At 36.9% G+C, this 144,179-nt stretch overlaps 2 protein-coding genes across 11 annotated transcripts; one reads left to right on the top strand and one right to left on the bottom strand.

Moving 5' to 3' along the window:
- Positions 1–34,917: 34,917 nt before the first annotated feature.
- LOC129240550 (2-oxoglutarate dehydrogenase complex component E1) lies at positions 34,918–141,348 on the bottom strand. 10 transcript variants are annotated; one of them, XM_054876428.1, is made up of 16 exons: positions 141,254–141,276; positions 133,737–133,869; positions 131,044–131,160; positions 130,835–130,975; positions 130,599–130,775; positions 129,710–129,839; positions 125,189–125,267; positions 124,943–125,119; positions 124,642–124,876; positions 123,862–124,575; positions 123,626–123,780; positions 122,678–123,572; positions 122,445–122,599; positions 102,820–103,103; positions 97,296–97,552; positions 96,608–97,076 (listed from the first exon to the last, which is right to left on the bottom strand). In XM_054876428.1, the coding sequence occupies exons 3-16, from the start codon at positions 131,134–131,136 to the stop codon at positions 96,879–96,881; spliced, it is 3,690 nt and encodes a 1,229-aa protein (XP_054732403.1). In that variant the 5' UTR covers positions 131,137–131,160; positions 133,737–133,869; positions 141,254–141,276; the 3' UTR covers positions 96,608–96,878. The 10 variants fall into 10 exon arrangements, with proteins under 10 accessions (XP_054732411.1, XP_054732403.1, XP_054732409.1 ...); XM_054876434.1 differs by lacking the exon at positions 129,710–129,839 and adding an exon at positions 127,066–127,168; XM_054876436.1 differs by lacking the exons at positions 96,608–97,076; positions 97,296–97,552 and adding an exon at positions 34,918–34,958 and having other exon boundaries at positions 141,254–141,273.
- Positions 106,190–112,000, top strand: LOC129240549 (uncharacterized). The gene is made up of 2 exons (XM_054876427.1): positions 106,190–106,224; positions 107,200–112,000. Exon 2 carries the CDS (start codon positions 107,361–107,363, stop codon positions 111,432–111,434), a length of 4,074 nt encoding a protein of 1,357 aa, XP_054732402.1. The 5' UTR covers positions 106,190–106,224; positions 107,200–107,360; the 3' UTR covers positions 111,435–112,000.
- Positions 141,349–144,179: the final 2,831 nt, after the last annotated feature.

Raw genomic sequence — 144,179 nt, 5'->3', positions numbered from 1 at the left:
ATAGCCAGAGTACCAGAGAACGTTAATGTATTGAGAAGTCTCATCGGCTACGAATACCGTGAATTGTCAAAAATGAAGTCGGCCCGCGGGTACGATTGAGAGCGGTGAGTTAACAGTGATGAGTGCAGTGTAATCTCACTAAGTATATTGACGCTACACAGTCTTTTCTTCTGTAAGAAATCAAATTGGCTAATGGCTCATGGCTGACAGCATTTTGCAAGGCATTTGTGTGTACATATGTATCTATTTCTAGTTTCTTCCAAAAAGGAAATTTTATTTAGCCATATTTTAGTATAGGGAATAAAATATGGATTTTGTAATTGCATTAAAGTTTTGCTACATAAATAAATAAAATAAAAATTAAAGAAACCTAAGATACCCTATATATTTATCTTATAGCAATAACGTAAACGTTCTCTGGCGGCGGCTAGGGTGCTGCGCTCTCTTTGTATTTATTTTGGTTTTGCCTTCGTCGGATCACCAGTTATCTCCCTTCCACTCTTGGAAAAGAGATTCGGTGTGCCAAAAAGAAATAAATATATTATTTATTGGGTTGTGTTCGATGATGTGGTTATTTTTATCAGCGTTTATATGATAGTAACGTAGTAGAGTCAAATTGGGAGCAGATTTAAATCGTAGAGCCTCCAGTTGAAAGAAATTTACTACACAATTTAAAATAAGTATCAAAATACCGACAAGTGAATAATTAATCAAAGCAATATACTCAAAGCAATTAATATCGGCATAGGGTATCATCTTTTCATTCTCGTATATGTGAACAATGTATTCAATGTATTTTAACTGCATAATATCAATAATATAAAGCCAGGTAGCCATGCAACTCTGTCACAGTGCTTGTTCATCTTATTTGGTAAAATGGTTTTCCACCCCAATAGCTGTTATCTCTACTCTGCTCACAGCTCTTCTTAACAACTTTTTGTTCTCCTAGAGAAACACAACAGCGGCGCATGTCCGAATATGCTTACCTTAATTAAAGGATTCTGCGACACAGAAGCAATAATTGCATCCCTCTCGAAAAATTTCCTACATACAGTACTGGGCAAAACCTAAGCAACTTTTCCTGCCTGTTACATGAGCCAAGTTTTCTAAAATATATACAGTGAAACAAAAAGAAACTGGGGCACCAATATTCAAAAAATTCAAATTTATATATATACATAAATAAAGAAATTATTTACAGATATTTAAGAAATCATTTGTGAAAAAAAGTGAAGATGACTAAGCAAACATCGATTGATTTAAAAGAACTTATGGCATAATTAAAATATTAAAAAAAATAATGAAAACCATTATTTTCTTATAAAGAGTGGTGCTGGAAGAGTTTCCAAAGTTAACTTACACGTGACAAAGAGAAAGAGTATACATTTAATAAACGAGAACCCGAAAAATTCTGCAGTTTATATTCCCAAATAACTTAAAAATTCGTCAATTACGGACGTACACCCACAAACTCTCAGAAATTTTCTGCACAGTAACGCATGCGTACAATCCTTAAAAAGTCCCCCTCTTTTAAGGATTAATGTGAGTAAAGTAAAGAATACGTTAGCAATCGAGATGAATTTTGGAGCAACGTTATTTTCACCAACGAGTCTCATGTGGTTGGTACTGTGTAATGGTGGCAGACATGTTATGATTTGGGGAGCAATGACAGCAAATTGAGTGGGCTTGTTTTGTTTTATTGAAGGCACTATGACTACAATAAATTGTTTCGAAATATTGAAAGAGCGCATTCCCTAAACTGTCGGAAAATTACAGCTACCAGCACCGTCCATCTTCATTCACGACAACGACCCAAAGCATACCGCGCTGATTGTAAGAGAATTGTTTGCCATGTAAATAAAGTATTGACCCATCCTCCACAGAGCCCATATTCCATTCCTATTGAGCATTTGTGCGCCCACATTGGCAAATAATTGCGGGAACAGCAGATTAGACGGCTCTAGCAGACTCCGAGCAATGACGTCTGCAAACAGTAATTAGTGCAAAGGGTCACTGCACAAAATATTAGTTCATAAATTTTCCTTTATTTCCATATTTACACTACTGTCCCACTTTATGTTTGAGTCGTGGAATTAAGTTATTGCTTTGTTTACTGGAAAACTTCCAAATAATTTAAATATTATATTATTTTCGTATTTTAGAATAAAACATTGAGTTGAATACTTTATATTGGCTTTTGCCTTTTAAAGATTGGTTGAACCGTTCTCAAGTTATAAAGGATTGAGATCAAAACAAACAAGTGTATGGTGCTTTTGTTAGTTCGAGATTAGAGTATGGCGCCGTTACTTGGAGACCGTACCAAATAGGTCTCTTTAACCGGATTGAGAGAGTTCGGAAAGTTTTTCTCCGTTTTGCGTTCCGATCTTTAAACTTTTCTGAACCTTTACCATCGGGTGGGAGCAAAAGACACTCCTAAATGTTGTTCGTTATTATGTATTTCTTTGAATTATTCAATACTTTCTTTGAAAGACCTTTTATAATAATAATATGGCGACGAATTGTGATCACTCGCGAAACGTCTGGCAATAATACCAAACGAATGGGGAACTAGAACAAAATACGAATACCTGACACTGTCTTTGTTCATACAGAGAAACACACTGTTGCTTTAAATTTTCAAATTTTATTTGGTGTTGTCCGTGTCGTTTGTAGAGGGCCTCTACGTTGCTCGGCACCCCTCTTCTTCAAGTTACGAGTTGCTGTATATGTTAAGGAGATGTGCATGTTCACAAAGTACTCAATCTTTCTGGTTCAAGTTGAACCTGAGATCACGTAAACGTTTAAAGTGATACAAAATAAATAAGTATAAAAATTAAATAAAGCAAGCAAGTTGTGTTGCCATGGGTCGTGAATTTTCTTTAGCAATCCAGTGAACGAACTCAGAGCAATTATAGAGCCACGTTTTATTTCAGAAAAAAGGAACGATTGGTAGCAGAAGTGGGATATGGGAATAAAGTCCCATACAAAACGGCCCTACAAGTGGCAAAGTTGAGTGAACTTAAGATTAAGAAGAAGTTAGAACAGCGTGGCTTATCAACTTCAGGAAGCAAAGCAGACGTGCAAGTACTGCTGCGTGAGGCTATGGAGGCAGAGGAGTCAGTGTAGACCAATATGTGTTCCAGCTGGAAGCTGAAGAACCTAAGGAAGCTGAGGTATATGGCACATGTGAGAGTGATGATAACTGCAATAGCACAAATGTCATCGCAGATTTCCTAAATGTCAACGGAGCTGTCGGCTCAGATAAAAACAGAGCGACTGAATCGACCCAATTTGTTAACCAGTGGTCCCAAAGTAAAAGCTTAAGCTTTCGGTGACACTGTACCATTTCCAATCTTTAAGCTCCAGTCCGAAACAACAGCGACAACAAATCAGTGAAGTACTGCAAGAATATAAAACAGTTATATGGGCTAATGTGGAAGGAGGCTGTGGAACAGGTGAAGTGTGGCTGATAGAAGTTGCTGAAGAGGCGGCATACACATACATATGTATAATCGTGGGAAGAACACTTGTAAAAACGGGGAAAGATACATGGGTAAGTAAGGGTGCAAAACGATTTGAAGTCACCAGTAAATCTGTATAAAGTAGCTGTGATAGGAAAATTTGCGGGGTGTTGAAGCCATAGTAAGCTGCAACATACTTCAACACGGGACCAAAGCTATAAGAAAAACTCCCGACTTCATGGGGGCTTGGTTGCATGAAGTAAGAAGTCTTCAGAGAACGAAAGCTCAGAATCTGTTAGGAAAGTAATTTTACATATTCGACGGAGACTATGAAACTTCGAACAGACACAGGAGATGCATATGGTGATGATAGAATTCTGCATCGCGTGTGGGAACGCGAAGATGGAAATCGTTCTGTAATCTGATTATATTTCCTAAATCCAGAATCCATATACCCATGCTAGAAGAATCCCACAAATGGCGGAGTTGAATAAGATTAAGCAGCGTTCGAAAGAAGGGAAGTCGTTGAGGATGACAGAAATACAACGCGGATTCACCATCTCAGCGAGTCTCCATCGATTTGGCGGGCCGTTTCCAACTAGTGAATCCGGCAACAAATATGTGATCGTTGTTATGGACCACTTCCGTCAGTGGCCAGAAATATACGCTCTACCAAATCGAGAGGCCAAAACCATTGCTGAGGTTTTTGTGCATATCTGGGTGGCTAGGTTTGTGGAGTTACATTCAGACCAAAGAAGAAGCTTCGAGCCCGCAATATTTAAAATGATGTGTTGCTTGATGGGGATTAACAACACCCTTGCACCCTACAACACCCTTGCATCCGCAGTTAGATGGAATGGTCAAAAGATTTAACTCAACTCTGGAGTAGCACTTGCGAAAGGTAGTGGGAGAGTTTTAACAAACTTAGGACAACCATATTCAAATATTCTTGTTGGTCAGTCCTTTAGCTGTAGATGAAACTTCCGGTCAATTGCCCGCAAGGGCCATCTTTGGAAGCGATTTAAGTTTTCCGAATGATTTAGCGTGCGGAAGAGGTATCACCCCTGCAATGGACGAAGGTAGTCATTGGGAAGCAGTGCAGGGAGACATGAATAAACAACCCCGTCATGTGAGGCAACATACCCAGCTAATGAATAATATGATGAAGGATCGATTTGAGCGCGATGTGAACTCGCGAGCAGCGATTTATAGTAGTAAAGGTAACTTGGTATTTTTGGGCGCCACCGTAACTGAATGGGTTGGTGCGTAACTACCGTTCGGAATACGTAAGTTCAAATCTTTGTGCGGGAAACACGAAAATTAAGGAAAAGTTTGGCAAAATGGTGCTACATTCATATTCACAGGTCATATAATAGTAAATATTTTAGACACTAGATTTCAACAATCGTGAAACGAATCGGTTTTGGTGATGTTCGTGGGCTCCACAGAGCTGACGGAATATTAGTCTCCCATAAAGCCATTAGCTACAGCGGCCACCACATGCATATTGCATAATTTTAGATTTCGTTTTTACGAGGAGTTTACTATATCGTATAAGTCTTTCAAGACATTCTTCTTTTACTGGCAGATCTCTAGTTGCAGGGACGGATTAAAGATTTTTGGCATGCACAGTGACCACTTGGCCATAATGATAGATATAAAACATCAGAAACAAAGCCAAGGGTAGAACGCTGTCTTAAAAAAGCGCAGACAAAAGGTTGGAAGAGCGAAACCATGGACGAAGACATTTTTAGGCTTATGTTCAGCGCTCATCCAGCTAGCACAAACCACGCAAAGGAGCAAGCAGAACTATTGGTAACACGCCTGACCCAAGTTTGGGACATCGCTTCTATATGTGCCTTTTATAATAATTTTTGGTCAAATATTATACCCAAGAATTTTGCTTCCCGTTGTATTTGTATCTCAATTCCATCTAAGCAAATGGGTCTGAGCTTTTTGAGTAGTTATTTATGAATTATTAGATGGTCGATTTTGTTGGATTTATGATCAGTCCCACCTATTGGTTAGTTTTAATCTTAATTTAATTCTATTACAAAGAGTCTTTTCGAATCTCGCTCTACATATTATGACTTTGTCGTTAGCATAGCCGTGAAATGAGATATCTAACTCCATCAAGAGGCCGTCTACAAATATGCTCCACATTAATGAAGTAAACCACCGGGATGTATTTTCCCGTTATGCTACCCGACCTGGTTGGTGCCTCTACCTTTCCCCTGCTTAGCATATTGCCAATCTATTGAGCGATGAGGCTAATTAATTCTGAAATGATTTATTAGCAGTGCAATGTTTCATCGAAATTGTTGTTTGCCCATTTGAATGCATGCGTGTTTGAAATAAGAATATATTATATGCACTCGTACATACATATGTACATACATATTTTGTTGTGCTTTTCAACTGATAATTACGACTCAAGTAAAATTGAAGCCCATCGGGCGGTGTCACACTTATTTTTGAGTAGATGCGTGTATCTCGATAACGACTCAATTAACCTCACACAACCTTGGCACACGTGGTGCTCCCCGCCTCATTTAGATTCGACTTATGTAAATATTATTGAGATGCTCACTTTATGTATGTGAAGAATAAGTTTCCATCCGTCCATTTAATGTTACAAGTCTATGTGCTGGTTTGAGATCAAAAACCAAAATTCGACAAAATTTTAATAAAATATGTCAAGTCGAATCCTTAATGTCCATGTGTTTGCGACTTGATTTTTAAGTTATTAAATTAAATTGCTTTTCATAATTTTCGAATTCTTCTTTTATTCCATCTTTTTGTTCATTACAAAAATTGAATATAATGAAAATATTTTTTTTTGTATTTATTTGAAAACTGTCATAGCTTCTATGCGTGAGGAAAGTTGCGTGTGAGTGTGTGGGTTGTTAGTATTATAGTTTATTGTGACTAACAACTAATATATTAATTTATATATACAGGGTTGGCCATATTAAACTGACCCATGTGGTTATTAAAAAAATATGGAAAAAGAAACATTTTTTTGTGTTTCATTGTGAAAAACATTTAATTTAGTTCAAGGAGATTCGTTTACATCAATTTTTGAATATGATATCGCGCAAGTGGTCGCCCTTAGCACGTATTTGGATATGTACAGGGTTGGCCATCTTAAACTGACCCATGTGATTATTAAAAAAATATGGAAAAAGAAATATTTTTTTGTGTTTCATTGTGAAAAACATTTAATTTAGTTCAAGGAGATTCGTTTACATCACTTTTTGAATATGATATCGCGCAAGTGGTCGCCCTTAGCTCGTATAGCGTAATGTGCCCGTTTTTCGGCGTTTTCCATAGTTTTGGCCAGCGTCTCGGCCGATATGGCGGCTATTTCCCGTCGGATATTGGCCTTAAGTGCGCCTAGTGTCTTTGGCTTGTTGACGTAAACCTTAGATTTCAAATTACAGTAAAAAGTTATAGGGTTACTCAATGGGTCAGTTTAATATGGCCAACCCTGTATATATATATGTATGTATAATTGGCGCGTACACCCTTTCTGGGTGTTTGGCCGAGTTCCTCCTCCTATTTGTGGTGTGCCTCCTGATGTTGCTTCACAAATGGAGGCACCTACAGTTTCAAGCCGACTCCGAACGGCAGATATTTTTTATGAGGAGCTTTTTCATGACAGAAATACATTCTCTCTCTGAATTCCGAATGGTAGTCACGCACCAACCCATTCGGCCATGGCGGCCGCCGTTTAATTTATACTGATATCAAAAATCAATCATGGTAAGTTGTTTGAAAACAGCAATGTGGGTATTATCTCTGGCCTTACTAGACTTCCAGGTAATTAAGAAAGTTTATAACCAAATCGTAATATAATAAAACCATTGGCACTTGGGTGAATGCATTGCCTTGAGGGTCTGCCAACATTGCTCAGCTTAGAACAAAACCCATTTAATTTGTTGTGTGTCTTTATAAACTTTATTTCAAGTTTTTGGACAGAACATATGCCACTAAATACACCAGCTTGCTTATTCTAGTATGCAATTTTATCCCCTGGCGGCCGCCATAGCTGAATGGTTGGTGCGTGACTACCGTTGGGGAGTGTGTAGGTTCGAGTCTCCGTGCATGAACATCAAATAATAAATATTGACGGCAGACAATAGCAAACCTCCGAGTGTATTTCTGCCATGAAAATGCTCCTCTTAAAAACCCATTCGCCTTTCGGAGTCGGTTGTAGGTACCTGCATTTGTGGAATAACATCAGGACGCACACCAAAAATAGGAGGAGGAGATCGGCCAGACACCTAACACAAGTGTACGCGTCAATCATTTATTTATTTATTTTTATTAATTATGCCCCCTATTGCTGTACTTTTGTTTTCTTGCACAAGTAAGTGTTAGTCTGTTGTACCCAGCGGTTGGACTTCGGTACATTGTTATGAAAGTTGGCCCAAGTATCTGGCCGGGCACCTTTGCATGCCAATACATTCGCCAATCGCGTCAACAAACTAAAATGATAACCAACAGGATTCGGTAGAATTTCTGTTAGCGCTGGTGAGGGTTAATCCCTCCTACCTTCACCCATCATTCCGGTTTTCATGTCGTTAAGTTACTCTTCTTCGAAATGGGTTGGCAACTGCAGCTGCGTTAGCTAGCGCCACATACCGTGGGCCCTGGCTCTATTTCGGACACATGTATGTATGGGTTTGCGTCGGAAATGTTAAGTTGGCAACTTTTAATCCTGTTGAATATTCGCGAGTTTTATAAGTTTTGGTTTATCTTCCGCTGGGAATTCATAACGAAATAACATTACTTTTCTCTGGAGGAAAGGACATTATTTAATGGCACTTTATGCTTATAAGGGTTCAAGTGGAGACTTTTAAATGAGGAGATGCAGGAAAATCTGATGAATTTTATAAAAACGTTACGCAACCTCACGCTTTGAAATTAGTCCAATGACAATTTAGCATAATAGAATATACATACATATATATAGTACATACATACATACATACATACATACATACATAAGCCTGCATCGGAGATGATCGGAGATGACGTTAAACACCTGCAATATTCAATATCGGCAAACACAAACTAAGAATAATCACAGCAAACAACAAGAAAAGCTCCATAAAGAGAAAAGCAAATGAAGCAGTTAAGCCATTGACTCACCATCGTAACTCTTGGCAGGAGGTAATAGAACGCGGGGTTATTGTGGCTCTACTATGTTTGTAGTGGCATTGCCGCTTAGTATCAATGAGGGCGAAAGTGATGTGAGCGAGAGGGCCAAGTACAGTAATTATTTAGGCGATTCAACGTGAATGACAACTTACACATTGACGTTTTGGAAAAAAGCGCACAGAGGTGAGTCGTCGCAAATAAATTAAATAAAAATGTATGCGGCATGTACACAAATCATTTGAATGGTTCGTTGCTGGAAGAGACGCAATACACACGCAGCATAGTACAATGCGACAAACATTCATGGTGAAGCAAACAAAAAGAAACGAAGGCCATTGCAAGTTTGCATGCGTCTCATGCGAAGTCCCATGAAGCAACAGCTCTGTTCCTCCATATGCGACCACTGGTTTGGAGAGGCGAATTATTTAAATAAAATGAAATAATCGCAGTTTGTGTTAACTGACGTAGAGCTGTCCAAGATATTCGTAGGTTATCCAAAGATTTAAGGAAGAGAGTCTGTGTGCATTGAATCGCGGCTCAGAGGCGTGGACTTCCAGAGAAAATCATTAACTTTGGATCTCTACAATCATTGCCACTTGACCGACGCCGTCGTCATTTTTACGACTTTTCATTTCAATGGAACGTGATGGAAATTTAGTTATTCCTTAAAAGGAGCTTTTAAAAAGCCAAAAACATTGTATCAGGTCAATCGCAGATTGTTCAAAGTGCCATCTACTGAACCGACATCTTCGACTTTAACTGGTCATTCGGTCGTTTGACGTGTCTGGGAGGAAACACTTGCGCAGATGTTTGAAGTGATTTATAGTTAATTTGACGTATTCTGCCGAGTAAAGCTGCACCAAATTTTTTTATTTCATGTTTTAATTGCTTATAGCTGTATTAGGTAAAGAAACTGTTGTTTAGAGAAATGTTATGATTTAACTATTATTTTGCATTTGTTTATAAAGCATTATGGCACATTTTACGAGATGAAAAAAATATTATTTTTCGTAATTTTGTTCGGGGTCGCAGCGAAGAGATAGTTTACACTCAGCTTTCAAACTACCAGTACCGTTAAAATTATACCGTCGGTATAATTAACTCGCACTCGCACTTTATTATTAATTATTATTATTTTATTATTAGGTTTCTTTAATTATCTTTTGCTATTTAAACTTTTAACGCATTTATTAAGTGAAAAGAAAAAAGTCACAGGGGGCTAAATCCGGTGAATACGATATTTGTCGAGTTTTGGTCAAAAAAGTGTTGACAATATGAGCCTTATGAGACGGTGCGTTATCATGGTGCAAGGTGCATGAGTTTTCTTTCCACAAATTGGGCTATTCTCTCTCAAACGTCGCATAACTTCAAAGTAATATTATTTATTTACTGTAGAACCCCTTGGAATGAATTCCGAGTGCACAACACCCTAATCAAAGAAAATGAGTAGGATGACCGACTTTGACGTGGTTTTTTGGGTTTCGGCGAATGTGGATAGCGCCATTCAGCCGCCTGTTAACTGCTTTGCATATCAAACTGTCACCTGTTATGATGCGCTGGATAACCGTTGGGTCTGGATTTCCTTTCTCAAACATGTCTTCAGCAAGCTTCTTACGATGAATTTTTTGAAAGAAATTCAACTCTCTTAGAATGAGTCGAGCAGCCATGCGTCTCATGCCCAATGAATGGTGTAAAATGTTGCAAATTGATTCGTGAGAAACGCTGAGGTCACGAGCTACCTCCCTCAAACTTAAATGATGGTTTTTCAGTTCCTTGACTTTATCGACGTATTCATCCGTTGAAGGCGTTGAAGGGCGACCAAATCGGGGCAAATCTTCCCTACTTCTCGGCCCTCTGCAAAATCCTTATACCACTCGTAAGTCCATGTTTTTGATAAAGCACACTCGCCATATACTTTCTGTAACATTTTCAATGATTCGGCACACGAAATCCCGTTCAAAACACAAATTTTAATGTGTATGTTTCATGGTATTACATAATAAAACGCAACTCATTCTGTTTTGCAAATTTTGCATTCCCTTTTTGATTTCAATGGATCCCAAGAGCAGTACGAGTATAGTCGAACAATACTCGAAATGTGGTTTAATCATGGCACTCCGTATCCTTACGACATTATTTATAGACACTTCTTTAGGCATTCTTGATTCTACTTGGTTCTACATATAAATGTGTTTTGGACTTAAATTTTGAGATCAAAAAGCTGTCGAAGCAGCCTGGGACATTTGCGACGTGTATGGAGAAGGTGTCATAGGCGAGTCTACAGCACGGAAATGGTTTGCAAAGTTCGAAAATGGCGACTTTGACGGCGATGACACGTCCCACAGCGAAAGACCTTCTGAATTCGATGAAGAACTCTTGAAGGAGAACGGTCGCCAAACCACTCGGGAATTGGCGGAAAAAATTATCTGCGATCATAAAACGATTCTCAATCACCTTCATTCAATGGGATTTACTGAAAAATTGGGGGCCTGGGTGCCTCACGAGCTCAACGAAATAACTAAGAAAGTTGTCTTCAAATTGCTCCTCAACATTTCGCCCGCCATCGAGCAACATGCGGTCATAAACAACGCTTTTTGTACCGAATCGTCACGAGAGATGAGAAATGGTGTCTATACATCAAATAAAGCAAAGAAAGGAGTGGGGGGCTCCAGGAGATACGTCAAAGCCAAGAGTCAAGCCGGATTTTCATCCGAAGAAGATCATGATAAGTGTTTGGTGAGACTGGGAGGGCATGGTGGAAATGCTCGAAAAGAATGCCACGGTCAACAAGGAGCTCTACATTGCACAGATACTCCGCGTGAATGAAGTTGTTCAAATGAAAAGACCTGATGGACATGGTCAAACCATATTCCTTTATGACAACGCCAGGCCCCATGTTACCCAAGTCGTCAAAAATGCACTCTAAGAGCTCGAATGGGAGTTCCTTCAGCATCCGATTACTATCTTTTCCGCTCCCGGTCAAACCATAACAAGGGCGTTACCTTCGATGACAAAGAGGACCTTAAAAACTCGCTGCGGAACGGCATCAACAAATTGGTCGAGAGGTCTGAAGAAGTTGTAAACAGTAACGGCAAATATATAATTGATTAACTTATTGATATAATTATTGTTTTTTGTTTAAATGAAAGTCTTCGGTAAAAACGCTACGACCTTATTCCTCAAATTAATACTTTTAGCTAAGTAACTCTTCAATTACTGACTTTAAACCCCCTCGATTCCAAAACGTTTCATATTTTCTAATGGGACTCCTATCATTTTCCTCTGTTCGTTTCTGATTTCCAGTGTAAAATTACTAGATTTAGTACCGACTCACATCAATGACGTTGATACGTTTTCAGACGTGAGCTGATTACTCTCAACGTAGGATTCTGAATATCGTCCAGAACTTTACTATTTTACTTTCTGTTATTAGCATATTTATGAGACGAAATTCTTCTGAATTTTCCTTGTTTTGTACTTTTTCTACTGATCTTACCATCGACAAACTCATGGGACTGTGAAACTCTCCATACTGCAGAGATGCATTACGAATATCCAGAAGGATTGGACCTATTATATGAAAAGCGCTCAGTATAATTTTTGCCGAGATAAAATTAAAGTAATATATTTCTTTTCGTTCATGGATTTATTTATGATTTTAATCTCGCTCACCTCTAAGTTGTGAAATTTATGTAGCTGGGGGAGTTTTCCCATTTAGATGTTGCATTATCTGCATTAAACAAACCTTCAACCAAAAAGGAAAATAAATTCTGTGTATACGTTTAATACGAAATATAATATTTTGACGACCTTAGAATCGAATGGGTCTGGTCTGAAACTGGTTATCTTAGAAGTATTGAATTGGTATTTTAACTGATACTATGCTAATGCATGTCCGGGCAATTGACATTTCGTACAGGGGTATCTCCGTGATGAAAATACCACTCGCTAGCATGGGAAAAAGATGGAACAAGAGCTCAAGATGGAGTTGAGTATTCTAATTCACGACTAGTATTTTCCTCTGCAGGGATAAAATGGCAATAGTAGTTGGTGCATTTGTGTCGCATACATGGGTGAGCGCTTGAAGCACATGTGGATATGTATGCGGAATACTCAACCGAATAAAAAACGATGCTGGCAGATAGGTTGCTTGAATGTTCCATTTTGAAATTATGTTCGAAACGAATCTAGGACAGCCGCTCGCTCTGATGATGCGAGCAATGAATGTGAACGAATATAAAATGCCTGTGCAAGAAGAGGAATACTTTAATGTGTGGATTGGCGCGACTTCAGTTCATTAAAAATGATATTCACTGCACTTAACTGGAAGTTGCCATTTAGGTCAGTGGTTGACAAAATTTTGAATTCAAAATCCTATAAGAGTTGAGCGATGCTTTGAAACAGATTCGAGAATCGATTTTTTTAAGATGAGCCGAAGATAATTATAGATAGTTTCGTGCGTGATATAATAATTTTTAGAAGGTAGTTTCGTTTTAAATTTTTTTACATAAACCATGCTTGTTGACAAACACGCAATCAGGCAATGGCACCGATGGCTTGTGTACCAAAGCGAACGTTTATCTTGCCAGCCTTTATCGATTTTTCACAGCGAGGAATCTTCAGCTTTCTCTCTCTCTCTAAGGCCATGACGACCCTCTTCACCTCGAAGGAGGTCAAACTGCAGCTGAATGTGAACTCGTCGGATCTCGTCTTGCTGTGCCATTGATTGGGAGTATGGAAGCCTCGTAGTGTAGGTGTTGCAGGGGCGGACAGGATGCGTCCCGTGGCTGCCCTGACGCAGTTCACATTCAGCTGCAGTTTGACCTCCTTCGAGGTGAAGAGGGTCGCCATGGACTTAGACACACCAATACCGACCGTTAACAACCCCAACTGAATTATGATGCGCCCGTGTGGTGGCCTGGCACTAGTGATTCGCAGTGGACAAAGCTCCAGACCTCTCAAAACACTGCTATCAGGGCAGCCACGGGATGCATCCTGTCCGCCCCTGCAAACCTTCACTACGAGACTTTCATGCTCCCAATCAATGGAAAAACACAACTGCAACTTCCGAACTGGACAGTAGATCACCACCTTCCTAAACTCCTGACCCTAAATGCCGAGGACCTATTGCAGACTGGTGAGACCCTCGTAACTCTGGCACAATTTCAATCTGTATATTGCACTACGTTAAACTCATACTTATCCAGAATCGATTTTCTTCGTCCGTCTGTCTGATGTTACAAGCTATAACTCTCATTGCCTATGAGTTTGATTCCATAAATTAACAGCGAGCCCAAATGAAAATGTGGTAAAACATGCGCTCTTTCTGGGCGTCCTCCTCTTCGGCCTTTAATAGGGCGTAATTCAACTGTCTTCCGAGTTGTTCTCTCCTGGGCATTCTAAACACGTGTCCGAGCCATCTTATCATCTGAGATTTTATAAATTGTATCACAGTTTTGTTGTTTGCTAATAGTTCCAGCTCTCATTCGATAGGTACCGTCTTACAGTCTTACAGGTCCATATATTTTTCGAAATATTTTTATTTCAAATACCATTAGCTGATTAATATCAGTCGTTTTTAGCGTCCTTAGGTTGCAACCATAGGTAAGAACGGGATGGATCAAGGATTTGTATATCCTTAACTTTTGGTCGCAAGTTAATAATTTAGATTAATTTAATTAAAAAGCACAATTCCATTTCATGTTAGGCGCGTTTTTGTCGTTTCCTTTTCATCTCAGTGTCAAGTCAATTTTTCGTTTTGAATAAACTTTTTGAATACTACTACAATTTGAAGTTTTCGTCAAACTGTTATATAAAACGTGTTAAAACTGAACTTAATTTAAGAAACTAAACTTATGCAGAAATAGCTGTGTGCTAGGTTGTTCAGTAAGTTTTGAGGTTCAGAGAGGGCATTGCTACTAGCTTCAATTGTTTTTGTTATGTAGGTACACTCTTCATATGAACGTATATGAAGTTTCATTTCAAACTGCCAACTCATTATTTGATTACAAGCCATTTATTTAGTATCGACGTGGCAAAGTGAAGAATAAAGTATCGTACGGTTTAAAAGCAACGGAAAAATTATGAACGAATATTGAAAGTAGAAAATTGGGTTGCTGAATTTAAACGTGGTCCTACAAGCCGTCCGTCAAGCGACGTTAAATGCACGTCCGTCAAGCGTGGTCCGTCAAGCGACTGAAAGAGATTTAGTAGAAGACCTAGGCATCTCATTGGGCAGTGTAAGCAATATTTAGACTGAAGTATTGGGTTTCAGAAAGCTGTGAGAACACTGGGTGCCGCATTCGCTAGCAATGGAAAAAACTTTGGACTTTTTGTCTGACTTTCTTTCTGACTTGGGTCTATCACCACGATCCTAAATCAAACCAGAAATCGGCCAAGAAGTTGTTGGCATCCGTTTTTTTGGGATGCGAAAGAAATTTCGTTTATAGATTACTAGTCATCAATAGGCATGAAAATTACCCCGTATTAAAGCACTTATCAACAGCTTTCATTTGATACCCATATTGTACATATACAACCAAAGGTTACCCGTGTCCACGTTTTGACCTATATCTCGAGGCCCCAGTCACGGAGCGGCATGAAAAATACTCTGTACTAAAGCATTCACCAACAGCTTCCATTTGATACCCATATTGTACGAACACATTCTAGGGTCCACGTTTTGGTCTCTATCTCGAGACCTTAGTCACAGAGCGGCATGAAAAATACTCTGAACTACAGCATTCACCAACAGCTTCCATTTGATACCCATATTGTACATACACAACCAAAGGTTACCCGCGTCCACGTTTTGACCTATATCTCGAGACCCCAGTCACGGAGCGGCATGAAAAATACTCTTTACTAAAGCATTCACCAACAGCTTCAATTTGATATTCATATTGTACAAACACATTCTAGGGTCCACGTTTTGGTCTCTATCTCGAGACCCTAGTCACGGAGCGGCATGACAAATACTCTGAACTACAGCAGTCACCAACAGCTTCCATTTGATACCCATATTGTACATACACAACCAAAGGTTACCCGCGTCCACGTTTTGACCTATATCTCGAGGCCCCAGTCACGGAGCGGCATGAAAAATACTCTGTACTAAAGCATTCACCAACAGCTTCCAGTTGATATCCATATTGTACAAACACATTCTAGGGTCCACGTTTTGGTCTCTATCTCGAGACCCTAGTCACGGAGCGGCATGAAAAACACTCTGAACTACAGCATTCACCAACAGCTTCCATTTGATACCCATATTGTACATACACATCCGAAGGTTACCCGGGTCCACGTTTTGACCTATATCTCGAGACCTTTTTTTTAATAAGAAGTATCCTATGTTACTTCTAACACCTCCAATAACATGTGTACAAAGTTTCATAATAATCGGTTAAGTAGTTTTGGCGTGAAAGCGTAACAAACAAACTTACATTCACATTTATAATATTAGTAGGGATTTCCAAATAATCTGGTAAAACAATAAAATCTGCATATTATTGTTACCTTTGGAACGATACTCAATTGGGCAACGCATAAAAGTGATCTAAATGTGAGGTACATTCTCACCTAAGCGAATACTTGAACAGGCAAAGCTGTCGCATTTGGCGCACTGAAAATCCACATGCCATTCAAGAAAAAACTATGCACGTGCAACTAGTAACTGTTTGGTGTTGTTTTTGGGCTGGCGGTGTTATCGGGCCGTACGTCTTCGAAAATGAATGCGGACACTGTTGCTGTTATGTTGCAAGATGAACCTTATCGGGGTATGATAACAAACTTTTCATGACCTGAGATAGATGACATAAACATTTAAGAGAAAGGCGCCACTTCATACACTGCGCATAAAAGAGTGAAGAATGAAATCAGACGCCTTATAAATGATATACAGCACAAACTATGCCAAAATTTCCATATGCGACTCTTGATTTGCCAAAGGAGTCATGGTGTGCATTTAACGGATACAGTCCGCCATACTTAAATGCCATAGACTACAACATGATGAAATAAAACAAAATTTCGATTAGATTTGTTGTGCTTCATTTGTAAACAGGGAATAAAGAGAAGTAGTCCTCGAAATTAAAGTTAATAAACAGATAATTTATTTGCGGTCAACGCTAATTTACGGGTGTTCGGTGTATGGTTCATCAGTAGCGAAGAACAGCCTGAGTTAGATGACATGGACTTTATGCACACATTTGTGTACGGTGGTTAACGGTACTTGTTTATTAGATTTTTGATTTTGATATTCCTTATAACTTTATTGCTTGAAACCTTTTGTTTTCATCTCTACATATGTTTGCATGTGTACATATGTATGTCTGCCTCGAAAATCTTGCTCAATACGGAAAGTATTTATTACGTAATCGTATGCACATATTTATACTACAAACATACACCACTTATCATCTTGCACAATGGAGAAATTTATTTATTTAACACATAGGGGCGAAAAGGCCCATTAATGCCAAGCATTGAAAATAGCACATAAAACTCGTTCATTAAGCAGTTACCGTTGTTTATGGCCTCATACTTTTTGGCCTTTTTCTTTTCTAGTTTTCAATAGGAATGTCTCTCAGCCTGAGCCTTTCATTATGAGCTTTTATGTAATGCTGAAACTCTGCTACTGAAAAATGTAACATTTTTCGTAGCTTGAACAGTTCAAGTGGTCTGCGCAACCTACACTCACCTACACACACATACAAACAGCTATACGTGTTTCATTGCTTGCATGCCCCTATAGATGCTTCATGCATCCTAAATTCCACAGATCTACTCATATGTGGCAAAATCGCACCGGAAGTAGAATCATTTAAAAGCACCTGCTGGCGATATCAGCGCTCCTTGTCGGCAACTAAGCTGCTGTCAGCGAATTGTGGCAACAAAGTGGGTGTTGAAACAACGATGGCCTGTGGGTTTGCAACAAAATAAAACTCGACTGGGGCGTTTGTTGTTTGTGTGCACCCTCAAGCTTGACTGAAATTTGGACCAGTGTATGGATATTTGCAAGCTTGGGCATAAAGAAAAAAGGTGGCCAAAAAATTAAGAGTCGTTGGTGTTGTTAGGTAAAACAAATGGAATAAAGGAAAACATAAGGATACTAGCTCACATTCATATATATGTACGTATGTATGGCCCTCATGTACATCCCATCAGATCGGTGGGTAGCAAACGAGTAAAAAATCTCGGTAGTAAACTTAAAAACATTTCGGCTTATCTTCAACTTTGTTGTGCAACTGAAGCGTTTGCCTTGGAATCACAGGTAGCACTTTTATATCCTTTGCATACACATATGAAAAGACCTGTGTATATGCGGAAAGGCTCATAAATATTCGTGCACAGTGAGTGTTTCGTGAAGAGCAAGCAGGATGAGGGGCTGGCGCTTCGCACATTAATAGCCCAGGTGTTAACATAAGAAACTTTCATTTAAAGTGCTTTTTGTTCGCTCTCTTTTTATTTGACGCTGGAAGTTGAATGTTTGAATCCATTTAAAATAGAAGACAGACCGGGGATAGAAGTAAGTCGAGGCTTTGCTTCAATTTATTTACATTTTTTTGTCACTGGAACTGCTGCTGTAGTGAAATTTCGTATTCAAGCAAAACTGCAGTCAAAGTTATAAGCAACACCCCGCAGTATGTGCTTGAACATATGTATATACAAGGTGTCTCTAGAAGCATGGAGCTTGATGCATAGGTAGAGAGATGCTAGAAAGCAGTTTTTGCGCTATGTCAAAATCAAGTCGCATATATTTTCTATCCACGACTAGAATCCACATTGTGATCTTGCACATGTCTGTAGGGTCTTATAGAGTCCATTAGAGATTCATGGCAATTGACGAACGCATAACCAAATCGATACTATTCTATGAGATTAATGCAACCTGAGATGTTTACTTTATTTTTCGTTTACTTCTGAACTTTCGTTTCTTTTGTTGACTATTTTTCAAGGACTTTTATGATCAAGTTCTATCGTAATACAAATTCTGTTAACATCTCGAGCTCCTGAGGCGCAGCGCAAAATAATGTGTGAGTTGTGAGTTATTTATGCCTCGGTAGGCAATTATGTTTTTATTAATAATATTGCTTTTTTTACCGTTAACCAGCATACATACCATAGGTGCAAACACTTTGTGTGAAAGCAAAAGTTGATGCACAACAAAGTGACTATGCACAAGCGACATTAAAAGTGCATACACGTAAAAGATGCAGCGGAATGACATCTTGGCACTCAGCCCATTAAACGTTTAGCTTCTGCTCCTCCTGCAAAGTCCAACCTCAACGAAGAACTAGTCACAAATGAATAAAGAAGTTTGAAATTGTTACAAAAAGTGTTGTCTGTTTATAATTTTTTATTTTTTTATATTTATTTTCGGTTCATGAAGCAGTCTGAAGAATATTGACGCCAGTTACTACGTCAACCGTTCTCGGATACTTTTTGCGAAATCACTAACTTGGCTTTTGAAAACTTATTTAGCCACCTTCCAAAGAAAGTAGATTGTTTTTTGTATGTAGTTGTTATTATTGCATCAACGACACACTATCGTTGCTGATAGTTGACTGGGCGAAGGATGATGAGTTGCTTGTATTCATTATCGACTTGTGGGCGCCGCGCCGCTAAATAAAACAGAAGTACTGCGAAAAGTGCAGATAACGGTGAAAAACACTCGCGAAAATTGTATTGTAAGCAACTAAGCACGGTTATCCCCGTGAGTCGCAGTTGCCTCGTCCCTCAATTCGGCCCGACCTTACACATAGGTGTATAACCACAGTTTGGGGTTGCAGCGTGTAAATCTGGGTGCGCTTCGTGCAACCGCAAAACTTTGGGCTTGGCAACCTTGCGATGGCAACTGCAAGCGCTGAGGAGTAAAATGACGAGTCTGAAAACTTGAAAGAAAATAATGTAAAATATGAGGAAAAAGGAAAATATGCGATGAGAAAAAGGAGGAGCGGGTTAAGAGCGTGTGTCGAAAATCTCGGCGAAAATACTTCGACTTCAGTTTCATTTTACATATACGCCACAGCCACCTTTTTGTCTGCCACAACAACAAGACATGGCAGCACTAATGGAGCCAAATTTCCGGACCCGCCCGCCAGCAAGATGTCGCACGTGTATAAGCTTGTATTCTACATTAAACGAAAAGTGAGCATCAGGATATGTGCGTTTGTGTGTGTGGATATGAAGCAAATGCATATACTTGGTTTTTGATTACATTCCAATGTTGAACTGCCTGCCTCACTGCTGACTCTTCTCACCAGCTGCACCATCACCGCACCTTTCGTCTGTCGGCTGGCACTAAGTACTAGGACGAAAGTATAAAAAAGTGCCAACAATTGCAGTGACCGAAAAAAGCGAAACACAAGCGAACAACTACCGCTTTGAAATAGCATCGAGAAGTGGCCTTGCAGTTGTGCACTTGTCGCATCATCCAAGTGCCGGCTACTCCATTTCCTTCCACGTTTCTGCAGCCCCTCATGTTGGTTGGTCGGATAATGCACTCTTACTGACAGCTACATTTTTATTCTGTCCAACAAATGAATGAACTGGGGCGTTGCTGCTGTTTGGAGTGGATTCTTGTTTACTTTTTGCTGGGAGTGAAGAGTGGAACGTGTGGCAAGGGATTCCAAATGCTGCGTGGCAAAACGTACGTGTCGTGTAGGGACTTTTGGTGGTTCAACCACATTTCGCTCACTTTGAGTTTTGTGTTTTGACTTTTTTGCTTTGTTTTCTATTTTTCAAACGAAAATTAGGCATTCAAGAAAGCGCCAAGGCAGAAGTCTCTATTGCGTTCACTTTTTAGGGCGGGGGTTCATGGGCCTACGTAAAATCTCTTTAAGGAGAGTTATCATAATTTTTTGGCTAGGGAAGAAGCAAAGAAAAGTTATGAAGGGCCTTCACTGAATGTAACCAGCGGGTTTATGCAGGTTTGTTGATTCAGGGAGCTAAATGTGGTGTATACGTAGGCTGAGGCATGATAACGGTGTTGTTTTTGGTCAAATAATCTCTCACAAGCAAAGATGAGTGTAGGTGCATTATCATGATGCAATAGCCATGCAATTGCTCCCACAATTCCGGGCATGCTTTTTTTGGACTTGGCTCTCCTGGACTCTTCCATTGGGCCGATTGGGCTTACTCATGATTCGTCACCAGTTATGACCGCTTTACGAAAATCTGGATCATCGTTGACGTTATTCAACAATTCCTGAGCCATGCTCATGCGATGTTGTTTTTGGTTAAAATTCAGCAATTTTGGAACGAACTTCGCACAACCGCTATGCCGATATGCCGACATCTTAAGCAACTTCTCTAATTGTGCTTCGATGATTTTCTATAATAATTTTCTTCACTTTCTCAACATTTTCATCGTAGCGTAGCGTCGTCCTTCATGAGCCTCTTCAGTTTCAGGAACCAGAAAAAGTCACAGGGGGTCAGATCTGGGGAAAACGTTGCGCACAAACAACGATGTGTGAGCAGGGGCGTTATCGTGATGCAAGAGCAAATTTTTGTTCTTCCACAAATCCGGGCGCTTCTGGCGGATTGCTTCGCGCAAATTGCGCATAACTTGCAGGTAATATTCCGGTTAATAGCCAGTTTTACCCTGTGGCAAGAACTCATGATGCACAACGCCCCTGCAATCGAAGAAAACGGTAAACAAAACTTTTACATTCGACCGAACTTGGCGCGCTTTTTTCGGTCTTGGTTCGTGCGGCAGCTTCCATTAAGATGATTGAGCTTCGGTTTCCACGTCATAACCAAGAAACCACGATTCGTCACCAGTTATGACCCTCTGGAGCAAATTTCGGTCGTCGCGGACAGAGTCCAACATCTCGTTAGCAATGTTCATGCGATGCTGCTTTTGGTCGAAATCGAGTATTTTTGGTACGAATCATTGAAAAAAATCGAATGGCACGAGCCAATCGGCATGTCTACGTCTTCAGCAACTTCTTTAACGATGATTCGACGATTAGCCAATACCATTTTTTTTACTTCATCAATTTTTTCGTCTGTTGTTGAAGTATTTGGGCGTCCGGCACGATTTTCATCGTTCACATCTTCTCGGCCTTCTGAGAACATTTTGTACTCCCGATGAACGTTGGCCCAAAGTAGCTTCTCCGTATGACACAGTCATCATTCAGAATGCATCCGCGCACTTAATTTCGTTTTCCAAAATTTGATACAGGTTCTTTGATCCACCTTTTTGAATAGGTAAAAATCGAAGACGAGCCGAGCAAAGCAGCTCTAAACAATTAACTGAACATTCAAAATGGGCGAACTCGTCGGCATGAGTACCAACATATTGACACACCTCGTATAACTTCGAGACGAAAGGCGAATGTACGTAGCTTGCGAAATTTGAAAATTCACCTTATGTTTTGAACAAACCTCGTACATTGGAAGGACACAAATTATTGGCTGAACAAATTATTGGCTAACCGCTTTGTCAAGAATGAACAATAAAGTTGCTTACTGAGCACCTTTTGAACCAGGGATTATTATTTATTAATAAACGCGCATTAATATTACATCACAAAGTTTCAACTGGAAATCGACTTTTGATATCTGTACTAAATTTATCCATATTTATCGCGGTCACTGCTCTAAGGGTAAGAATATGGGCATATATGTCATTATGAGCCTTGTCTTTCTGAGGTGGTCCTATTGTAAAATATGGGAGATCACATATTTAAATTAACCACGAGGGTTTTGTTATGAAAAACATTTGCCTTAAATTCCTACTGTAGATTTATTGGATTTTTTGTTTTGACCTTAGCTTTATAGTTGAAGCAACGTTCGGAAGTTAAGCCTGCGTTAAAACATTCTTCATTTTCCCCTAGGACAAGATCTCACAAAACTTTACTTTTTACGTAAAAGTACATGTAATTATTTGTTATTTCATGTTTGATATTAAAATTTTCTTGCCACATAAAGAATGTCTCTCACTTGTCGTATTTTTATGCAAATTTTTATGAACACGTCAGGGTAGCCCAACCGCTGTATTTTTAATGTGACATTTGCATACTCATATTTTTCATACCTTTTGCTTTTATGATATTTCTCTCAACTCCTTTCTGCTCTCAACTCTCCTCTGTGATTTATTTGCATGCAGGCAATATGGTGTCCGAAAATGTGTCAAACTCTATTTGCATTGCAGATGAGATATTTTTTCAGGAAGTGAAGTCATTTGACTTACCTTTTTTGTCTGTATCTGTTTCAATGTTCAATTGCTTATGCTATTTTTTAAATCAAACACATAATAGATACTTTATGCTAGTCTAAATAAAAATGGGCTTGAAATTACATCAATTATTTCTTATTTGTTTAAAAAAGGTTGGCTTTAACCCAATGAGGGGCTCACTTCAACTGTGTACTTTTACTTGTAAATAATGCGCCTGTGTTTGTCATCTTCACGACGGCTGACTTTACAAACTTCCAATTACTTTACAAATACACTTCTATCTGCTAAACTTGCAGAAATTCTTGGACCTTAAAGTTGGCATTTGCACTCGTTCATATACACATGTACATACATACATATATACATTCACACATATGTACATAATAAACATGAATGAAAACGAGTATTATTGAGTTAGGCACATTTACATCCACATAGGTATACCCAAATTCGTTTCAAATGAAAAAATAAAAGGTAAATGCGAAACTCATTTAAAATGCAGAAATAAAAAGTGTTATTTAGCTGGAATAAAAATTAAAAAAGAGTGTGAATTTTGTAGGGAGTCTCAAGTGTGGCAAGGACAGTCGCTTATCAGAAGTGTAGGGAAGGTTTTATTTGGGTGAAAGGTTGCTCTCAATGCAGTGATTGGTAAAAAATGTACGCAACTGCCAGCAGCGAAAGGCTGTGCCGCTTCAGTGTGCAACATACACGAGTAGAAAATGCAGCACATTAAATCGTGGCATAATAAATAAAATTGTTTGCATGCTTACGTGCCATGCACAAACAAAAGTACACATTTTCACACATATATATTACATATAGACGATATCCTTGCTGCGCATTTTGAGAGAAGCGAAGGGTTGACAACGGTGGCGAGATATTTTGTTGTTTATTCGCTCACTACAACTACGGCGTATTATTTCAGCTCGTCAACTGGTTGCCGGTGCGTATGAAATAATTATTTTAAGCCGAGGCTGGCGCATATGCGTGTTATCCAGCTTATCTGCCCACTGTCCGCTGTCTGCTGCCCGAATATTCTCGCTTGTTTGCGGTGCATTGCAGTGAAGGAAGCACAATGGAAAGGGGTTGCTATGTGTGGCATAAGGAATTAAATAAATAAATAAGGAATGCGCGAATGAAAGTCGCTCCGCTCCAATTAATCAAAATTACAACCGCATAAATTAAAATTGTGCAGCTTCAAAGGAAAACCGCCAACATGAATCTGGACGTGAATCCGCTGCAAGACCACAAAACGCGTTTCACATGCAATATACTGACGTACATGGTGTTGCACATTCGCTTCGAATCAGCGCTTGTCGTTGTTGGATGTATTTGATGTGTCGTTAATGAAGGCGTGATCAAAGGGCAGTGCCAAGCGAATTTACCGTTTAATTTGCCGTGCACCACTTGCAACTTGCAACATGCAACATTGTGACTGGGATGCTCTCCGACTCCGCTGTTGATTGCACAAAGCCACCGATAACAGTGGCCGCATTAGTGCCCTACAATGGAGATAACGTAATTCGAGTATCTTTTCTATTCTCGTTACACCATCGTTCTCATACTAATCTCACCGTTCGGACAAGAATTAAAGGGAGGCAACAAAGTTGCAACAAAATGAATTTTGAGAAAATATAAAAGTTTTGTGCTTCTATTTCGTTTAGTCTAGCAGCTGGATTTTCGTGGACATGCTTACGGAAGGGAGCAACGAGTGAAGGAGGTGAGAGATGAGCGTCTAAGGGAAATGATAATCAATCAGTTTAGCTGTTTTGGAAAAGAGTATCCTGACGTTTAGAGATATGCAGCCATGAAAACTTTGAAACAGAGTATTGCCAGTAATTGTGAAACGCGCACTTGTGCTCACGCGTGCACACACACCCATTTATCAGTATTCAAATGTCAGTTGGTAATTGGCTTTCCTTGCACGGTAATTGCATTGGCGAGTAAAAGTTTTTACTGCTCTTCGAAACAGGATTCACTGTGTATTTAGCCAGGGTTACCTGCAGCTTTTTGTGTTGCATACAATTTGAAAATAATTTGTGGGATTTTGCTAATTTTCGCTCCTGCCTTTCAATTGAAGGCAATCCTCCACAGCAAACTAAGTGAGTGAATGAGTAAGAACGCACGTACCAATCCAGTCAGGCTGGTGCGGAAAAGAGTTCAACACTCGCATCATTGCATTTTGAAGAGACACCCACTGAAAGTCGCAAATGTATTATGAAAGTGGATGTTTGTAACTGGAAACACCTGTTTTTAGTTTGAAAGGCAAATAGATATGAGGGGCTATCAACAATTACTATCAGCGAGCGGGTGTTACCGCGGCAACTGTCCTTGGTTTTTGATTATGACCGCACAAGAAATACAGAGCGATGTGCCACACCGAACAAAGCATGGCCTTTCAATGAAATTGTAGTTCTAAAAAACGTTAAACTATTTTCGAGCGTAATTCTCACACGTGCCATGGGGATTGTTTAAGTACTCTTACCTATATATATTGACACTCAAATATGCAAATATATATGTACATGCATATGTGTGCGTACTGTATATATATATATGTATGTACAAACACGAAAACAACAATGGTGTTAACCAGCCCTTGAGCTAGCCAAGGCCCTTGACTAGCGAGTTGAGCAAAACAGCTTTTGTGCTTTCACATATACACACGAAGGTAAAATGGATATATGTAAGTAGATGAACCAATGCAGTCCTGATAAAATGTGAATTACTTTTGCAACATTCGCAAGACTTACATATTTACATGCATTTACCAATGGCTAAATTACTTAGAGATCGACCCGAAACGAAACAATACTGGTTCCGGCAAACCAATGCTTCAGATTTAACCGAAGTTTATATTTCGTCACGCTTTCAAAAAGTTTAGAAAATTAAAAATTGGCCGGTAGGCTCTTACATCACTTTTATCTCCACTTTTAAAAATGGGGAAATGGAAGCAAGTTTCCAATCATCAATGAAAATGTGTGACTCAAGAGATTTATTAAGACACATTTACAGGTCTCAGTTAGAGAACAGTTTTTTAGAAGAACCACGAATATGTAGCGGTTGAACATTTGAGGTTTTTCATCGAAGGTTTTGGACGATTTTACAAGGGGCTTTCAATTCCGGCCATATCCGAGAAATATGGCGTTCCGTAGTCATGCAAATGCACTATAAAAACTGAAATTTAAAACCGAGGAATTCGTTATGATTGATGAATGATGAATGATTGAATGATTTACGACTCAACGTCGAAACCAACAGGGATATGGTGTCGTTTTATAGAAGCAAGAGGACGTAATAAAAATAACGCACGACGCAGTTTTCAATGCAGTATTTATTGGAAATCGCTTGAAATGTTTGCAAACTCTTCTGAACTTGCAACACTTCTGACACTCATTAATCTGCAAGAAATCTCAGTGCAAGAAAGCAATGGAAACTGTACAAAGAAGAGTCGAATTGAGACTTTTTCTGTGAAAAGTAAATGTTCGATTTTTGTTTCCGTTTCGGTACACTTTAAATTTACAGACAATATGACAGATAATGTTCTCACTCTACTCCCGTTGGCACAGCATTCGATCAAATTGGGCACATCCATTCCCAACACATAAACGATGCTTTTGGTAACGCATCTGTCATATGGTCCAGGCGGCCGTACACTTTTCTCGCATATATGGTAATGCCGGGAGTCGAAAGAACTTCGTCAGTTCTTTTGCAGTTGCTTCTTGAGTTATCGTAATCTATAAATATGAAGCTCATCTTACCAAATGATAAAAATAAATGCATTCTTTACGTGTTTAAAAAAATTATTATTTAATTTTTGTTTTCTTGTTCACTCTACTCGGGAGCATAGGTCCTCGATAAGACTCAGTCTTGCGTTGGTTTCATTAATCTATAGTATTTGCTTTCTCTCAGGTTAGGTGATTAGCCTACCGCTACCAGTCCTAAGTAGTGGGAATGCCCACTTGTCGTTGCTTAGGAGCAACGTTTTCTTACTGCTTTAAGCGCTATCTGTGTGTCACATTTTTCTGGCAGAAGGATCACACAGATGGTTGAGGACTGAGGATTGCCCGCTTCCTCTTGCTGGCACCACTGATGCAATGTGTAACTGTGTCTTTTTTCTTTGTTTTTTTTTTTGTTTTGGTTGGTTTAGCAGCCACAATGCAAGTATGCGCTGACTTTTGTGCGGGTGTAAGGATTGGAAGGATACGGTTGTTGGGGTTAAGGAATGCATTTTTTTTTTTTGAATAGTATTTAGTAAAGTAGGAAAGTTTTGAAAAATGCGAGGACCGTGCTTTACGTGCGATTCGAATCCACAACGGGATGGCAGGTTAGTGCACTTACGCTAGATTACCGAGGCTATTTCACTTACCTTCCGGTTTATACTTAAATTTAGAATAAAGTTGGGTACGTTAATGCCGAATTTTTTGGCTTTTTTAATCAATTTTAATTTCATTAAAATTTATAAACCACTATTGCTATTTTTTTATTTATTTAATAAATCATAGTCATTTGATGTTGTATGTCTTGCACATTCAGCAACAGCTAGCAGCTCCTTCTGAATCCATTTACCTATTAATAAGGACAAATTAATCTTAATAGACGAAGGGCTTAATAGACAGGGGGGATCCATATCTACACCATTGTATATTTTAGTCCACTTCTCAACCCAATGCAATCCCTGAATTACTGCTTCGTTAGCTAAGATGCGACGGGGTCTGTTTGCCGGTATACTAAGGCAACGTACAATAGAAGTCATAAATGTATAGAGGGCATCGAAAAACTGCGGTAACAATCCTGTTTCTAGGTGGAGCATATAGTTTGGCGTCTTTAGTGGTAGAAAGATTAACCTTTTTAGAAAGAATCGGAGGAGTTTCTCTACTGGCTCATATACACCCCAAACCTGAGCATCGTAACACATTATCGACCTGGACGCAGCGTAGCAAAGCTTTTAATCTAAATGTCTCAGGTAACTAAGTTTATAAGTTATTAATTCCAAGATAATTATATTCATTGACAATTTCAAAGGGAACACTACCGTACGTCCAATGACAGCCAGCAGGAGTTCTTATACATTCTTTGAAAACCATAACTTCAAATTTAAACAGGTTCACGTTCAGACCCCGCTACGTAAAATAAGCGTAAGAATCATCCATCATTGATGATCTATCGCAGAATCTGCAAGCAAAACAATATCGTCAGCGGACAGCAGTACCTTAACCGCAGTATCAGCAACCTTAAAACCGCATTGTAAACTGTCACTTGGGGCATTAAGATACAAGGAAATAAGTGTAGGGCTCAGCAAAAAACCTTGCCTTCACCTTAATTAACGAGAAAAGGGTCAAAAAGCGCTCCGTTAAGGCGGACTTGATTTGTAGTGTCGCAATCAGAGTTGCCCACCACAATTTTTGTAGTGGGAGTTAAAATAAGGGTTTCATTATCACCAAATCTTCAGTTTATTTGTGGTTAACTTGGTGGTGCTGGTTCATAAAAAAGCATATTACGTGGAACTGTGTCAAAGGCGCCTGAAAAAACTACAGAAAACGCAAAAGTTTTCTTTTTTTATCAGTAGTAGAGTAATTCTTACGAAAACCAGCTTGAAATTCACTTGCAACATTATAAGGTTTAACAAAATGCAGAATGTAGTAGAACATTTTTAAACTAGTATCAAACAATACAAGTCCGCGATAATGTGAAGACGTGACAGGATCACCTTTCTTAAAGAGACACGTGATAATGGTGTTACACATCAAATAAAGTCCGCAACTCAGTTAAAAAGACTCTGAGGCGTACTTGTAGGATTCGTAAGTAATCTGGTCTTTGCCAGGTGATATTCTGCCCCTGACCCCGTGGAGTTCAAGTTACAATTGGCGCATTTCAAACGGTGCGTTGAGAAAAGGTCCATCACCTGTACACGGGCATAGTTTCTGTCAAATGAAGGCCATGGCGGCCAAGAAGAAGAAGTGAAACTATCTGTAAATTGTTGTATATTCACTTGTTATTTGAGATATTTTTTAACTGAACATGTAAATATTTATATTATATATTTCATACCGGGTTACTTCATTTTTAATATATAATATATTTAATATGAGGGTGGTTCAGTAAGTACCCGTGTTGGAAATGAAGACACCATTTTTTCCAAACTTTTTTTTCAACATAGTCCCCTTTTGGAAATATACGCTTCTCTGAACACTCCGGTCATTTTTATAACCAAAATACGTCTCTGTCTAGACACTGACTTCCTCATTTGAAATAAATGTTTATCCCGCGAGCCATTTCTTCATTTCAGGGAACAAGAAAAAGTCGCCGGGAGTCAGACAGGTGAATACGGGAGGTGCGGCAGCAACTCATGCAGTTTGGCGGCGACAACTCCGGATGATGTGCTGGTGTGTAATCGTGGTGAAACAGCACCTTCTTTTTCGTCAAATGTGGCCATGTCTCTTTGAATTTTTTGTGAGAGCGGTCCAATAACTCACTGTAGTGTTGTCCAGTGATCCATGAGAACAAGGCCGTTCGCATCCCAAAAATCGTGACCATGACTTTTCCGGCCGATGGGACTGTCTTTGCCTTCTTTAGAGCAGATTAACCGGTGCTTGCTTAGTTTCTGGTGTGTAATGATGAATCCAGGTGTATCAACTGGACACAAAAGTTCCTTCGGATCTCGCTTAAATTGCTCCAAACACTACTTCGAAGTTAAATTTTTTTATCGCCAACTTATCATATAAAATATGAATTGCCATTCCAGTCGACACTCCTATGGCCTCTGTTACTTCGCGCACTTTCGTTCGTCGATTAGCGAGAATCGTGACGTCGACTTTTTGAATGTTTTCGTCGAAAACCACGTCTGCCGGGCAAACTTTGCTTTCATCTCCTCCGAACACCAACTTCCCTCAGGAACGCCCTCTGTCATCAAACACGGCTACTTATTGAAGCGCCCTCGTATATAGCAGTGGGCTATTCACATCAATAAAAGTTGTTGAAAAAAAAAAATAGAAAATACAAGGCTGTATTATTTCTTGTTTTCTTGAATTCTTTTATATATACATATCTCTAGATTAATACATTTGGCTTTGTTTTTGTTCTATTTCTCTAATGATAATGATAAAAATACTGCGCCAGGTATTAAGACAGAAAATGGTGTCATGATGCTAACCTGTGATGTGATTAAGTGAAAAGTTTACAAATCAGATTGTTTAATATTCTGAATGTCTGACCAAAATTGCCGACATAAATCTTCAATGGAAAATAAGAAAGTCAGGGGATTTCGCTTTTGGATATACTATTAATTTCATGCCTCACATTTCGACAGTAGACATTTGCATACTTAAGAACATCATGGAAAAACGATTAATATCACGATACTCTTTTAGAAAATACAAATTTATTAAATAAAATAATTATTACAGACAATTCAAACACGTTTCGTCCGTGCAATGTGACATCCCTGTAGTGAAACATACTACATAGTTCGTGTTCATGTACGGAATATTAATTATCAGCCCCTACATCAGCAGTATACGTACCAGTTCATAATAGCGGAAATCACTAGTTTTGAACGGGTTGATGAAGTAAGTAAAAGAAATAAAAATTGATAAATGAAGGTTTCAAAAATGATTTTTGCGAATTAAAGCGTACACAAAATGGTTGAGTAGCTTAGCTTTTGCATGTATTCTATTTTAAATCTTTATCTAATTAATGAGCTAAGGAGCTTAAACTACTATACTTATAGACAAAAGTTGCAACTACGCTACGGAATAAAGACTATTTATATTATGGCCATACTTTTCATGGGCTTCGTGCATGGAAAGAAAATTCATTTGTAGGCGAATAAATTTTTATATGTAGATACAAACGTAGTAATTGTATTTGGTTTTCCCCAAAAGCTTTACCAATAACAAAATTGTAGCTTTGAACTAACATTTTTGAAGCTTTTTCCACTACTAATCATGTAGAAAGCTCAGTTGCTTACGTGCGCAAAATATAACAGCTGAGCATTCACCGCCAAAAATGTTGTAAAAGCTCTAAATAAGCGGCAGAGGCAAAGAGTGAGGCACAACTTTTGACAGCAAGAGCAGCTGTGGATCTTCAGGTGCAACGATACAAGTGAAAATTTGTAATTGAAAATTCGAAATAAACTAAATATTGTGTTCATATCATTATATACACACCCAAATTTCTTGGTTGAGCTCCTCCCATTCTTCGTTCAACTGTTGATTGAGGAGAAAGCGTTGGTAAAAAGAGCCGAGGTCAGCCAATTTGCTGTTAGTATCGGCCAAGCCACTGAACATTTCAATTTAAAAGATGCAATCAAATTACACAAAAACACTGAACAGAGCAACACAACTCAAATATGAACTTATGCTGCTATCTATGAAAACTTATAAAACAAATCGAAATTTAAATAAAAACTAAAATTTGGGGTATGCACAACACAAAATAATTTAACAAATAACATTAAACGCCTAGCTGGAGCCGCAGTCAAGTTGCAACTGAGGTCAGTAGTAGCTGCAAAGCGGCTGTATAGCGGAAAGGAGAAACGGAAGCTAATGGAGTTCCAGTGAAAGGAAAAGGAACCAAAAGCAAACTACATAAAAGCGTTTGGTATTAGCGCCATCCAGTTCCCTTGCGGCTGTTAGGCGCGTGGTAAGAAACTATAAGCAAAGACCGTAAATCTGGAGAACGTAGTAAACGTTCTTTTCTTGCAATTCTCTTCTATAAATTTACGTTCTTTGATCTCATATTAATTTACTTAGTAAAGACTCCTACCTACTGATTGCACAAATTTACCGCAGGAAACTGGCGCTTTGGTTTAATTCTGATTCCGCGATAGTCCGTTCTAGCTCAATGAATCGTCAGAGCCGTTCGCTCGTCGGCTGAGTTGTGCTTGTGTTGATTTTCTTTACTTTTCATGGACAAAGTTTAATATTTCTGTGGTTAAATTGCATGGTGAAAAAAAAAATAATAATAATGCGAAAGTTAAACAAGTTTGTAGTATTTTGGTGGGTTAGAGAAAAGTTTATCACCGCTTTTCATTTAAGTAGGCGCCAAGTAATGAAGAGGATGAAAAGGAGGCTTTGCAGCGAATAAAGCAAAAAATTCTGTTTAACATTTATAACTAGTAACACTAACAATAATCTGAAAGAGTTTGAAGGAAATCAGTGGCTTGCGTTTTTGAACTCCATATACACAGGAGTGCAAAATGTTCAGGAAGATAATACAAACAATAGAACAAATAACAACAAAATGACAGCGAAAATGTTCAATGACGATAGCTCGATTGCTATGCATGAAAGAAAAATTGCGCGAACCTGGTATAAGGAAAGACATCAAAGTAAGAAAACAAAGTGAACATTTTTGGAAAATGAGCGTGAGACTCCAGTCCGAAACGAATAACTCGAGTAGATATTCTGAATAAAACTAAGCAAAGACGGTCGTAGTATTTGAAAACGACGGAAAAGGCCAATAACCGCAGCTATTTTCCGAATAACGGAAATTTTCAAAAATTTAAAGAGCTGTTAAAAATTTGCTCAAATTAGATTTAAATGAAAACTTTAAAAAAATATGTAACAATCTGAAAACAAATCAAAAAGCAACGCTCACTGCCTATTTGTCCATCGAATGAATGACTAGAGCAAAAAATAAATCTTATACCTACTATATATCTATATCACTGAGGCAGTGGAAGGTTTTGTTCGCGATGCTAATATAAAGCTTAAAGAGTTATCTAAAAAAACATGCTTGCCGGCTAGCCAGATAATTCGAGAAACCATTGTGCTAACTACGAGCGATAGCCGTGATGCTTTACCTTCTAAAATGGCCCAAAAAAGTAAAATAATGCGGACTAGAAAAAAGAAATGGAACATGAAAGAACCAAAAACTGTAGACGATATTGATATGCCACTTAATTTATATGTCCTTGAAGGCGAGCTTTTTGTCTTAGCAGAAAAGTGGGTCGATGATGAACTTTTTATAATATTTGGGACAAAATCTTCATTGGAAATGCTGAGTAGCAGTGACTGCTGGGCTGTTGATGGAACTTTCCATGTTGTTCCTCGCGTTATGAGGCAACTTTTTTCCATACATGGCAGAGTACATGGTGAAATCGTGCCTCTCGTTTTTTGCTTGATGAACAAAAAAACGTTGAAGTCATATGTCGCTGTTTTTAACGAGTTGCTGACGATTGCAGGTAACCATGAACTAAATATATGCCCTCAGCGTATAATTTGCGATTTCGAAATGGGTATCATATCAGCAATTAAGCAATGTTTCCCAAATACTGATTTACGCGGCTGTTTGTTCCATTTTGGACAACTAATATGGCGAAAGGTTCAGAAGGAGAGGTAATTAAAGCCTATTTTATGGTTGTGTATGTATACTAAGTAATAATATGTTCTTTTTATGTATAGATTGGCTCAAAAATATGGGACTTCGGTGGAATTCGCAATGCAAGTCCGAATGATTAAAAGCTTAGCTTTCGTACAGCCAAGCGAAATACCGAATTACTTTCAAACATTACTTAATAACTGCGATGATGAAAGTGTAAAAAATTTACTAGTTTGGTTTGATAAAAACTGTATTGATATAAATAATAATAATTCCAAATATTCTCCCGAGTTTTGGTCAGTGCATAGCCATAATGCATCGCAAACAGAAACGTTTCCTACAACACAAAACAATATTGAAGCGTGGCATCGCCGGCTGAAAGTTATTGTTGGAAGAAGAAACTCGCAATTTTACCATCTTCTGCTAAGTTTGCAAAAGGAACTTATTTTAGCGAAATATCAAGAAAAGAAAATGGAGAAAGAGAAAAAAAAAAGGAAAATAATAAAAAAAAAACAGCTGCGAAGAATTATTAAGAAAAGGAATGAATTAAGTCACACTACATATTTAAAAAGAATTGCAAAAAATATTGTAATTGGCTAAACTAAAATATTGTTATCGCTTAAACATATATGTATATTTATGGAATAAATGTTTATTTTGTTACTTCTTGCTCACAAAACTTGAATAAAGCAGAATTTTTCGCATTAAACATGCAGAATTTTGAAAAGCAGAATTTTTTTGCCATTTACAGAATTTTATCACCCAGAATTTTGTAATACAGAATAATGACACGCATCCATACATACGATTTCAAAAGTTATGTAGCGGCACTTTAGTAGCTTAAGCTTCACGTGTCCTGCTACGAGTATAATGTGGTAAAAAAAATAAAATAAAAAAGTTTTGGACTCATTTACTGCGATGTATGCAAAAACAAAAGGCTGGGAAGCACCCTGGAATTTAGTTATTCCTCACCAGAACTACAAACTTTTGTGTTCCAATTGGTGTTTTCTGCAGTAATCCGTAAAAATATTCGTTACTTCTCAATTGGAAATTTGATTGGATTTTAAACGACTTGTTACAATTTTCAAATATCTGGAAACCTAATTTTCTCTGTCGAAAAAAAGTAAAGTTACCTGAGTTAACGGAATACGTGTATTTATCGTTGTTAAAAAATATGGAGACTCACCTGACGTTGATGAAAGTCCATAACAGATATGGATCCATTTAACTCCATGGCCGACATTTAAAGTGATTGCAATGCCCAGTCAAGCTGTTGTAAGCCAGGTACTTTTTGTTTAAAAGCTTTGCTGATTTTCTGCTGAAATACGTTCCACTCTAGAAAACTTCAAGCTGTAGAGCTGTTTTCTTTTCAATTACTAATGCACATAAATTGGTTGGAGTCGAATAAAGACGTTTGATTTTCTTTTTTCCTTGAAGCTATTTTCAGGTTGGGTAAACTGTAGTCTAATGTTTCTCACACTCGCTGCTGCTTCCAGTTTTATTGATTTGGACGGTATAATGCAACATATAGTATATTTTCTTTATAATCCTCTCTTCCTCTTCGTGTTTTTCCCTTCTCTTTTTTTTCTCTTCCACGCTTTTCACTTTCCGTTCTTGTGTTTTGTTGATATCTGTGTAAGTTACTGATCTTTACTTTATCTTTGGGTGGCAGTTGCAGTTGTTTAAAATCTTTAAGCGTTTACACTCCTTAATTTTCCGCCCAATATGGTCTGCGATCATACTTCTCTATCGAAATTGACATGGCATCGAAGGTACGATTTTTCATAATGATATGTATCATATGACATAGGGAAGTATTTCGTCTGGAAATAAAAAAATATAATACATTAAATATTCTGAGTCTGAGAAAGCATTACTGGTTTCTATGAAAAGAATGAGAGAAGAAAAAATGAGAATAAAACTCACAAGACCATTAATTCGAAATGCATTTTCGTCTACCCTTCAACTTAGCAATCGCATTTATATTAAAATAAAACTTACGCTGATCGGCTGTCCCCTTTTTGACATATTAACAGCCAAGTTAAGAAGATATTCCATTTCCCAGTTGCAAGCTTTTATTACCAGCAACAATTTGATATTCCCGATAGCTGCAGGCATCATTGCATTAAATTGAATCACAAGCAACAATCACTCCTTTGCTGTTTTCCATGTTGGCAAATTACACTGAATCCGTCTAAGCCATGTGAAATACATACACGATGCTCATGGACTACTCGATTGAAGCTACGTCTAAAAAAATTCACCCCTAGGCGGCCGCTGTATTTATTTGACAGGAGGACTACTTATTTGTAAAGCAAAAAAGCTATTGAACAAATACTACGGTCTATGACAATAGTAGTGGCAATGGAAGAGAAAATGTTCTGAATGGAAACGTACGAGTATACATAAATATTGTATATAATGGCACGTCCGAGCAACTAATAGTTGAATTCTTCATGGTTGGAGAAATCATTGATGCTGAAATTCCAATTGACTGCATTTAGCTACATTGGGAAGTGCCATTAGATGGCAGCTCGATTCACCAATACAGTTTTTGAAACGAAATTTTGGTTCTTGCACGGACTTCAAGCAAAAACATGTGTTCTAAACAAATCATAGTTCTAAAAAGGATACTTTATAGAATTTTCTTGAATCAATCTACTACCCAGATTGATTCCCAGAAAAGCTTGGGATAACATCCAGATATACTGTCCTATTAATTTCAGATTTTTTAATTTTTAATTTAATTGTTTTTCTAATCCAAATATAATAGTTTGGCCAGGAAAATATCAGGAGTAAATGAAAATAAATTTTGCCATCAAGAGATACTTTGGACTAAGTAGGCAATATAGTAATGAAGTCCTGTCTCGACGAACAAAACTAACACTCTAGAAGGCATGACGAACCGTCTTATCGTATAGCGCAGAAGCTTGGAAGATGACAACATTCGATGAGGCGTCACTTGAGGTGTTTGAGAGAAAGATTCTGCGGAAGATTTTTCGACCTTTGCACGTTAGCGAGGTATTACAGCCGATAGTGCAGCGGATAAAGATCCAGTGGCTTCGTTGACAGGGTCAAGTTGTCCGGATGGATACAACGCCTGAAAGTGTTTGATGCGATACCAGCTGGCGGTAGCAGAGGAAGATAAGAAAATTAGTATTATTTACAATCCTTAGACTCACTTTTGGTACCACTCATATTATGTCCTCTCTTTTCTTTAAAATCGGCATCCACTCTCCATAAGCTTTAACTGATAGCTATCAATAAGATTTGAACCGATATCAGCATATTTTCTGTAAGTTAAAGATTGAAGGCTAGATGCAAGCTACTTTATTCGGTCTACCCTTTAATCAGGAGTTCAATCGGTGGCCACAGAGACTCATTATGATGCTCAGGGCAACATAAACCAAAAATATGTTTTTGGTGTATCCAATTCGCCCGTTCAATGAAGTTACCCCTAAACTGTCCAGGTCTTTAAAGAATAATTGCTTTAAATATCTGACGCGTATTTTTCGAAGTGCAGTTCTGTCGAACATAAAAAGCTAAAGAGATTATACAATTTCGTCATCTCTACAACAGAAACGGCCATATAGCCAGCGGTCCAGTAGAAGTTCTCTTCCCTATTATTATTCCCTTGCGAAGCCCAGATTAGTCTACCTGTTGTTAGGGGCTACTCTAGCTTTCTTCTCAAGCCTAAGAAAGGTTTGCGTGGACTCGATTCCCCAAGTCTTGTCTCTCACCCTTTCTTCCACTACTGTGTCACAGGGTACAGTGTAGATTGACCATGTGCTATCGAAAAGATTGGAGGGATCTTCGAAATCCTTGAATGTATATCAATTTCGCCTCTTGAGTGTCTGTAAAAAGTCTGTAAACTTTTCTTAATGAGATCTGCCGCGAGATGGTTGCAGACGACGTTGGTTTCCCACTTGCTCCTATCGGAAAAGTAAACGAAAAGTGAAGTTGAGACTGACGTGAAGTTGGGACTGATTTGATAGTCACAGTTTTGAGTTCCACTCCATCTCTGGCTAGATAGAGGTACGGCCTTTGTCTGTTAAATACCAGAAATATTAGGGCACTCTTAAGTTCAGAGCCTTTCAAGTATATATTCAGAAGAGGAATGTCTAGGAGTGATTTCAGCCCCACTAGAGGAATCCAGGTGAATTGATTTGGTGTTAACCGTCTCTCTCGCCATAGAAATACTGTAACATCTAATGTATTATCTGCAGTCGAGGACCCTGCCTAAATGTACAAGATTTGATTCTTCTAAAAATTTGGATGTCGAATACCTCTTAGTCTTCCTAACCTCTTTTTTTGATGTATTGAAACATTGGCAACGCTGCAGCCTTCTTTGCAGTAGCCCTTGCTTCTTCTCCACTGCATGCTTACTATTATGGAGCTTTGTTTCATGACCTGTTGCCACATAGACTTTATTAAAAGGATCGTAGGACGAACGACTTGTGTCTGTCATAATTGTTTTCTCCAGAAGTATCCATTTGTCCGTTGAGGTTTCCGTTCCATTAAAAATAGTGGTGAGTCCCTTGGAGTCAGGTGGCTGAATAAGAATTGTATGCTTCTCAGAAAAGTACTAAAACTGCATCTTTGTTATACCTCCTCTTTACTATTGTTGCTCAAAATAGATAAAATAAAATAAGTGAAAAAATTCAACACTTATCTACACTTATTTGCTTGCAAAAAGAGTTCAAATTGAAACTTACCAAAAATTGGATATTACTAGTGAGCCATTTGAAGTTAAAAAGCGTTCAGAGTTCATAAAATTAAAGAGCTCAGTAAAAATTCATTGGTATAATTTAATCTTTTTCATTTTACCTATTATGCTATTATTCTTCCATTAAGCACTTGCCTCTTTGTGTGGCATTTAAATTAAATTCACTGTTTTTTAAATGTATTATCATGCGCCTACAAAGCGTTCAAACTTTTGAACAAAAAAGGTTTTACTTTGTTTCAGCGGGAGCATTTTGCATTTCCACTTCTTGTCCACTTGAACTTGTATGGTTAGTTGCATCAACATCAGCGACGATGTACTGCAAAGTTGCAACAACTTTGGTAAATAGCAGAAGCAGAAATTCCACAGCTGTTTCGTTTAACTTTTCGGCTACACTCAGACCGAAACAGTCTTTGCTTTCCATTTGTCCAACCGCTGGTCTCTCTGAGTTTTGCAAACAGAAGTTGAACTGCAATTTTGGAAAAGTTGTTGACCAAAATTCAATCGTTGATACCATCGCAACAAAATATTTTTTAGCTTTCGTGATGCGATACGATCCAGTTATGTTTAAAGTGCGCACAATGATAAATATGGTTCTTGCACAGTGGCTCTGTAGGGAAAACAGACAACTAAACAGGAGTGCCGGCTGATTGTTAAATTGCAAGAAGAGGGATAAACTTTCAAAGAAATTGGTAATTTAATTATCAATACTAATTCCACAGCGCAAAACATATAGCAATTTGAAGACACGAAAATTGCTCTTCCATTTCAAACAAAAGCCAACTAGACTAAGAGAAGAAACTTAATGATCGTAAGAATGTGTGACTTTAATTGGAGCTAAAAACCCTTTGTATCACTTCTAGAAGTTAACAAAATATTTAAGGAAAATACTAATAAAACGGTTTGCGATGAAGAATTTCGAAATGTGTTGAAAAAAATTTCTTTCACGTGCGAATTGCGCAAATGAAGTCCTTTATTAGTCTGAAAACAAGAGCGGGCGCATGAAATTTTCCACTGAATATATATCTAAGGATATACCATAGACCTCTGGAGAACAGTAAAGTATAACTAAATCACTACTTTTTGCACCCATACTGAACATGCATTTTTAAGGAAGTAACACATGGACTAAAAAGTCGCGGGCCTAACACATAGACGGCACTAGTTTTATTGCATTCATCTCTTTTTCAGTTAGTACTAACCTTAAAAAGACAGCTGTTAGAATTCCATGATATTCTATTCATTGTTTCGTGAGTTATTGTGCTAAGAGTTCCGCTACTTTTGTTATTTGCAAAAGAGTGGATTAAAAGAATTTTGTGCTTTAATTTTACACTGGTTCTTGACGGGGAAAAATACCGTTTAACGAAGCAATGGCTTGAAAAGTGTTATGGGGACTCCGCTCCATCAGCAGCAACAATAAAACGATGGTTTACTGACTTCAAACGTGGTCGCAGAAACACCGATGATGCACAAAGCAGTAGACGTCAAAATGAGGCGGTAACACCAGAAAACATAAAAAAAACACAAAATCGTTTTGAATGATCGAAAAGTGAAGTTACGTGAGTTAGCTGACATCGTAAAGATATCAAAAGAACGTGTTGGCTTTTTACTATGAGAAATCTCTGTTCAAAGTGGGTGCCGCTTTTACTCGCTGTTAACGAAAAACAAGAATGTGTTGATGATGTCACAACAACGGCAAAACTACATGAATTGAACTTCGAATTGCTCCCACATCCACCGTATTCGCCAGATTTGGCAAATGATAAATCGTTCTACAAAAGTGGTATTGAAACGCTAGAGCGGCGCTGGAATGATCGCCTTGTTCTAGATGGAAATTTGATGAATAACTTTAATTTTGAACAAAAAAAAAACGTTTTCTTTGTTAGGCCTACGACTTTTCAGCCCATGTTCATATTATTTATTTTAAATAATTTGATTTTTCTACAGAATTTCAGTTACAAAATTTTGCGGGAAGTTTCGAGTTTCAGGAAAAAAATTGAAATTCGAAAAAAAGTCGGACTTTATCCAACCATCCATCTCTAATTGCGAAAAAATGAAATAAGAATAAAGAATGAAAAAACCCGCAACTCTTTCAGCTGTCAGCCGTAAAATGCAAAAATAAGAAAATGCTGGAAAACAATGCAATAAGAATGACGTACATACATACGTACATCAGAACATGACGAGTGTAAGTAGCTGCGCAACAAAAAAAGCTCTTACTTGATTTTAACAGATTTTTCTCGCTAGACGAGATGTATGATACTTCCGCACAGTTATATATGTATGTAAATTAATAGGAAATATTCACGTTTAAACAATTAAAGGAATATATTTATATATGTATATATACGAGTATACGAGTATATATACATTGATAGCTTTAAAAATTCAAACAGTTTTACTGGCAAATAAAAGAGTGAAATTCACGAGATACTAAATCGTTTTCTTCTATTAGAGTAAAGATTAATTTATCAATTCGCAGCAATCACCATATTACTTCAGAATCTTAGTAAGGAAACAAAAATGAAACCTGCAAGAGCCTTTGTACTATATCAGTAACTCCCGTCATCGATTTTCTCTCTGCTCTTCTGCAGTTATCAATTAGGAAAATAAAATGCCTGTTATGAACTTAAGATCCCATAAGACGACCAAAACTTTAAACAGAAAAATTTTATAAAAAAACACTTCGAAAGTTTATTGTGAAAAACTACAGTAACCTAATGCAAAAAGTAATAAAGTTATAATATTCTAAAGCTCTTTCCAAGTGAAAATTAAATATAAGCTAATTATCTAAGCATTTAAACGGATTCCTTTAGCAGTAATTATTCAATTATTTGAAAATTTTCAATAAATTAGTATAAAACTTGAAATGAAAAGCAAAGCGAAAAACATTGGCATACTCTCCATCATAATATGAATTTTACTGCTATTACCAGAATTAATAGAAGCAGCATGCTTTTGGTGTTGTTGCTTCCTCATGAACCGTGTGGAATCACAAGACACTCACTTGCACGTGCTTTAAACCATTTTTATCGTTGACCCACCAACGTTGGCTTTTATCAACGGGTATCACTAAAAAGGAGTTAAACGAGCGAAAGCTCATCGTATGACTCTTTGCGCACGGGAGCGCTCTTTAGCGCACAGCAAACTAGTATACTCTCTCTCTCTCTCTATTTTTCTCCTTCTCTTATTGCTCATACCATTCATTTTACTCATAGCCTTGCATTCTCTAAATCTCATCACTCGTTGGCTTTGCAACTTCGCCTATGGCATCCAAAATGTTGCTTTTACACTTCGTACATCCTTCGGCGTGTCAATTTTGACCTTGAGTTTCACTTTTATGACGCGCAACGTATCGTAAAGTACACCTCAGCTTTGTTCTGGGCGTTTCTAACGACAATTTTTGCCCTGCATCTTAAAATCCACAATATTTCTAATATTGTTTATACCACCAGCACCACATGTAAAGAATTACATCTGGTGGAAAACTCAGAGCCCCCAGGGAAATGCCATTGCAATTGCAATAATTTTCATTGACTCGAGTGAAGCAAAATGTTAATTGTTTACGATTGCCGTCCGTTTATTCGATCATACTGCCGAGTGTTGTGGTTTGTTTTGTTAATTCTAACAATTTTACCTCATACATACAGATATTCCCCTTGATGTAGGATGCAGGAAAGCACTATCCTTCACAGATGCCATTGGGAGATGCTTCACGAATGTCTTCTTTATTGGTTTACTCTAGTACTACCTGAAGCTCCGTGTACCTAATGAGTTTCAATATGACTACAGTACAGATATAACTGCGAAGTTTGAGACTAAAAGTAATTAGACAGTTTGGTAACGAATTCAAAGATATAATCACTTTGAGAGTCAAATTCCTTTATTTTTCCCATTGTAGCGTAAATTCTCTGTTCATGTAGCAAATAATTTGTAAAAATTGTTACAGACTATCAAGCTTTGGTGTTCATATACCCTAAAAATTTGCAAGATAGGAGAAAGTGTGAAGGCAAAATGACATTTCATTTTGAGGGGAATATGCGAGTTTTTACTGAGAGCTGATACAAATTAAAATTTACGAATTGAATCAAAGTTCTAAATTTAAATAAATTTAAATTTAAATAAAAGTGATTAAAATGGAGAATGAAAGTAAATATATTTAGCCACCTTTGCTGCTGTTTCCAAAATACAAGTCGAAAGCATTGAAGGTATCTTTTGTGTTTTATGCTTTTACTCCTTGGTTATTAACTAATTTGGCAATACATGCATAGACGGAGGCAAGGAAAATATGAGTAAAACTTGCTAATGGAATGTAGGCAAAATAAAATCACGTGATGCTAAGCTGGTTATTTTGCATTTAACTTTTTTTTTTTTCTTCTTTAATTTAAGGTAGCTCAACGGAACTTTTTTTTAATTTTTGTGGTATTTCCGCCAAAAATTTAATTAGCCGTTCATAAAAGTTGCAAATTGTTACTGGACTGCTGTTTTTGATATTTTTCTCTTTGAGAGCGAATTATCGGAAATTAAGTTACTAGCAAGTTACTGGATAATGTTTACATGAACAGGCCTATATATACTTACATAAACGAATCTGAGCAAGTGCCTCAATATTTAATTTAAGCTTATTACAAGCACTCACGAACACATACGCAGGTAGTCAAATTTAGGTACATTCTTACTTGATAATCGACTAAATTTGGGTATATAAAATGATTAAAGCCAATGTTGCCAAACTCACAGTTTTAAATGTAAATTATAATTTTTTAGACAAGTTTGCAGTTCTTTTAAATTATCTAATACGCCGGCAGCCGTAGCTGAATGGTGTGTGATTACGCGGAAACGGGAAGACGTTTTTTCTAACAGCGGTCACCCCTCGGCAAAACCTCGGCAATGGCAATCCTCCACCTCTACCATGAAAAAGTTCCTCATAAAAACCGATCTGTCGTTCGAAGTCAACTTAATTTGTGATAAAACAATTATATATAGAATATAGATAGTATATAACGGTATAGGTTACAATTTTTTCGAAATTCAGGTTTGAACAAATAAATTTAAATATCTCTCATTCATAGTAGATTAACAAATGTAATCGGGAATGAAGAATTCCAGGCAGTTGAAGAAGATTAGCACGAGCTGCAACATCAATTTGTGTGCGTCTAAAATTAACTTTAGTCGCCACAGTAAACGTGGAAAGAAAATTTTCTCAAATCAATTTGAATAAAATAAGGTAAGAAATAAATTAGAAATATCAGAAATATATTTGTTCCGAGTTATCAGCATCTAACACTTCCCTGAACATCGACATGACTTTCAAACTTTCAATAAAAAAAAATAGTTTCCAGAATATATGAGAGATATTGGCAAGACTTTGCCAACAAAACGGGGACACGTGAGTAACAGGAAACCGATTATTGAAAACCCAATCTGCTTGCTTATTATAAGTAATTAGGTAAGGACTACATAAAGCAGTCAGAGCCTTACACTTAAGCGAACTCCCTAGAAACTCAAATTTCTTCGGTCACTAGAGCTGCGTATGTATATGTGAATGTTGTTTAGTGCTATTTGTTGTTATCTGCCTGTGGTATTTACGTAAGCCAATGCAAAAAAACTAAACGGAAAATAAATCACAAGTTCTACCCTTTTTGCTTTCACCAAATATTACACATACGCACGAATTATTTTTACTTCTCGCTTTCTGTTGCATTGGTACACGTACTCGTTTTTGAGGGCTGGCGTGTAGCTGTAGAATTGCCCTTTTTTGTTGACACCTTTTTCCTTCAAGCTCAAGGTTGCAGTTTTGAAAACTTTCAAATTTAAGAAACTCTAATTTTTTAAAACCCTCAGACAAGCGATACAAAGATTCACACTGACTTATTATTTAAATAAATGTAACGAGTTATAAGTAGGGGCCAATTGTAGAACCAAGAGCAGAAACAAGTTGAGCGAAATCAGGTTGAGTGCAATGGTCTACGAGGTAAGTAAATATATGAGTTAGAGGTTATCTGCTCAAATAATCCTGGGAAGGTAGTTGAATTGATACGACTTTTGCTACAATACGATTTTACAGTGATATTTTTACCTATAAACACAGATATTTGCTGCTGGATAATTTTAAGGCAATATTTTTTGGAATGGGTAATATATATTTTTTATTTATTTATTTATTTATTAGAAATATAATTATAAATCACTATATTACATTACGAAAGACACTAGTAGCTAGGACTATCGGCCTAAAATAATACTAATAGAGTTTTTACTTATTTATAAAAAAAAATATTAGAATACAAATTATTATGTGTGGGGAATTAATAAACAAAATTAGAAAAGATAAACTAGTCCAATTTGATATATAAAATCATAAATATTCGACATATTTTCTAGAGAAATCTCTTTCAGTAAATCGGCAGGTTTCCTGCCGTTAAAGATATTGTTTCTGCCATTGTTATACTTGGTGCAGTAGTCTATTATATGAATAATGGACAGTGGACAGTTACATGATGAGCAAATAGGGGCAGGCATTCCTTTTAGAAGGTGTTGGAGAGTAATATTTGTGTGTCCTAGCCGGAGTCGGGTAAAGATTTTTGTCTGCTGCAGTGTCGCTCCAGTTGGAATAATTGCTTTTAGTCGTTCTGGATTTATGGATTTGTAGCTGTGTTGGTATGTAAGCCATTTCTCCCTTACGGTTGAGTGATAGATACTATCGATTATCCTGAGAATGTCGGATTTAACGAAGGTTTCGATACAGAATGTAGGGATATTGCTGACATTTTTCGCTGCTTTATCAGCGTTTTCGTTGCCAAGAATTCCGCTGTGTCCAGGGATCCACATAACTTTTATTTTTGCCTTTTGCTGGGACAATTTATTTCGAATATTGTCAATTAAAGGTTCTCTGTTGTTTGCGCTCGACAGAGCTGCGATGGCAGATTTACTGTCTGTACAGATTATATATTTTCCTTTAGTTGAGGAGGCGTAGTCAATGGCGAAGTTTATAGCAATCGTCTCGGTAGTAAATATCGAGTTGTGTGGGAAGAGAAGACCAGTCCTAAGTATGCTTCCCTTATCAGATACCACAGCAAATGCAGTTGAGTCGGTTTCTTTAGAGCCGTCAGTGTAAATAAATTTCCAGCCTTTGGCATCCCAATAGTTCTTGATTTGAAATAATAGCATTTGATAAACAAGTTTAGAGGTGTTTTGTTTTGAATACATCAGTAGGCTGGTGATGAAAATGGATGGAGGAAGTTCCCAGGGTGGGAATCTCGATTGAAAAGTTAACATGGGCTTTATTGAAACGTCGAATTTCGCGGTTTCATCCACCGCTCTGTATATAGCTGATTCACGCTTCAATTTTGTGGTTCTTCTGATGACATTTTTCAAGTCATTGTTTAAAATTGGGTTACTGGAACACTATATCCTTGGAATTAAACGAAGTGTATTATACCTTACTCTATCACTCATTTCGGGGAGTCCAGCTTCGGCTAAAATATTTTTTGTCGGGGAGGTTGGAAAAGCTGTATTTACAATGTTCCTTAAAGCTAAGATTTTTATCAAAAATTATGCCTAATATTTTCAGGTTAGTAACATTTTCTATTGTCTGATTATTGTAGGTCAAGCTAAAATTACAATAGGGTTTTTTCTTACATATATGCAGAGTTTTGCACTTATTATATGATAGGCTAGCTCCAGAAGTAAGTGCCCCAAGTAAATTATGGAATATGTTATTTATTTCGTTTAAGTTGTTCTCTTATTAACACATCATCAGCATAAATAGAGTGTTTGACGTCGTATTTTTCAATAATGTTACTTATTTCATCAAATGCAATAATAAAAAATATCAGTGATAGGGGAGAACCCTGTGCTATTCCATTGTACAGAGGTACTCTATCAGAGTATTTATAGTTAACTTTAGTTCGAAAAGTGCGGTTTGTTAAAAAGCTTTTTACGAAGTTGAATATCTTTTGGCCAATGCCTCATTTTTTAAGTTGTTTCAATACAACATGTATGCCTATTCTATCGAACGCTTTTTCAAAGTCGAGACCCAGTACAGTGACATGGTTTCGGCTGGAATTAGCGGTTGACAGATGATAAGAGTACATCTGACGTACTTTGCCCAGATTTAAATGCTACTTGATTAGGAGATAATGTATTTTTCCTTAGCGCAAGCCACATGATGCGTTTTGCAACAATTTTTTCTAAGGTTTTACTGAGGCAAGAGTGAAGAGAAATTGGTCGGTAGCTATTGACGTCAGCTTTTGGTTTATTAGGCTTTAAAACTGGCATAATGTCGGCGTTTTTCCAGTTTTGTTGAAATATCCCATGGACGAAAATATTATTATAAAGCCTGAGCAGTCTGCTTATTTGATCAAATGAAGCGTTTTTCAATGTAGTGTAACATATTCTATCATGTCCAGGGGTTTTTCCTTTAGCAGACCGTAGGGCTTGCTTCAGTTCTACAAAAGTAATCGGTTTTTCTAAGAGAACAGCTTCTTTGGAAATAGAATGGGGGAGATAATCAGATCCACTAAGGGCCATGTTTTTTTCGGATATAAATTCTTGATCAAAGTTGGTGTCACTAGAAAATGCAGACCAAACTGAGGAGAAGTGATTGGCAATTTCTTTACTTTCAGTAATGGTGCCCATATCTGTATTTATAATTGAAACTTTGTTTTGTTTGTGGGAACCGGAAATCAGCCTAATACTGTGCCAGACATCTTTTGGGTTAGTGCTGGGGTTGATTGAATCAGTTAGGTTTGCAAAGTACTTTCTTTTAGCCAATTTGGAGTTGTATCTGAAGGTAGCATTTGCCTTTTTATAGGCTATTAAATTATATTCATTTTGTTGCTTTTTATATTTAGCCCAGGCGTTTTGTTTATTATGCCTTAAGTTTGCTAACTCGTTATTCCACCACGGAACCCATGGTTTGAGTAGTCTATTTTTTGTTTGAGGTATATGGAGGTGGGATGCAGCACGTAGGATCTTTTTAATATTTCCTGCTTCTTTATTAATGTTGTCGGAAGTAGGAATTTTTAAACATAGATCATCGCAGGTCTTTTGGAACTTTGACCAGTTGGCCTTGTCGGTAATGAACCTAGGTGGTTTCCTTATTCTGTCGTTGTTGTGGTTAGATTCTATTGTTATAATAATTGGAAAGCGATCACTTCCATAGGGATTATTTAAAATTTTCCAGGAACATTTCGCAGCTAAATTAGGGCTACAAAGAGAAATGTCTATATTGGTGAAAGTTTTGTGGGTTGAGAAGTGGGTGGAAGACCCGTCATTCAGAACGATTAGGTTTGAGGCAAGAAGTACGTCTTCAATACCTTTTCCTCTTTGGTTAATAGTATCAGAGCCCCAGAGAGGGCTCCAACTGTTAAAATCCCCTAATAACAAAATTGGTGTTGATATGCTCGTAAAGACAGAAAGGACTTTGAAATTATGGTAAGTTTAAACCCAATGTTTATTTCTCTTGCAATTGTTGAAATGTTCGATGTAACATCTAATTTTGCCTGGGGGATATCCTGTTTAATTAACACGCATATTCCTTGTTTATTACTAGTGTTAATGGGTAAATTGTGATAATATCCACAAAATGATTTGGGTGGTGTAGGAGAGTTCCCATAATGTAAATGGGTTTCTTGTAATGCAATAATTGCCGGATTATATTCATTTAACAAGAGTTGCAATTCATGGTAATTATTCCAGTAGCCTTTGATATTCCATTGTAGTACTTTAGTCATGATTAAATAAACACAATGTGGCAAAGAGAGAATGGATAGAAAGAGTGTATGAACGAAAACAACAAAAAAGTTAATCTGTAGGTCTTGTTTTTGCTTTGTGAATTAGTTGATCAATAATTGTTAATTTAGATCTTATGCTTTGCATTTTTATTCTTTGTCTGATAACATTGTGGAGTCATCAGCAGGGGGTAAAGAGTTGATATGAGAGTAAGCGTTCATTTCATCTGGGTTGCTGATATGAGAAAAGTCAAGAGAGTAGTTTCAAGGTAAATGTAGATAATTTTCTATATTGGTGTTAGTGTTCAAAAAGGAATGTTGTAAATTAATATCAATAGTTTGGTTGTTGTATTGAACTTGCGATTGGGTGGGTATCGAATGTGAAGTGAGAGATTGGATAAAAGATTGAGTGTTTTTATTAAGCTGTGAATTGGATTGTGGAATGCAGACATGATGGAAAGAATAATGAGATGGCGCCTATCGTGGTCCCGTTACTTTGCTCTCAGCGAATTTGACAACGAGTTACGTGATTTTAGCTCCAGTATGGCCAGATTACCATTTTCGTAACGTGATTTAGCATTTTGTTTTTTGTTATTTAGTCTAAGAGTTTTAGTTCTTTCTTCATGACATTTTTCTAGCTGTTCTAATTAAAATGTCATGTTTATAATTTTGTAAAATATACATTTTTTAATAATTAGTTCAATAATTCACTTAGTTTTATTTAGCTTTACATTTCTTAACATCTGGTGGCATTGCCCGCGATTGTAGGTGTTGTTGGTGTTCTTCTGCTTTCGGCAGTCAAATCTCTCTCTCGCTACTGCAGTATTGCCTACCTTTGGATATAAAAACGCACTAAAATTCCCATTGAAAGAAAATAACATAACAAATTTTTATTGAATCACTTAAAGAACTTTGTATACGTGACAAATTGTCTTTAAAATGTGCGTTTTTTTTTTTAATAAATGTGTTATGCTTATGTACAATTTAATTTATGAGTTTTTTTTTTTTGTTAAGCCAGACTCTTTTGTTAAGGGAACGATTTATTTGCTATATTTGAGGTTATGTAACTAGATAAGGTACTCTTTTTGTAAAAATGTCAGTATGGTTTCTTTAGTATTTTCTGGTATTTTGTTGCTTATTTTTATAATGAATACACCTCTTGATGCCCTATGTCCCACTAAGGATTGATGGCCGGAAGAAACGATTACACCGGTATGGTTTTAATCCGCATTCAGTAAATTCAAACGCCTTTTAAAATATGTAAAAAGCTTTTCAATCTTAAGAAGAGTTGAGATAAGGACATTTAATATTCTTGCATAACCTTAAAAGGAGCAAAAAATTAAATTCACACTTTCAAAATATCAAATTTTATAAAAAACCAACTAATTTTCATTAGCACTAAAATCTTCTCAGAATGGCCTTTTTTAACCTTCTTTTGTATAATAATACAGTTTTTTTTAACCTAAAGTTTCGGTAGCTTTAAATTAAAAGAAAAAGAAGCAAACACGAAACTTCAAAATTTTCCCATTTTCGGTATAAAAAAGCACTAAATTTATTGCGAAAAGCAAATGGTTGGCAATACTGCACAGCTCAGCAAACGTGACGTCACGTACTCTCTGTTGGGCGCAATCTTCTTTCTATCATTCTTGGAATGCAGATCTCCTGCATTTGTGGCGTTGGAGTGTCTAATTGTTCGCTGACAATAGTCTTATTTGGTGGTTGAGTGTTGTTTAGTTCAATATTATTATTTGGATTAGAAACAATGGAAGCAAATGAAGGAGAATTTTCAGAGAGATTTGAAGTGATTGTTTTGTGTGTATGGCTTCTCGCATGGTGCACTTTTGAGTCACCTTTATTTTTTAAATTTCTTTTGCTTGGGTGAACTTTACGCACTTGTTGGAGGAAGCAGGGTGATCAGAGGCGCAGTTTACACATTGCGTGCGCTTACATGCTTCGGGCGAGTGAGGGGGCAAGTTACAATTTTCACATGCTGGTGAACGTTTGCAGACTTTGGCTGTACTCGTATGTCCGAGCAATTGACAGCTCTTGCAGTGCATGGGGTTAGGAATGTGTTGCCTAACACGAAAATAACACCAAGCAATTTCCATCTTTTCGGGGGTAGGGAAGAGGTCGAATGTAAGTAATATAACCCCAGTAGGAAATATTTTTTCATTGCTACCTTTTCTTTGGAATTTATAAACAGCGGCCACTCCTTGGGGGCTAAGTTCACTCACAATTTCTTCATCTGGTACATTGATTAGGAATGGTGCATATACTGTTCCTTTACTGTTCTGAGACTGTTTGGAATTCTTTACTCACAGCACGAATAGATTTATGAACCGCAAAGCAAGAGTAATGAGATAATTCTTATTTTTGTCAACAGATTCCAAGACTATACATTTAGGATTTGCTTTATTGGTAGATGGAAGCTCGGAGAAACTAATGAAAGGGGTATTCAGAGATGTTTCTTTGTTATTGTTTTTCACTTTTTTTTATTGTTGTGATATCGGCTATCAATGTGAACCGATTAGCGCCAATTAGCGGTGGCCCGGCGGCCATAGTTTTAGCCCTTAACCAAAGGTGTAGTTTAATTAGATATTGGCACTGTATGTAAATGAACGAAATCAATTGATGGAAAAAAGAAAGTCCAAATCGAAAGCCGCGTGGGCTATGCAGATGGCGAAAAAGTCAGAAAACACACAAAACGAAAGAATGAACCGCTCGCTATGAGTGATAGTCGGAGACTGGGGTAATATATATATATAGGTATATGTATATATATATATATATAAGTATGTAATAGTTTAATAATCCTCCAACAGCCTGGATAAACGGCTGAAAAAAATCTTTCATCATGCAGCGATATCGATTACCATTGACAGTTACGGCACGACCTTCGTCGTTCCCGAAAAAGAAAGGCCCCATAACGTTCGTAGAACACATACCGCACCAAACAGTGGCACTAACATTAGAACTTACTTGAAACTACAAATAAAGATACGCAGTCTAGGTTAGAGCGCAAATAACCTATTGTGGGAAGTGCCAGTGCGCGCTCATTTCCCTTCAAATATCAACTTCGCGTTTTTTCGTAGGGCAAATTTTATGAACCGCTTTTTAAAAAGTGGAAGTCAGTAAATTTCTGCTCTAAAGCAGATGTCAAGCACCGATTCTTCTACTCGTATTTGCGAATGCCATGTGCTGTATACGCAGCACAGATCTAATAATTCCATGAGGCAACGTAATTTTGTCTGCAGAATATTTTTACTCTAATGTAAGCAATATCATTTTTCGCAGATGTACAGCATGTATATTGTTCTCTTCCTCAATCCCGTCTCCATGTTCTTTCATAATTAAAAATTTTCTTTTCCTGTCCCTACAAATGCAACGCTAAGACATTACGAACCATGCGTAAAATTAAGTTTAATTTAATAATAATGTGAATATAGTGAATGGCATAGCTAAGCAAATCTTACATGCAAACTGTTGTTGATTAATTTCTTGCGTACTTCCTCCATTCACTTATAGTTTCTATTTTGATATACAGTGAAAGCAATAATAAATCCGTGATGCCCTTTGGAAAATCTAATATTTATTTCAGAGCAAATTCAAACCCAAAGAAATGAAAACTGGTTCGCCCATTCCCCTTTGCTTTGACTTTCGCATCTTTCATTCTGATATTTACACACCAAAGGATCACCGTTGCCTTGTGAGTCGACTGTCTCAAAATGGCTGCAAAAACTCTAATTCTGCGTATATCTATATTTACATTCTTCTAACATGGATTTCATATTTGTAACTTTACAGGTAATGCGTGACTAGCGGCCGTGACGAAATGAAATAGAAACTTTTTTTTTCGTTAAGACTTTCCTCTATATTTATTTTATTGGTTACTTCAGTGTAGGTTCAGAAGTGGAGCTCAAGTGTTATAAAACTAACCTTTTTCGTATGAATTAAATTATATGGCAGGCGAACGATATTAGTATATTCATCTTTCTAAAACCTGAAAAAGGCATAACTTGTCTACAATTACAAACAAAAATACTATGAATTATAAAATAAAAGAACTCGGGGGTCACTTGAAAAGTCCGTGCAAAGTCAGAGAGATGGCACTACTGGCGCGCATCAAGCGCATCAAGGTTATGTTCAGTTAGTAGCATCTAGTGGAAGAACAAACAACATGTTTCAGACAGGCTGGTATAAGTCTTTGTGTTCAGCATTCGATTGAATCGAGAAAGTCGAATGAATTGCACTAACTCACGCCTCAGCAGTTCTGGTCGCAAAATTATTCTTTTATAATCCAACTCGTTTAACTCACTCCTATACTCCAGATTTGGCTGGAACAGATCCCTCGGACTACTATTGGTTCTTCAATTTAATGATGTGGCTAGCGGAAAAAATATTTGTTTTTAAACGAGGAGGTGATCGCAGAAACGAATGGCTTTTTAGACTTCGGCAAAACCTATTATTCGGAAGGGATAAGCAAACTAGAACAGCGATGGACGAAAGGCGATTGTGTCGAAAAATAAAAAAGATTTATTCCAAGCAATTAAGTAGTTTAAATTTATGTATGCAAACGGGCTTTTCAGACGAACCTCGTATATGTAGATGCCAATCACATGCATTGCCATAGTCACATACCTATGTATATGTGACAATCCACTTAACCATAGTTAAAAATACCATAATAATAATTAAGTACCGTTCATAAAATAACATAAAATTATTGTATGGTTCACACCGACCCTTTTTCAATTTTTATTACCTTTTCAGAAAGGGGATAATAAACTTAAGCCTTTTTCCTCTTAGTTCCAAATTGCATCAATGGATTAAGTAGCGTCCGAAATCAGGTGTCAAACTTTACTTAGCCTTCTATTATGGAATCTCGTCTTGTTTATATTGTTTCTGATTTGGGTGTTTTTCGTTTTTCATAATTTTCTAATTTCTGCAGGGCTTGATTTAGTTTGTTGGTAAAGCACGTGCAGTGATGATCTAACAATGAATAAGTTGTCTATGGAGTGGTGTCCGTGAAGTGGAACACCCCCATTTAATTTATATTATTAGTCAAAGTCAAAGGAATTTATTTACCGATGTCGATCTGACGAGCACAATGGCGCATGCCTCACTGGCCCTCTTTGGAATTCTTGTAAGCCGGTGCTGCCGATTCATAATACTCTTCATGAACCACATATTATTCGTTCATGCCACATTGTATACACAGCGATGCTAAAGGAAGTCGGCTTACACATAAATGCTTATTTTGCGGTGCTATAACCACCCTAAATCGAGTCAAAATCGTATTTTATTAAGACATTTTAGAATTGAATAACTATTTGCAGTTTTCTCATTTTCTTTTTTATTTGGGTTTGAAAACTTTAGAAGGCCGTAAAAAATTGTGAGCTAACTTTTGCAAGTCCATTGAGTATTTTATTGCTGTCTTTGTTTGTTTTTACTCAACAAACGTATTCTCTAGTAATCCCATGAAAGCCTATGTAGCTATCGACCACATACATACGCCCACTTATTTTAGGGTTTGAGTAAATGTCGATAATGAATATAATGCGCCGACAAGTCAACTATGTAAAACTACCAGTACTGTCACAGTGTTGCATCCTTTCGCCCATTAAATGTCCCATTTTCTATTTACACCACTATTTGGTTTATATGCCGCAGTATTAGCATCGTTCTATGTTTATGGGTTTACGGTTTGCCTGCCGTGAATTCCCTGGAAATTGACACTTAGTGAAGAATGCAGTACCATTTTGAATTTGTTTATTTATTGAGTTGAGAGATCATTAATCCTGGACAGGGAAATCATATTCATAGATACCAATACGCGCACATGGCTGCAGTCAGTTAATAGAAGAAAGTGATTATTTAAAAACATGTTTTAGTTACTAGCCCAGTCATATTAGGGGTTTCACCTCGGAATGAAAGATAATAAGCTGTAAATTGGTAAAAACCTTTGTTTTGTCGCCCTAAATATTGTCTCAAAAGTCACAAATGCTATTGTGTCCGCGTCTTAAGATATTGAAGGTCAAAGGTCACAAAAAACGATTTTTCGCGAATATCTCGGTTCCTATTGCTTAAATGATATTTTCATCTATCATGAAAGTTGTAGAGTATAAAATTATCTACAACTTTTGTCTACACTTTTTTTTTATGCGATCAACCGTTTTTGAGGTAGAGCGCGAAGAGTGCGCAGCGTACAGTCATATATAAGCTAATGCAGGGTCAAGCGCGAGCTACGGTTATCAGTACGTTGTATAAAGTCAATTATTGACAAAAAAATTATAATTATTAAGCAATGCCCATTATTTCTGTTTTTATTATTAATTATTCAACTATAGTATATTATTAATTCTGGATTATCTATTTTAATTATATTTTAAGTTAAAACGACATTATATAATATATGTTTCTTTTAAAACGTGTAAATTTTTAAATACTTACAATATATAACTGGATATACTTGTCCCTACCCTATGATCATTTCTATTTATAGCGGCGACGGATGTTCTATTGTATTCAAGGTCACTTTCTCTTTTAAGGGACCACTTTGTATGTTTCGTGTACAGTGAGATATTTTGTTTAGTATAGTCTAGATTATTCGTTAGTTTGAAATTATATTTTCACAACGACGGATGTACGGTTTTAAGAGCTATGGCTGATTTCTGCTTTATACATATGTGATAAGTCACTTTCAGAAGGTGTTTCTGTGAATGTCGTACGTGGTTTACCAACTTTAAGAACTGCAAGTATTGAAAGGAATGATGGACATATAAACTATTTAAATACTTTAAGTTCTGTAAATGTGCATTCCGAGTGTCGAAAAGTATACACTAGCAAAAATGTTATTGCTGCATTTGATTTAAAAAATGTGTGCTTATTTTGTAGCCATGAGGCGAATGAAGCAGCAGAAAGGAAAAAAAAACATAAGTATAGACGGACAATAAGTAATGTAAGTACTCTTGCATTCAAAGACAACGTAATTAAGAAAGCAGAAGAACGAAACGATTCCTTTGGAGAACTAATAAAGGAACGTATACTTTACGAGTATGATTTGATCGCTGCTGAAGCAAAGTATCATACAATTTGCTATACCAACTTTTTAACCCGTGTACCATCTGAAGATAAGAACCCTTGCCAAGATGATCAAGTCACTCAAGCAATGAAGGAGATTTTTAGTTATATAGAAAATAATGCAGATTCTCAATTTACTTTGAAAGAGCTTAAAGATGTCCCTACAGAGTACATGCCCGACGATAAGAAAATTATTAAAAAACTATAACAAAAATATTTAACTGATATAATAATCACCAAAAAAATAGGATCATTTACAATTATATCCTTTCGTGATACACAGGTTAATGTATTATCAAAAGCTTGGGACGAAAATAAAAAAGCACTCCTGCAGAAGAGCGTTTACGGATTGTAGAAGCTGCTGGGGCTATTATTAGGGAAGATATTAGATCATCTGTCGTTGAAACTAAGACGTATCCACCTCCGAATAAAATGCTAGATGGTATTAATGAAGAAACACCAAAAACATTATCACATTTTTTGGAAGAAATTATATTAAAAAATAGAAAAAGAGAAGTAGATCATTTAAAAACGAAATGCACATCTATCAGTCACGCAATAATGTCTTCCATACGAGAACGGTGATTTTCGTCACACAATTAATGATTGTAAAGTCTCTGTAGATCCATTGTTACTTTTCCAGAGAATAACTGTAAGTAAAAAATTTGAAAGTAATCTACAAGAATATCTTCAATATGAACTAAGCCCGTATCCGACATCTTTATTTGATAGTAATGCATGAGAAAAACCACGAAAGCGACATTATATGACAATATGGTACCTGTCGATATCGATCTTGATGAAAATAATGTAACATACGTTGTCGATAGTGGATTTCTTCTGCATCACGTCGTGTGGAGCGAAGACGATACTTTCTCCATTATTTTAGATAAATAAATTAAATATTTACAAACGCATTATGGCTCGAAAATCGTTGTTGTATTTGACGGATATTCGGACTATAGTAAAAATATTAAAGCAATGGAACAACAAAGAAGAACTGCAGCACTTTCAAAATCATATGAAGTTTGTTTTGACGAAACAATGATTGTGCCAATCAGCCAAGCAAAATTTTTATCAAATAAGTCGAATAAAAAAAAAAATTATCGACATGATTGCTGAAAAATTAAAAACTGTTAATATCACATCAACACAAACCACAGATGATGCTGATGTTCTCACCATCAACACAGCTATTGCCTTATCAGAATAACAAAACACTGTCGTCATCATAGGGAAAGATATTGGTTTGCTCGTTATTTTAATTGGACGTACTCAAGCACATCAACAGGAAATTTATTTTAAAAAAGTTGGCAAAGGCAATGTTAAGACACAAATATGCTCTTCTAAAAGTTTTAACCAATATCCTCGTATTAAGAAACACATTTTATTTTTACACGCATTTAGTGGCTGTGACACAACTTCTGCGCTATTTAAAAAAGGAAAAAAAAAACTGTTACTAGAGCATTGGAGAAAATTACCAATTTGGAGAAACTGTTGGAAGTATTTCAACAAGAAAGCTGCGCCGTACAAACTTTATTTGAAAATGGAGGGCGCATTTTTTGGCATTATATAATGCTCCAAAATCTGAGGACAACCTTGATTATTTCCGCTACACGCAATTCATCAAATTAACAAAACTAAATAAACCTGCACAATTGTCAACACTTCCACCAACAAGTGTAGCAGCCCGTCAACATATCAATCGTGTCTACTACAAGATTCAAACGTGGCTAGGGAAGAACTTAGAACCTCAAGAATGGGGCTGGAAGCTTGAAAATGAAATCCTGGAGGCCATAACAACGTTATTACCTCCAGCACCAGCCGAACTACTAAACACAATATTTTGCAATTGCAAAAATGGTTGTGGTTCCCGCTGTGGATGCAGAAAATCAGGGCTACTATGTTCTTTAGCTTGTGGCCAGTGCAATGGACAAGCTTGCTTCAACGCTCCACTATATCCAAGTAATCCCGATGAAGAAAGCACATACGATCCTGAAATTCTAGGAGACTTGTAAATGAATATGACCGATAATGAGGATGATGACAATGAATTGAATATTTTAGAGCGACAACAAGAAGAGACGACGAAGAAGAAGATAACTAGCTTCCATTCGCAATTTCATTCGATTCACAAATTATTTTAATGTTTAAATTCACATTTTAATAAATGTATAACATGCCATATTTAATGACAAATAAAGGTATATCTAAATTATATCCTTACTGCCTTTTTATTTTAAAATATAATTAAAATAGATAATCCAGAATTAATAATATACTATAGTTGAATAATTAATAATAAGTACAGAAATAATGGGCATTGCTTAACAATTATAATTTTTTTGTCAATAATTGACTTTATACAACGTACTGATAACCGTAGCTCGCGCTTGACCCTGCATTAGCTTATATATGACTGTACGCTGCGCACTCTTCGCGCTCCACCTCAAAAACGGTTGATCGCATAAAAAAAAAGTGTAGACAAAAGTTGTAGAGAATTTTATACTCTACAACTTTCATGATAGATGAAAATATCATTTAAGCAATAGGAACCGAGATATTCGCGAAAAATCGTTTTTTGTGACCTTTGACCTTCAATATCTTAAGACGCGGACACGATAGCGTTTGTGACATTTGAGACAATATTTAGGGCGACAATACAAAGGTTTTTACCAACTTCCAGCTTATTATCTTTCATTCCGAGGTTGACACCTTATTTTACCTAATTTCACTGGGCTATACTGTCATTACATGGTTCTATATTGTTTATGCATAATTATTTGCATATGTATGTTGGTTGTGGCAAGCATACAAGCCCATATAACACATACCATACATATTTGGAAAATTTTATTTTACTCGCTTTCGGTCTCTTAATTTCCGCCCACAAATCATTTGGTGAAATTTCAGAATTACAAATAATTTTGGTGATGGTAATGCCTAGAATATGCAAGTAAATATATATTTTCAGCGCGCCCATAACGGTTATTTTCTATATTTGACGTGTTTAACAAACCACTCATACCTTCGGCGCCTTCGTTTTTTTGCTATTTATGAATTTGATTTGTTTCACTTTCCCCGGATTGCACGTGTATAGTGTTATGTGATCTGGTGTTGCCTAAAAGAAGGAGGGGATCAAACGAATTTTAATTGGCTTCCAATTTAACGAGTTCGCTTATATTTGTGACGGTATCAAAAAATAATAATTGGATTATGAGCGCCATGTTTTTCCCTCCAACAACATAATCAGTTTTTGTCACAACTTTGTTGCACCGATTATATTTACTAATATATATATTCACTCTTTTTTGGGTGTTTGGCCGAGCTCCTCCTCTTATTTGTGGTGTGCGTCTTGATGTTGTTCCACAAATAGAGGGACCTACAGTTTCAAGCCGACTCCGAACGTCAGATATTTTTTTTATGAGGAGCTCTTTCAGGGCAGAAATATGTACACTCGGAGGTTTGCCATTGCCTGCTGAGCGGCGACCGCTTTAGAAAAAACTTTTTTTTTTTCATTTTGGTCTTTCATTGAGATTCGAACCTACGTTCTCTCTGAATTCCGAATGGAACCCATTCGGCTACGGCGGCCGTTATATATACCAAATATAAAGTAATTTTTTATTTTTGAGTGACGAAAAATATATATTTATAATCGTGTTTTTTAACGCAACAGTTTAAAAACTCAGTAAACTCAAACCAATCTATGCATATCGAGACACTTTGAAAAGTGTATTGTTTGTACGGAGGATACGATTTTTGTTTAAGTTAAGTATCCGCATTTCAAACATCCCATTGCTCCACTCATTTTCAATTTTTAAATTGAATTTCAACACTAAAATTGTCTATTCATTGTAAGTGCTCTGCACTTATTAATTATTACCATTGTTTTGGAGGGCTAGTGAATTGTTATTCTCAATGAAGACATCATATGCCGACACTCGAAAACTACTCAGAGAGTTTTGAGAATACATGGCGTATACGCCACAATTGTCAAAAACAATTATGCTCGCCTTTTGGGAGAATAGAGCGTCTACCAAGATAGTAGTAGCAATTGAAAAGTATAATGTCAAAATCTAATTTAAACACAATTTTACAAATTATAGACCAAATATGTAAATAGAAAAAATAAATAGAAAAAATTCAAATCAGATTTATGAAGTCCACGCAAATTTATACTCTTTATTGGGTACTTGGCAGAGCCCTTCCTCCCATTTGTGGTGTGCATCTTGATGTTGTTAAAATTATTGAAACTTATAATGAAAGTAGAAGATCTCTAAGAACAACAAATCACGAAATTCGTGATTTTTTGAGGGAAACCATCGTCCGAATGAGCCAACGATTAAAAGGTTGCTGAAGTTCCTTCACGTCACAAGCTTCTAAGCACCTTTTTCTAATAGAGAAACATTGTAAATTTTAAAAAATTTCACCCCATAATTTTCGCATACCTATCCCTGAATAGCGTAACCTGAATAGCGTGAAATCCCCAAGAGTTTCTGAGTCCTCCGTATATTGTAGTGGGGGAGGGTTTTCAAAATAGCACATGAGGAAATGGAGCTCCCTCTTGTCTGCGCTTTCCTGAGAAATAATTTGTGCAGTTCCCCTTTAACAACTGTCAGGGCGATGCCGATGACCGGGTAGGAGGGCCCTGAGGCCAATTCAGTCCATTTCCTGGCAAGCTCGTCGGCAATTTCATTTCCCTCTATGTTCCTATGTCGTGAAACCCAGATTAGAGAAATGCTACCTGCACACCCTAGATATTTGATCACCTCCTTACAGGAGTTTACTAGTTTGGTTCTGCACCATGGCGTCGTTGAAGCCTTGACCGCGGCTTGACTATCGGAGGAAGACTACTGCCCGAAAAACACTAGCGGTATTTGACAGTTAAAGGAGATAGACATTGGCTGATTTAAAGAAAACCCCCGCTCCGACTCCCGATTCCATCTTGGAGCCGTCTGTGAAGACACAGGTGCAAGCTTCAGCGCAGATTTTCCCCTCTATCCAATCTTGCTTATTTGGAAAGATTGCCCTAGCACGACCCTCAAACTACAATTTGCGGATGGAGAGATTTGTCCGAAGCCCGGAGAAATACGGTGTTAACTGCCCAAAAATGCTACTATGTCCCTTGAGAGATTGCCATGAGAGGCCAACCACCTTTAACCTGATTACACTTTGAGCTGCGATGGAAAGAACGTAAAAGTCGATAGGAAGTAATTGCAAAACGACCTTCAAGGCAGCACTGGGGCAAGTTTTCCATGCACCGTTGATGCCAATACGTGCAGTCCTTTACACCCTTCCCAGTTTAGTGGTATTATAGCCCTTCCGAAGAGCTTCCCACCAAACCAGGCCTACATTCGTTAAAATTGGCAGAACCACTTCGTTGTACATCCACAACACGACCTGTGGCTTGGGCCCCATTTTTTGCCGAACATAGATTTGCAGGAATAGAAGGCTATACTGGCATTCCTTACCCGATTTTCAATCAGTGATCTTTCCAAAATCTCAGCCATGACTGAGGGAAACGGTTCCGATACCATTAGAACCAAGTCATCGGCGTATGCTACTACCTTAACCCCACCCTTATTTCATATTTTTAGAACTTGGTCAATAGCAACTAAAGTAGGGGCGAAAGGGCACCCCCCTGCGGCGTCCTCCTGTGAACGAATCTAGTGATTTTAGCCCCTTTTGCCACCACACTAACTTCCCTGCAGCCAAAGTGAATTGTTTGTCCTCCAGAGATCTTTCCACAGTACGTACAACCTCGTATAAGGCGGATGATAATCAATCAATCTTTCAAACATCTTTAGGATAATGAGGTAAGACTTATAGGCCTGAAGTCACCACAACGGACAAATTTTCAATATTTGTCCAAGTGAGCCCTTTAGCTAGGGCAGCCATTTAACCTATAGGCCTGAAGTCCTTGGCTGAGTCGTGATCCCTCCTCCCTGCCTTGGGTATGAAACCAACCCTCGTTTTCATCCAGCTGGCAGGGACGTGCCTAAGAGCGATACACGCCATGTAGATTTCTTGCACGACAGGAACCACTGAGGTACTTGTTTTCTGAAGCATCACAGGCAAAATATCGTAAAAGCCAAGAGATTTAAAGGGAGAGAAACTATTGATTGCCCATGTGATTCTGTCAGCCGGCAGGATAGATTGCAAGGAAATATTGAGTAGCCCTACCAGTCGACAGTGTCACGTTTTTCTGGAAAATGATTATTTACTAGGATAATCAAAGATTCTTCTGCAGATTAAGCCCACCTTAAGCTCATCTTTCCTTTTTACATGAGTTCTGTAGGAGTGTTCCCTCGAAAGGACCTTGCTTAGCCCGGCAGAGTCCTTCACGGATTCAATGGATTCGCAGTACTCCTTCCAGGAGTTGCGTTTCGCATATTTTATGTTTTTTTTTTTAGTTTTCATTCAAATTTACACGACAAGTTTAAAAGTTTTTAGTTTGGTATTGTAGCATTCACTGAAAGTTTCAGTTGGAAGCTACTTAAATCTTATTTGTACTGTACTAAAAAAAAGCATTCACTGTATCGCCTTCCGTTTAAATTAAATTATTAAAGCAATGCATTTCTTTCAGTCCAAAATCTTTCTGTACGATATTGCAGCACTCATAATTTAAACGTGGGTCTGAAAGTCAATGTTGGAGTTTTCTTTCATATATGGATTAGAAATTCGGATTCCGGATTTATTCAATTGGCAGTATTTGGGGATATTTGCCATTCATATTTCAATTTACTTCGAAGAACGTCCAACTGCACTGGGCTTGTCTAACTTAAGTGTACTATTTCTTCCAACTTTTAATGAAATTCGCTGCACGCGCATCTGCTCCAAAGCATGTAAGGTAACACCCGAAGTGAACTCCGTTCTGCTGACCAAGAAACTTTTTGGGTCGGGCTCAGGGTAGCAAGTGAATTAAAATCATTGCAAAAGTCAGTCTAATCAACAACACCAAAGAGGTGCTTAATAAAAACTCGTAAGAAAAAGTTATTGTGAAAAATTGTTTTAATTATTTTATTTAATGATGCTTATTGCTTTAATACACAGGTCTACAAAACTCACTCTCTGTTTTTTTTATGCAAGTGGCTTTCGACGTAATTTTGTGCGCTGAACACGATTCTAGGATCCAAATAAACGTGTTTTCGGTGTTCTAACGCTAACTGTATCTCAAATCTTGAATCTTTCACTACAATAACCAAAAACATCATACGTTCATGAGTGCGAAGGCTCCGGGCAATAAGTTCGGAGGCAAACAACCCACGGCCGCGGCGCAGCTGGACAAAGTGAACAAATGAAAATATTGAGTTCATCGCTGCATAATAATCCGTGTCAGCCCGTGCGCAAGAGAACAGCTGCCCCGCGACTTCTAAAAACTATGGTGCATGAAATATTGAGGGAGGATCTTAGACTTTACCCTTTCAAAATTCAAATTGCACAAAAATTTAAGCTTCAGTGTAGTAAAAATTTGTTTTTTAGATGTATTTTCTCAAATCTTATTGGTTATAGATATCTAAACACCAAAAATAAATTGAACATATTGAGTTCTAATAAACCAAGAATTTGTTTGCAAAAGAAAAAAAAAAACAATTTTTCCCTTGTAATAAGACTTTACAAACAAACTGTGCCTATATTAAAATAAAATGAGAAATATTTATTTATGTCTCTGACTCCATACCATCCATTATTGAATTATATTGCAGTAACCAGTGTTGTTGTTACCCTAGACAACTCTTTTTTTTTAAAGCCTACCGACTGGTGCAAGCGGTGAAAACGGGATTACCGGTGTCAGCGACTGAGTTGTTGGTGTTGTTCCACAAATGGAAAGAATTACAGTTTTATGCCATGCTTTTTCGAGACAGAAATACATTCGGAGGTTTCGAAGCTGTCCTACCAAATGGGTTTTGTATTACTTGTTACATATGTATGTGCACTTAATTCATGCAAGTAAAAATGGAGCATATTTCGTTTTTTATATACAGTAGATTCTGTTTTTATGCGGTATATACGTTCTGCAAGAAACAGCATAAAAAAGCTACCAGTTCTATAGTAAAACTATGGATACGTTTCAAAAGTGCTAAGAACCGCATAATGTAATAAAATCGCATAAAAAAAGGGTACTAGTTCCATATTATAACTATAGATACGTTCCATAGACCGCATGAATCTGAAATAATTAAATAAAATCGCATTGTATTTTTGAAAATTATATCTTTATTTAAGAAACGTCAGAGTCGAAAAATAAATTTACATCGTCAGAAATAGAATCAGACAATACCCGCATGTTGCGCATTCGGTTAGGATTTGGCGTAAAATCACTTCCGTTACTTGAGGAAATGTACGCGTCTGATCTAGATGGTGATGCAGGCGGTTCCATACTTATAGGGTTAGCATTTTTGATGTTATCTGTGATGAGTTTTTGCTTAGCTGGTTTAGAATCTTGTTTATATTATATGTACAATTCCCGATAGGTCAACATGCATTTTTTAATTAAAAAAAAAACCGCACTATTTCAAAACCGCATAAAAACAGAATCTACTGTAGTTGAATTTTACGAGTATAACATTTTTTATGGATGGCTTTCGAAATAAAATGGGAAGTGTTAACTAGATACTTGCCATATGTGCAACAAATAACTTGTGACAAAAATAAGACAATTTTGCCTTGAAATAAATAAAGAACTGTCTCTCAATGCTAGTCCCAATTTTCTTCAGAGTAAAAAGGATTTCATTATATATGTAAACTAATTTTAGTTAGGGTTGTATTATATTTGTAGTGCAGCCAAATAACGATACCTCGAAAGCTCGATAAGATTAATATCACTATAATTCGTAATAAAGTTCCGTCCCTTGGATGACTCGTACAAAATGTATGTAATTTGGTCCCTTCGAGTGACTTTGTAAATTTTTTTCTAGCCGTTCGTGTCTGACAAAAATCTGACGTAATACAAAAAAATCAGATCGATTTTTCTCTTATCCTTTTTACTTTTGCTTTTGGTTTCCGAGTTGAGGCTAGAATTGACATTCTATATACAATAATAATTTTAAATCTGTACAAATACAAATATAAAAAAATCAGATCGATTTTTTCCTTATCCTTTTTACTTTTGCTATTGGTTTCCGAGTTAAGAGGCTAGAATTGACATTCTATATACAATAATAATTTTAAATCTGTACCGTATGTCACTCAGCGGCACCTACAGTGGCTCAATAAAGAACTCGGACAAAAATTCAAAATTTTTCTAAGAAATGCAAGTAAAATATTTTTATTTTTATATTTTTTTATTGCAGCATTCGCAAAATCGGTGTCAAAAACGAAGTCGGAAGTTTCAGTCGCGTTTTGTGGAATAAAAGTCCAAATTATAAATTTAGATAGACAGCGTGGACAAAGCTCAATTGAAGCCAGAAACCGGTAAATCGCAGAAATAGTGGATAGGCCCCGTTCGATTGTATACGACGTGATAAAACGTTTCAAAGAAACAAAATCTGTGGAAAATAAGAAGAAATCGGGACGACCGAAACTGTTTTCGGATGCAGATGAACGGTTGATACATAGTGCAACGAATTGAAAAAATCCAATTTTGAGAGCTCCTAAGCTGGCAACAGGAGTTGCGAAAGAATAATTATGATGAAAGAGTTGCCCGAAAAAACCTTTCATCAACGAGATTAACCGACACAGGAGAATTACATTTCGCAAAGCGTCTGGAAACACGTTTTATTTGCAGATGAAAGCAAGTTTAACATATTTAGGTCAGATGGACAATCATATGTGTGGAGAGGATCTAATGAAGAGTTGCTGGAAAAAAACTTACATCCGACAGTTAAACATGGGGGTAGATCGGTAATGGTATGGGGTTGTATGTCCGCTGGTGGTACTGGAAATTTGTGCTTCGTTAACGGTAATATGAATCACAAGCAATACCTAACAATTATGAAAGAAAATTTGTTCCAAAAGGCTGACAAGTTTTAGTTCCCAATTTCTAATGCTATCAAGTACTTTTTTGTCATGGATTTGGTAAGGTTTTATGTTTGTATTTTCTATGTACGAATGAGTTGAAGTTTGTTTGTTTTTTGTAGCTTTGAAAAATACGCTTGAAGAACGTAAATAAATGTGACATATAAACGCATTATATTTGCATTTTAATATATTATATATTTTTAGTTTTAAAACCATATCTCTTGGGTGTCCGAGCTCTTTATTGAGCCACTGTAGTTGATAGTGACGAGCGCCGCACACTTGGGTTACTGATATCGAATTCATTCAATATCATTATGTAAACAAATATACACCGTTTCGCAATATGCCCGCTTTTTTCTTTTGTGTACGCACAGTTTCTTTTTTCAAAGATGAAACATAAACATAAATAAAACCTAACCTGGAGGTATTGTAGCAATATAAGCGTAAAATAAAGGTGTCTGGCCATTTACACACATACATAAACATATTGTTGTGAAGTATTATACGTGGAGTTAAGCAGAAGTATTTTAATTTTCATACACAATGGGCGTAAAAAATGAATCTTCGTACACCATTGCACACCATTAAAAATAGAATTTGTCAAAGAGCTGTCAGCTGTTGCTAAAAAATGGAGAGAGAGTTAATAACGACATACAAAATATTTCCCATCAATCGTTTACCTTGCTGCAGGAGCTCAAATGATGGCATTACGGCTAGGTGTTTCTTTTAAAATGCCGAGACGTCAGCAATAATAACAATAGTAGGCATCAATTTAATTAAAATGATGCGTAAAATTATAACAGATTTTTCAGGTGGACATCAAATCGAGGTGGAAAACTTTCCCGACTACGCTTTAATATTTTGGCGCGAAATATTTTGATAAATCTTATGGCTGGTACAAAATGCTCCAACACCCACAAATATTTATTCTATGGGTTAGAGATAATATTTCATGCTTTATTACCTATACGTCAATTGTTGCAAGAAGCACTGGAAGCTGGAAACGTACGTTTTTCTCGCAAATGAATATATATTCAATAGTCTTTTGACCCTGTCATATTAAGTAAGAGGAAACTACTCAAAAAATCCAGGATTTGCGAAAGAAGCATTGCAGTTGATGATTATGGCGAATCATACTGATAACGAAGATGCTGGTAATGATGGTAATGACGCAATGCGACAAGTTAGCTTCTAAGTTTAAAAAACCATGTAAATAATAAATAAAAAATTGTTGATGAGAAAAAGGCTGGAGTGATGACAGTTTTAAAAATTGGTGGGCACCCATCCAAAGATTGGTGGTCAAATAGTTATGCCTAGTAATTTCATTTTTAAATCGTTTCAAACCAAAACTATCAAACTGGATAATTACCTGAACATACTTAGTCATGTTGAGGGAGGAAATGTACAGTGTATCTCTATTAGAGCTCTTGATTTGGTTCCCACATTTTTGAACCGCGCATCTATTCGATACTCACTACGGGAAAATTTTCGAGCTTAAGCTCGAGTACAATGAGATTTTTTGAGTAATTCGAGCAATACTTTTGATTATTTTGACTTTTTTGTCGCCATTTTTGTTTTTAAGTTTTACAAATTATTAGACACAATTTTAACATAGTTGGAAAACTACTTATAGATATACTGATAAATAAAATAGCCAATTTTCATTTAGCCGCTCAAATTGTTCAAAAGCTCCAAAGCTCCAAAGTTTGGAACAAGCCTTTGAGCAGTTTAGCAAGGAACAAATTTCGAGCGAGTAGCGAGCTACTTGCACTGCCCGATATCCGGGTATCTGGAGCTCTTATCTCTATTATCTCTGAACTTCCATTACGGTGTAACGATTATTCTGTACCGAAATTAAAGTCTACCTGTAAGGCTTTAAATTACTTCTGTCGTTGCATCATAGAAGCGGATATTTGACCTGGCATGGCATGGCGTGGCGGACGATTTGTTATATTCGGATCATGCTTATTCCTAACAATTTAACCTTGTTTATGTTAAGAGCATAAATAAAACACAAGGTCGGACGATGAGATCTATTTTTGTACGATAATATATCTTCTTTTCACCTCTGTGTATTGTCGACATTCAACTTCTTCGCTTATTTTCCATAGGCAATTAAAACTTGATTGGGTACTAGGTCAATAAACCTCATCAAGTATACTTACCGTCACATAGCCACTCAGCACAACTTATATTCACCGTAAATATCAATACCAAAATTCCTGAGGCACTGACACGCCTACGCACGAACACGCCTACTTTGCACTGCTTCCTAAAAAAGGGCATTTCGTGACAAAGATAAATAAAATTAGAGCTCGCGAAGCTTACAGCAACCGGTGATGATTTGAAAGAAAATTGAGAAGCTAAAATTTTGACACGAAGGCTGAGAAAATAAGTAGAAGGATACTCGTAAGACATGAAATAATATACTGCTGCGTTTATTTAAATTAATTAATATGTAAATACGCGTCATGAAGGTCAGGAAACATTGCAACATTGGCACTGATATAAACAAAAGCCTTTAGTCATTAAGAGAAAAATGAAGTTGGAAAGCAAGAGCTTTAATCCTCGTCTCCAAGAGAGAATAATATTCGTATCCAATAAGTATACTTCGTTTCATATCCAGAGAGCTTCTGTGGCATGAGCGACGATAACAACAGTCTGTAATAGTTGGTAATTAAGAGTCCTCCGAATTGCTCTTAGTGGCCAGTCAGCCCGTTTGTACAAGTTTTTGGCATCACTTGAATGGTCTAGAGCGAATCGCTCAATTGCCATAGGGCAGGCAAGTGTTTTTCTATGTACGTTTTTGTTATTTATGCATGTGTGTGTGTACATATGTGCGTAAAATTATCACCTTTTTGTGTATCTTATTTAATGAAACGCCTTGGATATGTCTTTAGGAAAAACTAACATGATATTATTTGATGGTTTTATGTACTCCAAAAAACTGTACCGAATTAATTCATATTCAAATATTTCCATAAATTTGGTTTTCTCTAAATTTTACCCAATAAATTTTCCTTCAATCCAAGAGTAAAAACAAAATTTTCTTAACTTAGGTATAGCACTACAGAGGCCCTATGTTCCATACAGTAATAAAGGGGGCAAATATACTTATATATACTATTTCCTATCCATTAAAACAACGCAAAGAATTTTCGGACAGAGCCTAATGGGTTAATGGCTGGTTTGCCATATAAAAGATTAAAATAAAAACACAATACATAAAACACTTGCCTCCCGCCAAGAATCTGAGTTTTACAAAATGAAATTAAAGATATATATATTTACAGAGCCAATTCCTGCAAGGCCCAATAAGCTGCAGATTACATTTATTTTGCAGGAGATAACCCGCTGAGAGTCCCTTTCCGTTTCAGCAACTTTCTCTTGAAAATTTAAGTGGTAATATCTTTGAATCTCTTTTATTTGTTCTATGTATTTATATGTGAAACAAGTAGCTATTTTAAGTCATCCAGGCTCTTATTTTATGCGGCTGACTTTAAACTGTTTCATAGAACTAACGGTGCATACTGCTTCATGGAGCCGTAGAAGTGATTGATAATTAAATATCTAACACTTCCAATCCAATTCATGCAGCATCTAGTATTTGCATGATGCATTTATCTGCATTCAATCTTGCACCTGTAGAATAAAATATCAAAAATAACTAATATTGAGTTTTCAACGCATCGATCGCTATTTAAACCAAGTTCTGAGTCATTGTAGCCTTAGTTTAATTTAACTTACTGGTTAGCAAGGTACATTCAACAAGGTAGAAGAGACAACCCAGACGAACTCTCTTATACCTGACAATTATGACAAAAAAATGTATACAAACCAATTAAGAATTTGTGATGTATGTATAGTATGCACCATTTTTGCTAATGAAAATGTCTCTAAATGCGAAAATATTCAAAACGAACAAAATTAGCTGTTTTTTGGTAGCTATTCCAGTGTGAAATTTCCTTTATATTAAATATATTATTATATTAAATATATTACACTGGTTCCATTTTTTATATTCACAAGGATTCCGATTTAGGTTTTATTACATATAATAGGAGGCCATTTTCTCTTCATATTCGATAATGGATAATTCTCGTGTATGAAACCCTGCTATGTATGGAAGCCCATGCAAAGTACAAAGTACGTTATATGTCTATGTTTCGTTTGTTTGCTCCATCCGATAAAATTGTAGCTTAAATTTTGTGAAAATATTTCATATTTATATGTAACTATTAGTAAAATAAATGTGAAGTAGTTATAAGTATAACCCTGAGAATGAATGGATTGTTTGTCTCTATTTTACAGTACTACTATGCATATGTACATACATATGTAAAGCAAGTGGCTTTTGATACCTCAGATAAAGAAAACACAAACGGATGAATGCATACAAATAAAAAAGTGATTATTGTCATTTAGTCAAATAGGCTTACGTCCAATACTTTTTCCACTTTGTTTAATACACCTTTAGAAATTGAAATGAAAAAAATTACGAAATGTACGAAATTACGGCGTACCAAGTCGTATCCTTTTTACTAAGTTCTCTGCAATCGTTCAAGAAGAACAAACCGTAAATGGAAACATGTATGCAGACGTCTTAAGGCATCTGCCTGAGGGCATCGGGAAGAAACGGCTATATGTGTCAAGCATTATGAACGAATAAAAAAACAAAACAAGGCAAGAAATACCAATGTTTACAGTCATATGAGGATTATTATACTTTAGAATCTCTTAAACATGTAAAGTTATAAATATGACCCTTATATGACTGCAACAAATACACATATAATATGCATAAAATATATTAAATGTTATCCGCGACTCCGCTCATGTAAACAAAATAAACACAATTCGTATTTGATTAAGCCCAATGCTACCCCTCTTAACTACGCATTTTTATTTCGCTTGTTTTTAAAAATTCTGCAATAATTTTTCTTTTGTACCAACGTACTCTGAATTTCATTTCTTGTGAGCCAAAATTTTAAAAATCTATTGTAATAGCAGTACCACCTTTAAAAATAAAGGTTCTTTGAAAAGACCCAGCTGCATGTGGTGTTAAAAAAAACAGATGTGAACATGTAGAATCAGGCTTCAATATTTTAATTTTAACTACGGCTCTTAACAATTGAAGATGACATAATTTAAATGTCCATTATGATCACGTCTACAAGTAAAATCCGCCAAACAGCCGATTCGTGATTCCTAATTGTTGAGAACGTCCAGATCGATGTTGAATGTTGTTCAGCAACACTTTACGCTTTATCAGGAATATTCGCAACAGAGCGAATTTTAGTCTTTCAGTCGTTTTTCTATCCCCGATAGAACCAACCTTTGAATTGTCGACTCATTCGGCCGATTATTTCCACCAAAACAAAATTTGCGATATTTTCATAATAAGTTTGAATAATTTTAACGCGTTGTTCTATCTTGTAAAAATGTACATCTAGTTACTTGGCAAATGTCAAAGATTACATAAAAAATATAATATATTAAATATATATGTATATATATTATTTACATATATAAAAATACTGTCTAGGAATGATTCACTGTGGAGTTCTAGGCGTCACTTTTGAATGACCTTTTATCTTAATCACCTGGTCATTTGGCGGCTTCATTTTCTGCAAAAGTATTCCTTCTTAATTAATCAATTCATATATTCTCTGTATATGAACCAAATTGAGCCACAAATACGATTTTTCTCAACATTTCGACCGCTACGCCACTACACTAGTGGGTACACTTTTTTCAAAAACAATAACTTTAAAGTAAATAATAATATAATAAAGAGTACATTCTAAGTATGTGCCTAATCGGGCCATAAGTGTGATTTTTTCATTCAAATTTTTATTTGTTTGATCTAATTTTGAATTGCTAATAAATTGCGCTGATTATTGACAGAATTTTTTTTTTTTTTTTTTTTTTTTGGAATAAATCTAGTCGAAATAAAAGATAAACACGGATAATAATAATTACTTTTACACAGAAAGATGATAAATCAGCAGTTAAACTAAAATCAAATGAGCAAATACTTTTCGCTCATAACACTGAGAATTCATATGTATCTCTAGTGAAGGATTTAATCAATTTCAATTGTAATAGGCAAAACTCTGTGAATTTTATAATTTTTTATTAATTTTAATTCAGAAAATGTGTATAATAAAATTATTATAATTGTTCTTTGAAGCTTTTTCCAAAATTGGGACTACTGTAATTGTAATTTAATGCTCATTACTCGGCCGATTACAAAAAGCCTATTTAAAAAAAATTTAATTTTCCAAGATGGAATCAATTGCACGTGTTAATTTCACAGCCCATTTCTTTGAGACTCCCAGTTATGTTAATCAATGCCTTCAAATAGATTGCCAGCGCCTGCTATACTGCTATCTAATACTTTAAGTAAAATTAAGTCAGAATTGGCAAAGCTAGTACTTCAGGCTATTTAAAAAGGAAATTATGCTAATAATACACAATTCTTTATATATTTACTTGCTGTACAAAACTCTCCTGTTTACCTAACGTTTGAAACACAAAGAATAATGCTGCTAATAATACAAACTACTCGCACTTGTGCGTTAAATCGTCGGTAGGTGCAGTTAATGCTTGGAATTACTGCGTGTATTTTTATGCAAAGCGTTTAACTGCGAAAGCGCGTTTAATGTTCAGTTCAATTGGCAAAATAAGAGTTATAATAAGAAAAAATATGATTTATGTGGCAGAGTACTTCATAAAGAGTCACCCTACCGTTGCCTCGACTAATTGAACGCTCACCGAACATTGCGTATGCATTTTCTAGCCGTATAGTCATAAAGCAAAGTGCGAATACACCAACATAATTAAAGTAGCAAAGGACGGTGCAAGAGAATGGATGGTGTAGGTGTAGTGAATGCACAAAGGCTGCACGTGGTGCTAATTTTATCTCTAAACTAAAACTACAAAAATACCCTATTACACATTTTGCAAGGGAATGGATACGAGGGGACTACCACGGTAAAGAGTGCGTTGCGTAAACACGCAATTAGGCCAAGTAACCAGTTGATAAATCGAGCAGTGACCTGTGCATAACTAAAACAGATAAGTACCAAGGGAAAGGTTGGAACCAGCAAACATTCATAGGCTATATGCGAAATACTGGTATTCATACTCCTATACTTAACCAAATTCATCTTGTTAAAGCGCAACATGGGAGAAATTATTTGGAATAAAAACTTGAAAATCCTAGGGGGAACTTAAAAGATTAGACCTTAAAAATAACCTAAGCTACAATGAGTCAGAGAAAAATTAAATACTAAACAAGGTATAGGCTACTTCCGTTCAGAAATATCACATCTTCCAGTCCCATATATTTTATTTTCAATAAATTTTACACTAAACGAAAAGGTAAGTGACTTCAAGAAGAGGTACGAAGCGAAAAGATACGCCACGAATCGACTAACAAATCATATCCAGGGTTAAAGGTGTACATCGGGATCGGTCTTTGGAAAAGTGGTGGGGCTGAGCTTAGCTTTTAAAGGAGAGTGAAGAAATTAATACCTTCTACTCAAATATGAACGAGACGGTATCAATAAAACGGTCCGCGGATGACATATGGCAAAAATAAATTTTTTGTTTTTTGGTAGGACTGTTATAAGCTTACATGGCAAATTTCAGCGTGATATGTCACATAGTTTGTTTTCTGTGCTACTGTAAACAAGTCAAGCTCGAGTCGCAGACGATGAGATCGACACAATTGGAAGAGCGCGTTAGGAATAAGGGCTCACTGTTGTTGTTACAACAAATCCGAAAGCTTTAGTTAACATAACTTCATAAAGGTAATTTGAAAAGGAAAACACAGGCTCCTGAAAATATAGCAAAATAGTACCACCCCCACAGACGTGAACATAAAACGATGATAAGTCTTGACTAATGCATGCATAATGCATACACGTATATATCAGGTCAGTCCATAAGTTCGTGCGTTTTATAAAGGTGGTTTTAAAATTAATAAAAAAAGATGTTTAAAGTATTTATTAATCAATAATATATTTTCCTTCATTATTTACAATGTCTTCCCGACGTTTAGGCAAATTTTTAATTCCCTACTCAAAAAATTGTTTGTCCTTGGAGCCAAAATACTCTTCGATATCCCTTTTTATAGCTTCTTTTGAGGAGTAGTTGTTGTTACTCATATGGAATTGAAGTCCACGGAAAAGGTGATAATCACAAGGTGCAGTATCCGGAGAGTATGGTGGATGCGGCATTAGCTCCCATCCGAGCTCGTTCAGCTTGCCTAATGCTTGCCTTGCGGTATGAGGTCTTGCGTTGTCGTGGTGAAACAAAACTTTGCGTCTATTCACTAAAGACGGTCGATTTTTGTTAAGTGCCTCATTCAGGTTTGGCGACGGAAAGTCTATACGGAACCCATTTTCCCAGCTTGGAAACCTTTCCCAACTGAACCAGGGCCTGTGAACTGTTCCATGCGATGAATTTAACCTCTGAGCTATCATATCGACTGTCAAATTTGGCCCAGCTTCCACGAGTTCGAGCAAGGCGTCGGAGTTAAAGACTTCACTACGACCAGGGCACGGGGTATCCTCCACGTCACAGTTACCACCTCGGAATTTTGAAAACCACTTTTGCGCAGTCTTTATACTCACGATATCCTCGCCGTGAACAGTGTTTACTTCTGCAGCAGCAGTTGTTGCATTTTTACCCCTTTAATAAAAAAAATACAAAATATGCCTATTATACGCGTTCGAAGATTACATTTTATTTTTTAACAACACGTGCTTTTATCCACGATTAAAATCACTTGTTGAATGCACAATATATCAAAGAAAATATAAAAAGTTCCGTTATATCCCGCGAATAATTTTTTGGATACAAAAATCGTACAAAAGTGAAATTATGGGTAAAATACGCACGAACTTATGGACTAACCTGATATGTATGCACAATTGCACGGTACTCTGACAAGGGGAACACCGGCACATAAAACTATAGTTGTATGCGTTCAAATAGAAATAATAGTCCGTTTTGGTTTTTGTTGCTACTGTGTAAGTGCTGTTTTCCAATTGTAAGTTGTTCTACATACTAATGTATATATGTAGCTTTTGCTGCTGCTGTTCTTACTTTTCCACTAGCTCTGATATGTTCATTCATTAGAAGCGCAAACTTTCACACATACATGTTTAATACGAAAACAGTGGGTAGGAGGACCAGATATTAGGTGGAGTAAAAAGTTCTGAGCTCTTTCGCTCTATTTCAGCGATACAATTTATTTATTCTTTATATGCCGTCTAATCGGAGATTTCCATGCTTTTATCAGCATTTTATAGGAATGTTCTCAATTAAAAAACAAAAAACAAAAATTGTCTTTCAGGTTGTTAAGGTTTAATTATTAAAAACTTAAAACATACTATATTGTATAATTTCATGTACATTTTAATTCCATTGACTCCGGGTTCGATGCCTACTGTGGCTATGACACCTTAGATAATATACATTCTGCAAATATCGGGAATTGGTCATTTAAAAAGTGCGAGTTACACATATGTCTACATTTTTTTTGCTGGAATGTGGGTATAACTATCCTCTATAGTGTCACGGAGTTTGAGCGTGATCTGTGTATTAGCTTGAGGGCGATAGCTGGTGACCTTAGCGTTTCTCACGAATCAATTCGCAACATTTTACACCATCCATTGGGCATGAGACACGTGGCAGCTCGACTCGTTCCAAGAGAGTTGAATTTCTTTCAAAAAATTCATTGTGAGAAGGTTGCTGAAGACATGCATGAGCAAGTGAATTCCCAACGTTTATCCAGCGCATCATAGGAGGTGGGTGTATGAGTTTGACATGCAAACCAGTCGACAGGCGGCTGAATGGCGCTATCCACAAAACCTCGTCAAAGTCGGACAAAAGTGAAAGGTATGCTCGTTTTCTTTGATTATCAGGGTGTTGTGCACTCGGAATTCGCTCCAAAGGGTTCTACAGCAAATAAATAATATTATTTGGAAGTTATGCGACGTTTGAAAGAGAATGTGCGTAGGAAACGGCCCAATTTGTGGAAAGAAAACTTATGGATCTTGCCCCATGGTAACGCATCGTCTCACAAGGCTCATCGAACCATCGCATTCACCTAATTTAGCCCCCTGAGACTTTTTCCTTTTCCCAAAACTTAAATTGCCACTCCGCGGACGCTGCTTTGAGTCGACAGAGGCCATTAAGGAGAATTCGCAGAAGGAGCTGAAGAAGATCTCTTCAAACGCGTTTAAAAGGTGCTTTTATGACTGGACTAATCGTTGACATATGTGTATTGCTTCGAATGGAACCTATTTTGAAGGCGACAAAATAAATTTTGATGGCTAAACAATTATTTTGCGTATTATTGTATAATTCCCGGTATACATACAGAATGTATGATGAGTGTGATTTATTTTGGATTTTAACCACTAGGCCTAATACTGTTTGACCCAGAAAAGTACGGCTCTTCTGAATTCGTCTATAAATTTCATATACGAAAAATAATATATTCAAACTTTTAATAGTATGCGAAAAAGCCAAAAATTAAAACGGGATCAGTAAGCATGGTTTGGATTAAGTAATTAAATTACATTATGGAATAGTGAAAGTAGTGCAATTTTTACGATTAAATTTCTTTCTATGAAACTTATGTACATACATATGTGTAAATATATTCTTTTTGCACTTTCAGAAGTTATCCAGTTATTAGCTAAAAAGCAATTCAATTTTTGGACGGTAGTAGAGTTGTTAATACACAAATTGTATATCAGAAAGTTTTATCGAAATACTTACCGGCTAGCAGTATTTGCAACTTTTCATCCGACTTATAATTTTGCAACAAAGTTCACCTACAATTAGGCAGTGCCTGAGTTTTAGAATCGATGTGGGCACAAAACTTTTTGTGGAAAACATCAAGACGCACACAAAAAATTGGAGGAGAAGCTCGGCTAAACACCCAAAAAAGTGTCTTAATTCCAATTATATAAAAATATGCAAAATGTTCACGACCCTATAACTGCTAATATACAAAATCACTTGGTTAGTTCTTTAGATACGACATCTAGTTTTATAAAAGCCGAAACAGAGCTATATTTTACTATAATATCTCTGCCAGTTCTGGAGATATGGCCTCAGGTTTGGTCTTAGAAGACCTTAAAGGAACTATTTCTGGCGCAGTGATATTAGATGGGAGGAGTTTGAGTATGATTTATTATATAAATCAATTTTTGAATAGGGACTCTATCTGCCAAATATATTTAAGCTGTTTACGCTTTAATGAAGAAGAATAATAAGAATAGGCTAAACGAAAAATGCCGCTCCTAATTCGGTGTAAATTAACTTTGGAATACAACATAAGATCCACCCTAATGTATATAATACTCTTCAGCTCTTAAGTCCTAAAAATAGGTGCCACTGAAATCACCTCAAAAGTTTCACCATTTAAATACATATGAGTATATGCAAGTGTATGAGAAACCTTTATAATAAGCACACGAATACATATAAATGGATGGATGAGTACTGCTTTGCGAATGCTGTGGATGACAGAAATATAGGGTCTTCTAATAGGGGCGGTGTTTGCGATATTGACAGGCTGTGCCGGCCTTGTTGCTATGGTGGCGTCTGTCAAATCTGCTACTTATATTGACTAAATATATTGATGGCAAGTTACACGATTCACAGCACGTGAAAATGATAAAACTTTATTATGAACGATTTGAGTGTATTGCGAGGGTTGCATTTTACCTTCTAAAATATATTGCTTTTCAAAATATTCTCCTTGAAAGTCACTTGAACCAATTTCCAAAGCACTTTTGTCAGCCATGCGGTACCCAACGAGAAAAAATCTTCTTGACGACCAAATGTTCACCCAATCTATACTATAAAGGTGAATGTCTGTACGATGTCCGCGCATCACTACGAAACGACAACACCAAATGACGTAAAAATTTTTATACATTCATATTTTCACCCAATGAAGGTTATAGGCATGTTATTATGATGGAACTCCCTTCCCACAGCCCCCAGGCCGCGCCACCACTCTTATTCGTCACTAATAATCGAATATTTGCTAAAATTTTTCTGATTGGTTGTTTTGATTTTATTCAACGAGGCATAGCAACGGATGCCAGGTATTGTAATATTATGGTTATTAATAAAAAAATATTTTCCATGAAATTATTGTTTGTAATTCCTAAATCCCTCAAAACTACTCCTACGCGAGCGGGGCTGCGGGTTAAAGCTAGTATTAAATGTATGCTGATCCCACTATCTTGCGATATGTCACATGACGACCTTGCGCTGTTAATTGACTCACATCATCGACTGTTTCTGGCACAACATCCGTTTTGGACTGCGTTCACGAAATTCATCTAGCAAAAATCAACGAGCACGTCGGAACTCATTGTACCAGCGTTTCACAGTGACAAAAGTCGAAGGAAGTTGATCAATGCACTAATGTCACGATAATCCACGTCGAAATTCGTAATAAATCATCGCACGAAAATTTTCACAAGGTAATTCCATTCTTTTGGTTGGGATGATTTTTCGTCAATTCAAATGTTCGGTAAACGTTTTACCGATTTTAAAACAAAATTTGTTCGAAACTCATTTTTGTACCGATGACACAAACATACTGATACTTTAGACACAAAAACTTCGCTTCTACTTATCGTTGTCGAGTATAGCCTGATATCTTCTCGGCATGTTTTGAAGCTTTTCTGCGTAGCTCGTCGACAAAGAAAACCAGATTTTGCGAGCTTGGCGCACGAGTTGCTTTAAATCGTGGACTATCTTTTCGACGAGATGCGTGTTCATAATACCCACACATTTACAATGGGGTTGGCATCTGGGGACTGGGAAGGCCAGTCCATTACTGTGACACCATTTTCTTGTTTTGTTGTTTCTCAATGTTTTTTTCTGAGAGTAGTGGTTTTGAAGATGTCGGACGGTAGGATATGTTCACCACCTTGAGTCTTCGTTCGATGGGGTTGATACTCATATCTATTCCCTTTTTAGCAAGAATTATTCGTGCTTGGTGTAGTCGCAAAGAAGGGTCCCGCTTCAAATCGCGCTCGGAAAAGTCATCAACATTTTTGTACACCTTATACCGCTAATTCCACATCACAACAAACTTTTTCGATTTTTAATTACTTTTGCAGTCACGGTGTAAGATAATTTCGGCCCTTTCGAATGTGTGCATAAAAATAACGCCTCAAAACGCTTCGCGTACTTCGGCACTAACCTGAGTTAGCACTGACGTCGTAGCCCTTGAGTGTGGCTATTATGCAGCAAAAAGCAGCGCGAAATCTATCTTGAAGTTACAAGAAAAAAACCGGTTCTGTTCTTCTGACGCAGATTGTAGCTCCAGATGCTGAATTGCAATTTTGAGGATATTTTTATTTCTTAGTAATTGATCCAAGTGCATTCCAAATAATTTTTTTTATAATTTGGGTATTTCAACTTAGAATTTTGAGCAGCATACCAATCTTTTAATATTAAATTTCAAAAATGCACTAAGCGGGTTAAATATTTTTTGGAGAATGAGGTGGGTGAAAAAAGTGTGTAACTGCTAAGCCTGCGCACTGAAAGCAAATGTTATTGCTACCTGGTACACTATGGCAAAGTGTATAAAACAAAGTAAGACTATGTGAAATTTAACTTTTCTACATGCTTAATTGACCTGTATGTGGTCACTGACTGATGAACCCTTGTTTACTTTGTTTTTCTAATCAAAACAACAAAAATGTAAAAATAAGCTCGAACACTTGCTGATACAATTGTAACGAATATAATGAATGGATTAGATATTTGTCTCTACTTGACAATAATAATATATAAGTAGTATACATATAATATATACATATGTAAAGCAAGCACCTTTTGATACCTCAGGCACAAAAAAACACAAACGGGTTAATGCGCTCAAATAAAAAAATATTTATTTTCATGAAGTCAAATAAGCGTACGTCAAATGCTTATTCCACTTTGCTTAAAATGCTTCAGTTTGAAATATGTAGCACATTCCCTTTCAATTCCGACTGTTCAATGATATAATTGAGTCCTATCGGAGCATGATGAAAACTTTTCAAGACTTCTAACATATATTACTGACCTCCAGTGAGATTGATTTCTTTGGTGGCCGATTTGTTGGACAAAGGATAAATAATAGAGTCGTAGATAGAGTGAGTGAACCAACTATGCATAACAAACAAGAATGGAATTATGTTCGAAAATCTTTTGGTGAAATAATTTGTTTCTATCTTTAATCGACTTTTACTACAATATTGTTTTGTTTCTTGTTTTTAGAAGGAAATGCAGTTCCTGATGGGAAGTGTAGTTGTATACTTCTCGCATATTCGACTACTATTTCGACAAGATTAATTATATTGCTGATAAATTTGAAAAAACTACGAAAAACTGCGAGTAAGGCCCTGTACAAATTATGCGCCTTGAATATATGTAGTAGTAATTTTATAATCTCGTTATGGCGGAACGCATACCTGACGTGCTTCTGGCTCTTGATCTTCGAAGCTGCAGAAGGAATAAGCGTATGGGGCATTGGGAACATCTTTTTATATACAGGGTCCGGCACTCAAAGTGTAACTAACTTCAGACCACTCGGACCACTCTGTTAGTTGGCTAAATGACAGTCCAGAGTATAGTTTACAAGCGCGCGGAAGCATTTTGCTGAGAGCAAACGCGAAAAAAGATTTCAAGCGCAATAGTGTGATTGCATTATATTTGAGGGGAAAATCACAACAACGATTGTTCGTGAGCTCGAGCATCTTAAAATAAATAAAGGTTTTGTTTATCGCACCATTACGCGTTACAATGATACTGGAGGTGGTCGTCAGAAGACTGCAACGTCACGCGAAATCGTTCATAAAGTAAAGAAGCGACTTGAGCGAAATCTCAGACAAAGTGCCAATCAAATGACGAAAGAACTGAAAATATCTGACCGTAGCATCCGCCGTATACTGAAAAATGATCTCAAAGTCAAGTCTTACAAGATCCAAAAGGCGCATGATCGCACACCAAAGCAGAAACAAATTAGACTTGAGAAATCGGAGGAGTTGCTTCGCTTGGCCGAAAGCGGTTAATTTCCGAACATTGTGTTTTCTGACGAGAAAAATTTTCAAATTGAGCAATTCGTAAACGCCCATAGCGATAGGGTTTATTTGACCCACCATACATACGAGAATTTGAGACATCGATTGGCCACCAGGAGCCAGCACTCGCCACAAGTACTGGTTTGGGCCACTGTAACCGCAGATGGGCCCTCTCCAATCGTTTCCATCGAGCCCGGCGTCGATACGAAATACGAAATATTATCGGGAATGTATTCTGGAGGTTGCTTTGAAGCCGTGGGCAGACAAACATTTCAGTGGCAGACCATGGTCTTTTCAACAGGACTCGGCACCGTCTCGCAAAGCTCGAGTGAACCAAGAATGGCTAAAAAACAAAGATCTGAACTTCATAACGTCCACTCAATGGCTCTCAAATTCACCAGACGCGAATCCGATGGATTATTCCCATAGTCGGTGGTGTGTGACTACCATTCGGAAGTGCACAGTTCGAATCTCCGTGCACGAAACACAAATTCCATGTTTCCACTCCGAGTGTATTTTTGCTGTGAAAAAGCTCCTCATAAAAAACATTTGCAGTTCGGCGTCGACTGAATACTGTCTCTCCATTTGTGGCACAACATCAAGACACATACCATAAATAGGAGGATGAGTGTAAGCTCCAATTATATGTTTCACAAAGTTTTATTTCTCCAATTATTTATTTTAATTTCACAAAGTTTCAAAAATTTCAACTCCAAAGTATTTCACAACACAAAAATATTAACAGATTATTTCAAAATGATGTTCGGCTAAAGCATGATTAGGCAGCTGAATGCGCAGAGCTCCATTCAAACGCGTGTGTTAAATATGCAAATATTTAAATTTCAATAGCTTCTTAGTATTTCCGTTTACTCGCAGGAAACGTATTTGAATGTGCAGAATAAATAGTGAAAATGTACTTCAATGCAATCCGTCAAAGAAGTTGAATTTGCGGTTGATAACTCTTCGCTTTCCATGGATAAAAAACAATTCCCTTGACTATGCAAATAAGCAGTTTGTGCAACATTTTATTGAATTGAACGCCCGTCAGCAAGGATTGAGAGACAATGAAACTTTTATCCTTGGCGGCATGTTGTTCGCAGTTTTCTACTCCCACAAAGTGGCCTTTTCTATCTCCGATCCAGACTAAAACCTACATATAATTATACACGTATAAGGCAGCGTCATGAATGATTCGAACTTTCGAAAAATAAAACTTTGTTTAAATATATTTATATTTTAGTAGCTGATGTCCATGGTTGCGTTTGCGTTTAAAATGAAATACATTTCATAAAGCATTTACTAACATAAAACTTTTGAAACGGAAGAACACAATAATTTTAGTTTTATTGTCGACAAAGCATTTCACTTGAACTAAAGGGTTTTCCAATAAGAGGTGTTATTCCCCTAAAAGATAAATGGTTTCGTTGCTTGTGTGCCACGTAGCGCCGTCTCGTTGAAAATAAACTTTATCCAGATCAATACCATCAAATTCCGGCCATAAAAAATCTTTAATCATCTCTCTATAGCGCAATCCATTCACCGTTACTGTTGCTCCAGTTTCATTTTCCAAAGACTCCGCCGGACCATAAACCGCACCAAACAGTCACACGTTGGGGATAGAGAGGCTTTTCAACAATAACTCTTGGATTTTCTGAGCCCCAGAACCGACAATTTTGCTTGTTGACGAAGCCACTGAGGTGGAAATGGGCCTCATCATTCAAGATGATTTTTCGATGGAATTTCCGATCATTTTCATGCATTTCAACGACCCAATCAGCAAAGACACGACATTGGGTTCTTGAGTTCTTGGGTTAACTGGACTTTATAAACCTTAAGACCCAAATCTTTATGCAAAATACGGTGTAATAACGTTTGTGGAATGCCTAATTCCAAAGAACGACGAGGAATGGACAAACCTGGGTTTTCTTCAACACTTTCAACTACAACAGCAATATTTTCGGCTGTTCTTGAGCGACGTGCACGGGTTTTATTCTTCACATCACTAACTTTTTCCAACAGCTCGAATTTATTCACCAATTTTTTGTATGGAAGTCCGACAAGGTGCTTCACGATGACCCAAAAATGTTCAAGTTTTACGAACCGTCTCTGCCAAATTTTCACAATTTGTATAGTGAATTTTAATCACTTAAATGCGTTGTTTAAGGGTGTATCGTTCCATTTTTATTAATGGCGTAGTTTCTACTTGTCAAATATCAAAAAATTACAGCTTCAAAAGTGGCATCTACCGAAATAGGGGGCTATTCAAAATAACACCTGTTATTGGAAAATCCTTAATCCTTACTCGGGAGCAACGAAAGTGATCCCGGTATAAGCGCTCAGCTATTTTTAAATATGTCCTTGTGCTTTATTAATTGTCATTGGCAAAAATAAACCAATCGAAAATTGACGTAGCTTGAATTTGAATTGCGTAATTTGTCGGGATGACTGGAATTCGGGAAATTACAACTAACCCTTAATTGCGGCAACCAGCCGCAACTATTGTGACTTTCAATAATATTACCTTGCAATTTTTAACTCACAAAAAGTGTGACACTTTACAACCAAATTTCCAAAATCAACAAAATGGTTTTCGTCTCAAGCATTTGCGATACGGTACTAAAAATCTAACAAGTGATGTAATTAACTTTTGAAATTGATAGTGATTTTCGCTGATGGTTATAAGGCTTCCATACTTTTCGAATTAAAATTTCGAATTAAAAAGCAACTTTCTTAAACAAAATATCCATTCCCATACCATAAGACTTCATTCATCTGTGGTGTTATGTACGATTTTCAAATAGCCTTCTAACTGCTAAAAATTGGCGCGCAAACTATTTTAAATCACACACTGCACTCATTTATTTATCATTACTTTTCATTGTACATTACCGTCAATATCGAAATTATCAAGACAAATATTTATAGAAAACTCTATTTTTATTTATAAATAAGTTGCTGTTATAAGCAGTTGTTGCAATATTGTTACTCTTATTATGTGCCTCGAACAAGCTCAATATTTCCTTTTAAAGTTATGATAGAGTTGTACGTTTTGAAATAAAAATCAGGTGGCAATGCCATAAAAAATTGGTTTTAGATATGTCAGAAATTGCAATCTGCTTACCAATGATTATGGTTCCAGCGAGGAACAAAGTGCCACAACAAATTTATTTTATTCAGATCTGTTCTGCACCAGTCTCTTAGCTTTATTCCAGCTTAAATTCACGGCGCGCGTTTCGAAATCTAGCAATCGTCTCCAAGTGTTCGGTGGCTTCTCACCAATACCCTGCCACACATATTTCCAGACGCAAGCACTATCAAATGAAAAGTGTTTCAACTGGCTTGAAGAAACAAAAAATTTATAAGGTGTGCCACATGATTTGTATGGCAGAAGTAGGAGCTTTAATAGATTTAAAATGAATACTTTTTTTAATTAATAAATAATATTTTTCAATGGTGTGGCATCTAATTTTACACAAAAAAAGAGGTTGTCTGTAAAGTCGGTTTTCTGACGATAGTTTAACGTGACAACGTCATAAGAAAATACTGATGTAATGGTTGCAATATTCAAAACAAAATTTTAATTTTATTTGTTTGATAGATATTTTGTATTGATATAGAGGAGGAGGTAAATGGAATTGCAATGGAATAGGTCAAGTTACATTTACACAAACGTGAAAAATGACGAAACATTTATCAAATTCATGAAAGATATCTTCAATTTCGATTGTGCATCAGACGTTAAGGGGGGGGTAAGGGATAAAAATCGATTTTTTTTTTGCATGTTATTGTAGTAAAACATTTCAAAAATACCGTGTTAAAATTTTAAGTCGATCCGAGCAAAACTTTTTAAGTTATAGAGCATAAAGCCGAGCCGCCTCAAACATCTGCCGAGACGCAGCAGTTGCGCGCGTAGTCCCTTACAAACTTTAAACGCGGTTTTCTCGAACCTTTTTTTTTAAAGTGCGTAGTCATTGGCATTTGAAAACTACTCAACCAATCCTTTTGAAATTTTGCACACATATTTTACATATAAAAAACCTCCCCCCAACGTTTTTTTTCGCCATTTTTTTTTATATTAAGGTGGTTTTACACCTACAAAATGGCGGAATTTTTTCGTCAAAAATCACTTTTTACTTCAAACGACTACCAAATGGCTGAAAATGAAAATAAATCGTCAAAATAAACGTTGGGGGTAAGTTTAACTCATACTTTAACTAAATTATTCGATTTTTTTGATTTCAAATGATTCTACGCTGAGATATGCTGACTACTGCAAAATGTATTTTTGAAAAGACGTCTACGTAAATGTGCTCTCATTCGCTCATTTTGCAATATTTTTATATGAAAATTTTATCAAATATTCTTGAAATGTTACTTTATAATATGCATCAACTTTTAATAAACTGACTTGAACCGTTTCGCTACAATAAATTCATGAAAAAAGTGTTTTTTTTTTAGCGTTTATCCCTTCCCCCCGTAAAAAAAGTGCAGATGAATTAAATAAGTTTGAGGATTCGAAAGGGAAATCCCACCAATGCATAATTCACAGATTCGCAGAAGTCGGATGTCAGTATTTCACTCAGTTCTTATTTATGAAAGTGGAACAGTATACCAAAGTTCTTATTTTTAACTAATGTCAAATAAAAATCGTGCAAAAAGAAAATTAGAATATACATATATATAAACAGTAGCATAGCATAGGATATATTTTATCAAATTGGGAATATGGATAAAAAAGATGTACTAATTTAAAATTAATTACAGAGAAAATTTACTTTGCAAAAAATTATTCTAAGTAAAATGCTTTTTTTTCAAGGGTTTCAACGTATACGTCTTTATTTAAAATTTTCAACTGAAATGAAAATTAATGTCGTTCATACATACATACATATACACCTTGATTCTATTATTAGAGTTTTGACACTCTCTTACGAAGCCTTGCATTTAAGATGGGTGAAGAGTGAAAAAAATATATCCCTTTTGGGGAAAAGTTGTACCAAAAAAGTGTTTTTTACTTAAATGGAAACAAACTGCGAATGGTTAAACAAATAAATTTAAATTAATATTTGAGTGTAAATACGCCGAACTCCGTAGCTAAATGGTGCGCGACTAACCTCGACAATGGCAAACCACCGAGTGCACTCCTGCCATGAAAGAACTCTTCATAAAAAACATTAGCCGTTTGGAGTCAGCTTAAAACTCTTTGTTACGTCAATCCCAGCTTCTTTATAATGAAATCTGCAATGTATCCAACTCTTCTCCCTATTTTAGATCTTTATAAAATGATAGGTCGTTGCAAATGCTCTATGATATTCTGATTTAAGCAGGATGTCAGGATGCATTTCATGTCGTACTGGTCCTGGACCTTTTTTATTATTAAATCGTGCATACATAGAACAAGATGGCTCGTGCCATTCGATTTTTTTCAATGATTTGGGCATAAGACGGGTCGCCACAAAATTCGTACCAAAACTACTCAATTTCGACCAAAAGCAGCATCGCATGAACATTGCTAATGAGATGTTGGACTCTGTCCGCGACGACCGAAATTCGCTCCAGAGGATCATAACACGTGATGAATCGTGGTTTTATGGTTATGACGTGGAAACCAAAGCTCAGTCATCTCAATGGAAGCTGCCGCACGAACCAAAACCGAAAAAAGCGCGACAAGTTCGGTCGAATGTAAAAGTTTTGCTTTCCGTTTTCTTCGATTGCAGGGGCGTTGTGCATCATGAGTTCTTGCCACAGGGTAAAACGGTATATTGACCGGAATATTACCTGCAAGTTATGCGCAATTTGCGCGAAGCAATCCGTCAGAAACGCCCGGATTTGTGGAAGAACAAAAATTGGCTCATGCATCACGATAACGCCCCTGCTCACACATCGTTGCTGGTGCGAGACTTTTTGGCAAAAAAAAAACACACTAATGATGCCACAGCCATCGCATTCTCCAGATCTGGCTCCCTGTGACTTTTTCTTGTTCCCGAAACTGAAGAGCCCCATGTAAGGACGACGCTAAGCTACGATTGACGAGATAAGGACAGCATCGAAGGAGGAGCTGAACAAGATCAAAAAAATGATTTTTTGAAGTGCTTCGAAGATTGGAAAAAAACGTTGGCACAAGTGCATAATATCTCATGGGGATTACTTTGAAGGGGACAAATTATATATTAATGAATAAAGAAATAATTTTTGAAAAAACACAAAATTCGCGATACTTCTTGAACACACCTCGTATGTGTGAGGAAATGTGGAGAATTTAAGAAAATTTAGTGTTGTATCTATGGGAAAGTCTTAAGCAGTCTGTTCTCTACGCAGTTGATCAAACCATAAACCCTGCTCCCAAAACAAAGAGATCGCACCTGTGTGGCGAAGAGTTCCAGGCTTGTTTAGACAGAAAAATGCTGCTCGAAAACGTAGGTTGTTGCATAACACCAGAAGAAATCAAGCTGAGTATAGTGAGGCAAGGGAACTTTGTAAAACGTGCTAAAAATCTGAGCTGATTATTTTCATGATATTTTAATTTTCAAAGTAACATCGCCATCGTCTACTATGGCAATACAATTGTCGACTTAACACCTTAATCCACTTTGAAGAAAACTTGCCGTGCATTATGAAGTAAAATAATTACAAAGCATTTGGAATCGATGGCATAAGCGAAGAATTACTCAAAGAAGGAGGAAAGGGGGTACACAATGCTCATCAAGCCATAATAAAACCATCTGGTCCATTAAGAAGTGCCTGCAGACTGTCACCTAGGGGTCATTATCCCACTATATTAGAAAGGTACCTGTCCTGCACAAACTACCGTGGTATTACTACTTTATGCGCTACCTACAGAATCTTTGCCTCACTGATAAATGAAAGGCTTAGCATATAACTGATATAATTGGCACCTATCAAGCAGGATTCGTGAAAGGAATTGATCTTCCTTCCTGGAAAGGGTGAAGAAAAGCTTAACCTGTTTGCGCGAAAAATTCTATGCCCCATTCTCGGGCCGGTGCAGATAAATCACGTTAGCTATCGCCTACGTTATAATGATGAATGCCTAAACGATGCCGACTACATGTTCTGAGGATGGACCCTAACGAAATTGCAAAGATCAATCAAGAATCAATAATAAGCTGTATGTGACTTATAAAAGGGATCACCCGAGGAAAACCTGGATTGATGCAATTAATAACGGCGCCAAGATCTTTGATTTTATTGAGATTGAGATTATTGATCGAAGTTATTAAGGGTGGCCAAGGTTCAACCCGGACCGTCACGCCAACCATGATGATGATGGCTTTCATAAATCTGCCAAACTAATTACTGAAATGCACTGTCTTGAAAACGGCCAACAAAGCCGATATTCTATTCTATACCTCACATAACACAATTGATAAGTACTTCCTGTGTTGGTTTTCTGACTCCTTTTATTTGCCACAAAAGCTAGTCCCAGGCCTAACACATAGATGGTACTAGTGTCATTGCATTCACCACAGCTTACATTGGTTTTTGTTGTTGTAGAAGTGGTTGAGTATTTCCACTGAAATAATCCTAATTAGTGACCAGCACCGTTTTACTACCACTGTCCTCGTGTGATAATGTTTTTTTTTTTTGTTATCCGTCAGATCCATTTAGTATTGTCTGAGATCTCATAAATTTGCTGTAAAAAAGGCTTTCCGAAGAAGCGAAGTCGTGCCCTAGCTAGCCCTGGACATTCTCATATGTAGGTAGTGGAAAAGACTTTCCTTCACCCCTTCCGCTTGACAGCTTCTGCAGATGGGGTTGAAGGGTCGGTTGAGTCTAGCTAAATGATCCCCTACTTTCCAATGGCCTGTAAGGGTTGCAGTGATGCGTGAAATGTTTGGCCGAGAACATCCTAACAGGGATGGTTCTTGGTGGAGAAAAATACCGTTCAAGCAAAGCAATGACTTGAAAAGTGTTTTGGGGACTCCGCTATATTAGAAACAACAATAAAACGATTGTTTACTGACTTCAAACGTTGTCTTTATATTGCATGAGCAAAACTACATGAATTGAACTTCGAATTGCTCCCACATCCACCGTATTCGCCAGATTTGGCTCCCAGCGACTACTGGCTGTTCGCAGACCTAAAAACACCATCGCCGGTAGAAATATCGCTCGCATGGAGAGGTTATTGCTGAAACTGATGCCTATTTTGAAGAAAATATCGCAGTTGTATCGGCCAGTGGTAATGATGACCATCAATTATCGATTCGTCGCCGTTCGCATCAATTGGGCCTCTGTTACTCAACAACGTGGAAAATTTTGCGAAATGATTTAGGTGTGAAACCTTTCAGAATACAGCTGGTGCAAGAATTGAAGCAGAACGACCTACCGCAATGCAGAATTTTTGGTGAATGGGCTCTTGGAAAGTTGGCCGAAGATCCACTTTTTTATCGAAAAATTGTGTTCAGCGACGAAGTTAATTTTTGGATCAATGGGTACGTAAATAAGCAGAATTGTCGATTTTGGAGTGAAGATCAGCCAGAAGAATTGCAAGAGCTACCAATGTATCTAGAAAAGGTCACAGTTTGGTGCGGTTTATGGGCTGGAGGTATCATTGGACCGTACTTCTTCAAAGATGCTGCGAATCGTAACGTAACTGTGAATGGTGAGCGCTACCGTGAAATGATATCCAACTTTTTTTTGCCCAAAATGCAAGAGCTTGACTTGCATGACATGTGATTTCAGCAAGACGGTGCCACATGCCACACAGTAAGCGTGACAATGGACTTGTTGAGAGGCGAGTTCGGTGAACATTTTATTTCACGTTCGGGACCTGTCAATCGGCCACTCAGATCGTGCGATAAAACGCCTTTGGATTATTTTTTGTGGAGCTTTGTTAAAGCTCATGTCTATTCAGACAAGCCTGCTTCAATTAACGCATTGGAAGACAACATTAAAGCATTTATATGTGAGATACCGGCTGAAACATTGGAAAGAGTATGCCAAAATTGGACTAAGCGGATGGACCATTGGACCATTTGAAGCGCAGTCGTGGTCAACATTTGCATGAAATAATCTTCAAACATTAAATTATATGGACTGTACTATCGATTTAAATAAAAATTTCATGCATTTTTCTGAATTTTACGTGTGCTTTTTTGAAAAACTGTCCTACAGCTCTTAAAAAATCACCCTTTATTATGTACAAATTTAACAATTATATAATATTAATTTCTAAAAAATGCAAATATTTTATTTTTTCTGTCTAAAGCTAAATTTTATATGAAATAGTTTGCCACTTAAAATTAATAATACAAATATCTTGCCTAAAAGTTTTTCTTTATAATATTGTAAAATGAGTTTGGTTCCTCTAAGAAAAACTGGAATCAGTACCACCTGTGCGTACAAACATAAATATATAAGTATATGAGTATTTGTCTCCTGAACTGTTTGTAAGACAAAAGCCTTTGAAACCAAAACAGTATAAAAAGTCTAGCGGCAATTTGTAGCAAATAGCGCACGTGGATATGTACGCACGGATTATATCCTCCTTAACAGCGATTGGTAATACTGGTACTAGAGCGCACGAGTGTGCAGGATTGTTCATAATCATGTGTTACTTCCATTACAAAACATATGTATGTAAATATATTGAATTGCATAGTACATATTTACCAAAGTTAGTTATTAGTGAATCATTGAGATGAGGAGGTGCTCGTATCATTCCCTTTATGTTCGCGTTCCTTTTATCCCAATTTACAAATTTGTATTTATTTTGTTTACCACAGCACGATTAAAAAATACTTTGTAACTTTGGCAAAGAGCTGGCGCATGTTAACGGCATCAGTTAAATGAATTTCAACCGCCTTTTTTTTCTTTATTTACATTGATGAATACAAAACTATCGAAAACGTATTATTTTTATTATTACATTCTGTAACTCAATTAAATTTTGAACACGAATATTCACCATTTTAAGTGGGTTTAAAGAAAGATTCGTTCAATGAAATTCCTAAGTACATAAACTTAAATTTTCCTTAAACACTTTTTCTACGAAATTTCTCTACTATAAGTATGTACCATAATAGATGAAAGCATGCAGTGCATATAGTTAGTCGAAATACATAGAAAATCACTGCTCCGTATGTTTGATAAAAGCCTTACTGACCGACTCTCACTTTCTTAAATAAAATCTCGTTCAAGTATGCATCCACGTCTTCGAGTGTGAATTTTCTTTTAACTTCCAACGATTTTGCGTTACTATTATTTTGTGCTGCGTTCGTTCTACAAGCAAAGCGTCTACATACGTGTAAGGGAACGCTGTAACTGTTTCACGCAGCGCGCCCTGACTTGTGCTACACGCTTTAGCATGGCTGAGATATCAGTCTCCCAGCATCCAGTCTCTCTTAAGCGCTCTTACCTACCCTTCAATAAAGCTCATGTCACTTTATACCAACTCTTCGTCTACGTTTTCCCAGTTAACAGTGTTGAAGTAAAATACAATACAATTACGTACTACGTCAGTTGGTTTCTTCTTGGTGCTGGGTAGAGAAGCATTTAAAAAATACCAAAGGTATTTATAAGGTAACTCTTAAGAGTTTTTGTGCGACTTAAGTTGAGTACTTCCCTCTAAATATTCTTTTTTACAATTAATGCTGTTAACCGATTTACCCTGTAATTCGGCTTAGAAAATAATTATTTGAATAGGGAATTCTTTCCTCATTGTAATGGATCTTTTATCGACAGTAGTCCGAGTTTCCCCAACAAAATCAACCCCTTGGCAGCTGGAGTGTCCTATATACTCTATTTCAGTTTTGTATTAATATTAATGCTAATAAATAATAGGTACTGGTAATTCATAATTTCGATTTCAACAGTGTCTAACAGCATAACTCGGAAATATTTATTTGCAGCAAAATTTAACAAAAATCAGTATTCATTCTTTTAAAATCCTTTAACATACTAATATTTTTATGAAAAGTAAATCGAACGTGTAGAGGTGAGTATCTTTGAGTGGCAGTATTAGCTTTTTTTTTGGATTAACATCAAGAGGCACGCCACAAATAGGAGGAGGAGTTCCATCAAAATAAGCGCCAATTATATTCATACATATATAATATTATATATTAGCCTGTCAAGTTCCGTCACAAAATTTCTAAAACAGAGGAAACGTCGTCTGTCAGTAAATGTTGACAACCTGATGGTCATCACTAGCTAATCATGCGCAAAGTTAAAGTAAAAATAAATTTATTTAATAAATACTACCCACATTTCGTCCAGTTTGTAGCAAAATAGATTCTGCAAAATTGCGGCAGCCATTAGCTTATATCAGCAACAGGCAACAATCCGGAACCTCTTAATTGGCAATATTATTTTAAAAGGAATTTTACGTCCGAACAAGGCCATGAATCAGATATTGGAAGCGCACTACTAGTGGTGAAACATGGCACATTGGCTATGCCAATGGAGAGCCGAGTGAGTGTGAGCGATACACCATCGTCGAAACGATCAGAAGCAACTGAACAAGTTGTGGAGGATGTGGAGATAGCGAAAAGTCTCTCAGTAGACTCAGATGGATCTCTGGTACCGAGTAAGTCTTTGACAACGGTTAAACCTGGTGCGAATCATGTAAGTACCGGTAAAAATACTGAAGTTATTGGAGAGTCGAACGCAGGTGTTGGTCTATCCGCAAGGCAGATCAAACGAAGAAGACAGAAGGCGAAGCAAGCCGAAGCATTAGCTAAGGTAAGTACTCAAGCTCCGTCAACTTCGACACCTGTAATGGAAACGGGAAAGCGTGGCAGAACAAAGGATTCCTCTGTAGCGTTGCACTCTTCCGGAAACGAAACGGGGTTTGTGCCAACGACCGGGAAGAGGAGAAAGGCAAAGAAGAGGAAAGTCGAGAGACGGAATTCGGAAATGCCTGGATCCTCGACCCAATCAAAGGCAGACAAACCTTTGCCTGACAAGGCAAAGGCTAAGGAACCTTAAATGTCGAATGACACTCTTCCGTCAACATCTGGCGAATCATTCGCGAGAATGTCAGCAAAGGCAATGGCGGTGGAGATACACACCGACAAATAAGACGGTCTACTGTCCAAAGGGCAACAAGACTATCTTGATAGCTATCTTTGGAAAGCTATCGGTGAGTCGAAAGACGCGCCGACTTTCGAGGGGAAAAGCGTGGTGGACGGCATCGTAAAGGTGCACTGTTCCAATGCCTTTTCCCGAGAATGGCTTTAAAAAGAGATAGCAAAAATTCCAGCCTGTGAAAACAGCAAGTTCATTCTTGTTGAGAGTAGCAAAGAAAGGCTGGTACGAGCGAGTGTCTGGATTCCGGGTCCTTCCTGCAGTTCAGCAGAACTCCTCACACTCATCCGTGTTCAGAGCAAAGATCTTGACACGACTCGTGCACCAGGCAGAAATCCGATACCACTTCGGAGGCGGGTTTCCACCTGGTACTGGGTATTGATCTTGGGTCCCTCAAGGTTCTTAAGTCGAAGTACGGGTGTCGTCCTCACCTACATCTGGGGCGAATCCACTTCCGTGTCCAGGATAAGGTGGAGGCCAAAGCGTAAATATACTCAGTCTCATGACTGAAGTAATATTTACACAGATAAATCTGCAGCATAGCAAAGCGTCTACGGCTCTCCTGTGCCGTAGGCATGCAAAACTGCAAACAAACCCACACATAATACTAATACAAGAACCATGGGTATGTCACAAGCGTATCTGTGGTCTAGGTGCTATGTCGTGGGAACAAATACTTCATTGTGAAGGGAATGTGACCCCGCGAGCATGTATTATCATGCTGAGGTTGATCGAACACACGATGTTAAAAGAGCTATGCTCCGGAGATATTGTTGCTGCAAAAATAAAGTACTTGAAAAGTGGGAACAGTGTCGAAGCTATCATAGTTTCGGCCTACCTACCCTACGACTCTTTACAGCCACCTCCTTCGAGGTGGAAGCGCTCTGACCAATAGGTCAGTTGGAAATCAAATCAAAAGATGGCGAGTTTTGGAAGAGGACTCTCTTTCTAATCGTCGTCTTATCGAATTCCGACTGAGAATTGATACAATATCAATACCTTCCGGTAGGAATCCTCGAAATGTGGACTGGGACAGGTATGGTGAGCTTGTAACAGAGCGATTACCAAACCTGAAAAAACTCAAATCAGCAGAAATGATTGAAGATGCTACTAAGAAATTATAAGGTACTTTAATCAATTGCTTTGAAGAACTGTGCCCACTCAGCCAAAGCATACAGGGGAAAGCGGTTCCTTGGTGGAACCCTGAACTATCGAAGCTTCGTGTACGGTCCAGAAAACTCCTTAATAAGGCCTTAAAGATCCAAACAAAAGAGGACTAGGCTAATCATCGACTTACACAGAGAGAATATAAGAAAAAAGTACGGAAAGCCAAACTTGAATCCTATAGAAATTTCTGCAGTAACGGCGAAGAAATGAGGGAAACAGCGAGACTTTGTAAGGTCCTTCATTTAGACCGCTCAGTAAGGCTGGATTCCATTCGAAAACCTGATGGTTCATACACCATTTCCAAATCGGAAATGTTTAATGCTCTACTCGAAACCCATTTTCCGGGTAGTAAAACTCTCTCTGAAGTAGAGAGTGACATGAACAATAACGGTAGCAACGGTGGAACCTCTAGATACAGCTGGTATATTGCTAGTCGGATAGTGACAAAGGAATCGATAAGGTTTTCCTTGTCTTCCTTTGAGAAGTTTAAGTCCCCTGGACCTGACGGAATATACCCAGCAATGCTTATAAAAGGAGGAAAGAGGCTGATTGAGGCCCTGAAAAGGATCTTCACAGCTTGTCTTGTATTTGGTTATATACCATCCCAATGGCGACGCGTAAGAGTAGTATTCATTCCCATGGCAGCCGGTTCTACGTTACCGGAATGACTCGGGTTTTTATTCCCGACCAAGGGCTGCCGCCCCAGTACACTAGCCCTGTCTAGTGCACCGTATTTTACCCCCTAGTAGTATTTATTCCGAAACCAGGAAAAGATAACTTTTCCCTAGCAAAAAGTTTTAGACCAATCAATTTGACATCGTTCATGTTGAAATCTGCAGCATAGCAAAGCGTCTACGGCTCTCCTGTGCCGTAGGCATGCAAAACTGCAAACAAACCCACACATAATACTAATACAAGAACCATGGGTATGTCACAAGCGTATCTGTGGTCTAGGTGCTATGTCGTGGGAACAAATACTTCATTGTGAAGGGAATGTGACCCCGCGAGCATGTATTATCATGCTGAGGTTGATCGAACACACGATGTTAAAAGAGCTATGCTCCGGAGATATCGTTGCTGCAAAAATAAAGTACTTGAAAAGTGGGAACAGTGTCGAAGCTATCATAGTTTCGGCCTACCTACCCTACGACTCTTTACAGCCACCTCCTTCGAGGTGGAAGCGCTCTGACCAATAGGTCAGTTGGAAATCAAATCAAAAGATGGCGAGTTTTGGAAGAGGACTCTCTTTCTAATCGTCGTCTTATCGAATTCCGACTGAGAATTGATACAATATCAATACCTTCCGGTAGGAATCCTCGAAATGTGGACTGGGACAGGTATGGTGAGCTTGTAACAGAGCGATTACCAAACCTGAAAAAACTCAAATCAGCAGAAATGATTGAAGATGCTACTAAGAAATTATAAGGTACTTTAATCAATTGCTTTGAAGAACTGTGCCCACTCAGCCAAAGCATACAGGGGAAAGCGGTTCCTTGGTGGAACCCTGAACTATCGAAGCTTCGTGTACGGTCCAGAAAACTCCTTAATAAGGCCTTAAAGATCCAAACAAAAGAGGACTAGGCTAATCATCGACTTACACAGAGAGAATATAAGAAAAAAGTACGGAAAGCCAAACTTGAATCCTATAGAAATTTCTGCAGTAACGGCGAAGAAATGAGGGAAACAGCGAGACTTTGTAAGGTCCTTCATTTAGACCGCTCAGTAAGGCTGGATTCCATTCGAAAACCTGATGGTTCATACACCATTTCCAAATCGGAAATGTTTAATGCTCTACTCGAAACCCATTTTCCGGGTAGTAAAACTCTCTCTGAAGTAGAGAGTGACATGAACAATAACGGTAGCAACGGTGGAACCTCTAGATACAGCTGGTATATTGCTAGTCGGATAGTGACAAAGGAATCGATAAGGTTTTCCTTGTCTTCCTTTGAGAAGTTTAAGTCCCCTGGACCTGACGGAATATATCCAGCAATGCTTATAAAAGGAGGAAAGAGGCTGATTGAGGCCCTGAAAAGGATCTTCACAGCTTGTCTTGTATTTGGTTATATACCATCCCAATGGCGACGCGTAAGAGTAGTATTCATTCCCATGGCAGCCGGTTCTACGTTACCGGAATGACTCGGGTTTTTATTCCCGACCAAGGGCTGCCGCCCCAGTACACTAGCCCTGTCTAGTGCACCGTATTTTACCCCCTAGTAGTATTTATTCCGAAACCAGGAAAAGATAACTTTTCCCTAGCAAAAAGTTTTAGACCAATCAATTTGACATCGTTCATGTTGAAAAGTCTGCAACGAGTGGTGGAGAAACATATTCGAGTGGGGGTGTTGCCGAAAAGTCCACTTAGTAGAAATCAACGCGCTTACCAGAGTGGAAAATCATGTGAATCAGCCTTACACGATCTTGTTAGCAAGATTGAAGCCACGAATACACAACAGGCGTGTCCGTGGACATTGAGGGGGCTTTTGATAATGCCACTTTCGGTATGTTCGATTGTTGTTGTTGTTGTTGTTGTAGCAGCATAAACATTCCCCATACATATGGTGTCTGGAACTTCGGGACACAGAGAAATCTTTAAGTTGCAATTGGAGCAGTATCCACTGTTTTTGGCACCTAAAGATGACCTGATATCCACAGTTTCATTTGGAAGGAAATTTGATGCCAGATTTTTTTTTCAAACAGAAGTTTTTGCCATCCTGAAAGTAGCCGTGGGATAATCGAGAGGAGATGGAACGGGAAACAGATTGGAATCTACAGTGACAGTCAGGATGCCCTGGAGAACGTGAAGCAAACCTCAAAGATTGTTCAAGAATGTAATAAGAAGCTTAATTCTGTCGCAAGACAAAACAGGCTTGTACTTATATGGGTTCCAGGACCCTCCGGTGTTCAAGGAAACGAAATTGCCGACGAATTGGCCAACCGTGGATCAACGGTGCCCCCACAGGGGCCAGAGGCAATAATCGGAATCAGTTCCGCAGGAATCAAGAATTGGATCAGCGATTATGTAGCCAATCTACATAAGCGATGGTCCGGTCTAGAACGCTGCAGAACTGTAAAGTGTTTTGTGACAAGTCCGAACAGAAAACTGTCAAACTTTCTACTAAAACTTTGAAGGAAAGACATTCGGTTGATGGTCGGCATCATTACAGGACACAACCCATGGGGTCAGCATGTGACCACCATTGGAATCATCGAGGACCCGGTATGCTTGTCATGCTTGGAGGAGGTGGATAGTACTGAGCACTTTCTCTGTGAGTGTCCTGCCTTTGCTAGAGCACGGCTACGAGTATTGGGTTCCGATGTCATGAGAATGAGTAATATTCGTTCTCTAAAACTGGAGGATATTTACAGATTTGCCAAAGAATCTGGAAAATTCTCACAGGACTAACTCTATCTCTGTCTCTATTCTTTCCTTTCTCTGATACTTTTCTGCTTCCCTCCTTGACTACCTACCCCCTTTCCAGAGCTTTAAATAAAATGGGTTTTTTAGCCTGAGTGTTTTAGGAGCCACCAAATCTCCTGGTGCTCCTTGGCTCGACCTTTTCAAATTTCAATTTCATCTATTGTATTTGATGATATACTCAAATGAATATCCAAATAATATATACTGAAAATTCATCCAGTGCTAAAGCCGACAACTATTAAATTAACATTTTATTTGTAAAACTCTTCAAACTTATAAAAATCTAAATTTACAAATTTAAAATTTAAATAGTAAAACTTTGATGCGGGTTTTTTTTTTCAATATTATTTTTTCTATTTTACAAATTCAAGCACCGCCTTGTTAGATAAATGCTTGATTTTTTATCGGTATTTTCGATACCTGTGCTATTTTGAAAATATAGCCGAAGTGCGTGCTTTGAGAAAATTTTTGAGCGGACGTAAATTGTAATCGAATCAATACTTCCAGAAGTTTGGGTTTTGAGCCATACGTCGCTGAAAGTTTGTGTACCAATTTTGCAATGTGGACAGAGGTACGAATGCTTCACTACTCAGAGGCGGAATTTGTTGGGGAGTTACTGTAAAACTGGACGCGTAGTTGAAAAAATTTTCCAGCATTTTTTGGCTAAATTGTAGATTTTCATCAGCGTTTTGCTGTAAATTTAATAAATAAATAAGCATTTTGTTTAAAAAATTGTAGGAGGTAGATAATCGTAACTCAATAACCCTGAAGTTCAACAAGAAACCACTTTATTCAATGACACCCTTTATATCTTATTGAAAAATTGTATGGTCATGTTATATTGCGAGAAAATTGAAATGGGTTAACTAGAGTTATGATTATTTACCTCTAATAATGTACGTTTCACTCACCACTGCCGGCGTCAGCTGAGCAACCGCAAGCTCCGGCTCCACGGATATACCAATTTGCGCAGTATGTGAAATTTCTTGTGCTCCGAAAATCATGCCATGCTCCGCCGCCTCTAGCTCATGACTTTTCTTCAGCTGTGATATTTTGAAGATCGCTGATGGCTTAGCGTTGGAGATGTGACCTAAGTACTGCCATGTTGGAGCTGAATTTGCATCAGGCCAGCTGAAGTATACCGCAGCTGCGGTTCCCTCTGGAAGTGCTGTCAAACCAGTCAGAAATACCACAATATAGTTCACATGATCTATATCCGGCACATTTATAACAACCTTATTTTCATCCACGGGTGTGAAGTCAGTTTGCGGCTACAGGTAATTCACATATACATACATACATACATACATATGTATAAACGCATTGAAGATCATTATCAATTTAGACAGATGCAATAGCTCACTTACCAAACGACCAGAAATTATGGATCCAAACATTTTAAACGTATTTTTGCTTTAAAAATCAGAAAGAAAAATAACTGACCAAACACAAAGCGTTCTAGAACAATTTGTAAAGCAACGCTTCGTGCCTATCTACACACGCATAAATAACAACAAGCAAACAGCTGTTTTCTCCGTTTCCTCTAAAAGGTTGCCAGCACAGAAAAGTAAGGGCAGTCAAAAAAACACATTTCCCATTTTTTTATACAAATGGTAGGACGAAGGTGCCCCTTTTCCCGATTTCAGTGGTTCATAAAAATTGTCGTTTAAGGCGAATTCATTATTCTGTTTGGGCTTCTCATCCGCTTGCTGCTGTTGTTAGGGTGTTCGCGAAGTTTCCCGGTCGCAACCAAGAATGATAGAATACACGATTGCGCCTTGCGAGTTCGCCGTGTCGTAAGAGTGGATGAATAAATAAGTAAAAAGAAGGGGAATTACTTGTTTGTGAAGAGGAGGAGTAGGCGAAAGCAATGAAAAGAACCAAACACAATAAATTATACACACACACACATACTTTTTTTCCACGGCGTCTCCCGCATAAAAACGCAAACAAACTGCATTTGTGCTGTCACAATTTACGACACTTAATTTTCATTAGTTTGATTAGTTTAAATCTCACAAATCACAAAACAACCAATTCATTCACTGAATTTTCACAAATACGTACTTTTTCCTAATTTTGATTGCTTGTTCCTCTGTTTTGTATTCCGAACTGAGCTGACGTCAGACTTGTCAAACTTACGAAAAACACAGTTAACTGCTAATGGCGCCACCACAGATACCCAATTCACCTTAGTTCGCAACAATATTAACCCGCCCTAATGGATGTACATAGCTTTACGAACGGAGAAATTCACGAACCGACTGGCAACAATAACAAGCGAATGAGATGCCAAGACAAATGGCCTCTGGTCACGGTCGAGCATTGTTTGACAAGAACTTTATATGTGTGCGTGTCGGCTGATTGACGCTAATATCTAAAATTTTTGATTTTCATCATTCAAAAGCCGACAACAAGTATGTGTGACACGACGACACCCGACTGCACTAACACACACAAAGCTCAGTCCAGCATGCTGGACCATCGCCCGAGGCCAAAAAAGATGAATTCGCCTTGATGGCGAGAAAGAACCTGCCAGAATATATGAGCTGCCATATCAAGAAATTATGATAGTTATTAAGCCAAGAAGAATTGAGTACTGATGGTGGCGCCTTTCCGAAACAGTTACTTTATTTTTCGCGATTTTGACAAGTCTTACGTCAAGTCTTTTGCCAATGCAAGACAATATTGGCAATATTGTGATTTCAGAGATCTAAACTAAACAAATTAATGAAAACGAAGTGCCGCGTGTTAAATTGTAAAAGCACAAATTAATATAACGCCTCCAAATGCATTTTTTTGTGTTTTTATGCGGAAGACGCTGTAGCCTCTCCATGCAGATTGGGGAACTGTCATGGCCGAACTTATGGAGGTATTTTCGAAATACTCCGTGCCCTGAAAGAAATTAGGTTAGGTGGAAGTTTGTGCCCCTATGGTTCGTCTCTCACCACGTCGTAAGAATGGGTATTAGTCCATGCATCCATCTACCTTTAGGTGATTTGCCAGTGGGCGATAGAACGAAGCCTTTCTTCTTCTTCGCCCAGATTAGTGCGGCATACAAAACAACCGAGCTGACTTCCCTGCTATATAGAATTCTTTTGCTGCAGCTAGGCCCGCCATTGTTGGGCATTATTCGGGACAGACAGGACTGCACACTCGATGCCTTCTTCACTGCGTACTCCCGGTGCGTTTTGAAGTTTAAACGACTGTCAACCATCACTGATAGGTATTTAATAGCGGGTTTTGAACTAATAGTTACAGTCCCAACATTTAAATTTATAGTTTATACTATCTTTCTGCTACTTATTAGGACTGCATCGGTCTTATGCTCAGCTAATTCCAGCTTCATAGACCTTAGCCAAGTCTTGATCCTGCTTACTGATTCGCTGGCGATTCTCTCTATTTCGTGGATATGTTTTGCTACCATTACCACCGCGATGTAATCTGCGAATCCAATAACTTTAGTTCTAGGGGGCATATCCAGTCTTACAAACCCGTCATATAATCCGGGAGCCAAGGGTCGATTTTGGACTGCGTTTTTATACCGTTAAATTCTTGACTATACATGTGATTTAGCTTTCATGAATAACGACGGTCTTCCCACCGCTATAAACGCAGCTGACCATCAGTATTATATTTGCATATGTGTCCAAAATTATGTAAAAAGATTTCAATCGGGATAAAGTAGTTTACTTTTTAATTTATTTTACAACTTCGCCTGTTCAGCTGACGTATTTTCCCCCCTCTACGACGCAGCTGACGTTTTTTTTTTATTCTACTAAATGCCAACAATACACCAAAAAACTTTCAGCCGGTAATAAATGAGTTGTTAAAAATTTTTTTTCGACACGTTTCGCAGCATTCCACGCACGTACCCACCGCTACTGGACCAGCTGACGGTTGGTTTCGTCATCCATTGGATAGCGTCTGCCTTCAGTATTAAAATCAGTCGGCATGAAATGATGAGGTCCAAATGACCCCTGGCTTCCGGACTAATACAATAGGTTCCATAGCAGTGGTTCCAGAACTGATCCTTGAGGAGTCCCTGCTGGCACGATATACTCCTCAGCGCCTTTATCTCTTCAAAACCTCAGTGCCGAGCAGTTTTTGTTATCGGAGACCCAAGTGTTGTGGTTTTCACACCTGCGCCTTCACTGTTGCTTCGCTACCTCAGGTGGCACCCACAATAGTTTTGAAATCAGTAAATTTTTGGCCAGATTTTGTCAGTTTGATTTAGAGATAGTATTTTGGGTTCTCCTTATTTTCGATACTGATTCACCGAAATTCTTGAATTTTTATTGCCAATTATTATGGCATCGCGTTTTACTCTTCCCGTACTTTTTTTAATAGCTTGTTTTGCCTTTTTTGGGGTTTTGTTTTTTACCAGTGTCCACTCATTTGTTGGCTTCGGCTGGACTGTGTGAGAAGAGGCTGGACTGTGAACGTATTATCGTCGTTTTGTTCCAGGATTCGCAAATGTTGCCCAGGGTCTCCACAATTTCACTAAGAAGAATTGCGCGTCTGAGTGACCAAAAGAACAGGAGGAAGCCTTTCAGCAATTGAAAGAGATTCTTTGTGCTGCGCCTATGTTAGCGTATCCGGTGGCGGGAGAAAATTTCGTTGTATGCTAGCGTATATGGAATAGGGGAAGTACTGTCACAGATCATCAATTGGTAACAAAAAGTGGACGCTTACTACAGCAGAGTTCTCGGAAATCCAGAGATGAATTACTGCGTGATCAGACGAGAACTGTTAGCTGCGGTCGAGTGCATAAAACATTTCCAAAATACTTTTACTTTTAACGATTCCAGTTAAGAACAGACCATGCAGCAATGAAATGGTTACTGCCGTTCAAACATCCGGAAGAACAAATTGCACGGTGAATTAAAAGGCTGCAAAATTATGACGTCGAAATCAAGCATGAACAAGGGTAACAACATGAAAATACTAATGCACCATCTCGGCGACCTTATGCTATATAGTGTAAGCATTGCTCGGTGCTTGTTGCTATGGACTACTTCCGTAAGTGGCCAGAAGTACCAAACTACAAAACCAAAACCAGGGCAAAACTATTGCTGAGGTTTTTGTGCAGAATTGGGTGACTCGGTTTCAGATGGAATGATCGAAAGATTCAACCGCACTCTGGAGGAGCACTTATGAAAGGTAGTTATAAAGTGTTAAAGAAATTGGAACCAACACATCCAAATGTTGCTTTTGGCCTACGCTCAGCTATACCTGAAGGGAGCGATTTAAGGCTTTGGGGTGATTTAGTTTCCGGAAGAGGTACCGCTCCTGCAATGGGCGAAGGTAGTCATTGCTAGAGTTGACTGTGCTGTGAGCTCCAAAGAAAGAAGGGATTTCTCCAAAAAGCGTCCTGGAAAGGTCCACACAAGGTGATTAAAAGATCAAATGATGTGGTATATCGTATACAGCAATGCAAAGCTAGACAGGGAAAAGTGAAAGTAGTGCATCAGGAAAGATTAGCTTCATTTGGATCGACTTACGCGGTGGGCAGTGTTGTGAATCTAGAAGCTACGCGAACCTACTGGCAACAAAAGGTAGCCAAAGACATACTCAAGGCGTATGAATGAAAAGTAATAAAGTGATTCAATAATGCAGGTAAAGTGTATTGCCATTCATTTCTGACTTTTATTTGAAAATCTAGTGATCGAACTCAGAAGATTTATTGTGGGAGAAAATTCGTACCAATATAGTTTGAAATTTTCTGAAATACCTATGTAACATTTTACCAAAGCAAAAACTAAGATAAATATAAAAAAACGTAAGTTATTAATTCTTGTTCAGTCTTCAACTTGAATAAATTATTGTTATTAACGTTCCACCAATTGGCGCATAGAATTCGTAAGAACAGATTTCAGTATTATAATTATTTAAACATAACATATCCTTACATTGTCTTTTTTCACTTTGAAACACATCTCTTCCTATTTTTTAGAACGATAATTTACCCTTACGCTTTCTTGAAAATCCGAATGTATTTTTAACCATTTAAAACTTACAGCATACAACATTACGACATTTACGAAACCCCAAGAATATGTTCTAGTATTTGTCGTAAATATTTGCATTTTACTTTTAAAGCTAAGGGCCAAACATTCGCTCCCAACACTTAAAGCAACTTTAACTTATTTTTAAAAACACTTATAGAAAAGCTTGTTGGGAAACATCTGATATCGTTACTTTCACTGTATGTACTTACGTACATAGTTTCAATGTGGAGACAAGATAGCCCTAGTTTTATTATAGTTTAGATTTAATTTCATATGGTATGTATGTATGTATATGTAAGTGCATTAAAAAATTATCAAATAAAGCATAAAAATTTCTTTCTGATTTTTGTAAAGTTTAACGAACTTGTACAAACTTCTCACTTCTTTTTATTGGGATGTTTTGGAGGGTCTGTTGTTTTAGTACCTTTAGGTGTCGGCGGCGTTTTTATTGCAGGTTTGTTTGATGCAAGTGTTGATCCCGCTTCTGCTTGCTTGGTCGTGGCTGGCGTTGTTTCTGTTGATGGCGCAGTTTCGAGCTTCTCTTCCGTTGTAGGAACAACTTGTGGCTTGGAAAATAATTCTTTCTCAAGTTCGGGTAATTCACCAAATACTTCGGTCAAAAATTTTAGAACCTCCTTATTATGAGCAAATTTATTACCAACACTTGGCGCCTCGAGGCAACATCGCCCTTCGTACTGTATGCATCGCCTGTAATTAAAATATTTCTTTCCGTATAATCAACGTGAATTAAACTGTTGCTGTTAGTTTTCAAAACGTCAGGGAGTGCTTAGAAGTCTATCCCTCTAAGAGTAAATCATGCATCTTTTTGTCAATCAAATCAAAAATCAAATTTAAATGCATACCTCAATGTAAAACAGATATGCACCTATTGCCGCTCGGAAATTTTAAAACGAAGTGAAATTACTTAAAAAGAGAAGTGTTTTCAAAAATTCGAAAGTGTTAAAAAATTAGGCAATTTTGACTTTTAACACAAATGTTTATTATACATTTTGAGGTAGTTTAACAATATTGTATTCATGTATTGTAATACTTAATAACGGAAAGAATTGATTCATAATCAATACAAAATCAGTAGCAACAAAAATTAAAGCAGGTGCATTTCAATCAGAAAGGAAATTAAAGAAAGAATCTCAAGGATCCAGATTAGAAAGGGTTTACAATTGTACTCGTAGCTGTGTTTTCTTGCTAAACAAAACTAACGATGCCAACTTTTAACTTATTCGGTTTAGACTCTTTATTATTTTGGCTTGTAAAAATATAATTTTGGTATGAGAGCCAAACTGTATGAATCTCAGGCCACTGAAACAGGACAGGAAGCAGCTGCTGCAGAAAGGACTCAAATAAATGCTAAGTCTCACCACGTGGATGCCTGAGGGGCAATGTCTGGAAAGGATAGGATAAATTTAAAGCTGCGACTTTGCTAGCCTGAGAAGTATTCTCGAGCGCTTACGATCTACCTGTGACTAGAAGGATCTCACGACTCTGCGTGTTTGTCCACTAACTGAGGGCTCGCTGAGTTGACGCGAAGCCCACCTCTCCACGAGCAGACCGCCGCAGAAGAAAACCCCAATTCTCTCATTTCGCGGGGACTCCGCCCCGAGCGTCTGCTATCTAGCTAGCTCATTTGCGTAGCAGTTTCCCCCAGTTTCAGCTTTGACATGCTGGAAATATATATAGAGTTCAGAACTTATTTATATATTTAGCATTAGAAATTAGAGGATTCCGATAAACTTGCATTTCAGCAACTTCCTCACGGCGTACTTTTTCAAGGAGTGTTTGAAGAAGTGCTAGATTGTGTGTTCATGGGAAGTAAATATTCATTTTTCATTGAGATGTTCAAGTGTCGAACACAAGCGAAAAAGAAGAACTTTTAAGTGAGCCACGTTTTCAAAATGCGTTATATTTATTGATGAATGATTCAAGTAATTATTGCTTGACAATAGCACTACTTTGTAACAATGTTATTTCGTAGGCTACGATTACAATGAGGAGGACATCACAATGACTTTTAACATGAACAACAAACCTATGATCAACTAATTTTTGTGTGCAGAAAACACATCCATGGACGCATACTGGGCCAGTTTTGTTAAGAATAGAAGGCTCTCTTTTCTCAGATTCGATTCAAGTAGAGAGAACGCATCCGACCGAAAAATGGAAACTACAATATTTAAATTAATTACCGAATATATTTAGTTGTTTCCTTCCATACCTTATTATGTTGGTTTTCATCAGCCATTGCAATCAACTAAAATTATTGCTCTAAAAACGGGGGGGAAAAAATAAGAAATTGTCTCCCGCGTTGTGAATGTCGACTGGAATGATCGACAAACATTCACACTATTTATTGTTTACATCTTAAGATCCGTAATTCCCACAAGCATAAATTACTTTTCCACAATTTTCAAACCAAATTGCTCATGGTATTTTATTTTCTCGCAATAATGTCGCAATCATTCCACCCTGCGCCAGAACTGTCCAATTTTCAGCTTCTCAGTGAGAAAGACTCCAAAAGTCATTTGTGCTACAAACAATGAGTTTCTGGTGATAATTCGTATCCTCTTTGCGAAAGGTCAATTAGGGAACCATAGAACCATGGTTAAATAATAAAGATGAAATAATAATAGTCCTTGGTGGCCTTAGCTCGTCTTCTTGGGAGAGCTTTTACAGATATGGTCCAGAGAAATCGACAGCGGTGCAAGTAAAATAACGGGCGTAGGTTGTGCGAGTCACAGGCAGATCACCCATGGTCTGTGTGGTAAGATGGCTGTTCAAACAAGTAGATGTCACGCACTTAAGGTATATGTTTAATCTTTCCTCTACACGCAGAATACCGAGGCACGAATGTTACTTCGAATGCCTAGGTCTGTCGTGTGCTCTTTCTAAAGAAAATAGGAGCAGCCCACCACAGCTAATGACGTAATAATTTGGTGGAATTATGCCTCGGTCGCCGTAGGCGAATGGGTTGGTGCGTGGTTACCATTCGGGAGTGTGTAGGCTCGAATCTCTCTGCATGAATCAGCACTTGTAGCCATGCCAATATTATGGTGGAGTCTTTGTATTGGAAATATATATATACATATATACTGCCAATACATACATATAGGAGATATTGGAGATTTAGTCGATGTAAATTAAGTTTTAATAAATTATTTTAATATCGCAATTAAAACGTCTTATAATTCATTAATATAATTTTTCATCGTTTTGTTTAATCGAGCGTCTGTGTCACGTTAAGGAATTTTTTTCCAACCAGTCCGCACTTCTCCGCAACGTCGCCTTCACGGTCACGTTAGCGAAAGTAAAATTTTGACGCGGATTGTAAGCAGAGCAGGTCCAGGAAGTTTAACAAGAATCCACAAGGACGATGTAACATATCTTCATAGTCCATAGGTTGCTCAAGAAAATAGTTTTTTTCAATGGTTTGCCCACAGCCATTTTACAGGTCATCGCTGCACTGTTAAAGCATAGCCAAAGAATTTAAGAGGCAAAACTGTTGTGTATGTGCGATATACTAACATCCGCTTATACTCGAATAAAATAAATATTTCGTTGCGCTCTTTCCAATTCTGTGGCGAACGGATGTCATTTGCTACGACTACAATCGATAATGATGATACAAATTCATTTTTAGTTAAACTTTGCATGCCAAGATTATTTTCAACTGTTTGACAGTCACAAATTCGCCTTAAAACGATGCATTTCGTTTATCTACAAGGCATAGCAAAAACATATTTTAGTCGCATGATCGCATAACTCGTTTTATTATTTGAGAGTGAAAGGCGGCCCGGTCACAATTATTGAATTAGTGAGTTTAACTCAAATAATAAATTTTTAAGCGCTTAAATAAAACGAACAATTCACCACCGATTAAAATATCGAAAGTGAGCCGTCTTCTGTTAGCGCGTACATTGACGTTCTCACAGCAGCAACATAGGTCAAGCAGAATCCAAAACTAAAGAGAATCATCCTTCCACCCATGTATTCTGTAGTCCTTCTTCCCACAACCATCTCACTCCTCTCGTTGAAGAGCAAACAAGTTTAATCTCGAAATCAACAACGACCGGATTGGCTAATAACAATGATATGAGTTGGTCAAGTGTTGAAAATAGCTCGAACGCCTACCCGATGGAGAAAAATCCGGCAATGAAGGCGGCGATTGCTTCTGATACTTTTGATATTGCTAGTAAGTATGTAGCATCTTCATCAGAGGCGTGCTTCATAGCGATGGAAATTATAACGAGTGGAATGTGTAGGTTTCCAATTCGATCGAACGTATACGAATCCAATTTCTTTCCGCCTTCTTTTACAAAATCAGATGAAAATAAGTCTCTCGCCGTGTCATTTGACAAAATCGATGTCATTAAACAAAAAATACTAGAAGTTGATCGTTTTTCGCACAATTTTGAGGATTTTTGTTTTAAAGGCTGTGTAGCACGAAACCATGAGCTGGCAAATGTACTGAATACTTTTCCAACCAAAGATTTTATTATAAGAACCAAATGTACTTTTCCAATAAGAAGCTCAAAAAATATTAGACCAGTTCTAAAATCTCAAGGGCAAATGCCGATGAAAATCAATTCTTCACAAACAATTTCTGATCAAACTAAGTTTCCCACGATCTTCACCAAAAATAAACTAAAGTTTCCATTGAATGAAAATTTGATGGAAGTAAAATTAGGTGAACATATGAGCTATATTAAAGAAAAATTCAATTTGATAACTTCTAGTACCTCCTTACTTTTACCAAAACCGAAATATATGAAATCTTCTGATTATTTAGTAAAGCCGCTTCAATTTCCCATAACCAAATCGCTTCTCAAAGAGTCAAAATCTGTAGTGGACTATGGCGATAAACTCGTTTGCATTACGGAACCGGAAATATTTTCGAATGGATGCGTAAGAAAAATCAACACGGGGGAGAATAACATTTTATCATTAACAATGACGCAATCTAAAAGTTTTGTCAATAAAAATTACTATGGGAAGGCAATGGGGGAAACATATACCGAAAAACAAACAAATTTCAAAAACAGAAGAAATGAACAAAATGAGCAAGAACAACTAACATATCTACAAAATTACAATGACGATGTATTGGCAACAGAAATGGCTAAAAATATAACCAATTCGGAACAGCCAAAAAGTTGCTACGAGCTGCCGCACTTCACCGAACATATTCAAAATTCAAGATCAACATCGAAAACACAGTCCTCTCCCAAAAATATGAATGATTTAGAAAAAAGTCATCGACAACAACAAAGTGTAGACAAAGACGTGAATAGCACAAACACAAGAGTAGAAATAATAAATAAATCTCCACCTTCACCTCCACCGAAGGAACACACAGCAAAAACAATAGAGAGCGTGAAAAATACAATGCCGAAGGAAGAGCAAATCATCAGCATCGCAACCAACGCTCAAACGAACATATCTAATAATCTCTATGATATTAATTTCGAACATTGCCAACAGCCATGGTCGACTTATCTCACTCACTCAGAAGTGCGCGATCCGTCTACGCAGGAGGGTCTAATCGTAAATGGCCCAGTTGTGTGTGAATCAAGCACTACGCGTATTAAGATAGAACCAGTCCCACCCCCCGCTGACCAGTCGTTATATGCAAATGAAGCAGCAACAGCATCCACCTCCACCAACTACCTGCTGACATCATTGATATCCTCTTCACATACGAACACAACTACAGAGGCGCCATTTGTGCTGAATGAGTGCCAAAGTTTAGTAACAAACAAGTTTTTGTCGAATTTAAAAAGTGACGCCTTTGCAGTCCGTAACGTTTCGACGATATATGGTGATAAGGAAAAAGCATCAGCTGAATCGCAGCCAGCAGCGAAAACAAGTGTTTTTGACAGAGGGGTGGACATTGAAATGACCCTAACAACAGTTCAAGAACAGAAAGAAGAAGATAATATCAGTGTATCGTCATATCAATTGGATGATATTCCAAACTCATCTGTTGACGAGGTATTGTTCAATGAAATGAAGTTCGAAATGAGTGGTGCTAAAATCGGGTCGAACGTCACTACGCGTACGTCGGGTGGTAGTAGTCAAGTTAAAGCCGAGTCAAGCCCATTGACGGTAGCAAGTGGCAGCGGTGTTTTGTCGGCAGTGACAGATATATCGAAATTAGCGAATTTCGGCAGGTCGCGGCGAGATTGTAGTCTTTTATCCCATTCTGATTCCAGCACATCTTTCGACGCAAAGGATTCTGTACTTCCTGAACGTACATTGCTTCGAAGGCAGAGACGTTTGCACTCACAGTGTTCAAATGATAAGCAGGAGGATCCAATCGAGCGGTTGAATCGCTTGCGAGCGCGAATATCGGGTGCATTAAGCGAGGTGAAAGTTGTGCTAAAGCATTATAGTGTTGATGATGGTACCGAAACTGAGCAGAAACCAGCACAAGCATGCTCTGTTTCAACTATAAATAGGCCCAATGATTCTTCAAAGTTCACTGATTCACAAGAAATTGCAACCACAGAGGCAACTGTAAAGGATGAAGGTCCGGTGAGTTTTCGTTTTGTTAGAAAAGTTCGGCGCCAGAGCGTGTTCAGTGAAGAGGAAACCAATGAAGTGAAAAATGTAGCAATACCCGAAACGGCAGAAATTAAATTGGCTACAGACGATGGCGAAAGTAATAGTTTTATGTTTCCAAAAGAATACACCAAACCAGAAAAAGGCACCATAGAGGTTCAAGACAAAGTTTTTTCGGCTCTTTTAGACCCTAGGTATGGAAATAATAAGAAATTAAATGGAATTGAATGCTCGAATTTAGAAAATTCTGTTGTAGTAGTCACATCTCCAGATAAAAAGAAATCGGTGAATTTAGAAGAAAATAATGGAGCTCATAATTTGGAACTCACTAAGAACTTTAGAGAACTAGAAAACAAATCCATCCTGGAAGCTGTTGTAGAGTCTAAACTTGAATCTCGAACTACAGATATCGAAGTCGGTAAAGTTGATATTCAAAGTTCTATTACTGACATTTCCCATTTAGCCGCTCTGAAGGCGAAAGGGAGCGAAGCGGATGAATCTCCAAAGGGAGTTGAGTTAAAAACGGTTGAGCCGCATACTCTGAATGTACCAACAGATGAAATAAGAAAACCAAAAAAACGGGTTATAAAATCAAAAAGCAATCTTCGAAGAGCCTCTATTGCCGCGGTTGAAAGTTCACAAATCGACCCACCCGTCAGTCAAGCCAATATTCCTCTTGCTATTAAAATACAAAGACGGCCTTCAGATTCCGAAGCAATAATAAAAAGAAAAGCCAAAACTTCAGAAGGAATCAACAATATATCAACGAAAAATGTGATAACAGTAAAAGAGAAACAACCGCCCGTGAAAAAAAATGCCACAGCCTCAAAGGCAGAATTAAAGGTTACTACTTCAACGACACATATAGAAAGCGACACAATAACCTCTGTGGACAAAGCGGCTGTGAAAGTAGCCACCAAAACAGCAGTGCCAATATCATTAGATACGTTGCCAACACAATTAGCAATCACAATCGGAATCGATGATCCACCATTGAACAGTGATGCAAAGCTAGATAACACGAAAACCGATGATACGCAAGCATTATCAAATTCAACAAATAATTCGCGGTCGCCAACGAAATTGGTCGATGAGAGCAATGCAATGGTGGCGGCACTGGTAAGTCAATTGCGGACTGGCGAGGCGAGCAGTCACACAACAAACGCAGGAACGCAATCAATAAACGTTGTGACAAACAACGTAGAAATCGCACCGCCCATTACAGAAAAAGCAAAGGATCAAGATAAAAATATACGAGAGGATCACTCAAGAAATTTGACAACTACCGATTCTTCTGACTTAAACAATCAAGAACGAAAACCAATTCATCTAAAAGCACAGCCAACAAGTCAATCTAAATGTGCAACTCCTCAGCAAACAGATACGACTGAACACTGCTCAAAAGAATCACATAATTTAAAACCCTTTGAAAGTTTATATAAAACCAACGACTCTGCACACTTGGCTACACCGTATCCCGCTCCTGAAAGTAATACAGTTGAGATTATAAAATCTGATCCAGTTTCCAACGAATGCACCCGCCTTGAACAAAACATCGCTAAAGAGATTTTAAATCAGTTTTTAGAACAACCAACAGTCAGGAGCGAAACTGGTGATAAAATGCCAGAGCTGCAGGTTACCCCCGTACCTGTGAAGCCTGTGCAAGTGTTTGCAGAAACCGACACTGGAAAAATTCATAATCCGACTAATAAAACGACAGTGAAAAGAATCGTGCGTAAAAACTCAATAGACAAACCCGTTGAAAAGAGGAAATCTAGCAAAAGTTTAGCTACAGAAACTGAACAACTCGTGGACCGAGATATAATAATAATAAGCGATAACCAACCATCAACGAATTTAGTAACAGAAAAATTCGAAAACACAGAGGAGAATAATGTTCTTGGTGAAGAAATAACGACTGAAGAAGGGCCTTCCCTCGAACCGCCTGTTGCACCCACCAAACCCAAAAAACCACGCAAAGTTAAAAAGAAAGTAATCATTAAACGTGAGCACCGCAAACTCTCCGTTGGAGAAAGTACATTTTTTAAAGATCCCGAGCAACCAGACACTACATCAGCCGCTCTCGAGACTTTAGAGAGAGCTATAGCATATGTAACAGATGACGAGGACGAGGCGACAGAACAAAATATCGACCCCGTAAAGCCAGTCAAATCCTGCATGAAGCAACGGGAATTTCAAGTAGGTGAGTGGGTGATGTATGGAGAGCGCTTCCGTAAGACGCAAATCCGTTGGAAGAAAGGTCAAATTACTGAACGCATCACCAGCATTTCTTATAAAATCAAGCTCGACGACAAAGAGGTTTCGGCACACATCAGCTACATCAAAAAGTACACTGGTCGTAAGGTTAATTTCGGCGGCAAAGAGTATTTGGAAATCGACTACGAGCAAATAGAAGAAGAAGAGCGTCGAGCGCGCACATACAGTATATGGAATATGGTCTGAAAGTCATGCGTCAAATGCCGAATAGCATATTTGAAATACTACATTGGATATGTATGTACGTTGCAACAAAAGTTGTACTTGTATATATTATCTCAAAAAAGGAAAAAACACCATCACCTTGGGTTTGTTTTGCGCTTCTGGCCTCGCATTAATTCGACTACCAACCAGAGCTTTTGCAGTAGACTAATTTACTTGTACGTATTATAACTTATTTATTTACGAAAACGTTATTAAATAATGTTGATTTTAATTTCGCATAGACCTTAGAATAGGATTGGCTCGTTCGCTCAACATTCTATCGATATAAGCCATTCATTTATGTAAATAGTAGTCCATATTTTTTAAGTCTTCCCAAGTTATTTGCTTTGTACATAAAGGTCTGGATGCTATACATTTTTCCATTGATGAGAGATGCAATTAGTGTACAATTTAGTTATTAGATAGTATCCTTCTCGTTTGCTTCTTTGAACAATGGAATTAGCCATTGAAGAAAAAATAAAAAACAATTCATGTAAATACTGAAGTCTGAATTTATGTACATAAATAAAATAAATTTTAAATAAAAACGTCTTAGTATTTTGCTTATGTATTTTGTCTAACAAGCCTTTACATAAGAGCATTCCCTTTTGATTTATATAAATTTGTACATATGTATATTATGTATTTATGTATTTTCGTGATTCGGATTATTTTAATGTATGAAAAATTTGCAAAAATGTAAAATGATAAGTTTAATTGCTTTTAAATCCTCCGAGTTTATTGCCTTTGTTCATTAAATCATTTACGGAGAACGCGAGGAGTGGAAAGAACCATCACAAAAATCGTTCCGATGAATGAAACCCCAAAAATACATACACACAAAGTATGAGCATGAGCCACCCGACCATGGCCTCAAAACAAAACTATATTTGGGGGCCACACATTCTCTGAATGGTTGCAATCAGCAGCCTTAAGGCGTCGATGCGTCGTGCAAACGAGTCGACGGGTACGCGAATCAGCGAATCAGGTTGACGGCTACAAGCGGCAAACCGGCACAAGTGGTCAAGTTCGAAATTCCTTTCAGGCTAAAAATATATTCCTCTCACAATGTCGACCACATACCCTCAAACACATTGTGGGAGCGAATAGTGAATCGTAAGAGATGCAACACCAAAAATACAAATAACGAACAATATACATATGTACGTATGTATGTATATTTGGCGAAATGGCATTATTCCACTCAAGGTAATTAATTAATCGCAGTAAGTATGTAATCTCTAATTAGATCACAAGCATTGTTTTTAATAGTAGAAACTTTGGCCAAACGTTAAGTTTAACAAGTTCCAAATATATACTTATGTGCATATGTATGTAAAGTACATACAGTACAACAAATAATTCTAACATGATTTTCTTTTATTGCGGAATCTCCTTAAGTCGGCAGTACTCTAGCGCATACGCATACTGAAATTAATTCTCAGAACTTTTGTGCTCATACATATATGTATAATACTCAAAGTTGGAATTTTTTCAAAAATTTTTGTTTTCGCTTTTTGTTTAATTTTCACCCGTCATAGAATGCCAAAACACATATCACTCGCTTGCTCGAAGAAAATCATAAATCAGAATATCAAAAATTCCAGAAAAACGCCTTTAAGATTACGGCCTCTTAACCGTGAATCGGACTTTGTATCACAAACGATACATTTCGGTTTAATGATTTTATATGCATCAATAATAGTTATAAATTTCATTTACGATTTCTAGTACTTTTAAAGCTCGATTTGCGCTTAGGTAAAAATAAAGACATATTTCCAATTAGTATTAACACTTAAATGACCGCTTGATACTTCCCGTAGATTTACTCTAACACCGGCGATTTTCTCGTTTGAAAATTAAAAATAGTTACATATAGGAAATTAAAAATCCATGTATTTATTAACCTTATAACTAATATAAATATATACAAATGTAACCTTTAAAATAAGTTTAATAATTCCTCAGGGCTGATATCTTTGAAAGCAAGTTTCTTTATGCAAAGGTACAGCACAAACGTTACAAATATTACCTAGTTTCACTCCTTGCTTATGGTTTGCACAGCCTCGACATGGCCGTGTTGGAAATTTTATTTTACCGAGACAAGGGATTGCTTTCACACAAAATAGCGTTTTTTCTAGACATTATTCAAGGGAATATAATTTTCTTTAAATTAAAATTATTAAGAGAATACTAAACAGTTACCAGCAAGCTCAAGATGTATAAGTATATACGCACTAAATCTTACAACATATGAAGTCGTTCCAATATTTTGTAATATCTAGCAATTACCGTCAGAACAGATAGTTTTCAGAGAAAAGAGATAAAAACGAGGAATCTCGTTGGCGATCTTTTACGTTTCGGCACTGAAACACAAGAGATATCGTACGCGGTCGTTTAAGTGTTATTAACAACGGTTATGGATTTTTTAAACAACATAAAATAAGCAGCCACGGTCATTTCTGAATACTTAAATAATTTATTTTGTAGTATTATGGCGTTCTTCAAGCAAACAAGCGAACTGTATACATAAATGCGCACATACATAATATCTGCTCATGACATTAAGTTTTACCGTTTCAAGGCAACTTCTGAAAAACAATACGCTTTAAATCCTTCACGATAGTTCGAGGGCACATTTTAGTAGCTGATCGGCAGGCCTTTAAGTTTAGTGCCTACGCAAAATAATAAGTTCCGTTAACTCTCCCAACTTTGGAATTTTCGAAAACATTGCAAATTTCCCTTGAATTTAAATGTAAGATTTGTTTGGTTTTCTATTTTTTGGCATAAAATTTTCGAAAATCCGCAGAAAATTCATAAAATTTAGCAAATTATTCCGTCATTGATAATATACCTACTTATGTGATCATACATACGTATGTCCGAATATGCATGTGTATAACACGAAAAACCGCACATGCTGTGAAAAACTTATTTCGAAATAAACACATGCAAGGGTGTGTATGTATGTACACCCACCGATATATTATTCCTCTAGATTTCTGCATATGTGCATTAGGGTACCTTATCAAGAAAAGTTTCGAATTTTTCACCTGATGTATGTGAGCTGGACCGATTTGAGAACACATCCAAAAATCTGGTTTTTTATAAATAAAATTATTTTTTTTTAATATTCTTCCCAAAAAAATACGCAGAGTTTAAGCTTATAATGTTTGCAAATTATATCGACGGAATCAAAATAAGGAGATTTTTTTAACTTTTTTTAGAATATAAGTCTAAGGAAATTTGAATAACTCAGTCAAGCCTTGATCGGTTTAGACATCGAGAGTATCATTGGAAGGGTTTTTCTCACCCATTTTTGTTTTAAAAACTTAATTTTTTATAAAAAACTCGATGATTGAGGTACTTTAAAATCGATCCAACTCACGTAAATCATAATATTGTCCTCAAATATTTGAAATATAATACATTTTACTATATCGATGGAAAAACGGTACAGTTTTCTTTGTATGAAGAGTGAACACCTTAGTGTAGGTATGTACGAGTATATACCTTATACATGTACGCTTTGTTAGAGAGCAATCTAAGAGCAACAACTCGTGTGTCCTCTGTCAATTGTTTTTTTTTATAATTTACCATTGGATTAGACACGTTTGGAATTTGTGCCAAGTTTTTGCGAGAAGGTGTACATTGTCAAAGTTACCGCTAGCTCACCGCTACTTGCTTATTGTACTCGTACATATGTCAATGTGCAGCAGTGATGGATAACATCGTTCTTTAACAGGACACATACATAGATCATTCCCATGGCAGCCAGTTCTACGTTACCGGAATGACTCGGGTTTTTTCCCGACCAAGAGCTGCCGCCCCAGTAAACTAACCCTGTCTAGTGTACCGTACCACACCCCCAATCTATCGCAGCATGTCTGCTCTCTTCATAGCTGGTATCGCAGCCAACCCTGGACCAGGGGTATTCTATTGCTGCAATTACCACAAACGGCTCCACCTGAACTCCACCTCGGTTAGGCGCAATAAGTGCAACGGGTGGTGCCATCTTAAGACCTGCTCAGACCTTAAGACACATAGGGAGTAGTCCACACTGTTTGTGGCCATGTGTTGCTACCGCCACTAGGCGGCCCCTGCCTCGACGGCTTCAGCAGCAAATGAGCCGGCACTTCAAACTGCCGCCACTAATCAAACCTTAACGGGTAGGAGCCCACCGGTGCAACACGACTTTCTCTCTCACCCACAACCCTCCTGCTCCAATCCTAGTGCGGGGATTAAACAACAGCTCTTGGCATTACCACCTTCCTAAGCTCCCGACTTCCGAATGCCGTTATCGGAGTCCAACCACCACCTATCGTAGACGAAGAGCTCCAACTTCCCCGAGAGTCCCGCGTAACCTTATCACAATTACATTCTGGATACTGTAGCAGGTTAAACTCCTACTTATCCAGAATCGAATCCGACATACTAAACATATGTCCGGCATGTAAAGGCACCCCGCATGACACTAACCACCTTTTCACATACCCCATCAAACCCACTCATCTAACACTCCTCTCCCTCTGGGCCCAACCTGCCGAAACAACAAGTTTCATGGCCTATGGGGCAATTCTTATGTTGGGTCTAATTAAGACGAAAGGAGTGTTGTGCAGTTTTGTAGACATTGCATGCCGAAATTCGTTTAACTTCAGTGCATTTTGAAGCCTGTTTTGATTCATGATTATTCCCCTTCAAAAAATGCTGAGAAACCCATTAACCAATAATTATTGTACAGTTGTCACATATGTATGTATCTACATATATGCAATTGTATAAACCAATAAATCCAAAGCCTCGACGACATTATGGAATTAGTGCAAAAGAGATATTCGTCCCGATAAGCGCTGATACTGGCAAACGTCCAACACAAACTCGTAGTAATCTGGCCGAAATGTTGTCTATTCGTTCTAAAACTTAGATGTCTTCCTCGATACTCGTATAAAAATGGCTTTGGTTGGCTAGTTAGCAAATAAACATATGTACTTATATTATAACAGTTTCGATGTTTACATGAGTTTGCTTTGCCAGTGGTTTTTGAGAACGGGTTAGGGCAACATTTAAAACGTGTTTCTAAATTTTTTTCATATAAGGCCTTTGATAGGGGTGACGACGATATGAAATACATACAAAAAAAAAAAAAAAAATTCTGCCGAAATGGAAACATATATAAGGAAACAATGTAAACCTGCATCTGTATGTAATTGCTTACCACTGAGTTGGCTTGTAATGAACAGAATAAAGTGCGATGTATTCTAGAAAGCCCTAAGGAGATAGCCAAGAAACATCGACGAAAAAAAATCAAATAAAACAGTGTAAAAATATCGGTTTTTTTATTCAGCCATTCGGTCTAAAAACTACCACAAATTGTTTATTTTTTTATGCGACACAGTTTATTCTGAATGCATTCGGAGCCAGTAGCTGCGTCGATTGCCAAATCATACGGCGAACAAAGGCGGGTGGAAACAATTTCGAAAGGTGACCACGACACCGCAATCAAAATTTAGAAAAAATATTTACTACACTTGGAAACTCGCCCGTAGCAATTGCTTGATTTTGGCAATTGTAAGCCTTTTAAATAAAATGTGTATGTATGCATGTACCCATGTACATAAATGCAACGAACTGTCGTCACTTGCAATTAAATGTTAGAAGTAAATGTTAATACGCAATATACAAACTATTTACCTAAACGCATATACATATGTACATATACTCGTGTATGAATGCATTATATATAAGTATGTATACATAAATACATCCTTTGCTAGGTGTTTCGGTTCAACACCTTTCCAATTTATTGTATAAACCTAGTTGATATCCTGCAAATAGGGAGACCCTACTCTAGGCAAAATACCTATTGAATTTTTTGTTTAATAAAACCCAGATTCTCCAGTACAAGTACAAAGACTATGAAATTGAAAAATTAATAAGTTGCATTCCTTACCGGGGAAATTTTTATATAAAAGTCGAAGGCCAATTAGCAAGAATTCTTCAAGAATTAAAAAAACGAAGAAGCCACGAGCACGTACATAGAACTAGCGATATTAGCCACCACTAGCATATGTGTATGTATTTTTATTTATTATACAAATTTACATATGTATAGTCCACTCGTCTTTCAACGACCTTGCATTACGTATATACACATACGTATGTATGTACGCCAAGAGTATACAACAGATATGGTAAGCAATCGGATTTCGAAGAACTTTGCCATCCTTACACCTTTTGCTGCATTTATAAAATTAAAAGGATTTTTTTTTTAATTTTCTTTATTTAATAGCGTGCATTTACTCATCTACAGGTTAAGACCATATTTCCATATTTATGTAAATGATAACTGATTGTAAATATATGTATGTATTCTTATTTATTATGGTAAACCGCATATATCGACAGCAACGTATACTACTTATAGCTTGCATTCATTAAAATTTAGTAAGAGTTTCACATAAATCGCTTGAAAGTTTCGGAAAATGATATATTGGATTTTCTAGTTGATGTGCTGCGTTAAGTTTCTCAACGAAAGTTTCTTGAACTACGATTTTGTCTACGAATAACTGGAATGGCTTGAGGATTAAATCAATCACTTCCTTTAATATGTAATAACCTTTCATGCATACTGTTATAAATTGTGTGTGAAACTTGTCGAAAATTGTTGCTTAGGAATTGATTATCTGTCCTAATTAAAATATCTGTCTTTGTACATACAAAAGCTAACCCTTTCCCAGACGCGCATCGTTATCAAGGAAGCATTTCCTCCTTCTACTTGTACAATTATGTAAATATTAAAGCAAAAATTCCAATTTGGTTGTGTGTATAAAAACACACTCGCTCAATTTGCAACTAAACCTTATATATAACTTATCACTTGTTTAGTTGGTTGAGCAAACCAATGCAGTGCATAAACCTCAACGAAAGTTCAGTGTAGAAAAAATAAAGATTATTATGTTATTTTATATACGTACATATGTACTCATATATGTATATCTAGTAAATATCAACTCTGCATCAATGTTTAAAATCTATACAAGTGCTGAGTAAGTATTGTGTTTATTTAAATATTTCAATTTTTTATTTAATAGTATCATGTAGACTTATAAATTAATAGCATTAAATCATAGGCAACGATAAATCATAAACAATAGAATACATAAATAAAATCAAGAAATAAAGAAGCGAACCAAAGCCCGCGACAGGGCTTTCACTTTTATAGGCACAATTATTTTACAAATTCTGAGTCATAATTAAATCAATGTTCTATTTAAATATAAAATCATAAACAATGTTGTTTATTTTTACGCATCTATAAATATTACTTTTATGTCTGCGTATGTGGGCAAAAAGATGTATACCAGCGAAAAGTGGAAAGCATTTCTATGACAAAAAGTAGCTGGCTGAGAATATCAGGAAAAAAAGATGTTTATAAAAAAATAACAAACCAGATATTGCTCATTTACGATTTCGCAATTAAATTTTCATTTGCACCTTAGTTGAAAGGACGAATATATACGTTGGTACCTGGAGCTGCCCATCGACAACGCACAAAAGATAAATTAACAATACATATTGAAATTAATTAATCCCTGATAGCTGGCTTCTTCGTAGTTCACAACTACTTTGTTACAGCAATTCATTGACGTTTTCTTTAGCGTGTTTTCACGAACAATCAAAAACAACAAATTAAATTATGCTGTCAATACACAAATTAAAACATTCACATAAACAAGCATTGTTCTGCTTCTATTTTAAAAATATTTGCATTTTTGTTCGATATATTCACATCTTTGAGTTTCACAAATGTTGAGACGATCTTTCTCAATACATAACTTAACAGTTTATCTTTATATCGTATTAATTATACTCTTTTTTTACAAATGTCGACAGCAGAAACTGCAATAACCATATATGTACCTATGTAAGTAGTTATTTATTATGCTGGTCAATAAAAATAAAACAAAAAATAATTTTATAAATTAAGTGTCCATTATTGTTGTGGGTTTAAGTCGCAGATTGTGGATGCGTGTACCTACTGAAATATCTCGAGCTGGTTGTTGACTTCATTGTGCATCACGTCGTATTCAGCCATTTAGACCGTCGTAGCATCGTTGAGCAGTGCGTTAAGCTCACGGGTGTGCTGCACCTTGGAGCCGGTGGCAGCAGAAGCGCTGCATGGCCTTCCAATGTAGCTATAGTAAAAAATTAAGTGAGGAAGGAAAGAAAGGAGAGGAAGGAAAATAGCACAATGATTGTTTGTGCAAAAGTGGATTGGAAGGAAAGATGGAGGAATGGTTTGTGGGACGAAGTTGTAACAAAAAACATAGGAAGGAAACAAATTTAATGAATAAATATTAGTTAAAAATTTATCAAGAAAAATGTTGTTCATAATGGAAATATTCGAAATTTATGGAACAATGCAGCGATAAAAATTTAAGAAGCGATTTATGGCATACATTTCAATGAGTGATTCAATGCCTAATATTGATTATGCAATTTTTATGATGAATTAAACCAATCCGGCATTACATGCCATTTCTATTCGTCACATTCAAAATATATGTAAATGCCAAATTCGAAACCCGACATTATGAGCGAATTCAAACATGCAAAATTAATTATTATTAAATGAGCGACTGATGGTTAATGGCACGCACTTGAATGAATAGCAAAAATGTAAACCTGAAATTGTTATTTACTCCATTTAAGGTTTATATTTTCGTTTATTAGTGAGATGATAGCCAATTACATTTTAGTAGTAGTCCTAGAATGATATTTTATTCGATAACGGATAACTACGGAGCTCTTCAAGTTTACTCTCTACATATGTAACAAACTCTACCCTACCCAAATTACTCAAATGGAACAGCTTTATATAAAGTATTTATTTCTATTATGGCCATTTGCCCAAAACACATACAATTACTTTAAAGATTTTTAACATCGAATCTCTTGAAATCAACGAAATATTGTATTCATGTCCACATTTCAGGCAGCCAGAGTGAGCGATTTGTACGGCGTCGCAGTAGAGTGATAATGTAAATTATTTAATTGTATTTGAAACCGATCGGATGCTTCTCTTTTGATCTTCAAAGTTGGCTGTACTCGTTAATAGATTGACAAACATTTTGCAAAGACAACGGATAAACGAGAAAATACAAGGGGTGCAACAAACACTATGAGCATGCATACAAGCTACATGTATGTATATGTAAATGGCACGGAAATTCATGGAGGAGAGGTCTCAAAACGAAAAATTTGGTGTGATGTCAAATGGTTAATCGAATGGAGGAAGAATAAGATGAAGCGTATTAGTTAAATCACAACATTAAAACACTGAAAACATAATGCGTGCATTCAAAAACTAACTTCAACCAATTTTGCGCTACCTTACTTTCGGTTCATTTAATTAATAAAAATTGAAAAAATACAATTTTGGCAAAATCAAATTAGAACTTAAAAACTCTGTCAAATGCAGAAATTTTGGAACTTTGTGTTTCAATGGTCTTTCTAAAATATATGTAAGTCGGAATTTTGTAAATGCTATGCCAAAACCGTACATGAAAAAATAAAATTTTAACGCACAAACAAGTGAATAAGGCCATAAATTGTTCCAATGATTTTTGTTGTTTACAGAAAATAATAGATTTTATGCAAATGTAAATAGTTAGCGAAACATTCGCTGCTGCAGCGCATCGCCCCATTTAATTTCGGCATACACATTTGTGCGCTGTGAGAATGCAGCTCGCGCTCTTTCCTCACCTAATTTTACGTCCAAAGTTGTATTTTGGCGAAATGTCCTGGATGCCAGCGGGCTTATTGAAATTGCCTTGCATATCACGAACTTCGCGCATATCGAAATAGTCGACTGGTTTCTGATCGCCTGCGGCGCCGTCGGCCTTTTCATTGGCGAACATGCGACTCAACCACGGTTTCGATTTCGAATCGGAATCGGAAGCAGAGTCGGCATTAGTTTGTCTTGTGGTCTGGGTAGAGGAGCTGTAACAATAACACACACACAAAGGATGGATTTTGTTCTTTCGGCATTCGAAGTTACGAGTTTATTAAATTATTCCTTTGCATTCGCAGTGTGGCTGTTTTTAACAATTCCACGGTGAACATATTTAACACTTTAATACAGTATTTACACATGTATATGTATATATGTATTAAACATATATATATATATATATATATATACGGCACTCTTTGTTAGAAGAGCGTATCTATACAGATAACGTTTTAGTAGGAAAATGAAAAATATTAGTTTTTGGATAGAAGTGATTTAAAATAAACAAAGGGGAAATCATTTAATTACAAGAACAAACTCTCAAATAAAAAAAAACATTTCATAACTGTGCTGTCAGAATTAAACATAGTTTCATTTTTAAAAGAACTGTGATTTGCGAAAAAATAAAAAAACGCTCGCTTCATGAAATTTTGGGATTTTGCTTGATTGGATACTAGTTTTTTATTAATTTCCCTTGCCTGAGCATTAAATTATATCAAAAATGTGTATTTCAAGAAAAAAGTATATTTTTACGTTTTCTATAAGTGAAAGTAATCTCTTTTCTAACATTTGTTATTCTAACCTAGCGTAACCTTATACCGACACACGTTACCGACAACTGAGTAATACCATAGCGATAAGCATACAATAGATTAAGACTACATGAATGCAGTTAGAAAATTTTGTATTGCATGTATGTGAATTTCAATGCATATATTGCATATGTGTGAATTTAAATGACTCCTTCATAGTTTTAAAGAACATAGTACTCAAAAATTAACTGGGATAGAATATATTTGAAAACTGAAATCGCTTTTGACACACCACATTACAAAATCATAATGTGTTAGCATGTACTTATGCGGTTTTCTCAATAACTCTTAAAAAAATATTCAATATAAAAAGAAACAAGTCGTAAAACGAACAGAAGAAAAGAAAAGAATGATGAAACCTTCATGCTAATATTAACAAAGACTTACCCAATATCTTTATCGTGGTTTAGTGCGGTCAGGAAACGAGGTTGCACATACGTCCAGGCACCCTGGTTCTTGTGCTCCTCCTGTACCCAGAACAAGTCAGCATTCTTATATACGTTGCTTTGTTCTTTGACTAAGTCGAATGGGAAGGGAGAAATCTAATGCATAACGAAACAAGGCACAGAAAAATCAATAAACCTTAAAATAACTCTAAAAATGTTTAATAGATTCCCAACCTGTTCCACACGCACGATGGCGATGTCTTTTTCTAATTTCTTATCCTCGCGTGCCTTTAGCAGGTCGTAGAAAACACGTCCAGTACAGAAGAGCACTTTTTTCACATTATTTGCGTTTTCAGCAGCAGGGCCTTCGTCAGGAATTATGCGTCTGAATTCACTACATTCGGCCATTTCCTTGAATGGACTTCTTGCTAATGGATGACGCAACAGAGACTTGGGAGTCATTATAATCAAAGGCTTGCGGAAAGGCAAGGCGATCTGGCGACGCAAAATGTGGAAATAATTAGCTGGAGTTGAACAGTTGGCAACGATCATATTAATGTCATGCAATTGTCGAATGGCAAACTCTTCAGACTCGGGTGGGAAATAGTCGGGATCATCAGCGCATAGGTTCAGGAAGCGTTCTAGACGACCCGATGAGTGCTCTGGGCCCATACCTTCCATACCATGAGGCAAAAGACAGACCAATCCAGATTGGCGAACCCATTTGGCTTGACCGCTCGCGATAAACTGATCGATAATACATTGAGCAGTGTTACAGAAATCACCGAACTGAGCTTCCCACAACACCAAAGCATTGGGGTTAGTCATAGAATAGCCGTGTTCGAAACCCAAAACAGCAAACTCCGAAAGGGAACTATTCGAAACTGAATAAGGTGCTTGATCGGGATACAGGTGCTGCAAAGGATTATAGACTGCTTTGTCCACCAACTGGTGATGTAATACATGATGCCTGTGTGAGAAGGTGCCACGCTCAACATCCTGACCAGACAACCTCACATGAATACCCTCTTTAAGCAGCGATCCAAAAGCCATTGCCTCTGCTAAGGCCCAGTCAGCAATCCCCTCGTCAACCATTGCCTTGCGAGCAGCCAACACACGTAGCAAACCCCTGAAATATTCAAATATTATATTTATTTGTATTCATCGCAAAATGGCAAATACTTGTGAATGACGAATTCAGCGGCATTTGGAGGGGGTAATGAGAATCGGTTGCCAATGTGTACAAGGGTTTCCTCTTTCACGCCTGTTGGTGATACTTTCAGAGGATCTTTGCCTTCGAAGAACCCAGACCAGGGAGAATCAAGCCAGTCCTTGTACTATTAAAATGTATTATTAATATTATAAAAACATACTTTTATTTAAGTAGTGCGATATACTCGTACATAGCTTCATCTTACCTTAATATGTGTTTCCTGCTTAGCTAATTCCAAAGACTCCTCGCAGATTTTATCGTACTTGTCTGCCACAGTCTTCACTTCTTCAGGTGTGACAGTGCCTTCTGCGATGAGTTTGTTCGCGTACAATTCCAAGCAAGTTTTGTGTTTTCTAATCTTTTGATACATGAGCGGTTGTGTGAACATAGGCTCATCCACCTCGTTGTGACCATTGCGACGGTAGCTGACCAAATCGATAACGACGTCCTTGTGGAAGGTAGCACGCCATTCAGCGGCTACTCTACTAACATGCACAACAGCTTCTGGGTCGTCTGCATTTACATGGAAAATTGGAGCGTTAACAACACGTGCCACATCCGTGCAGTAGGGCGAGGAGCGTGAGAAACGGGGATCTGTGGTGAAGCCAATTTGGTTATTCACGACAACGTGAATGGTGCCATGCGTGGTGTAGTCGGGCAGATCTGACAAGTGCATCGTTTCGTATACAACACCTTGACCACTGAATGCAGCATCTCCATGCAATAAAATAGACATCACCTTTTTGCCTTCTTGATCACCGCGATAAAATTGTTCAGCGCGAGTTTTACCCTGCACTACAGGGCAGGATGCTTCCAAATGGGAAGGATTGGCAACAACGGCTAATCTAATATTTTTGTTTGTGACACGATTCAAGCGTTCAATGTAGGTTCCTAAATGATATTTCACATCACCGGACCCCTGTAATGATTTCATTAAATAACATCTTCAAGAAATCAAATCAGAAATAATAAGACTGAAACTCACGTCGTCTTCTGCTTCCAAACCAGCGAATTGTGTGAATATTTGGGGTAAAGGTTTACGACAAACATTGGCTAAGACATTGAGGCGACCTCGATGTGGCATTCCCATTATAACCGATTCGACGCCCAACTCAGTTGAAACATCAATAACCTCTTTCATGGCTGGTATGAGCATCTCACCACCCTCTAGACCGAAACGCTTTTCAGACGAATATTTCTTGGCCAAAAAGGCTTCAAACCTAGAACCAGGAAAAGTTAATTGTGGCTAAAAAACGAAACCATTGATGCGTTGCAGTAAAACTTACCCTGTTGCTCGGGTCAAACGTGCTAAAATAAGGCGCTTTTGTTCTGGTGAAAAGTTCGTAACTCCAGGTGTCTCAAAGCGTTTTCTAATCCAATTGCACTGCTCCAACGAATTGATGAACATATACTCCACACCCACTTTATTACAGTATACATTTTCCAGGCGATTAAGGATCTCACTAAATATTGTAATTAAAAAAAAAAATATGTATAATTGCTATTCCAGAAAATTTAATAAATTTACTCACCGCAAAGGTAAAGTAGTTTCATCTCCACCGATGAATGTAGTACTGGGAAGTTTAAAAGGCCGATCCATATCTTGTTCTCCTATATTTCCAGAGCAAATTAATTAGATTAAGCCCAATTAATATATGTTTCAAATTAAAACATTTTACGAGTACATCAAACATATGCATATTTTTAGAGTTTGCTTTGAAATCCGGAGATCCTTTTTACATAACATGCTCTATGTCAATGCTTAATTCAAGCAGAAGTTATGGATGCACAGTTGTGGAGTTCTTGGTAAGTTAGACAAAATTCACGACCTGCCGAAACGTACTTTCATTTCAAACATTTATGTATGTGCAAGCGATTTGATGTGAGTGCAAATTCTGCGTTTCAAAGTAGTATAAAGGATTCGCTTCGAGGGATCTCTAATGTATTTTTAAACAACTATTTTAATATATGTATACATATGTCTTTATGTATGAATGTTAAAATAAAAATTTCTTGTAAGCATCAATTGATAAAACGAATTTCGAGTATAGCATTCAGTTCAATTTCGAATCACTTTTTGTGAAAGCCCATTACCAAGACTACACTGATTCAATAATACATTTTTTGCGACTACACATGTATGTATGTATATATGTAAATATGAATATTTAATGCTCAGAACTTATGAGTACATCCTTTATGTTTTCTTTTCATTATTGCGCCAATGTTTCAAAAATGTATGCGGGAATTCAAAATCTACTACTACTGTGTCCAAAAAATAAGGTGACATTTGATTTTAAACTGCGCGCTTTGAAGGATTAGGAGAATTCTTTTTTTTTTTAGGTTGGTAGTACTGTGAGTGACATCTATGTCAAATTTCATGTGAAATATTCATTTACTGTTTGAGATACGCGTCGTTTTGTGAGCTGCTAAAAGTGAGTTTCTCGTTTTTTGCAATGTCGAAATTTGTTGAGCAAAGAATTTGCATTAAATTTTGTTTGCGGAATCAATTTTCGGATACGTTGAGGATGGTGCAGAAAGCCTTTGGTGATGAGGCTATGTCTAAAAAAAACTGAAAAACCGTCGATTAACGATTAGAGACCTTGCTGATGATGTTGGCATATCGAAAGGCTCAGTCAATACCATTTTGAAGGATGTTTTGGGCCTCAAGCGCGTCAAATCTCGACTGGTACCGAAAACATTGAATTTTTTGGACTCGTAATTCGTGATCATTTCATCAAAAACTCAACCCATATCGTTCCGCAACCACCGTATTCACCTGATCTGGCACCGTGCGACTTCTGGCTGTTCAGCAGGCTCAAAAGACCGCTCCGGGGACACCGTTTTGACACGATAGAGGAGATTCAAGCCGCAACGAAGACGGAACTGAAGGCCATCCCGGAAAGTGACTACAACCAGTGTTTCGAAAATTGGAAAAAACGTTGGCATAAGTGCATTGTGTCGGGAGGGGATTACTTTGAAGGGGATGAAATTGATTTGGAAGAATAAATAAAGAATTTTCAAAATAAATACAATGTCACCTTATTTTTTGGACACAGTAGTATGTAATTGTGTTCATAGAAGATGATTTTTAAAAGAAAAAATCAACCAAATATTACAAATGTTACTCCGATGAGTGTTCGAGGCATGTAAAGGATAATTGGAGTAATGAGTGGATAGATAGAAAATTATTTGATGAGCTGACAAACAAATATTACCAAATGTATCAAATACATTTCAATATATATATACTATACAGATGTGAGAATATACGTTATATGAGATTTGGTTTAGGATAAAATACTACGAACACAGGACATTTAATGCATACTTTGGGTTCAAGATATCATTTCGAGTTCGTGTTTGAGTTTAATTTTGATATGATGTCTATTTGGCGTATCCTACTTACCAAAACTGAAATTAGCGTAAATGGCTTTCGTCGTGCAGTTGTCGGGCAATTCTGCGACATTAATTTCAAGAGGGTCGAGGTGTGCAATATTATGTCCTCGAATCTATTGAAACGGTTCAAGTTTGTGGGTTTGGTCATTGACGAACAAGCACATAGAAAAAATTTGGAATCCGTTTTTGTACATGTTTTTAAATTTTTTCATTTTTATTCGAATTAGCAACATATGTGGTAGCATAGAAGGATAGGCAGAAATTTTACGAATAATCAAATAAGAAGAGATATGTAAAGAAAAGAAAATACAGGATTAAAATAATAAAATCACATCGAACAAATAATAGATTTTTTCCAAAATAAAAATAATTACAAAAGAAATCCCAATTTTTACAAGAATGCAAGCGTTTGCAGGAAATGCAGATGATCTGCGTGAGGTGCGTACGAAATTCATGTAAGTGAGAGGCGTTGATGCGTACACTAATTAATTAATTCCGTTTTAACATTTGCGAAAAACATATTTGATTGTGATATTTTTACATACACTTGATCCTCTTTTCCCATAATTTTTTTACAAGTTTTTCTCTAAATATGAAGGATTAATAAAATGATTTCGTAGAAAAATTGATCTGTCTATGTTATTCATTATTAACTCATCTAATCTTTTACAAAATTTCATGAGAATCTTGAAAACTAATTTGATCTCGTAATAATCTCCTCGCCTGTATGATAGCGAATATTTTCGTTTAGATTAAACATTAACAATACAATAATTATTTATTTATTATAATATTTATAAGATTTACATTATAGCATAAACAGATGCAATGTTCTTACGAAACGAGTTAGTGCATTCGATGATACATGCAAACACATTTTTGTTCTCATGAAATTTTTATATGCCCATATATTTTTTGATAATAATAAATAATAGGTAGTTTTGTAGGAAATCAGTTTCTGTAATAAATCGACAAAATTGTTGATCGTAACGACGTTACAGCGATTTGATCCAAATTGCTCAATGGTCGAGAAAAGGTGTTTCTGTAAGCATTAATCGACAAAATGTGGAACAGTGAGAAAAATGGTATGCCAATCGACAAGGAATATGCAAACTGTTATTAACAATTGATTGTGGCAACATTAAGAAAAACAAGCATGAAAACCAAAATGTGTATACAGAAATTTTTAGATTGATAAATAAGCGAACAGAGCTGTAATTAATTATTGCACATATTTTCAATTCATATTTAAAATTTAATTAAACAACAGCCCTATAAAAATGGTCATCCCTCACCACAGAGTGTATTGTCACATTTGTAATCAACCGGAGAAAAACGAAACGATTCTGCAGTTCATCTGTGAATGCCCTGGCTTATGGCAGAGATAATGTCTCGAAGAGAGAGTCTCGAACAACTGTCTGGCTTAGACGTCAACAACCGAATAAGGTTCTTAAACCTCACAGACTGAATATAGTCAGGATGTAAATAACGATCAAACAAGTTGGTAGCGAGGATGTGGCAATAAAATAGTGCGGAAGTGCTAGTTGGATTGTGGATGAATCACCACTTTAAGCAACCAACCAACCAACCTCTATAACTGCGTAACATAATGCAGTAAACTGATGCCCATTATTCGTATACTTAAATATGTAAATACAGTAAAAAAGTTGAACAAGCACAGACCAAAGGCTCTGTGTTTCTGTATAGCCTAATCCGTAGTGGGGCATGAGATTTGCATGGGTGGGTGTTGTCTCTGACTTAAACTAAGTCACAAAAAATTAAGCTCCACAGATTACAAAACTCTTAGCTAGCTTCTGTTATGAATTATTCACATATATAACAAACGAAACGTGTGTTGTCACCACCTCAAGGAAAAGTGAGAATAATGGTCGAGAATATTTATTTTCATTTGGTTACAGAAACACGTGCAATCAAGTATTTCTTCTGAAATGGAATGGAGCACGTCAGTTGCTACCAGGGTTGTCGATTAATCCGACTCTTTTTTTTAAAGAAACGCAACAAATGAGAGTGACGTCAAATCGACTAATTCAATCGATAACTTGACCGAGAATAGCTACCGAATCGGGCTGCTGGTGTACTTGTTTCCAAATATTGCCTGCGCGCTTGGGAATTGTAATATTTTTAAGGGTACCCATAATGAGAGTCTGCTTTATAATTACTTGATTTTTTTTTAATTACTACCAAACTTATGTAAAATAACTTAATTATACTGCATTCAAAAAACAAAGCCAGTGGTTTCAAAATCAATATTTCAATTGCTATGAGCAACAACATTAAGCATTTTAGAAGTATTCACGAGTAACTTAATAAATTCTAAGTGGACACCTCTAAAATGTAAGTATGTACGTAACTATGTATAATGTTTTTCAGAACAGCTAATTATAAATTCAACTGTAAGATTGATAATAGTACAAACTTGTATTACCGTTCGAAAATATGGAGTCAGACAGGTCGGTTGTCAATTAGAATTAGAAAAGGAAAATTAGATCAAAAAAACTTCAACTCCGAATTTCATTGCGACAGCAATGAATCGTTGATGCATAGTATTATTTCTTTTCTAGTTATATATGCCTCATTTTCAATCTCAAATTTAATTTTAAATTATAAAAAATTAAATCAGTTTTAGCAATTACCAACGAAAAAGGAGGAGTGCTGCCGCAGCACAGCTTCGTTAGCTCGTCGGGTCTGACCATCTTTGCTGACAGCAATATCCTTTCTCAAGATGCCGATTGGATCCAGATCAGCTGCCAAATGACCACGAGACTTAAGGCGTAACAACGTTATTCATTCAAAGGAATCACATTAATGCACGATTATTCAGATCGTTCATTCATTTTATTTCATATCATTTGGATGTTGATGAAGGGTTTCATTGTTGTTGGGTTGATTGTGTACAATAATCGATTATTTGAATGATTTATGATTGTAAATAAAACAAAATAAGGTAAATTGTGCAAATAAATGGCCAAACTTAATTTTATGTTGAAGTAAAATAAAAACTCACTATAGATATAAAACTTATAAAATGTATTAAAACTGATAACACCAAGACAATTATGTGTCGCGTAATATGAAATATTTTATAAGTTAGGCCAATTCTATTCAGTTACCGATTTAAATTGGACTTTGAAAGTTTTAAAGTGTTAAAGAATTTGTTTTCAACGCCCAGCATCAAATTAATACTAAAATACTATTAGCATATTAATACCATGAAATCGCCTTTGTACGTATTATAGTAAGAGGCAAATATCCAAAAAGATATTTTCTATACTCATGCACACCGGATATTTTAATCATTCACGAGACTAAGATTTTGTATCTCAAATATCTATCTTTAATTAAAAATTATAAATTAGATACTAATAATTTGAACAATATTTATCTATTTAACACGAGATCGCAATGAAAATGTGCATTCGTGAATGTTATTAAATAATACAAAATAATAGTATTTTATAAATGGGACAAATTGGGGGCACTAGTTTTATTGTTATTCCGAGGTTGGAGTACTGAATGACTTACCTGATAACTCCTTATGATAGCTTGTACTGCTAAGTGGTCCTCGATTGTCTTCGAATCAATGGCTCCACTAGAGGAGAGCCCACTAACGCCACTGGAAAGGGGAACCAAGTTTCTCTGAATAGGTTGGAAATCCGGTGGGGCATTATACGAATTGCTACGGAAATACGCATCCCACGACTATAATAGAAAATGTTTACACAAAGTCAATCGTAAATTTTTATATAAAAGATGTTTACCGTGTGGACTGAAGTTGGATCGCGTAGCCATGAGTTGTACATTTCTTCGACATACGTAGCGGACGTACCTGAGGCGAATTGCTCAGCTGGCGCCGAACTATATGCACGGATGGCAGCCAAAACTGTGGAATTTTTCCACATCTGTAATCCCAAGGACATTTCTATCAAAATTCATTATTTTTAGAGTAATAAACAATAGGTTTTCATACCTTTGGACTGCCATCCTTAACCAACCACGTGGCAAAGTTTTTTTGTGCAATGGGTGATAGCACCAAATTAAAAGCCGTATGTGCTCTATGCATCTTGTTCTTGCCTTTTGAATTTCACTGTAATTATAAATATAAAAGTTTAAATTAATATAAATGTATATCAATATTCATCAAACAGAAACTTTCACGATGAGAATACTTAACTAAATTTGCGAAAAAAGGATAGACTAGTGCAGCCTAGCAAGTTGTACACCCACATGCATATATTATGTCAATTGCTATAAAAATATTGATTAAATACTACACTATAGTTTAATTTTTAACTGATTTTTCATATGATTTTCCACCTCATTTTTACTGAAGGGTATTTCTGTCATTGCTTTGCTATGGCTGCGAAAGTTGAAACTGCCACAGCGCAAGCGAAGTAATACAATAAAAACCGAAGTTGTGCTCTCGGTGTACTGCGAAGATGGTTACAACACGACAGCGGTTTAGAAAAGGCTATTGTTTTGCAGTGGCTATTGCTACCATAGCTGTAGTCGTAACTGTTATGTTTTGCATTTGTGTTACAAGAAGATCACATATGTTCTTTCGGTCTAGCAAGTTGTAAGGCTCACAACTTGAAAATTGCAATGAAATCTGAATTCAGTAATGAATAAAAATGCGAAAAAATAAGTTTTAATATCTCTATTTTTCGAAAAAAAATTTCAGTTTATTTTCTTCGATAATGTGTAGTACACTTCCCATTTCAAGATATTCCTGATACTATTTTTATTTAGATTTATTTTTGTTTATTATATTTAATACTACCCAATACTTTAAACATACTACATATCTTTGTCTGTTTTTGTGAGTTTGTTATTATTATGTGATGATTAGTAAAAATTTTAATTATAATCCTACTTCCTTTTATTCCTAATAACTTCCGCGGTCTATCTCCAGAATTCTTCACCTGTTTTCCTTCTCAGCGGTGTTTATATCTTATCAATTTTATTGAGAACACTTCGGCAACTTTTTTTGCCGGTTTTTTCTTTATAGCAACTAAAATATAATATTATATAACTGAATAACGTAGTAACCAATGCGCTTTCCTGGATGTTGCAAATAGCATCACTGCTGTTCAAGGCTAACAAAAACTATTTTTTCCACAATGGAGAGTGTTGTCACAAGTTAATACATATGTGTTTTGCTGTTGTTGCATTGTTTGCTTAGATTTTGCAAAGAATTATTTGACACAAACAAAATTGTATGTTTTGTTTTCGGTTGAAGTCACAGCACAGCTAAACGAAAAACTTATTTGTGCTTATTCGGCTGTTGAAACGTGATCAGCAAAGCCAAAATATCACCCTAACTTTCTCAACTTTATGAACCACCCTGTGTATAACTCCAAATGTATGTATGTAAATTTGTCCAGAAGCCAGAATATATTTTTCCAAAAATTTTCGACAAATCCAATATTTTAACCTAAGTGCGCACAAAACACGATTTTAACCTTTATTTGAAGTGTAAATTATACAATTTTAATCCAAAGTTGTCATTCTTATCTTACTTTTCATTTAGCCCTACCGAGCTCTATCGAATTCATCAGCAAATTAAACCGATTTGGAAGCGCAGCATCATCTTACTTCGGGATGATTTGTCGGACCAGTTTTGCGTATTGGTTTTGTTTATAATATACAATGATGAAAATAAATTGATTCCAAGGAACATTGTTCGTATTTACTTGCGTTGCTCGCTTAGACAACTGCAGGCGAAGAGATGTTTTAAATTAACCTTATCACTAAACATAATTACTGGCCGCCGCATTTGTCACTAAATATTTAATGACTAAGTACGCCGTTAAAGTCACTGGACATCGGAATATACTGCATAATCACATTTTGACCTTTTCGGCTATGAGTTGGCAATTTATGTTTATTCTCTTTTAGTGTGCATATATGCACATCATTAAAAGTGATTGAAAGCATCGGAAAAGTTTTTGCTATGTTTGGGTTAATAAAAAAATAAAGTCAACGGCCTTGGCCTTAAACTATTGCCGACAAACAAATACAAAAGGCACTGGCGGGTTGAGGCAGAGAAGTTTTCTGCTGTTCAAAATTGTATCAGCCCGTCACGTGAGAGAATTGCATTCATAACATACATATGCACAAACACACTTGAAGTTAAAATACACAAGTCGCTCTAACAAGGGCGTGGAAGACGACAAGCTGCTGAATATTTTTTGGTTAATTATAAAAATTTCTTAATATTACTGCATCAAGCAAAATATAAGCCGAAATCAATAGCATATACGCGTATATTAAAATATTACGGACTAGTTACGTAAAAGTAAAATATAATTTTTATACACTTTTCACTACCTAAAAACGAATAATTGTTACGACAGCCATTCGATTACATAATGACGAAAAATTTGTTAGAACGAAAGCATAAACCAAAATCCCCAAATTACGATAGAGGCAGAACACACTAGTATCACTGAATGGGGATAAATTCACTCTTAAATTAATTCATTCTCAATCAAAAACTCAGATCAAGGTTAGACGGAGAACGCACTTCAATAATATGCTTAAATTATGTCACATTTTAAATCTTCGGATTTACTTTTATTCTTTAATACGACATACAACGACATTATTAACAAACAAAAAAAAATACTGGAAAACTCTCGCACTTATTGCTTTCTCACATACCTTGCAAACACCTCTACCTCCCGCAGCACATATGTGATTCCACAATGCGTTTTTGTCTATGTCTGTACGTTGGCACAGCCGCGCGCGGACTGAACGAACTCTCGCCACCTATTGTCAAAACGCAAGCAAAGAACTGAAAAACACAAAATTCACACAGAAAAACGAAAAGTAATTATTTGACAATGTGGGCCAATTTGTGCAACGGTTATATCCCGCGATGAATTTACCTAACGATTTCAGTTTTTGAGAAAACAAACAAAGGGTAAAAAATACCACAAATTTAAACAAAAATGAATACATGAACTATTTGGCCAAAATACTACTATAGAGTAGGTGCCGATCGGCCACATAATTCAACTGCCGTATATGCAGCACATTCTCTGTTGTTATCTAGACCGACGTTTCTCAAACTGTAGTACGGGTGGTATGCAAGGGGATAAAGACAACAAATAAAATACACGATGGCTAAATTTGGTAAAAAAAAACCTATAGACTTACATTTTGTATAGTCCATAATTATACTATGTTGCGCTCTGGCAAGTTCTACTTCAGAACCAGAATATAAATATTATGGATCGAAACTAAAAACTTCCAAAGTAAAGAAAATAATTAAAAATTATGATGCAGAATTCATTGATTTGAAATTCACGTTCACAACTATAAACCATGAGCCCAAGACTCAATTTAATGAAACATATCTCTGGCAATATATTATAACATTTTAAATCAAGTCAAAATCGAGTAAAGTCATATTCTGCAGTAAAGTCATATTCTTTTTGCAATCCACATTTGGATCTAATCCGTTTTCAAATACTGCATTTTCCGAAAAAGTTATCACGGTTCGTTTTTCAACGTCCATACTTTTTGAATATATTTCCTACGACAAATTATCTTAAGCCTACGTTTTTTCAAATATAATGCCGACTAATAATGATTTTTTTCTTAAAAACTTATGTCAACGTAAACTCAATAAATAATAGACCATTTTTAACACATTTAATGTAATCAAACGTCATACGTTTACTTACGCGTTTATGTACAAAATACATTTTTAGACTTCCATCACTTAAATGGACATAAGAGCTTATGATAAAATAAAAATTACCAAATAGGTAAAATATGACATTTTGCAGAACCTTAGGTCTACTTACAGTTCCTTGATAAATTATCATTTGACGATAACGGCTTTTTAAATCAACATATGTTTGTTGTTGTGCGTGTTCATTTCTTTTCTTTTTTTACTAAGCTGTTCTGTTGCTGAAAGTCTGTTTTGTTAAGAGAATTCGCTTATAAAAATGGGAAGTTCAAATATATTTAGCGTATAAGACTTTATTAATGTGAGTATCGCTGATTTCTCTAGTGACGACTCGGTTGTTCATCCTAATTTTAATATACTTTATGTAAGTAATATATATATATCTATACTAATATTATAAAGAGGAAAACTTGGTTTGTTTGTAATGAATAGGCTCAAAAACTACTGGACCGATTTTAAAAATTCTTTCACCATTCGAAAGCTACATCCTCCACGAGTAACATGGATTATATTTTATTTTGAAAATAGGGCTCGAGACAGAGGTCAAAACGTGGACCCGGGTAACCTTCGGATGTGTATGTACTATATGGGTATCAAATGGAAGCTGTTGGTGAATGCTTTAGTCCAGAGTATTTTTCATGCCGCTCCGTGACTAGGGTCTCGAGATAGAGACCAAAACGTGGACCCTAGAATGTGTTTGTACAATATGGATATCAAATTGAAGCTGTTGGTGAATGCTTTAGTACAGAGTATTTTTCATGCCACTCCGTGACTGGGGTCTCGAGATATAGATCAAAACGTGGACCCGGGTAACCTTTGGTTGTGTATGTACAATATGGATATCAAATGAAAGCTGTTGATAAGTGCTTTAATACGGGGTAATTTTCATACCTATTGATGACAAGGGTCTGGAAATATATGCCAAAACGTGGACCCGCCGTGTCTTTGCACTGAATTAAACTAAACTTACACACATTGTTAAGGAGGTATTGAAGATGGTTTCCGTATAGTTTGGATACCTATTGGTAGATAGGGTCTCGAGGTATAAGTCAAAACGTGGACCCGGGTAACCTTCGGATGTGTATGTACAATATGGGTATCAAATGGAAGCTGTTGGTGAATGCTTTAGTATTATGTAATATTAGTGTAGATATTTACTCAAAAACAAATAGAAAAACAAAAAATATTGTTTATGCCAAAGTACTTGAATAAAGAATAAAGAAATAAATAATATGAAAATCATATATTTTCTGTTCTAAACCATATCTATTCTATTTTAGTGTGCCCAGCGAAGGGGGCCGGGTTTGCTAGTACATATACATATATAATAAGTAAGCAGGCGGCCAACAAGTGCTACTTTGGAATAAGTAGGCAATTGAGTAGTAAAGTCCTCTATCGACGAACAAAACTAACACTCTACAAGACTCTCATCATGCCCGCCTTAACGTATGGCGCAGAAGCGTGGACGATGACAACATCCGATGAAGCGACGCTTGGAGTATTTGAGAGAAAGGTTCTGTGCAAGATTTTTGGACCTTTGCACGTTGGCAACGGCGAATATCGCAGGCGATGGAACGATGAGCTGTATGAGTTTTACCACGACATAGACATAGCGCAGCGAATAAAGATCCAGCGGCTACGTTGGCTTGGTCATGTCGTTCGAATGGATACAAACGCTCCGGCTCTGAAAGTATTCGATGCGGTAGTAGAGGAAGAGGAAGGTCTCCTCTGCGTTGGAAAGATCAGGTAGAGAAGGACTTGGCTTCCCTTGGTGTGTCCAATTGGCGCCGGTTAGCACGAGAAAGAAAGGAATGACACGTTTTGTTAAACTCGGCCAAAATCGCGTAAGTGGTTATCGCGCAAATTAAGAAAAGAGAAAGCAGGCGGCCGCCGTAGCCGAATGGGTTGGTGCGTGACTACCATTCGGAATTCAGAGAGAACGTAGTTTCGAATCTCGGTGAAACATCAAAATGAAGAAATGGTTTTTTCCAATAGCGGTCGCCCCTCGGCAGGCAATGGCAAACCTTCGAGTGCATTTCTGCCATGAAAAAGCTTCTCATAAAAAATATCTGCCATTCGGAGTCGGCTTGAAACTGTAGGTCGCTCCATTTGTGGAACATCAAGACGAACGCCACAAATAGGAGGAGCTCGGCCAAACACCCAGAAAAGGTGTACGCGCTAATTATATACATATATACAGCTTCCGTAAAAATAATAGCACCATAGGGTGTTGCGAAATTCAAACTTTAAAAAGATTGAAAAGATCTCAATTTTTTTAACATAAAATAGATTTACTTAATTAATTAATTTATCAACATATTTTTAATAAGAAGAAACTCCATATTTCTGGCGAAAACAAAAATTAAATTAAAAATGTAAAACAAAAGTACTTTTAATCCATAACTATGCTATTTGACTAGTGTGTTAATACTTTATTGAGTATCCTTTATTGGCAAATACGGCCGCTCAGCGCCTTGCCATAGTATCTACTAAATCCTGGCATCTAGTAATCGGAATTCTCTCCCAACTTTCCTTTACAACCATTCAAAGGGCCATATTACTAGTTGGATTGCCAGTGTGAACTGCCTTTTTAACATCAGTCCACAAATTCTCAATTGGGTTGAGATCTAAAGACTGTGGGAGCATTGTCCTACTGAAAGACCTATTTTAATGGCATTTCATCCTCTACATATGGTAGCATTACATTTTGCAGGAAATCGACGTAGACATCCTGATCCATGATCGTTCTAGTCCAATGAATCGGATCTACTTCATAACAGGAAAAGCACGCCCATATCACAATGCTGGAACCCCCGTGTTTAATGGTTTTTTTTTCGTGTACATCGGTCTATATTCCTCTCGTTTGGTGGTCTCCTAACGTAACTACGAGAACCAGTCCCTCCATACAACACGATTTTGCTCTCATCTGTCCACAATATGTTTCTCTATTTTTCCACTGGCCAATTAGAGTGTTGCTTAGCAAATTTCTTGTGTTCATTTTCAAGCGGAACTTTTCTCGGACTACAGGGTTCAAATTATTTTGCTCTCAGTCGAGTGCGAATGGTTTCAACATCTGTAATATCTGTGTAGCAGTAATATTTAGGTCCTTTTTAAGCTCCGTTGCTGGATTGAATGGCTCCTTCTTGCTCTGTCTAACTAATCGCTTGACGAGTAATGGCGACACAATAGGTTTTCGTACACGAAACTCTACTTTTTGGGCAAATTTCTTGGCATTACTAATCATTTTGTTTAAGCAGCCCAGGAACCGACTTATAGTATTTCGGCGAAAGTTTTGCCCACCTCAAGCATTTTTTTTAAATAATTTTCTTTTTTTCTTCAGTGCAGTGCTTTCCGCGGCCCATGTTTGAAGAAAAGATATTAATTAGATGTTTCATCTATTTTGTCTTTTAAAAAATCACCTTTTCTAACAAAAACGTGTGTTTCCTAATAATAATTTTAGCGCAAATGCGTTTTTTCGACAACAACATGTGCTTGGTGCTATTATTTTTACCGCGCTATTTTGCATTCCCCTTTCAATTTTGCCTCTTTTGAAAAGAACCGGTATCATTTTAGTTCTGTTTTTTGCTCTCCCAAATCAGAGAGACTGTCAGTAAGATAAGAGAAAAGAAACTGCAAACCAAATTCTTTTTAGTCAAGTTTTACTGTGAAATAAAGTGAGCTGCTTGTTTTGTTGCTATTATTTTCCACGGCACTGTGCATAATGTAAGTAATTGTACTAGCTCAGTTTGAGAAAACGAAGTTGTAAGTGTTGCCCTATACCTACTGGCTGGTATTATAAAAGTAAAATCTAGGAAAATTCAAACACGTCGCGAAAATAATTAAGCAACCTTGGGGAAAGTTATACTTTATCAGCTGAAAAACTTGCTCCAGATCGTGTTGGGCGACCGCTGGAATCTTTCAGAAACAGATGCGCTGATAGAATAACATATGGGGAACAGCAATTAATACACAAGCAGTATTTGGGGCAAGGCTCCTATAACTTACATAAAGCATATCATTTTTTAGAGATTGGTAGGATATGATTTGAATTGTCAAAAATGCTTCAGATTTACGTTATCTGAGACAGAACAATTCATAAAAACCGTTGCAAAAGCAAAAGTAGAAGCTTGTGGTGGTGATTTGTGTGGAAACCTTCGTGTTCTAGAAAACTTTCTATATCAAAGGAAATGGAAATTTTAGATTGAATAAAAAGCTTTCCGTCATACGAGTCGCACTATACTCGTCGTAATAATTCTACGCGTAGTATACCGAGTTCGGAACATTTATTTCAAAATTTAAAACCTTCAATGCAAAATACCAGTTGCCAAATCTAAAGACCTTGAATCTCTAAAGTTCTGTTCTCTAAGCATATGATTCTAAAAAAAATGATAAGGAAAAATCTCTAAATGAAACCATACATGCACGGGGAATGCTGCTGGAGTGACAGTCCTTGGCCGGATATAAATCCGTGTCGGTCCTGTAACGTAGAACCGATTGCTAACTGATACTAAACTAAATTGTTTTGATTTGATCTTCAGCAGTGCCTTCCTACACTTCTGTTGAGAACTTCACTGTCAGTCTACAAAAGACTCTATGGATCTGTAACCTTAACATACATGGCGCAATTGCCACAAGAAATGGCAAAGAAGTAGCTTCATGCGTATTCACTCATTTACTGCAATTAAATGCCAATGTAAGTCATCTTGCATTGTACAGTGATTGCTGTACGCGTTAAAAAAAAAAATTCTTTCATTGCAACTATGTTTGCGATTTTCATACAATTAGACAACAACGTAATAGGTCCTATTATAAATTCATGGTTCCTGGCCGCACACACATGGAGTGCCATAGTGACCACGCTGCGACAGCGAAAAAGAAAAACAAATCTTCAATAAAAAACCATCATTCCCATGATTGGTACCAATTCATTAGAACAGTCGGAGTAAAAAAAATGTTTGGTTAACGAAATGAGACAGTAAAATATATTTTATTTTGCACCCGCATCAAAAATTTTATTGATATGCCGATACCTTTAATAGTTTCACTAGACGCATAGAATTTAAAAAAATGTTGTATACTTTATTACATTAATATTCATATTTATAAATTATTGATAAAACTCTTAATTACACTTTTTTCGAAAATTAAAAATAGAGAAGATATCGAATGTCAAAAGTCAATTTTACCGTTTATAAAATAAGTACTTCTTGGAAAGATGATTGAAATACCTTTCGTTTATACCATAGTATTTGTATAAGTCTTTAAAAACTACAATTTTTATAAAACAAATTACAAAGACTCTTTTTTCGAAAATTTTAGTAAATATCCAGTCTGTGAGGCATGAGCATGGAGAAATTTATTAAAAAAGTACTAGGGGTACCAGTAGATGCGTACTGGGTTCAGTGTTAATAATTATTATTTTTTACCGTCGGGAGTTCTTAAAAAACACTTCTATAATGTTTCACGACTTTTTTATTCCAAGCTTTCATCTACGGCGATTTGAAATTTTTTAATACTCCACCAAATTGCACTCTTTGTTTTTATTTTTTTTAATTTTTATTTAAATGACGAGATGACAATCCTCATAACGCCAGGGTATTCCACAGTCTATGAGATCATTGGTGTGTAAGGCAATGATAAAACTCAATGTTAGCTTCTAAAATAAACGAAAAATAAGAGTTTAGAGTGCCATTATCTGCTGCTTCTTTTGCAATTTGATCTGTCTTTTCATTAACTGTCTACCGTAATGACAAATTTCATTAAAGTATTCAAAATAAGTTTAGTAGAAAGTAAGTATTTTTGTTTGGAAGTCATCAGTAGCGATTTCCAAATATATCGTTTCTACCACAATTAGTTCTCGTTACCGGAACAACCCGGATTTAAATCCGATGGGGGCACTTCAACAGCACTCCCCAAAAATGAATGGCAAATGTTTTATGATGTTACAACACCAACATTACCAATACATGGTAAAACATACTCATTTTTCCTTATCTTAATAACAATTTTCTCTTTTCATTTAATCTCATTTGTCAGCTTTCAATTATCGCCGAAGGCAGAAGCCGTGCCCCCTCTTAACAAATGCCACACCAATACTCTGCCCACATTATGTAAGTGCGCATGATGAAATTAAATTGTTTAGCAACTACGAAAAGGAATTTAATCAAGCTCTGAATTCATACGCAATTTATTGAATGTAGTATCAAAAATTTATCAAACGCAATATTTAGTTCATACAAACAGCACTCACAAACGTAAAACAAATTTCTGGTGAGAGCCAAGTGTTCACTTTCTATTATTGGATAATTTTATAATCAAGAACATTGGATCGAAGGCACTTCCAGTTGATTTAAATTTTACGTTTTACTCACAATTATATTCCAACCAAAATGTCTGTATATTTTAAAGTTTTATATATTTGAATTTAAATGGCACAGATATGCTGTCGAGATTTTTTAACAATATATTTTATTATTTTTACCTGAAAAGCCGACTGCAAAGTAATTCGCCTGAATGGAAACCGAATTGGATTTGACAGATGACAATAATAGGTATTGCCAAGCCAACATAAAATCCAATAAACACTCTGTTTGAGACAAATACTTTTTGCTCTTTCTGCTATTCCATGAATTGAAACATTCGATCGCATAAAATTTAAATAAATTAAAAGTATGATACATACATTTCAGATCCTGATGCAATTGTACATGATGGTTGAATGCATTATATTTTTATTTGTATGAAATATCCGAAAGTAGGACCGATATTATTTGAATGTACGTTTCTTTCTTTTTTTGTTTCCTAATGGTAGTCTTGTTAATTGTGTAAATGAGGCATGTGAGTAAGTTGGGATATTTTTTTATAAATTGGACTTTGAGGTGAAGTATTACAAAAATGTTGTAGTATACTAATTTTACAGAGAGGTTTTTTTTATTATTTGTTAGTTTTGTGTGTAATCCTAGAAAATTATGAAAGAAATATGGCAAACCAAATTAACAGTCTAATTATGTTTCAGATTGCAAAAATGTCCCAAGTACTTTAGTCTTGTGTCTGAAAAGAATATAGATAGGCTTGCTGTTATGTATGTATATAGTTTTCAGTCTTTACCGCAATAAACAACGAAATTGCAATAATGAAATGAAAAAATGGCTACATGCAAGAAGCACTTCAGTTTTAGATTGGTGAAACCTTTAAATTTCACTTTTCCTTTATTTTTGACGATACATTGAGGTATCGAGAATACTGGATACCTTTAAAGTCGGTACTGAGTCTCGATCTATACTTAAAAGTATGAACTCAGCCCATCTCTCATACATATATATGTATATAAACAGGAAGGGATGCTTCGAAGTGCTGCCACGTTTGAAGTTTGTAACAGTGATGGCAAAAAAAGTTTTACTTAAAAAAATAAAAACTTATACAAATTTGAGAGAATTGTGGGGAAAGTTTTTGACGTATCTCAGGAGTTTCGAAAGTATCTAAGGACTTAAGTTCAACTAATGCGGATTGACAACTAGACTTAATTCTCATAACTTAGACGGAATAAGGGAGTTTTCGATGGCCAAATAGCCGATACAATATCTATTGCGAATGAAAAATAATTAAACTTTTAAAAAGAAGAACAAGAAAGATAGGAAGATGCAATGCTAGGTTGCACTAACAACTTCGGAATTGTTTTAATTGTTTCGATAGTTTGGAGGAGTTTGAATAAAATGTAATTAAGATTTTTGTATAATAAATAAATAATTATTTTTAGTATCAGAGCAACTAATACCCATATTTATTGTCTGCGGTCTATCTTTCACTGACTGGATTAAACAAATCAGCTGTCCACTAACCTACGCAACAACCGTCTGTCACACCATAATTTTAATTAGAATTTGATGCACCGGTAATACCTATTAACGCCGATGTCTAGGATATTAGCGAATTCCCTGCTTTACTGCCATTTCATAGTTTGGCAACCCAATTTTCATCTTGCCGCCAATTTTTTTGCGCGAATATATCGATCCGCTTTTCTTGAAAACCATTTTGAAAATGAAATATTAAGACAGGAAGGTGTAGATGTGGGTTAAACTGCTAAAGAGTAATCTGACGTATTCAAAGACAAAATCTATAACAACCCGAGAGTTGAGATACATTTTCTTTCAATATTAATGATTATATACAGTGAGTCCACTCAAAATGGCCCACATGTAAACGTGGTATAATTCCAAAAACTAATATTTTCTTTTTCCAATTTTTTAATTTTCCTAAATTATAGATAATAGCCAACAAAAAAACGTAAACATATTTCCTTAATAAAATAAAGTTTTTAAAATGAAAAATGGCGCGCCACTCAAAATAACCCAGTTATTTAAATTTAGTTAAATATACATATATAAATTTCAACTTATTAGGGATGGATTCCACCAATTTTTTTATTAAGTCTGGAGATATTTTCTCCCACTGCTCCATTACTGCAGTCTTGGGGTCGTTTATATTTGATATTGGTCGCTTCCGAATTTCAACTTCCAATTTTTGCCACAAATTCTCTATTATATTTAAATTGGGAGACTGTGGAGGTGTTTTCAAGACTTTAGGGCAATTATACAATAACCATTCTTTGACGATGTGGACAGAATGCTTTGGGTCGTTATCTTGATACAAATGAAATGTATTTTCTATTCCCAGCTTTTGTGTACTTTGTTTTAGATTTTCTCACAAAATTTGCAAATATTGAAATTTATCCATATTCCCCTGCACGAAGCACAAATTTCCAACACCTGAAGCCGAACAAACAGCTCACACCATCACGTTCCCACCACCATGTTTTACTGTAAGTCGAAGATGTTTTGAATCCAGCTCTTCATTCGGTTTTCGCCATACGTTTACCCTCCCGTCTGATCCGAATAAATTGAATTTGGATTCGTTAACAAAAATTACGTTGTTCCAGAATTCGAAATCTTTCATCTAGTAGGTGTGAGCGTATTCCAAACGATTTTTCCTATTTTTTTCATTTACAAATGGTTTTTTCCTAGCAAGTCTTCCATGTAAACCAGCTCTATGAAGAACCCTTCTGACGGTTGTTGCACTGCATTTTATATTCAAGGCTTCTGCTAACATATCTCGAAGAATTGGAGCACTTAACCGTGGGTTTACTTTGACTTTTTGTGGAATCCAACGCTCTTCACGTTCAGTTAGCACTTTCTTACCAGGATGTTTTGGCTAGTTTGCGATTCGTTTTTCGTCATTATAACGTTTTATTATATTTGTTATAGCACTGCGTGACCTACTAACTATAACACTTCTCTTTGGCTTTAACCACTTTTATAATGCTGTAGTGGACCTGCTTGTCTCCCATCGGACGCGTCCCCAGGTGGCGGATCGGGGAATGCTCGGCAGATATGCAGGGTAGGTGGGAAATA

The sequence above is a fragment of the Anastrepha obliqua genome, chromosome 3 (assembly GCF_027943255.1).
Source record: "Anastrepha obliqua isolate idAnaObli1 chromosome 3, idAnaObli1_1.0, whole genome shotgun sequence".
Lineage (NCBI taxonomy): Eukaryota > Metazoa > Arthropoda > Insecta > Diptera > Tephritidae > Anastrepha > Anastrepha obliqua.
Note: the sequence above shows the minus strand (reverse complement) of the source record. Positions and strands in the feature narration are given on the sequence as shown.

What these genes read in the sequence shown, in the direction of transcription:
- LOC129240550 (XM_054876430.1), bottom strand. Translation starts at nt 131,136, where the DNA reads ATGCATAGAGCACATACGGCTTTTAATTTGGTGCTATCACCCATTGCA. An exon ending in GAAACTACTTTACCTTTGCG is followed by an intron (nt 125,120 to 125,188) that starts GTGAGTAAATTT and finishes TACAATATTTAG; the next exon opens with TGAGATCCTTAATCGCCTGG. An exon ending in GCTGAATTCGTCATTCACAA is followed by an intron (nt 123,573 to 123,625) that starts GTATTTGCCATT and finishes TGAATATTTCAG; the next exon opens with GGGTTTGCTACGTGTGTTGG.
- LOC129240549 (XM_054876427.1), top strand. Translation starts at nt 107,361, where the DNA reads ATGACGCAATCTAAAAGTTTTGTCAATAAAAATTACTATGGGAAGGCA.